Here is a 144,179-nt window from a genome sequence, read left to right on the forward strand (position 1 = left end):
GTTGCTAATTATGGGCCTCTCTCTATATCTCTGAGACTCAAGTCGATTCAGTAAAGGTAATTGTTTGTTAATAAAAAAAACAAATTGTAGTCATCTTCTGCCTTCAGAAACATACAAACCACAGCGCCTGGCACAAATCCCTCAACTGTGAGTTGAAAGGTCATACACTCAAGCCCCACTTGAGCACGTAACTTGGGCTGGCACAAGTGCAGTAGTCAGGCAGAGCTGGATTGTCCGATGTACCATCTTTCTGATGAGACATTAACTGGCTTGTGTAAATATGTTATGGTACTGTTGAAAGAAAAGCAAACAAGTTCTCCCAGGGCCCTGATCAGCATCCCTCTGCTAACCAATGCCACCAAAAAGAGTTTAACTGGTCATTCATCACATGTTCCTTGTACAGCCTTGGTATGTGCAAAATGGCTGATGTAACTAACTAAACAACAGTCACTGGACTTCAAATGAGCCTACAGTACATGACACACTTTGACACATTGCTGAAAGAGATATGATAAAGCATAACATAAATGAAAGCTTTCTTTTAACTGCAAGTGAGGTATCAAATATAAATTTGCATTTAGGTTACATCTTAAGGGCACCTAAAAACAAAGCTGTACATTGTACCATGAATTCATCACTCATATACATTTACAGCTCTCTGCCCACAGTTACGATGCTCCTTAAAATCTAACTACTTGACCAAACATTTGGTGACATGTTCTAATGTGTCCTTCTTTAGTTCATTGTCTGATTACACCCAGAATCAGAGAATTGTTACAGCACAGGAGGTCATTCAGCCCATTATGTCTACTCCAGCTCTCCAAATGAGCATAGCTCTCCTATAAAGAGCCTTGGATCATGTTAACACATTAACGATGTGGCATAAATGGAGGATGTTGTTGGCCTAAAAGTGCCTTCCCTGGCTTGAATCTGTGTTTCTTAGCTCTTATTCCTCTGGTTTAATTTCAATTAATGAGCAGGATTTTCCAATCCTGCCAAAAGTCAATGGACATTTTGCGAGTTTGCCAAGTTTTCCGCCCTTCGCGTGACAGATCCCACCGAGGGCAGGACCAGAAAATCCCAGCCAATATCCAGATGAACAACTTCCATACCCTTCACAATCGTATATGCCTCAGGAAGATCATCGCTGAGAAAATTTGGCCTTGATATTACAAGGAGATAGGGAGGGAGCAGCACTGTACGTCAAGCAAGTGGATTGAAGGCTGCCTGGCTGCTGGGCGAGAAAACCTATGGCACGATTCAGTAGCAGGGGCTCATTGGGAATGTTTCCCAGCAATTAAGGCGATTCAATTCCTTGTTGGTGGGGGAGGGGGGGGTGGGGGGGGGGGGGGGTGGTGTGTGTGGGAGCTCAGAGCACAGCGAAGAGGAGAATCTGAAAGTAGGAGATCAGATCACAGTGGGAGGAACTCATGGGGATGGACCGATCACTGGGAAGATCATGAAGATAGATTGTGGGGTGACTGCAGGCAGGGGAAGTCATGGGTAGGAGAGGGGAAGTCATACGGCAGGAGAGGGGAAGAGATTGGACTGCAGGGGGAGGAAGCACGGCCATGGGAATGCAGGGAGACATGTTTAGGGAGGCTGATGAGATTGTGGCAGGTTTACTCGAGAGAGGCTGTGGGGCGGTAGCTCTCTGTTATATTGTTATATTATCCATAAAGAGGTAGGAACTAATTGTTATGTGAACATATATCCATAGGTACCACACTTTCTGTCACACTGCAGTCATGTGCTGAGTAACAATGTATCCGTCTATTCAGTACAGCAGCCACTTGGAGAGCAGAAGGAAATACACTCGATGAAGTGCCAGTATTTTGAGTTTAAAGTGTGATTATTTCTAACTTAGGGGAACCAGCAGGATATGTTTTGTATCAAGTGTAATAAAACTCCTTAGCCAGTTCAGATTCATCCACAGTTAATTCGTGCACCCACCCACTCCCCCCACAACTCCCCCCACCTCCTCCACCACCACTACCCTTCTTTGAGTTTGTGTCTCATTTGATTTTTCTACCATTCCTAGCAGTTCACATTTTTCTGTCTTTCTCCAATGCAAGACTTAGACTCAGACCATCCACGCCCTCCTTTCATGTTTCTAGATATAGTAACGTGTAAGTCAATTCATATAGTTTCCTTTGCTGTTCTCCGGTACAAATACAATCCTAAAATCATGGTGCAGCCATGTGAAGCAGTAACACACCCACAGCTCTATCCAGCCAACTGTTGCCTCCCAATGTAATACAGTACGATGTTCAATATAACCAGCTCCCTCTGCTGTCCCCTGGTATAAGAAGAAGCTGAACCCATGCAGTAGTAATGCTCAATTAATGTAGCAATCTGCTGTGGATGTACAATTTGGCATGTTAAGAACTCAAAATCTACTGGCTCCCTCTGCTGTCACCCATTTTACATAGCACTCAAACCATACAATTCCCCCAATGTCCTCTTGTGCAAACACATTAATGTGGCAACATGCTGCCTCTCATCTCTGTATTTTCTGTAAAATACAGCGCCGAGTATTGAATTCAGGTTTGGCTTTGTGTTCCTATGTGTATCAAAATGGGGAATGTTCTTAACAGGCATTACTGCTTCACTAGGAAGTTATAAGGAAAGCGAGGAAGACTTCCAGAGTTACAGTGCCTTTCACAACCTCAGTGCCTTTCACAACCTCAGGACATCCAAATGTTTCACAGCCATTGGAGGACTTTCTGAAGTACAGTCACTGGTGTACTATAGGAAATGCAGCAGCCAAATTGGGCACAGCAAGCTCCCACTTACAGCCTTATGATAATGACCAGATAATCTATTTTTGTGATGTTGTTTGAGGGATAAATAATGACCAGGATGCTGGGGGAAAACAACAACCCTAATCTTCTTCAAATTAGTGCATGGGGAATCTATTGCATCACCTGAGAGCGCAGGCAAGGCCATGGTTTAACATCACATTCAAGTGAGCCCACAGTACTCCCTCAGTAATGCACTACAGCATTAAGCTTAGATTTTCATACTCAAATCTCTGGAGTGAGACTTGAGCCCACAACCTTCTGGCTCAGAGGCAAGAGTGTTATTAACTGAACCACAGCTGACAGTAGGTTCAGGTCCGAGATGAAACAAGCCCGCTGCCCATCCTGTCATATTGCAATGTAGTTTTTTCAAAAATTCTCAATTTAATAGAAACCTAAACGAAGAACTGTCGCTGCGGACACAAATGATGTCACTATGGGTGGAATTTTACCGCCCGATTGTGGTAGGGGGCGGGTCTGGAAAACACAGCGAGCCATTCAAAAGTCCATCGACTTCGACAGGACCAGGAAATCCCGCCCGGGGGAGGGGCCATAAAATTCCACCCTACGCTGCCAATCACGGGGTAGACTTTTTAGCCCAGCGGGCGGGCGCACGCCCGACCCCATCCAGCATGAAATCATGCGAGATGACGTCAGGTGAGTGTCCCAACGTCATCCCGCACTCACGCGATATTTCGGTCAGTGGGCGCAAAAGTCGGAAGCGCAGTTGGCGGACGGGTTAATCAGCCAGGCGGCCTTTACAGTTTTCATGAAACCTCATCGAAGGGCTGGATGAGGTATCCGTGATGAAATAAAAATGAAAATAAAATTCGGGGTGGGCAGCATTTTTATCGTGTATATTTTCAGTTAACTGATTGGGCGCTTGGACATTTTTTTTTCTGCTTTTCAAAACATTATTTGAGGATTTTCGGGTCTGCAGCTCCCTGAGGCAGGTCTCTGCCTTCAGGGAGCTTTCTCTCAGTCAATGCCCGCGCCAGCGATGACCTCAGCACCCGCCCTCTTCCCGCCCCCCACCCCCCCACCCGGCAACGCTGAGCTTCTCAGCGCGCGTTTCGTGCTGGCTGGCCGTTGATTGGCCAACAGTGTGAAATCGCAGTCGGGGGCTGGTCGCAGTCGGGGGTCCGTTCCTCCACCCATCCTGGGCTCGCCGATCGCACCCGCCCGCCAACCTAAAAATTCTGCCCATAAACCGAAGTGTCTTGAATGGTCTCCTTCCCTTTAAGAAGATCGTGATTTGAACACTCTGGACATTTAACATTGTACACAAAGAAGATACAACTTCAGATGCAAGAGTAAAAGTTACGTCATGAAATATAAAAGAAACTATTAAACAGAAAAATAATCCTTATTTTCTAAAACAGAAAGGATAGCTATGTACTTAGCACTGATGGCATGGATTAAAAACAATATTTTGCAGTTGGTTTCTCCATTTTTCAGTGTTATCATCAGCAACTTGAGGGATATATTTGGCCTTGCTCCCGAGCTTACGTTTGGCCAGGACTTGTATGTGGAAGCACATTTACGTGAGTGGACACGGTAGTTTTCCCCTGCAGGTTCTGAGCGACACACTTGTAGAGCCCATCATCAACAGGGCGCCCCTCATCCACCAGGAGAACGCTTTGAGACAACTGCCGTATCTGACCATCCATGTATACAGACTCCTGGCTTTCCCTGGTGTAGGTCGGTCTCCCCAGCTGGTTACAGCGTAAAGGAAATAGGAAAGAAAATAACAGGAGGCAGAATAATAGTGAGAAAAAAAATCAATTACAATTTTTTAATATCACTTTGAACACAGAGTCACTTGGAGCTTTATAAATATACTTTCATTACTGTATCAATAAACACTCTCTGAGCATGAATAAGAAACTTTCTGCTACCCTGAAAGAAATACTTCACATTTCTTCCCACAAATGCCAATTGTTCTCAGTCTCCAGAGACAGCAGGGACCAATGAATTTGTAGGAATGTATAAGTTGCAGCACCAATTGGTATTAATGTGGAGAACCACTCTTTCAGTTCTGGATACCAATTAGAAACACTTATTGTTGAAAAACAGTAATGGGAGTTAATGAGCTTTCTCATGTCCAATGCTTCTTGACTCTCAATCTATGGAAAGCCAACATTCTCAGCAATTCTGGGTGGTCGGATGCTGATCTTGGAAAATATAGGAATCAACGTGCTAAGGAATTGCAACTTGCATCAGTGTAGAGGAATGTCCCAAAGCACTTCACAGGGGCTTAATCCAATAAATGGAGATGATTTTAAGGTGGGGCCAGGTGGAGTAATGCTGCAATACTGCTTCTCCTGGCTTCACATTCGGGTAAGTACTTTTTACAAACTCATCTTTCTGACGGCGCCTGTAGTGGTCCGTTTAGAGACCAGCAATTAGCCTGGCTGAACACACTCAACCTGATAACCCAACTTTAGTTCTGGGGATCTTAAGTAGGCATTAGACCTTTTATTTGCAAATTAAAATGTGTGAACTCTGCATGCCTATCTCTTTGATTTTATCAATATGATGCTGTTGGTGTGCTCACAACTCCTCACCCCACCCGACTGCTTCCTCAATCTCCATCCTACCGTCCCAATTGTCCCCCTCCCCACCACCCTGCACTCCACACCCCCGTGTCAATGTCTCTATCTCCTCCCCATCCCGATCTCACCCATGCCCTCCAGATGTCTCAATCACCCCCTCCCAACCAGCCCACCTCCCCCGGTGGCCACAACCCCCCCCACCCAACTCTCTTCCCTTTTAAGCAATTAAAATGAGGATTGCTGCCAAAAGTACAATGCAACAAAATTGAAAGCATCTTTGCCAACAAGCTGCCTGGGGATGCCCATAACGTGACCACAGCTCACAGGTCTCATTTAAATGAGACCCCCCAGGCCAAATATCACCTTGGGCCTACCCAGTTGCGTACAGTGACCATTTCCTGCCCTGAGTTCATACCAGTGAACCAGCATGAATTTTTATATGATGGGGGGTGGTCACAGCTTACCTGCTCGCCAGGGAACTCCCAAGTAAAGTCCACCTCTATGTCAATTTCTCCAAGAACTTTACATGTTACATTAAAGTTTGCACCCACTGGTACTGAGCTGGACGAGGCTGTGATTTTAGCTGATGGAGGGGCAGATGGATCTGAGGGAGGAAAAATACAGAGTTTACTTTCAAAGACTGTCCTATAATTCATACGTCTTTAGGGATCAACTCTTGTACAATTAAGGTCAAACTTTATGGATGATAGGGTAACGCCTACCTCCTCCTGCTTCAAGTACCATGCCCTAAGGCGGCATTGGTGACCACATGGACTTCCATTGGATTAGTCCATGATTAAGCTTGGCAAAGTACTGCAGTGGTTTACTGTTCCCTTCTGCAGTACGGCTGGCCAGGAAACTCTCCCGCTCTTACTGCCTGCCATCAGACATGCTGCAAGGATTTACAGGCTGATGGTCAACCTGTTTGGCTTCGTTACCAATATATCTTCCAGGAGGTGAACGAGATACAATTGTGGGGACCTCGGAACTTCTTGCCAAAGTGTTTCAGTCTTTAACTGATTCAAATTGGCTACCGCGTTTCCTATATTACAAGAGTGATAATATTTCAAAGAGTAATTAATTGGCTGTAAAGCACTTTGGGACATCTTGCAGTCATGAAAAGGTGCTATATAAATGCAAGTCTTTCTTTTTCTTTTTTCGGGGGAGTACACAAAATAATTAGGGGAGGCCCACTAACGCTATTGTTCTTAAACTATAGTGAAGTAATTTGTGGATGATGAGCGCCTGCAGCTGCTCAGGTACAAATAATGTCACTGATTTTATCAGCTTTTTAAGTATACATCTTTTAGTCTCTGTTCTAATTTTTCAGTCTGTGCATGTTAGATAGCATGGAGTATAATTGCTTAATGAAACATATGTTATTGTATTGTACAACATACTCACAATTGGTAAATATGAGGAGGTATTTTGTGGAGCTCTGCATTAATCCCTGATAACTTGCCACACAGTACACTGTGCCAGCAAACAATGGTAGGGCCTTGTGGATAATAAACCCTTTCTTCACATCAAATGTGATTAATTTCCCATCCACCGGAATTACCTCTGGTGGAAATTCCCGATGCAGAGACACTTTGGCAAGAGGATTTGTTACTTGGCATGGTAATCTTGTGGGTCTGTCGGTGCGAAGCTGAACGGCTTCATAATAATCATTTGCTGGTACAAACAGTTCACGTGGATCTGTGGAGAGAAACTAAATTATTGGCTTTGCTCATCAAACTGCAAACCTCACAGCATTTATACTCATTCAATGATTTATTTCCAATAGAAGTCAGGATTTCGAAGCACTTTTCTGATTCTATGGAGGAAAACACACTGGATTTCATTTAAAACAGTCACTTTTTATTTGCATGCTGATCACAAACCAGCATCAACCATCACATCAATATTTTAAGCATCAAAGAGGATTTGGCAGTTCTGCCATTACACTCCACATTCAGCAAATCTCATACACCAAAGGAAAGAACTGGCTCCACAGTTCTATTATCCTGCATACTGGAGGGACAATCCTTTTAAAAAATATTTCTCAAAATGTGGGCAACACTGGCATTTATTGTCCATCTCTTGTTGCCCTGAGAAAGTGGCTGGACCTTCTACTTGAACCTCAGTCTTTTTGATGATGGTATTCCCTTGCTGGTATTAGGTAGGGAATTCCAGGATTTTGACCCAACAATGAGGAAGGAGAGGTGGTATGTTCAAGTCAGGATGACGTGTGATCTGGAGGGAATGTCCCCGTGATGGTGTTCCCATCATCTTTCTGCTTATCCTTCTCAGTGGTAGAGGTAGACTGTCAGGGGTTGTCAGGGAAGCAAGCTCAGCAAGTTGCTGCAGTGCATTCTGCAGATAGTACATACTGTACAATGGCACATGCTAGAGCTATAGTATGCTGGTAATTCTGGGATGGATACTGATTTCAGTGCCTGGGGTGTCAATCAAGCAGGCTACAGGTGCCATTGAGCTCCTTGAGTGTTTTAGTGGCTACAGGCTCCCAGGAGAGCGATGAGTATTCCTGACTCACTGACTTGAGCCTTGGATAGTTCCTAAAGCATAAGGAGCTGAGTCACTTGTCAGAGAGTACGCAGCTTCTAACTTGCTGTAGTAGCCACGGTGTTCATATGGCTGGTCAGTTTAAGTTTCCGGTCAATGGTGCTTCTAGGATTTTAATGGTGGGACAATTTAGACATGTTGATAGTAGTGAGCATCAGGGGAAGTGTTGGGCTTCTTCTTGTGATTGATGGTCATTATCTGGCAATTATGGGGTGCAACTGTTACCTGTCATTTTTAGGCTTGCATGGGTTGTCCGATTATCAGAGGAGTTGTGACTGATTTTCCAACAAAGGACAGTTATTGATGAAGCAGTTCAAGGTGATCGGGCTAAGAATGCTGTCTTGAGAACTTCCTACTGTGAAATTCTGAAAGTCATTTTGCTTAAAAGACGATATCATGGCGATCTAGACCCGCCATTGTCTGAATCAGTATTCATTGAACTTATGAACTCAGCAAGTCACGCAGTTAAGTTCAGTTTACATGACACCACATATGCCCAAATAGATGGTGTTGCCATGGGATCGCCTCTAAGCCCTGCTCTCGCAAACATCTTTGCTGGGTCCCACGAGAAATGAGTCTTCGATGGAATGACACTCAATCTCCTACATCTTGCTTATTTCCGATATGTGACACGTTTGCTACATTTGAATCCGCAGCTGCATGATGTGCTCAAATTCATCTTTGAAATGGAGCAGTCACATGAACTCCCTTTTCTCGATATACTAGTTGAGAAATCTGCCAGGGGGTTCTCTACTACAGTCTACCGCAAGCCTACCTTCACTGGTCAATATATGCGTTAGGATTTCTACAGTTCCATGCACTATCAAATTGGCCTTATTGGCAACCTTGTAAATAGGGCCTGAGCCATTTCCTCACCATGCAAGCTTGATGCTGAAATAGGGCACATCAAAGGCATCCTGCAGGACAATAGCTACCCTGATCAGATCATTTCGCGCTGTATATCACACAAGCTCATGAACGGCCTAAGGGCCACTAATTTTGGGCCTGAAAAGAGCCCAGTCTACCTCAGACTACCCTGTAAGGCTAAGGCATCTCAAAAAATTTGAGCGATAGGTGAAGCTAGCCATTTCACGCTGCTACTATGCAGTAACAACACAAATGGTGTTCGCCACTAATAGGATGCTGCCATCAAACCAAAAAAATGTTCTGCCTATCACACAAATGAGTAATGTGGTACATGAATTTCAGTACTGGTGTGATGCTAGATATGTAGGCCGTACATCCCAAAGATTGGTGGATCGTATCAAACAGCATGGCCCTTCAGCTTTTTGCAACAGGCAAGGTACTGACCATACCCAACCAGCTCGTACTTGCAAAGCTCAAATCACAGTGTCCATCATTAGATGTGATTCCATGATTGGATAACATCTGCTAAACAACCCCTGGTGTGTTAAGAGTTACACTGACAACCAATTGAAGATTATCAGTTGGGCTCGCAGTGTGGCTCACTTACACATACTAGAAGCTACATATATTAATACACAGGGCCCTGTTCTTTGCAGACAGAAAGAGCTCCAAGACTCAGTCCATTAGCTCAACATGGTCCTGTTTGGGAAAACTGAAATGGAGTTTTTACTTTTCTTGACTGACACCTTTATAAAATTATAATAAGTTATTCTTTCTGTGACCTATTTTGCCAATTTCTGTATGTTTAATTGAACATGATTAAGAGGTGTGAAGGGGATAAGGTTTGTTTTGCTGATACTATAATGGCCCTGTCTTATTGGCATGTCTATGGGTTGTAGCAACAGCAGTTTCTTCTCAAATCAGATTTCTCAATGTGTATGTTTTTTTTGCTCAGCATTTCAACACTTGCTATTGCTGGTTCTGTATAAAGTGCATATTGGGTGAATGGATATGGAGGGGACATGTGAAGTACAGAGGTGGCATGGATGGGGCATAGGGGATAGGAGTGGGAATTTGAGAGAGGTGAGGGCCAGGGAGCCTATTTGCTTTTAATACAAGCGGGACGAAGTCCCAGAGAACAGAGGTGGGCCTTCTAACCAGGATGCCTCAGCACTTGCATCCCCCTCTGCCCCCCCACCCCCCAACCCACCCACCGCTCCCCCCACCCGGCCACCTCCAATCTGCTTCCAGGGTCAGCAGGCCCGACCCTATCCCGGCTCACCTTCCTGGAGAGGAAATTGGGGTGTCATGGGGCCAATAAAACTGAGGTGGGTTCTGCCAAGTTGGGAAATTTCCTGACTCAAACTACCTGCCTCAGTAGCGAAAATAATTTGGAATAATTTGTGGAATAATTTGACTGGGGTTGGGGCTGGGGGCAGAGGATGAAGTGGAAGAGGTGGGAGAAGGGAGAGGGAACAGCTGGTTCTGGTAAACAGGTCTTCAGCACTATAGCTAGGGTGTTATCTGGGCCTGTATCCTTTGCTGTCTGGTGTACTCAGCCTCTTCTTAACGGCATGTGGTAAGAACCAAGTTGGATTAAAACTGAAATTTCCAATGCAGGAGAACTCGATAACAGACTGAGAAGGATTATTCACTTTGTGCTTTAGGCTGAAGACTCCATCAACCACATTATCACACTCCACCTCAAAGGGAGTTCTACATATTGGCCAAGACATTAAACTGAAAATGTGTTAATTGCATTGATGCCTTGTACATCGAAGAAAGGATACAGTGCATCTTAACATTCTGATCCTGCATCTTCGAACAGAAATATGACAATCAGGTCACCATTTATTTATCAAGAAACAACTTGTCATTGACCAGCCACACGATACAATTATTAATTGTATCATATGAAAGAACAACAGCCTATCTTGTAAGGCTGCACAGGAGATGTACCAGAATTGTTCCAGGGATGAGGGAATTTAGCTACAAGGTTACATTGGAGAAGCTGGAGCTGTTCTCCTTGGAGATCTGACGGAAGTGTGCAAGATTATGGTATGGTAAGGTAATTAGCTGTAGTCCACAAAGCACCATAATCATCTCTCCATCAGAGGATGGGATAATTGGTTATATGGCATGAGGAACGCCTCTCCACATCAAGTGTAGGGCAAGGCAAGGCCTCCATGAGCTACCAACAGCCAGTACAGGGATTAAACCTGTGATGTTGGCATCACTCTGCACCGCACTCTAGCCATCTAGCCAACTGAGCTAGCCTTCCACACCACCCTCCCCCCGCACCCCAACAAGATTGTGATATGTTTAGATATGTTAGACAAAGAAAAGCTGTTGTTAAATTTAAACCATTCTTCCATCTACATGTTTAAAATCCAATTCCAGCATACAGTTGGTCATCCTAGTTCTACAGCTGCTTTAAATCTAGCATCATAATGCAGTCCTCACCAGTGAAGAACACATAGGTGCTGCCTGTTTTGGAATCTTCCTTTCTACAGGTCTCGGTGTCACAATCCAATGCCCAGCAACTATATTCACCAGTATCTGCTCCTGTGCTGTTCACTACTACGAGCTGGCTGTGCCTTTTCCGATGGGTAATGCTGTAAAGTAAGAAAAAGCACCTTTAAAATATAATTCAAATGGCAAGTGTCAGGAATCGAAGATGAAGAACCACACATCTTAACCAAAACACAAATCAGTAATCTTCATAACTCTTCCCTTTAATTAAAACTATTAAAAAACTTATTAATAAACTCTTGCGGTACTCTCCCAAAAGCCAAGCTGATTGAGCCAGTGAGTAACAGATACACAGACCAGGAAAGATCCCACTTCAGTGTCCTGTGTTGCATTGTCAAAGTTAGCGTCTTTCGGATGCGATGTTAACCCGAGACCTCTGTCTGCCCTCACAGATGGACATTAAAACGTCCATGGCACTATTTAAAAAGAACACTGGGAAGTTCTTCATTGTGTGCTGTGTAATAGAAACATTTTTCCTAATATTACTGTGGGATACTTTAAAGAAGGCTTGTGGGGGCTGTGTTTTGTGTGTGTGTGTGTGTGCGAGAGAGAGAGAGAGAGAGAGAGAGAGAGACGGTCAGACTGCAAGGTTTGAATCAAAAGAATTACGTGTAAAAAAACAGGCATTTTGAAATGGAGATGGGTAAGCTGAGGTCTCAGCAGATACAGTGTGAGTGGAATTGGCATTTGTAGATAAGTTGAGAGGTTGTTTGATTTTCAAAGGGACATGATAAGATGTTTTACAACTGGCAAGATAAATAAGACAAAGTTATTAAGTTTATTTTTCCTGAAAGCACTGGCAATATAGACAACATGAAAGATTTTTATATTCTGGGAAAAGTAACTTCCAAACCAAGGGTGAAGCAATGGGATTTACAGATCAGAAGGGAGAAAATGTATTTAAAGAAAGTTGGAAAGCTGTGCAGTGTGAGATCTTGGAAAGTTGGCCAGTGTGAAACAGGCCTGTGAAATCAGCCTCTAGCCACCCCAGAGAAGAGTTTGCTTGTTCTGGAGAGCAAGGTTTTGTTAAAAGCGTTGGAATTCCATTGTCAAGTGAGAGGGAGAGAGAAACTGTGAAATACCTCCCTTATAGCAACAGTGGGTGTTTGTGGTAATATTGCTGGATGTTTTTATAGATTAAGAATCTATTTGGACTGTTCCCCGAAAGGGGTGTGTCGTTGAGGGTCCTTTGGGAAGTGTGTTACCTTCTCGTAATGAAAACAAATTACAAAATCATTGTGATAGCTTGACCATGTTTCCCTTTGGAATTTGGTCAGCCTAGCAATTACCAGCTGCCATATCATAACAGCTGACCGATATTTATCCCTCAACCAATGCCTAAGAACAGATCATTGGGGTCACTGTCATGTTGCGGAGTCTTGCTGTGCTAAATTAGCTGCTGTATTTCCTATTTTACAACAGTGCCTACAGTGCAAAAGTACTTCATAGGCTGTAAAGCTTTTTGAGGTGGCCTGGGGTCACAAAAGTCACTATAGGAATATAATTCTTTCCAAGTTAGCTGATTTCAGCTGCGATGGTGCAATGGGTTATACTGGTCATGCACCTGGTACTCCATGTTGCAGAAAGGAAAATTACTATGATTTCTGCTCCAGTGGCTTGTGCTGGAAGTGCATATGTGTGACCATTGACTAAGGGCAGGATAAGGTTCAACAATGTTGTAGGGCAGGCTGCTGTAAAACAAGTTCACTCATTTAGCTTTCCTGATCACATGGCTGGCTCCCTTTCGCATTTCCTTGATTTGAGATTCCATGCTGACACAGTTGCTGCAGAAGATAATGTCTTGGATTCATTTACAAAGAATTAACTTCAATGGAGAGTAAAACTGGACAGTGGGTAAACCAGGTTTTATTCCCTTAAATTACTCCATGGCTTTCCTGAAAAGGGCTGGAATCAGCATCGTTACAAAGACACTCATTCTTTTTACAGCCATCTGGGAAAGAAGATTAACTAGACCAAGAATCACATGGAATCATACAACACAGGAAGTAATTCAGCCCATCTTGTCTAAGCCTATTTGCAAAGTATATTTCCTCTTTTAGGTGTAAAAAGAACAAAATTCTCAATGGTGATAATAGTAATCCACTGTTTTTATGGGTAAAAATAATATAAGGGCTCCTCTACTCAAAAAGCACTGTCAAGGTTTACTAATTCAGTTAGTTAATATACCAGAGGGTGGTCAGGAATTAGCACCATCATATCTGAACTGAGTCCCAGGAAGATCAAAAGTATATCTTGCACAATTAAATAAAGTTGCCAATCACAAAAAGGCTTCAAAGACTCACAGACCACCTAACAATACTTTCAAGAAAAGGGAAAATACAGAGAAAAAGACAAACGCAAGATTCTGTGCTGATTTTGCAGCAATATTTAGAACAATGATACACATTATTAGTGGATATATAGTAATAGTTGATCACATTGTAATGCCTGCGCACATAACTACGTCAACCCAAAATTACACCATTATTCATTTTCTATTCAATTATGTGCGCTTCCAATCCGATTTGCTGTTGGCTTAGAATGTTACTGCTAGGTATAACGTCATAAACTTAAGCATTAATAAATATCATGGCTTCGTATTACTCAGCTCTCAGTCTGTTGGTTACACATTTGCTATAAATCAATTTTGGAGTTGAACTGCGTCGGTTGTATATGAAGCATTACCCAACCCGCTGTGTGAGTTAGAAACAGAGGCCTGGGATTTCTACTCAGTTGCGTTGTTTTTGTTTCTGTAATTCACCCAAGTCATTGCAAGCAGCACGAAAGATCACAGAATTTTAAGCACAAATTATGCTTGGTGCAACTTGAGTTTCTGTGATCTTTTGCACTAACTTAAAAGGGCATCACACTAGAAAGCACCCATAAAGCTGGCCATTGCCCAAGATAAATTAATCACCACTGGAAATTTTCCACTAATTGCATTTGTGTGCAGGCTTTCAAGGGAGCTCAAAAAATTATGCTGGTTCTTTTGGTTGCAAGGACACTAATAGGCATGATTTTAAAAACCTTTGAATTTTATTTTTCATTTCCTAAGAAACTGATACCTGAATATAACTAGGAAATTGGACTGTATATTTTTTTTTAAGTAATTTTTATTCATTTATAATTGGATTACTCATAGGTAGTGAATGAGACACCAATTAAAAATGCTTTCTTTTGTAATTAAACCCATTTTCTGCTGCATTAATAAGGCTGCGCCAAGTCACCACTCATTTTATATATCAGCAAATATTTTTAAAGCAATTTTTAAAAAATTACATTTTAATACACTGCTCGATTGTGTTGGTTTATGACAATTTTGTTTTCAGCAATTTTGGATGTCATTTTACCCAGTTTGCCCAATGACTGTATATAAGATAATAACCAACTGATCTCTACACAAGACAGTGACAATAAAGAGGGTCCTTTACCAACAACAACTTTAATTTAAATAGTACCTTTAACGTAGTAAAACGTTCCTCATAAGGAGTGATATTAAACCGAATTTGATACCAAGCCTGTAAGGAGATATTAGGACATGTGATCAAATGTTTGGTCAAAGAGATAGGGGAGAATTTTCTCCCCGTCAGGAGCGGGCTCAGAGCCAACCACCACCCGCGATTGGCTGCGCGCCGCCATTTTATGTGGGCAGGCCAATTAAGGCCCGCCCAGTGTGATGCGCACCTGGAAGCGCTCAGCGCTACCTGTGCGGGCGGGGGGAGGAAGGACATCCAGGGCCTGCGCATGCACGCGAAAGAGCACAGAAATCTCCCCGAGGCACGTCCCCTGTGTAACAGCGTCACGTGAGCTGGGACATGTTTTCAAAATGTTCGAAAAATGTTTATTAATGTAACAAACCCTTCATGAAACCTCATCCCGCCCGTGGATGCGGTCTTATGAAAATTGCCAAGGCCGCTTGGGCTCTTCACCTGCTCACCAACCTTAAGGCTGGGCGGGCAGCCCTGTCAACATTTTTAATTGCTTTATTAATGGCCTTAAAAGGCCTTTGACAGTTCGGCGGGTGTGCAGGTGATTCTGGTGCACGCGTGCCAAACGGAAGATTGGAATGACGCGCAGTGATGTCGGGACGCACGCCCGACGTCACCGCACATCATTTTACACGTCAGTGCGCGGGGCCCAGCCCCGCACATCAAACAGAAAATTCTCCCCACAGATTTTAGGGAATATATCAAAGGGGAAGAGAATATAGATGGAAAGGTTTTGGAGAGAAAATTCCAAAGCTTAAGGCCAAGACAGCAGAAAGGATGGCCAGCAATCAGGAAACACTGTTTGTCATATCCCAACTTAGGATATCCTCATAACACATGACTGGCAGCTTCATGAAGAAACAATTGTTTTCCCTCAAAGGCATCGTTATGTATTCTCATGAGACGTTTAAAATTAAAACAAAATATGTATGCTGCACATTAAATAGAAATTGCATTGATGCAATTATTAAAGAACGATTGTGCTCATGTCAATGTGAAATTGGTTTTCAAGCACTGTTGTGTTTGGCATGAGTCGGGGCATAGCAAAACAAGTTCACACGGTCATATCTACAGCCTTGTGTCAGATCCATTGGGATAGACCTGCTGCCTGGGAGTATAACTGGTTTTGTGGATCAGCTACACCTGGGACACAAGTTGAAAACCCACTCCAGTGACTGTACATGATGAAACCAAATATATTTTTTTTTTCAGAACAGTAAACGTTTAATAAGGAAATAGCCCTAATACACCTTACTCAAATACTAACGAGGTGTCAGCTGTGGCTCAGTTCATAGCACCCTCGCTTTTGAATCAGAAGGTTGTGGGTTCATGTCCCACTGCCGGAAACCAAAACTGTGAATGTACTCGAAAGAGTTACATGCGATCTGTTGATAACTCGAAAGAGTTACTCAAAAACATGACTACAGATCAATTGAATGTGGGGGCAATAACATTTCAACAGATGCAAAAATACCTGAATCTGCCACCGTCTTCCTCATCTAGGTAACTGGGATACGCCCAGCTGATGTGTTTTCCTTTGCAGCGTAGCACAAGCCTCTCTCCAATAGAAAGCACCACAGTGTCGGATGGTTTCTGAAACCTGCCTTCTTCCAATAGCTGAGTCATTATGAAGATCTTTGCAGGCACCTTAACCTTCTTCACTTTTGGCTTGCCTTTGGTCTTTTTGGTGGTGGCAGCTTTCACTTTCTTCCCAACATTTTGCCTTTTATTTTTGGCAACATTTTTGGTGACCTTTTCATCCTTCTGGCATTCCACTAAAAGAAGCAATGTTGTTGCAAAACATGTTCATAATTTTAACCAAAATATTTTTGATAAGCAAGAACTTTTTTTTGCTGAATTCACAAGAGAAAATCACAGAATTTTAATGGCACAGAAGGAGGCCATTCGGTCCATCATGCCTGCACCGGCTCTCCAAATGAGCATTATGACCTAATACCATTTCCCTGCCTTTTCCCATTACCCCTGCACATTGTTTCTATTCAAATAATCATCTAATGTCCTCATGAATGCCTCACTTGAACCTGCCTCCACCAGACTTCCAGGCAGCACATTCCAGACCACTTGTTACGTGAAAAAGTTTTTTCTCACATCACATTTGCTTCTTTTGCAAATCACTTTAAATCTGAGCCCTCTCGTTCTTGATCCTTTTACAAGTGGGAACAGCTTCTCCCTATTTACTCTGTCCAGCCCCCTCATGATTTTGAACATCTCTACCAAATCTCCTCTTAGTCTTCTTCTCTCCAAGGAGAACAATCCCAACCCCCTCTCCAATCTATCCTCATAGCTGAAGTATCTCATCCCTGGAACCAATCTTATAAACCTCTTCTGCACCCCCTCCAATGTGTTCACATCCTTCCTTTAATGTGGCGCCCAGAACTGTACACAATATTCCAGCTGAGGTCTACCAAGTGTCTCATATAAATTCAGCATAACCTCCCTACTCTTGTACTCTATGCCCCTATTAATAAAGCCCAGGATACTATAAGCTTTATTAACTGCTCTCTCCACCTGTCCCGCCACCTTCAATGATTTATGCACATATACACCCAACTCCTTCTGCTCCTGCACCCACTTCAAAATTTCACCCTTTATTTTATATTGTCTGTCCATGTTCTTCCTACCAAATGCATCACCTCACACTTCTCCGCATTGAACTTCATCTGCCACCTATCTGCCCACTCCACCAACTTGCCTATGACCTCTTGAAGTTCCACACCGTCCTCCTCGCAGTTCACAACACTCCCAAGCTTCGCATCATCCTTTGAAAACTTTGAAATTGTCCCCTGCACACCAAGATCTAGAACATTAATATATATCAGGAAAAGCAAGGGTCCCAATACCAACCCCTGGGGAACTCCATTTCAAACCTTCCTCCAGCCCAAAAAATATCCATTGATTGTTACTCTCTGCTTCCTATTTTTCAGCCAATTTTGTATCCACGTTGCTACTGTCCCTTTTATTCCATGAGCAATAACTTTTCTCACAAGTCTGTTGTGTGGCACTGTATCAAATGCCTTTTGAAAGTCCATGTACACCACATCAACAGCATTACCCTCATCGCCCTTTTCTGTTACCTCTTCAAAAAATTCCAGAAAGTAAGTTAAACACAATTTCCCCTTTAGAAATCCATGCTGGCTCTTCCTTATTAACCCGTATTTTTGCCTGTGACTATTAATTCTATCCCGAATAATTGTTTCTAGAATCTTGCCCACCACTGAAGTTAAACTGACTGGTCTGTAATTGCTGGGCTTATCCTTACGAACTTCTTTGAACAAGAGCGTAATGTTTGCAATTCTCCAGTCCTCTGGCACCAACCCCGAGTCCAGGGAAGACAGAAAATTATGGCCAGTGCCCCTGCAATTTCTAATCTCACTTCCTTCAATATCCTTGGATGCATCTCATCCGGACCCAGTGCCTTGTCAACTTTAAGTACCAACAGTCTATTCAACACTTCCTCCTTGTCAATTTTGAACTCTTCCAGTGACAGAGTTTCCTATGGCCTGGGTAGCATCTGCCTCCTTAGTAAAGACGGTTACAAAGTATTGATTTAATACCTCCGCCATGACCCCTTCATCCATGTGTAAATTCCCTTTTAGTCCCTAAACAGCCCTTGTCCTCCTTTTACCACTCTTTTACTATTTATATGTCTATAGAAGACTTTAGGGTGCCCCTTTATGTTGGCTGCCAGTCTTTTCTCATAATCTCTCCTCACTTTTCTAATATGCTTTTTCACCTCCCCTCTGAACCTTCTGTATTCCTCTTGGTTCTCAATTGTATTTTCTACCTGACACGTGTCATAAGCGCATTTTATCATCTTTATCTTAACTTTAATCTTCTTTTCCATCCAGGGAGCTCTGGATTTGTTTGCCCTACCTTTCCCTTTCAATGGGATATACCTTGACTGTGCTCAAACCAATTTTTTTTTTTGAAGGTAGCCCATTGTTCAGCTACAGTTTTTCCTGCTAATCTTTCATTCCAGTCCATCTGGCCCAGCTCCGTTCTTGCCCCATCGAATTCGGCTCTTGTCCAGTTAATTATTCTTACTCTGGATTGCCTATCGTCCTTTTCTATCATCATCCTAAAGCGTACAATGATCACTGTCTCCTAAATGTTCCTCCACTGACACTTGATCTACTTGGCCCACCTCATTTCCAAGAACCAGGTCCAACAGTGTATCTTTTCTTGTTGGATTGGACACATACTGCTGTAGAAAATTCTCCTGAGCACAATCTAGGAACTTTGTCCCCTCTCCGCCGTTTACACTACCACTGTCCCAGTCTACAGTTGGGTAATTAAAGTCCCCCATTATAACTACTCTATAATGCTTGCATCTCTTGCAATTTCCCTGCAGATTTGTCCTTTTACATCCTTCTCACTATTTGATGGTCTCTAGACTACACTGAGCAATGTAATTACACCCTTTTTGTTCCTTAGCTGTAGCCAAATTGATTTTGCCCTTGAACCCTCTGGGACACCCTCTTTCTCCAATACTGCAATGCTCTCCTTAACCAGTACCACCATCCCTCCTCCTTTCCTATCTCTTCTGAACACCTTGTACCCGGGAATATTTAACACCTAGTTCTGCCCTTTAGCCAGGTCTCTTATCGCCACAACATTATATTTCCACAAGGCAATTTGCGCCTGTAACTCCCCAATCTTATTTACTATACTCCATGCATTCACATACATGCATAGTAACCCTGATTTAGATTTTGTTACTTTCTCCCTTGCCCGACTTTATCTATCAACTTACTATTCTCTACACTAGTGCTATCTGTCCCTCCCAGTATTTTGTGCACCTTGGTATTCCTCTCTAATATTTTCTCTTGGTTCCCACACCCCTGCCGAGTTAGTTTAAAGTCCTCCCAATGGCACTAGCAAAACACCCTGCAAGGAACTCAGGTGCAACCCATCTGGCTTGTACAGGTGTCATCTCCCCGAGAGCCAGTCCCAGTGTCCCAGGAGTCTAAAGCCCTCCCTCCTGCACCATCTTTCCAGCCATACATTCATCTGCCTTATCCTCCTATTTCTGTACTCACTGGCACATGGCACTGGGAGTAATCCAGGGATGACTACATTTGAGGTCCTGCTTGCTAATTTTCTACTTAGCTCCCTAAATTCTGATTGCAGGACCACATCCCCCTTCCTACCAAAGTCATTGGTACCAATGTAGACCACGACCTCTGGCTGATCACCCTCCCCCAGAAGAATGTCCTGCAGCTGCCCTGTGACATCCTTGACCCTGGCACCAGGCAGGCAACATACCATCCTGGAGTCACGTCTATGGCCACAGAAACACCTGTCTGTTCCCCTAACCAATGAATCCCCAATCACTATAGCTCTTCCTTTCTTCTTCCTCCCCTCCTGCACAGCTGAGCCACTGGTGACCACAAACCTGGCTCTGACTGCACTCCTCTGAGCAACCAGTGCCCTCACCAGCTTCCAAAATGGAAAATCGATCTGTGAGTGGGACCCCATTGGGATTCCTGCACTACCTGCTGACTTCTCTTGGACTGCCTGGCGGTCACCCATTCCCTCTCCGTCTCCAGGCCCTTAAACTGCGGTGTGACCACCTCTCTGAATGCGCTATCCATGTAGCTCTCAGCCTGTCTGAAATTATAGACTCCAGGTCTTCCATTCTTAACCTTCAATCCAATTATTTGTGTAGAAATTACAACACGGAAACAGATATTGACCAAACTGCTCCATTTGGTAAATAACTTCCACACAAGCAGCAATCCTAATTCCATGTTCCCACTTTGTTCCTATATTCCTTTATCCCGCTGTCCTTCAACCATCTCTCTAAACTTTGACATCATTCAAGTAACTAGCCATTATCCACAAAGGACCATAGGCATCTCTCTCCATTAATGAGAGAGAGCGAGAAAGAGAGAGAGACAATTGGTTATATATAGCTTAAGGGGCACCACTCCATAAACATGGGGCAAGGTGAGGAGGCAGGCTCCATGAACAACCAAAGCCAGTACAGGATTTGAACCTGTGCTGTTGGCATCATTCTGAATCATACTGTAGCCATCCAGCTATCATTAACCCTAGCAATTCATTTCACAAACTCACAACCCTTGGGTAAAAAAAGGGTTTACATCCGTGATAATGAAACTGCACAATGTTTATGCATCAAAAATTCTATTATCCACACAGATAAGCAACCAAGATCTTACCACTTCATTCTCATTGCAGTGAAAGCTGAATGATGGGCATTAAGCAAGGTTGAGATATATAATGTGTATTATAACAAGTAGACCTTTAACTGTAATGCAAACTGAGTGAGATATTTCAGCCAACTCCTGTAGTCCATCATGAACGTTGCTGTTGTGAACATTATTACCTCACTGTAGAACAGAGTGCATTGTGAGTGTTACTTTCTAGTACAACACAAACTAATTTGTGGGTATTATTATAAACAGGTTCTACTTCCTGGTGCAACACAAACTGTATAAGGGAGTGGGTGGGATAATAGTAATATCCAGAGGCTCAGGCTAATGCCCTGGGGACACATTCAAATCCCACTGTGGTAGCTGGTGGAATTTAAATTCAATTAATAAAATTTGGAATTGAAAGCTAGCCTCAGTAATAGTGACCATGAAACTACCATCAACTGCCATAAAAACCCATCTGGTTCACAAATGCCCTTCAGGGAAGGAAATCTGCCATCCTTACCTGGTCTGGCCTACATGTGACTCTGGATCCAAGGCAAGTGGTTGACTCTTAAATGCCGCATGAAACGGCCTAACAAGCTACTCAGCTCAAGGGCAATTAGGGATGGGCTACAAATGCTGGACCTGCTGGCGACATCCCATGAAAGAATAACACAATCTAAGTCAATGAAAGGAATTCTACCACATTTCTCTGCCCCATTACCCAAATGGCGATATTCTAATTGAAGGACGCTGAACGGCAAGATCTTTCTTGCGCTAGCCCAACACTTCTTTTGGTGCTTTTTATCAATCTACATAGCGTCTAATCTACACAATCTGGGAAATTGCGGCTCGGATGGTTTCGAATCGCCCAGCCACGTATCCTTCGGACTGTATGTAATAATATATAATTAAACTTATAGCCACATGACTTAAGACTTCAAGCAGTTAATATTTCCATTAAAAACTTAAAGCTGGCACTAGGAAGGACATTAGTTTGGTGGATGTGGTTTGGAAAGACCATGCGGGTAGCTCTATGGAATTCAAAAGTATTTTCTTAAGACTCCATTTACTTACAACGTTACTTACCGAATTCCAGTAGAAAAACACTCAGACAAACCAACAGGAAAACTAGCCCCGGCTTCATTGTGAAAGATTAAAAAATAAACTCGGAAGTTTTGCAAAGTTTACAACCATGCAAGGCAAGCTCTGAGCTACACTGGGCAGGGAAATTCACACCAATACGTCGTTTCAGCAGTTCCGCAGTGAAATGTCGAGGTGCCAAGGAAATTGCTTTTCTTCAAACGCAATCAAGGAGTCAACTATTTCTCGCCCTACAAAGTGTCCTCACAAGCGGCTGAGATTCAACCCGACAGAGCTTGGCAGCGATCAGGGCACTCAATAGAATCCATTCAACTGCTTCGAGTGTTTAATAAACACGCACATGCTTCTCATACTTCCCTCTCCACCTATCTAGTGTGCACCGTCCCTAAAATATATCTTAACAGCAATTGAAAAGTCATTACGAACCCAAGTTATAAATATGCACGGTATAACGATGAGGTCTGCTTTTCACGTGCTTGTACAAGATCCAAAAGAGACATAACTGTTATATAGGTTCAAAGTTTGGCCTGTCCAAATTTCATCCTTAAAACCAGCCTAACCCTGAGGTTTCTGTCATATATCAACTAAAGGTTTATCTCCTTAGTTACTTCATATTGTGTGCAATTTTGTTCCCTTTACCTTCAAAAGAACATGAATGTTGCAGCCACAGTTTGGAACTCAAAACAAAAAGATTTCCAACTGACATGTCTTCTTGTAAATCAACAGTTATGGGATGTAACAATCATGCCTTGTCAAGGAATGACTAACATTTTCCCTAGCTGCAGATTTATAAAGCTGGATCTTGACAAAAATACATACCACAGGAAGTTCAACTTTCCAATGAAAGACGGCTCCTGGTCATCCTCGAGCTCTGAGGCTGCTTGTAACTCCCAGGACCTGCGTGAGTCCATGTCCCATGCCCATTTGGAATGTGAGAGGCTGCACTCTGCCATTTCCATCATTTGAATAGGCTGCTCCTCAGCTTTTGGATCCACTTCAGTCTCATACTGCTGATCATTGGTCAACAGGTGGGGAGGCAAGAGGGTAAATCCGAGGGGCTCCTCGTGGATCCACTCTAGCGATTGGCCAAGCTGGCCAATCCGCAGGTCCAGGTTGGATACAGCCCATGGGGGCAATTGCTCTGATTGCCATGGCATCACACCTACCTGAGTGGCCCTGGAGAAGGAACATGTGGTGTCTACTGGTACCTCTTAAGGTCTTCTGCGACTGTTGGGGACCACAGCGACAGGAGTACATGGTCAACGCTGTAAATAATATCACAATTTAATTTATTAAGGCACAAACCTTCCAGTCTCCAGATCATCAGATACTGGACATACGACCCAAGAGGCGCATAAGGACCCTGCTGTAGTCCTGGCTTGCTGACCTATATGGGAATTGCCTGGGAAGTTTCAACTTCCGATGGGTAATTACTCTGCTCCCTGAGACCCATTCTTACCCTCTGAGTTAGAGTTGGAAACTTTGGACAGTTCCGATGTACTTGCCTGGAGAGTTACCCAGGAAATGTTAGACAGATTAATCTGTTAGACAGATTAAAACCCAGACTAACTCCTGGGTAACTACAGAACTTACACCACCCCCCCCCCCCCCCCCCCACCAATCACACACTGGCCTCCCTTGAGTCCCGACAGCTGCCCCAGACCAACAACTAGCCTCCCAACCCGCCAGCTACCTTCCCAACCACCCAACGGACCTGTCTAGCCCCCGATAACCCAACTAACCCCTGGCTATCCTCAAAACCCCTACCTGACCCAACTACCTCTCCGACCAGAGTTGATTGGACCTGCCTACCCTATTTGAAGCAACCCAACTACCCAACAACCCATCTACCCACTCACATAACTCACCCATCTGCCACCTTAACCCCTGCCACCTCACCCCCCTGCCACCTCACCCACCTGCCACCTGTCACCAATGACAACCTCAACCACCTGCCACCTCAATGATCTACCACCTCACTCACCTGCCTCCCTACCCGCCTAGCACCCTAAACAGCTGCCACCTCACCCACTTATCACCTCACCCAGCTAACAGCCTACCAACGTACCAGCTCACCTACCTGCCACCTCGTCACCTGCCAGCCCACCCACCTACACTCAATCACCTACCACCTCACCCACCTTCCACCTCACCTAACCCCCACCCAACCCACCTAGCACCTCACCCACATGTCACCCTACCCACTTATCACCTCACCCACCTGCCAGGTTACCCACCTGCCACCTCACCAACCTGCCACCTCAGCCACCTACCACCTCACCTGCCTTCCACCTCACCCAACCCACGCCCTACCCACCTACCAGCTCACCCATCTGTCACCATAACCACTTACCACCTCACCAACCTGCCACCTCACCCAACTCTCACCCTACCCACCTAAATCACCCAGCTGCCATCTCAACTACCTGCCACCCTACCCACCTTGCCCACCTACCACCTCACACATCTACCACCTCACCCACCTACGCTCACCCATTGCCACCTTACCCACTTACCTCAGCCATCTGCCACCTCACCCAACCACCACCTCACCCAATTGCCATCCTAGCTACCTACTATCTCAACCAACTGACCCACCTGCAGCTCACCCATCTGCCACCTTAACCGCTGACCACCTCGCCCACCTACCAACTTGCCCACCTGCCACCTCATCCAACCCCTACCTACCCACATACCACCTCAACCACCTGTCACCCTACCACTTATCATCTCACCCACCTTCCAGGTTATTCACCTGCCACCCAACCTGTTACCCTACCCGCTTACCCTCAACCACCTACCACCACACCCACCTTCCACCTCATCAACCCCCACCCTTCCCACCTGCCACCTCACCTGCCTGCCACCCTACCCACCTGCCACCCTACCCACCTCACACACCCACCTACCACCTCACACATCCACCTACCCTCACCCATTGCCACCTCACCTACCTCCTTCACCCATCTGCCACCTGCCACCTTACCCAACTGCCACACTTCCCACCTGCCACCTCAATCAACTGCCACATTACTCACCAACCGCTTCACCCGCCTACCAGATCATCCACCTGTCACCCTAACCACCGACCACCTCACTCACCTGCCTCCCTGCCACCTAGCACCCTAAACAGCTACCACCTCGCCCACCTACCACCTCATCCACCTAACAACCCACCCAGCTACCAGCTCAGCTACTTGCTACCTCACCACCTGCCAGCCTACCCACCTACACTCACCCACCTTCCACCTCACCCAACCCCCACCCTACCTACCTAGCAGCTCATCTGTGTGTCACCCTACCCACCTATTGCCTCACCCGCCTGCCAGGTTACCCACCTGCCACCTCACCAACTTACCACCTCACCTACCTGTCAGCCTACCCACCTACCACCTCACCCACCTACCAACTCACCCATCTGCCACATCACTCATCTGCCACCCTACTCACCTACTCTCAACCATCTACCACCTCACGCACCTTCCACCTCACCCAACCCCTGCCCTACCCACCTACCAGCTCACCCACTTGTCACCCTACCCACTTATCACCTCAACCACCTGCCAGGTTACCCACCTGCCACCAGGCCAACCTGCAACCTCTCCTAACTGCCACCCTACCCACCTGCCACCCTACCCACCTAAAACCTCACCCACCTACCACCTCATACATCTACCACCTCACCCACCTACCCTCACCCATTGCCACCTCACCCACCTCCTTCATCCATCTGCCACCTCACCCAGCTGCCACCACACCTAACTGCCACCATACCTACCTACCACCTCAACCAACTGCCACATTACTCGCCTACCAGCTCATCCACCTACCAGCTCATCCATCTGCCACCCTAACCACCGAACACCTCACCCACCTACCATCTCACCCACCTACCACCTCACCCACTTGCTACTTCACCCAACTGCCACCCTAACCACCTTCCACTTCACCTGCCTGTCACCCTACCCACCTACCCTCACTGACCTACCACCTCACCCACTTCCATCACCCAACCCCTGCCCTACCCACACACCAGCGCACCCACCTGTTACCCTACCCACTTATTACCTCACCCACATTCCAGGGTACTCACCTACCACCTCACCCACATGTTACCCTACCCACCCACCACCTCACCCAACTGCCACATTACCCACCCACCAGCTCACCTACCCACCAGCTCACCCATCCACCAGCTCACCAACCTAACACCTCACCCACCCACCAGCTCACCCACCTGACACCTCACCCAACTGCCACCTAACCCAACTGCCACCCTACCAACCTGCCACCCTACCCATCTACCACCTCAACCACCTATCACCACACCCATCTACCACCTAATGTATCTGCCACCTACCCACCTAAACTCGCCTACATGCCCCCTCACCAACCTGCCACCCTACCCACCTTCCCACATTCAGTCACTTACATTCACAATGGAACTTAAACTTATCATACCACAGTTAGTGCCAAAAAAAGGGGGCTTGTCTTGTCTTCACCCTGACTCTGCAGTGCCTCTGTTTCAAATAATAGCACTGCACACCAAGTTACTTTTACCAACATGGCAAGTGACATAAACCCAACGCTGGCTTAGGAGACTGTACAGTGTTGAAAACAGGTGTGTGGCCAAATTATTGAGCCAGCCTAATCTATGAATGTTGGACATATCCTTGTGTTTAAGAGAAGTGCCTGTGGGAATACCATCCACATTGTTGAGACCAAAGAATATTCAGGCTGCTTCTCAATCTGACCTGTTCTTCCCTTACTATAAGCATCAAGAAAACTGTGGTTATGGGGCTGCCCTCAAGCACACAATCAAGATTCTGCTGTAAATGGTTAGCAAATTCCGCTACCTTGGGTCCACAGTGACAGACACTCTTGATGCAGAATCCAATACATGCATATGGAAAGCAGCTATCACCTTTGGTCAACTCAAAATGCACTTGGGGAAATAACAAGCTGACTCTTAGGACCAAGATCTCCGTTTGTGAGACCTGTGTTCTCAGCACCTTGCTCTATGACTGTGAAACATGGATGACTTACAGCTATCGAGAAAGGAAGCTCAACAATTTACATCTTCGATGTCTGCAGTACATTCTCAGCATCCCATGGAAGAACAAAATCGCGAATGTGATAGTCCTCTCAAAGGCAAATCTCCCAAGTATACCAGCACTCATCAAGCAGGGGTGACTTCACTGGCTTGGGGCTTAGGCATGTTGGCAGGATGGAAAACAGATGCATTCCCAAGAATTTTCTGTAAGGTGAGATAGCCGGAGCCAGAAGACCAACAGACGCCAAAAGCTCCACTTCAAGGATGCCTGCAAATGGGACATGAAGAACCTAAACATCAATTTTCACACCTGGGTAAACACTAGCCAATGACAGAGGGAAATGGCAACATTACCTGCGGGCCGACATGATGATCAGTGGGTATGGCAGCTTGACAGCAGGTGTCAACACTGTAAACAACAACTCACAAAAACCACTTCAAAAGCGACACTCGTGATAGAATCTGCCTCCCACGGATTGGTCTCTTCAGCCATCAGCAAAAATCCACCTTGTGAACCTATCCCATTACAATGGATTTGCTGCATGTCCATGATTCCATGTAGATTGAAGGTGTCAACAGCATTTTCAATCTGATGGTCCAACCCCATGTCAATGGTAAGGAGACCGGTAGTCCTACCATGCAAATCAAATGACCCATTCAAAGGCATATGAAATGGTGGAAAATTACAATCTTTGACAATATAAATTCGAAGAGATCAACTTTTAGATGGCAGCATTATTTAGGCTTATATGGGAAGAATTTGAGAAAGCATTGGGAATTAAAGAGAACTTCAATGAAACGTCTGAATCTATGAGCTCTATGACCAATGGAAATAAGTCAGTGAAGATTTGGAATGTTTAAAGACTGGATCAATTGGGGGGTGTATGTGAGCACATAAATGAGATTTCAAACTTCCCCATTTTTAAAGGGGCATAATTGATAAACACAAATCATAAGAGACAAAAAGGTGTTGAATATTTTTTCGCAGGCTGTTGGTCAAGTGGATGACACCGAAGTCTGACAAGTAGTTCATAATTCCAGTTTTAAAAATATTAGAACCATAATCCTGGGAATTATGAGCCTGATAAATTGGCAGTAGGCAAATATTGAGGCGTGTTCTCAGGGCGTGGGTGATACTGGCAAGGCTGCATTTATTGCCCATTCCTTGTTGTCCTGAGAAAATGCTAGCCATCCTTCTTGAACCACTGCAATCCTTGTGTTAATGGTGCTCCGACAATGGTATCAGTTAGGGAATTCCAGGATAATGGCCCAACAATAATGAAAGAACAGCAATATATGACTACAGCTGCTGTTTAACTAGGAGCTCCCCTCTCCTCTATGTTGGTAGAGGTTACAGGGCTGGTGGCTGCTGTCAAAGTAAAATAACTTGTCTAACATAACAATAGTGACTGCAGTTGAAAGTTAACCCATTGGTGTGTGGAAACATAAAACAAATGGGCTGAAAAAGCCTTTAAAGTGCTTCAGCCTTTTAAATGCCTCCCTGTGACTGCAGGTCTACCTTACCTGGTTTCACTGTGTGCTCAAGGCTCGGAGTGCAGACAGTCCCTGGAAATGCTACAGGGTCCTTCCACATTCTCTTATGAATATACTAATGAATTTCCCACCAGCTTCCGTCACCTGCCCCACGGCCGGTCCAAATATCGAGCTGATGAAGAATCTGACAGCAGAGGTTTCCAATGGATTTTTACTCCTCTTCAATTTCACTGCTACACAGGGAGTATCCCCATAGAGTTGGTTGGAGCATTGGAAGCGCAATCCGAGTTGCAAGGAGGTGAGAAACCAATTGGATATATTGCTACCTACTGCTGGTGAGGAGATGCTATTAAAGCATGACATGTTTACATAGTAAGTTTCTGTTATAAAGGAAAATTTGACGCAAAAGCATGACAGAAATGTGACAACAGAAAATAAATAAGAGCACAAGATTTTCATACTGATGTAAGATTTCTTTAAGGTATAATTGTAAAATGATAGCAATATTGAAACTCCCCAGTGGCTTAGCAGGTAAATGCACTATGGGACTAACGCATAAAATTCAGGAAGATCCAGGTATTGAATGCGTACTTGACACTAGGGCTCACAGTTGGGTGTTACAATTCACCTTAATGCTCCTGGAATGGGAAGGGGAGGAGTCAGCTATAGTTTCCATTGATCATTGCTAAGCTATGCCTGCTGCATGAAAGTGTATGTGTGCAGATATCAGTTTGAGACGTCAGTTGAATCAGATGTGACACCTCCTCTCATTATGATCAAAAAACCTGTGGAAATTCACTGTTTTCACTCGCACAGGATGTGCCATCAGTTCAACAAGGAGCCTGAAGGCTGCCAGTGACTGTGGTGAACATCCTTAGGAAAGGAGAAATCAGGAGACGATACAATACCACTGAACAATATGGTACCTTTCCATTTTATAATTCAGTTTCTATTAGCATTTCAAAGTAAGGCCCAAATTATCCCTTGATCTACTTCATTGCAGGACTAACCAAAGGTTTGCATGCATACATATTATATATAGCTATGAATAGTCATTGCGCATGGTTCCTATCTTAGCAAGGTGACACTACAATTCCAACATAACCACATTCCCATGCATGTTGAAATAATTAACCTGAAACATTAGCTCTGTTTCTCTCTCCACAGATGCTGTCTCACCTTCTGAGTATTTCTAGCATTTTCTATTTTCAGTTCAGTGGAAAGATTTTTGGGATGCGGGAAGCGAGTCACTTGCCACAGAATACCCAGCCTCTGGCCTAGCCACAGTACTTATGCGACTGGTCCAGTTAAATTTTTGATCATTGGTGACCTCCAGTATGTTGATGGTGGGGGATTTGATGATGATAATGCAATTGCGTGTCAAGGGGAATAATACAGCAAGCAACCCACTATGTATATTAAAAAAAATATTAAACTAAAGGTCAAAAAGTTTAATTGAAAGATTACAAGTCAATTTTTTTAATTCTATCAAATTGTATGTAGCATGTTAGCTGGTGATGTTGCAATAATATATTCTCCACTTCAGTACAATTTATATAAAACATCCTTCACTGTTGAAATAGTTTTGCTAATAATGCACCATTTTTACCTCTGCCATGAATTTTGCTTGTTTACATTGTTCGGTTTCAATATTTTTTTGTGTGCTGACCAATAATGATTTTATTTGATGTAAGATTCTAATTAACCATTCTGTTTGAGAAAGTCCCAGCAACAAACTATTTATTTCATCAGAAATTTTCCATCATACTGCAGTAATATGAGAAATAAAAAGAGGTAATATATCTTTGTGATACAGAGCATTACAGCACCAATGAGTGAATGTTGAATCCCCCTAATCCATTGAGTTGCCAGTAAATGCTTTCATAACAAAAACAGAAATACCTGGAAAAACTCAGCAGGTCTGGCAGCATCGGCGGAGAAGAGCAAAGTTGACATTTTGAGTCCTCATGACCCTTCAACAGAACTAAGTAAAAATAGGAAAGGAGTGAAATATAAGCTGGTTTAAGGAGTGGGGTAGGGGGGTGGGGGCGGTTTGTTGGGACAAGCAAGCAGTGATAGGAGGAGATAACCAAAAGATGTCACAGACAAAAGAACAAAGAGATGTTGAAGGTAGTGATATTATCTAAAAGAATGTGCTAATTAAGAGTGGAGAGCAGGACAAGCAAAGTAGCTCTAGTGGGGGTGGGGTGAAATAAACCATGGGTGGAATACATTTAAAAATAATGGAAATAGATGGGAAAAGAAAAATCTGTATAAATTATTGGAAAAAACAAAAGGGAGGGGGAAGAAATGGAAAGGGGGTGGGGATGGAGGAGGGAGTTCAAGATCTAAAATTGTTAAACTCAATATTCAGTCCGGAAGGCTGTAAAGTGCCTAGTCGGAAGATGAGGTGCTGTTCCTCCAGTTTGCGTTGAGCTTCACTGGAACAATGCAGCAAGCCAAGGACAGATATGTGGGCAAGAGAGCAGGGTGGAGTGTTAAAATGGCAAGTGACAGGGAGGTCTGGGTGATGCTTGCGGACAGACCGAAGGTGTTCTGCAAAGCAGTCATCCAGTCTTTTATATGCTTTCATATGCTTTTTGGTGAAGAGGCCATCTGCCTCAACCCCTTCAGGGGAGAAATTGGGAACATGTTTTTATGTTCACCCGACAATAAATAATTTAAAAAGAGAACCAAAAACTAAGAGTGCCAATTAGTACCAAAGACTGTTTTAATGCTGTGCACCTGTCCCCACGAGGCATTCTTAAGTGAATACACATTATAGCTGAGAGTGCCCAAGTTCATTTCATTGAGATCTAAGAATGAATACCAGCTCTCTTTGCTGGTTTCAAAGACTGGGCTAGATTCAGAACCCAGGGGTGAAAGGGGAGTATTCTATCTGAGCACAGCACCCAAACCCCATGTAAATATTTTGTTTCAGAAATGTCACCAGTGACAGAAACAGGGCACCATTTGATCCATTGAAAGAATGTATAGAGGCCAGGTACTCTGTATTCTATAAACACAAATATACACTTTGCTTACAATCCTGTCAACAACTATAGTAATACTATTTATTTTTGTACAAGGTACAATATCAAATCTTAGAGGAAAAAAATCTATTGTGCTTAACATTATTACCTAAACAGTGAATTTACTGGATAAATAAATACAAGAAACTGTTATTCTTCCTCATTTCAATCTTTGTATTTCGTAGGTTAGTTTCTCAATCTTCATTTTGCTTTCTGTCACGTTGCACTGTTTGGAACTTAAAATGACAGTCCAAATGAACTGTGCCATTGCCACATACTGGAGGGTCCTGAAATGAAGTATAGGGTTCTTGGTACTTCCCCTACGTGGATCTATTGAGACTGTGAGCAAACCACCTGAAGAAACATGAGGAGCATGAATCCACCTCTTGTGGCGTCATTCAAACCTGAAGCCAACATACCCGGGAAGGTGTTTGACTAGCTTTGTGTAAATGGATAACATCATTCTGTCAAAATTCAGTAGGATGCCACTTCAAGCCATATCAGTTGTGGTTCAGTTGGTAGCACACTCACTGCTGAATCAGTATGTTGTAGGTTCAAGTCCCACACTAGAAACTTGAGGACAAAATCTAGACTGACACTCTATTGAGGTGCTGTCTTTTGGATGAGACCTTAAAGCAAATGTATCAGGTGGACATAAAGGATCCCATAGCATTATATATGGTTTCATTTTCAGTTAGGCTTTGTTTATGAACCTTGCGGCCTGGGTGCCTGGATAGGCATGTGACTAAAAGATTTCAGGTCTTTAGTGTTTGTTTGTATATATACAGTTTTAATGACATTTTACGAGCCCTGAGGGAAAAGAAATAGGTTAAAAGGTGTTCAAAGTTCAGTGATTCTGAAAAAAAAACACAAAGTAGAAAGTAGTGATCCAGGGACATGGACACAGAAGAGACAGGAGTTGAAAGGGAGCATGTTCAGAGTGTGTATCAGAGAGAGAAAATGAGGATTGTTAGATCTCTAAGAAAAACTGCAAGGCTAGTGGGACAGTAGTTACCTGAATAATCAGTTATGGGACTCAGTAAAGTGATCAGTTTAGCGGAGGTGCTACTTGAAGATTGAGTTTAGGAAACTCACTTGTTTGCTCTGCAGTTGAAGACACAGCGAGTTTAGAGTGCAGTTTTGGGTATCCTGGGAAGAGATACGAGTTCAGTGAGAAGCATCAAGTGAACGTTCAGGAATTCAATGGACAAAAACTGCTTGCAACTACTACAGTACCAAGCGAGAAGATTTTATGTCTAGCTATTGGTAACTCTTCACTGGTTTATGTGCCTGTAAAAATATTGCTGAGGTAAAGGAATAGTGGGAATTTGAATTGTCTTCTTGTGTTTGTATTGAGATCCTTCCAACCTTTTTGTCTGGTGCAATGTAGTTCACTTTTCTTGTTTAAATATATATTTTATTCTTAGTATTAAAAGTTCTTCAGCAGACTCCTGTGAACTTGTTCAGTAACATTTCTCCACGGTGTCTTTAAAAAAAGTTAGGATCTATAAAGCCAGGTTTCACTCTGGGATCTGGCTTGTCCAGTATTAACAGCAGCAGGGATTGTAACAATATCAAAGAAGAATAGGGATGTTCCGGCCAATATTTATCCTTCACCAACATCACTGCAATAGATTAACTGCTCTCATCATCACATTGTTGTTTGTGGGAGCTTGCTATACACAAATTAGTTGCTGCATTTCCTACATTACAACAGTGACCAACCCTGGGGTTGTGAAAGCTGCTATCTTCATATGCAAGTCTTTCTATTTGGAAGAGAAAGCTGGTTGAACCATGCCTCTTTCAGAATTTACTTCATATTCAAAATGTTGAACATTCTTTGCTCACAGAACGGCTTTTTAAATTAGAGAAAACAAAACTTGTAGATCAACAAAAATAAAGCAAAAAGGAATCTTTCTTACACAGTAGTCTTCTTTAATTTCTCAGGTGTTCTTTGTGTGGTAGTTGAGCAGAACTCTTATAGCGCAGTAGATTCACATTGGCCTTCCTACCTTAGGTTTTTGAGTAGTACTTTTGTGATACTGGCATTTAATATTTAATAATCAAATTCTGCTTGATAAAAATCTTATGAAGAGCCTTGGGAGTGTTTAACTATGTTAAAGGCACTATATAAATTGAATTTGTTGTTGTTTGTATTGCCTCGTATTCAGTTTTTTGAGAAGAAGTCGCCAGTGACTTGTCCATGTTAGGTCCTTGGTTCCTTAAACTGCTTTGGCCTTATGCTCTTCCTCAGCTGGCTTTTCATTTTCAAATAGATTTGGGGCAGAACAGTCTTGACGACGCTGGCCTTCCACGCTGTGCCGAATGCCATAGCAAAAATATATCAGCAAACCTGCCAAATGATGTGAATGGTTTACATTTCAATATTAATAAGTCAATGCTCAGTAAAGGGGCAAAACAAGTTTCTCAATCTGTCAGTAACCAAGGAGTTGGTTTCAACTCTATCATTCCAACATAAATAGGAGCAGCCCTCGTGGCCTTGTGTCACTTACAGCCTTAATTATTCTGCTGCAGCCACCACCACCTTGGGAGACCCTGAGTTGGGCAGGCATGAGACTAATTGTAACATGCAAATTGAAACACTATGATTTATACAGGATCCTAACTGCAATTTCAAGGTAGAAAAGGTCAGTGTTGATTAAGTGAAGGTATTTACAGGGCACCAATGACTGTTTTTGTCCAGCTATGGCTCCATTGTGGCACTCCTGCTTCTTAATTAAAGGCTATGGTTTCATGGCCCTCTTTAGATAATCCATAATCCAAGCTGACACTTTGGATAAAGTGCTAAACTGAGACCTTGCCTGTCCTCTCAGGTGGATGTAAAAGAGCCCAAAGGTGGTCCCCCCCGAGCTATCCTGGTCAATGTTTATCCCTCAACTGATAATCACTGAAAACAGAATATCTAGTCATTTATCACACGGCTGTTTGTGAAAACACGCTGTGTGTAATTCAGCTGCTGTGTTTCCGATATGACAAGAGTCACAATGCTTCAAAAGCACATCATTGGTCATAAAGTGCTTTGGAATGTCCCGAGATTATGAAAGGTATTATATTGTCATGACTGGTTCCCGGGCAATGTCCCCCAATCTGTTAACTTCCCGAACAGGACCCCAATTCTGTTATGCTCCCGGGTGAGGAGGAATGAGCTGGCTCCCCTTCTTTATCCAACCTCCTCGATTGGTTGCAACAAAGTTAGTTTAAAAGGGTCTCTTTCCCCCATTGGTACCTGTTCCCAGTCCAAACGTATTTGTTTTTTAGAAGGAACCAATTTAACCAGGCTTTCAAGAGTAAAGGAAAGAATAAATGTATTAGTTACTAAAACCCAAGAAAAATAATAAAAAAGCAACACACATACACACAAATCATAAATTAGAAGTTAAGAGTCCAAATAAAAGTTTTTTTAAAAAATATATGAATCAGTCTTTGCCTTGTGAGCTGTAGATGGCGGTATGTTGCGGCCGTTAAGTTGGGTGATTCCGGTAGAATTGACTTGGGCAGTTTCGCAGTTAGTTTAGAAACACTTGGTTCTGCAGAGTGGCTGAAAGGCTGTCCTATTTCCTTTAGGTTGTGGCTTCTGCTGAGCTTTGCCTCCAGCAACAAAGAGAGAGATAGAGATCCTTCACTTACAAGCTACAGAGTGGTGACTAGCTTGTTCTTCTGCTTGCTGTCACACACAGTCACACACCAGCACATCAACTTTTTAAACTGATTTTTCCTTGTTTATTCTGGAAGGGTAAAAAACTATGACTCACACCCAGAGTTCATGTTATTTTGCATCTCAGACCATTTATGTATTCTGAGATATAAATCAACAGGAGATGGATTTCAGATGTCTGCTAAGGCATGCAAATCACTCTTTTATCTCTGCAACCACAGGAGATTAAAGTTCAGTCTTTTGTGTCTTTTCTATCTCCCTTTCAAGTGTCTCGGTTTGAAGGAAGCCATGACACCTTTCAGATGTGGCATTCTGTGTCCTCTCAGGATCAGTCGGTCAAGTATAATCCATAGGAATTTTCCAGAAAGAGAGCCCTTTATATTATCAGCTATCTTCACTCAATGTCTTTACATGTATTTTGTTTTTAAAAAAAAACAACACAGGTCCTCCTTAAAAGGGTTAAAGTGCCCATAAGTAATTGGTACCATTAGTTCATTGTAACATATAAATGCAAGCTTTTTCTTTAGCTAAAAAGCTGTGGCAGTGGGTGGAGATAGAAACAAAAATGGGTAAAATTGACAATGGCTCCAATTTTCCAGGAAGGAAAAATCAAGTGAATGCCAGACCTTTAAATCCTCCTGTCAGCATGGTGCTCCAATGGAGGATCTCCAACTGCTAATTGAAGAATAATGTATTGATCCTCAAGTTTGTGTTGAACTTCACTGGGACAGTGCGGAAGGCCAAAGATAGAGAGTTCAGAGTGTAAGTGGGACAGGCAATTAGAATGATAGTCATCCGGGGCTATCTTCAATCATCTCCTCACTGTCAATAACAGAACTACACTAGTAGAGATGTGGGAGCTGTTTTCCTGCCCAGTCACACTCTGAGCTCATTATGGTACATGGCATAGAAGTGTCCAAAGGAAAGGGCATGAAAATAAATATCTTCAAAAGTTTGTAGATGATTGGTGTGAAAATCGCCACTAACTTGTGATTCCTGAACCCTCTGAATTGCAATTCCACCCCATCATTGCTTCGATTGAAGCTGATCTTTCTTCATTACGGTGTTAATTTCTGAAAGTATCCTAACCTTAGATCTATTGTAGTCTTTGATCTTGGCTGGCACTTCCTCACGATGATAAGACTGAGATTACAAAACTCAACATCTGAAGACCAAAGCTTTTTAAATTTTTTTTTTTAATTCATTCACGGGATGTGGGCTTCACTGGCTGGGCCAGCATTTATTGCCCATCCCTTGTTGCCCTTGAGAAGGTGGTGGTGAGCCGCCTTCTTGAACCACTGCAGCCCATGTGATGTAGGTACACCCACAGTGCTGTTAGGAAGGGAGTTCCAGGATTTTGACCCAGTGACAGTGAAGGAACGGCAATATATTTCCAAGTCAGGATGGTGAGTGACTTGGAGGTGAACTTCCAGGTGGTGTTCACATCTACCTGCTGCCCTTGTCCTTCTAGATGGTAGTGGCCATGGGTTTGGAAGGTGCTGAATAAGGAGCCTTGGTGAATTCCTGCAGTGCATCTTGTAGATGGTACACACTGCTGCTACTGTGCGTCGGTGGTGGAGAGAGTGAACGTTTGTGAATGTGGTGCCATTCAAGCGGGCTGCTTTGTCCTGGATGGTGTCAAGCTTCTTGAGTGTTGTGGGAATTGCACTCATCCAGGCAAGTGGGGAGTATTCCATCACACTCCTGACTTGTGCCTTGTAGATGGTGAACAGGCTTAGGAGAGTCGGGAGGTGAGCTACTCATCACAGGATTCTTAGCCTCTGACCTGCTCTTGTAGCCACAGTACTTAAATGGCTAGTCCAGTTCAGTTTCTGGTCAATGGTAAGCCCCAGGACGTTGATAGTGGGGGATTCAGTGACGGTAATGCCATTGGATATCAAGGGCGATGGTAGGATTCTCACTTGTTGGAGATGGTCATTGCCTGGCACTTGTGTGGCATGAATGTTACTTGCTACTTGTCAGCCCAAGCCTGGGTATTTTCCAGGTCTTCCTGCATTTGGACATGGACTGCTTCAGCACCTGAGGAGTGGCAAGTGGTGCTGAACATTGTGCAATCATCAGTGAATATCCCTACTTCTGACCTTCTGATGGAAGGGAGGTCATTGATGAAGCAGCTGAAGATGGTTGGGCCGATGACACTACCCTGAGGAACTCCTGCAGTGATGTCCTGGAGCTGAGATGACTGACATCCAACAACCCCAACCATCTTCTGTTGTGCTAGGTATGACTCCAACCTGTGGAGAGTTTTCCCCCTGATTCCCATTGGCTCCAGTTTTGCTAGGGCTCCTTGATGCCACACCTGGTCAAACGCAGCTTTGGTGTCAAGGGCAGTCACTTTCACCTCACCTCGGGAGTTCAGCTCTTTTGTCCAGCCCATGATCTGCTGATACATGCCATAGTTCATTGGTGGGCCAACACAATGCCACCCAGCTTCATTTATTATTTAAGAAAATGCATGTCCCAGTTCCAAAGTTAAGTGTCAGCCACTGTCCAGTTTTCTGCTTAAATGTATCTCGTGCCAGCATCATTGCCAGTATCAGTGGCTGTTCTGCCTCCAGATGGATGGTCAGCCTGGATACCGCTACTAAAGTCAAGGGTAGAATACAGAGGAAATAGTGGGGGAAGGAAAAATTAGAGAATCGTAGTTGCCACATTCAAATACAAGAATTGGATGTATAGCTCTCCACACATTGCACTCCATTACAGTGTAACTTCTGCACATTCCATACTGAGTCAACATAATTTTTACTGAAGAAAATCTCACTGCATCTGGTCTTGAACAGTGTTGTTTTCTGCAATCGTTTCAGGAAATGGTTTGAGCAAATCAATTCAAAATCATTCAATAAGAACTTGCTGGTCCCTATTATAGACTATAAGATGATGCAAGTTCACTGAATTGCAATGTTTACTATTTAAACTGTAATGATCTTACCGATTGCCATCCAAATAGAGAGTCGAATCCAGGTGTTTGCACTCAGCTGTACCATCAGGTAAATGTTTACCAAAATACTGAGTATTGGCAGGAATGGTAGGCAAGGCACCTTCAAATACAGCAAAACATACAAATCAGGGTAGATGAATTAGGCCTGATAGCGGTAAAGTATAGATCTTTTTTTGTGACAATTTTCCCTTGTTATACTTCAAATCATAATCAACGTATTAAAATTAGGATTAAAGCATTCTATTGAAGGTCATTAATAAAGATAAACTTGTACTTTTAGTTAATACCACAAGCATTGAAACAAAAGTCATAGATACCCGTCTGAAGTTTATAGCATTCCTCAGTTACTCAGCTAGTCTCTCTAGACCTCCATGGACAACATCATTTTGAATAATAGAAAACGGAAGAAACTAGGAGTGACAGAAACCAATGCAACCTGTCATAACTGAAGAGCATCCCTTTATCTCTGTCATAGCTTCTAACCATGGTACCTAATTAAATACAACTCATAGCCACCATCAAATCACTCAACAACAAAAAGTTGCATTCATATAGTGCATTTAATGTAGCAGAGCATTCCAAAGCACTTCAGAAAAGCGTTGTCAACTACAATTTGACACCGAGCCACAAGGGATATATTAGGAGCTGATGAAAACCTTGTTCAAAGTGATAGATTTTAAGGAGCACCTTAATGGAGGAGAGCGAACTGGAGAGATGGAGAGGTTTAGGAAGGAATTTTCAGAGCTTGGGGGCTGGGAAGCTCACTAGTAGTGCATTAAAAACAAAGGATACTCAAGAGGCAGATTTGACAGAGCGCAGAGACCTCAGAGGGCTGCAGTGGCTGCAGGAGGTTGTAGAGATAGGGAAGGGCAAAGCCATGGAGAGATTTACAAAGAGAATATAAGAACTTAAGAAATGTGAACAAGAGGAGGCCATTCCTCTCTCTGAACCTCCTCCGCCATTCAACACAATCAGGGCTATTTTACTTCAGTTACACTGACCCGCACAATCCCCATATCCCTTGATTCCCTCAGTATCCAAAAATTTATCAACCCCCGACTTGAATATTCTCAGTGACTGAGCCATTGCCAGACCAGGGGCCAATGTAGGTCAGCAAGCACAAGGGTGATGGGTAAGCATGATTTGATTTGAATTAGGGTCTGAACAGTTAGGGTCTGAACAGCAGAGCTATGGATGAGCTCAAGTTCACAGAGGGTGCAAATGGGGAGGTTGATCAGGAGACCACTGGAATATTTGAGTCTAGAGGTAACAAAGGCACGGATGAGTTTGTAGCAGATAAGCTAAGGTAGGGCAGATATGGATGTTGTTATGGAAGTGAAATCAGGTGGACTTAATGATAGTGAAGATATACATTGTTTCAATAGGCATCAAGGGGTGTGGGGAGAGAGCGGGCGTATAGCGTTGAGATAGAGGATCAGCCATGATCATATTGAATGGTGGAGTAGGCTCGAAGGGTTGAACGACCTACTCCTGATCCTATTTTTCTGTGTTTCTAAATGGGGTTTGAAGCTCAGTTCAGGGTCAAATAGAACGCCAAGATTGTGAGCGGGTCAGGCTCAGCTTCAGACAATGGTCAGGGAGAGAAATGGAGGCAGTGGTTAGAGAAAACAGTTTTTGTCAAGTCTTCTCAATATTTAATCGGAAATTTCTACTCATCCAATACTGGATGCCGAACGAGCCATGTGACAAGTCAGAGACAGTGGACGGATAGTGAGAGGTGGCTGTAAAGTAGACCTGAGAGGAGTCAGCGCAACTGTGGAATCCAACATCATGTTTTTGGATGGTATCTTGGAAGGGCAGCATAGGTGAGATATAGGGGGAGGACTCTGGGGAACTCCAGAGGTAATGATGTTGTTGTGGAAAGACCCTACAGAAATGCAAATAGCCCAAGGGCAGACAGTGGCATAGTGATAATGTCACCGGACTCTAGCGGACCAGACTAATTTTCTGGGGGCAAGGGGTCAAATCCCACCATGACAGTTGGGGGAGTTTAAATTCAATTAGTTGATAAATTCAGAATTGAAAGCTAGTTTCAGTATTAATGATTGTTATAAAAACCCATCTGGTTCACTAATGTCCTTTAGGAAAGGAAATTTGCCTTCCTTACCTGGTCTGGCCTATATGTGATATCGGATCCACAGCAATGTGGTTGACTCTTAACTTCCCTCTAAGCAACATAATTGTGCAAAACGATAACAGAAGAGTCAAAAGGGCTGCAATGGTTCAAGAAGTGGCTCACCACCACCTCTAGGCAATTAGGGATGGGCAACAGATGCTGGCCTTGCCAATGATGCCAACATCCCAAGAATCACTGTTCAGTCTTATCTGTTTGAAAAGCCACCATTCTTCAAAAGATAATTTTTTCAAGGAGTCTATTAAAAATAAAACTGGTGAAATAATCCAAGCATAATTTACTGCAGCATTGGAATGTTTAATCGAGAAGTGTTTGCCTCCTGTACTTTTATTTATCCCCACCATCACCTTACCGTAAATGGAGCTTTGATCCGGTTTTGAGGCTGCCTCCAGATAATAAGCACTGTGACTGCTGATGTCAACAGGACAGGCACCAAGCAACCAATGCTCCTGGTCTTTGCTGCTATGATAGATTCCAGCCCAAATGTTGTCATTCCACTTAGAATGCAAATTAAGATGACTGAACAAGAGAGAAATTAAAAGTCAATATAAAGTCCTCCATCGTGATAGACAATTATTTAAGGATATCTTTCTAAGGGTTTAATTTCCTCTGTGTGTTTATTTGAACACATTAATTGCATTAATGTAGCACCTGCAGCGATTTAATGTGAACATATTAAGTATGCGCTAGGAATAGTGCACGGCGGAAGTTAATCCCCTCAATGCAATGCTGTTTAAAAAGGACACATTTTTATTTAAATATCTGGACTTCACAAGAAACAGAGAGTGGGTGAGCAGCTAAAAAAGGAGCAGGTCTGTTTCCTGTGCCATTCTAGTCAATCTCCGTTGGTGTTGGTGGCAGGCGAGGCACCTGGCAGACTCAGGCGACAGCCTCATGTGTGAATGCTAATCAGGGTCTTAAGACACTGATAGGACCTCCATGGCATTGTAACTGGTGAGTGAGTAGACAGTTTGGAGATCATACATCCAAATTAGGGTCTCGTCGTCATTCCAACTGAGAAGTGAGCAGGACACTGCAACACTTGCCCTGGTAGCTACAACCAGGTCTGAAGACCAAAGCAGCCTTTCCACATAAGTTTCAAACTCCTCTCTGAGGCGGCAGCAGGAGCAGCTGTGATATGTAAGCACTAATATCTCACTGCAGCATGGCCCAAGCTATACTGCACTGCTTATAATGTCTTTTGAATCTTTAGTGACTCTTATACTTTCAAATACTTTTTGAGTACTCACCTAATAGTCCTACACAACACGTAACAATATTTGATGATTGCTGTGAGGGAAATTGAAGAGGAATTACCAACGAACTAAAACTGAAACCTCCCTTAGGGGCCTCTGAAGTCTGTTGACCTTGTTTCTCTTCATTCAGTTCTATGTCAGCATTATTACTAAAATCTGGTTGATACCTATTGCATAAACAAAACATTTTTTTATTGATAAATGAAACCTCTGTCCATACAACATATCGATTGATCTCTCAGCTACATAGAAACAGTACTTTTACCTCAAAATAATGATACATATTGCCACCAATGTATAAGCCAGAAGTGTACCAATGGACATCATGTCAACCAAGGTCTTCAAGTCAAAAAGACATGCCATTATAGCTAAGAAAGAAAAGCAAACAATAGTTGCAAAATGATTTGTTTCACTTGGTTCAAATAACATACTTTGAATACATGTAAGAAACTGGAGAGCAATTCTCTCTCTCAAGTCTTAAACCTGCTCAATTTTTAGCAACATAAGGTAGTCTGGAACAAGTTGGCTATTTTGCCCATCAAATCTATTCCTGTCAGAGCCTTTTTGTGACTATTTCATCAAATACTTTCTCCCTTCCACTATCAGTTCCTTACTTTATGGAACGCTGAGATTGCTTGCCCATCTCTGCTGAAATGTGTTCGAGCAATGCTAGAATAGTTAGAATCCACCCACCCCCACTTCTTGATTATTATCCTGTGTTTCTACCTAAAAAATGTACATTTATGTAGTGAAGACAGCGTCCGGCTCCTCTGGGATGGCCTCTCCCACACACATTCAACACCAAAAACACTAGCTGTGTAAATTCATACTTGAATCATGACAACTTGAACGAGGTACTGGAGGATTGGTAATCTCCATGGAGGCAGAGGCCAACACCAGTCAGCATCTTCAAGGAAAGCAATGTAATCGTTTTCCTTAGGGTTGATTGACAGCTCCTACAGTGACTTTGTCCAGCAACTGTATTGATGTGACATGAAGGACAGGTTTTTTCTACAGTTGGGTGGGAGGATGGGGTGGAGGGCAAGGGACATAAGTCAGAAATAAAAACAGAAAATGCTGCAAATGCTCAGAAGGTTAGGCAACATCTATGCAGAGAGAAACAGAGTGAACGTTTCAAGTCCATGACCTTGCATCAGAACTGAGAAAAGTTAGAAATGTAATAGATTTTGAGCAAGTGAAAGAGGGGAGTTTAGAAGAGAGTAAATGAGACAAGTTTTCATGGTACAAACAAAAGGGAGTAGTAATAAGGCAATTAAGAAACAATAGGTGTGCCTAGGTGAGGTGCAAATGTCAGGATATTAGCCATTCAACCACAAAGTGAAGGGATTAAGAAGGAAACAAGAGGTAAAAAAAACCGACCCAGCAAAAAATAAAACCACAAATCAAATGGGAGCAGAGGTTATGATCTAAAGTTGTTGAACAGAAGTCGGGACTGTTTCTTGGCTCCTAACCTGCCCCCAGGGTAGAAACAGATCCTCATTAGGACACTGTGGATGCTGGAAATCTGAAACAAAAACAGAAAATGCTGAAAAAACTCAGCAGGTCTAACAGCATCTGGGGAGAGAAAGACAGAGTTAACATTTCGAGTCTGTATGACTCCTCTTCAGAGCCCTCATTGGGATTTTGACAGAGGCACCCACTTAATTGGCATGGGGGTAGGTTCCCTGACCAATTAAGGCCAACAGGAGGGCTCTTGAAACTGAAGGGCCAACAGAGGCCTTCTAACTTCAGAGGAGTACAGGCTGCAGTAAAGGGTAAGCAACTGAGCGGTGCCTTCTCTTGTCATTTTAAAAAAACCTTTATTTATAAAATATAAAAAGCAACCAGGTCACCACTGTTGGGGAGAGTTGGGGGGTTTGAGGAGGGTAGGTGAGGGCGAGCTCCATTACAAGGTGGCCTGGAGGGCAGCTACGGAGGCCTGGAGGCTGGGTCCCTGACCTGTCAATGGATGCCTGCCTCCAAACTATTCATCTGTCCCTGCTTCCCCGCCATTGCATCAGAAACTGGAGACTGATTAGAAAATTCTAGGCAGCCTCCTAAACTTATCTTTAACAAGGCTTCTTAATGGGCCTAATTAGCTCCCTGCCTTGTGGTCAAAGTGTGGTCAAAGAGAGGAGAGTGCGAGAGGAGGACCCCGGGACAGGCAGTCAGCAGCATCTAGAGGAAAGTTCGAGAGGGGGACCCTGGGTCAGGCAGTCAGCAGCACCTAGCACCAATCACAGGAGAAACCTAAGTTCATTGGTTGGTGAGAAACTGCTGATAGTGAGTGTCATCAAGTAGCTGAGAATTAGAAAAGCACATCCTTTTTAAAATAAGGGGGTACTTACATTTAAGTAAGAAACAAAAGCAATAGGGAAATAACGTTAAGTCAAGGCCAGGTAAAATAAAGTTGGATAACTAAACTAAAGTGAAATAAAATTATGGCAAGGAAAGCAAATTGAAGCAATGGCAGGACAGCTAGGTCATGTGGGATGCGTGTCTTGTAATTTGTGGGAAGTCATGGATGCTACTGGTGTCCTAGGCACCCACATGTGCAGGGAGCGTCACCAGCTATGGAACCTTGAGCTCTGGGTTTTATAGCTCGAGCGGAGGCTGTAGCCACTGTGGCGTATCTGCAAGGCTGAGAGCTACGTGGATAGCACGTTCAGAGAGGTGGTCACACCACAGCTTAGGAGCCTGAAGGCAGAAAAGAGATGGGTGATCGCCATGCCATCCAAGAGAACTAGGCAGGTAGTGCAAGAGTCCCATAGGGTCCCGTTCACCAATCTGTTTTCCGTTTGGGATACCGGTGAGGGTGTTGGTTCCTCAGAGAAGAGCAGCCAAAGCCACGTTTGTGGTACCATAAGCAGCTCTGCTGTACAGGAGGGGAGGAAGAAGAGGGGAGGAGCAGTAGTAATAGGGGATTCGTTAGTTAGGGGAACAGACAGGCATTTCTGTGGCGGTAGACGTGACTCCAGGGCGGTATGTTGCCTCCCTCGTGCCAGGGTCAAAGATATCATGGAGCAGCTGCAGGACATTTTTCTGGGGAGGGTGATCAGCCAGAGATCAAGGTCCACATTGGTAGCAATGACTTAGGTAGGAAAGGGGTGAGGGACTGAAAGCAGACCTTAGGGAGCTAGGAAGGAGATTGAAAAGCAGCACCTTTTAAAGCAGTATTTTCAGGATTACTCCCAGTCACATGTATAAACAAGTATAGAAACAAGAAAATTAAGTGAATAAACATGTATCTGGAAGGCTGGTGTAGGAGGGAGGGCAATAAATTTCTAAGTCATTGGGACTGGTTCTGAGGAAGGTGGGGCTTGTACAAGCCAGACGGTCTACATCTGAACAGGACTGGGACAAGTATCTTCGCAGGGACATTTACTAGTGCTGTTGGGGAGGCAGGGGTTTAAATTAGATTGGCAGGGGGATGGGAACCTGAGGAAAAATTCAGGGTAGGGAACAGCAGATGGAGAATTAGTGAGCCTGAAAGACAGAAGCAGCACAGGTTAAATAAGTGTAAAACACAAGAATTTGGCAGTATTAAAAGTATATATGTAAATGTAAGGAGCATAGTAAATAAAGCCGATGAGCTGAGGGCACAGATAGACACATGGTAGTATGATATCATCGCTGTAATGGAAACTTAGCTTAAGGAGAGGCAAAAATGGCAGCTCAACATCCCTGGATATAGAGGCCAGAATTTTGACCTTGGTGGGTGGGAGGGCCCCACCAGCTCGGTGGCGGGCGGGCAGCCGAACTCCGCCACCGAAATGGGGCCGGCCGCCATTTTAAGTGGGCGGGCCAATTAAGGCCCGCCCAGCAGCCTGCCCGACGGGAAGCGCTATGAGCTTCCTGTGCGGGGGGTGGAGGGATTCCCCATCTGTCAAAGTGCGCTCTTTCACACATGCGCATGAAAGAGCGCACATCTCCCTGAGACTAAGTTCTGTCTCAGGGAGAGCGCTGAATGTTTAAAAAACTTTAAAAATAAAGAAAGAAAAACATTATTAACATGTCCCCCTCATGTGACACTGTCACACGAGATGGGACATGTTAATAAATATGAATGAAACTTCAATAAACTTTTTAAAAACTGAGATGAAACCTCATTCCGCCAGTGGATGAGGTTTTATCTTTTTTCAGAAGCCCGCCGGGGCTCCTGGCCTGCCCGCCAGCCTTAAGGTTGGACGGGCAGGTCTTTCAATGAGCTTAATGGTCCTGTCAATGGCCTCAATTGGCCATTGACAGGTCGGCGGGCAAACAGCTGATTTCGCTGTCCGCCCGCCTTCCTAAAAATTTAAATGGGCCGGGATGATGTCGGGGGTTCTTCCCAACGTCATCCAGCGTCATTTTCCCATCAGCGAGCAGGCCCCGCCCCCAAATCGCTGACGGGAAAATTCTGGCCAGAGTTTTCAGGCAGGATAGGGAGGGGGATAAAAATTGTGGGGGTTTAGCATTATTGGTTAAAGAATCAATTACAGCTCTGAGGAGGGTTGATATTCAAAATGAAACATCAAATGAGGTCATATGGACTGAGCTCAGAAATCAATAGGGGTAGCCACACTGCTAGGAGTGTACTGTAGATCCCGAAATAGTGGAAGGGACTTTGAAGAGCAAATATGTAGACAGGTTTTTGAGTGCAAAAACAGTAACCATTGGGGATTTCAACTACCCTAATATCAATTGGGATATAAACAGTGTGAAGGGCACAGAGGGGTGCAAAATTCTTGAACTGCATTCAAGAGAACTTTTTTAGCTAGCACGTTACAAGCCCAATGAGAGGGGGCACAATTCTAGCTTTAGTTTTAGGAAATGAAGCTTGGCAAGTGGATGAAGTAGCAGCATTTTGGAGATAGTAACCATAATATGGTTAGATTTAGCATCATTATGGAAAAGGACAAAGGCAGAACAGGAGTAAAAGTTCTAAATTTGGGGAAGTCAAATTTTACAAAGCTGAGAGGTGAGCTGACGAAAGTGGACTTGATACAGCAATTAGAAAGAAAAACTGTGCCAAATCAGTGGGAGGCATTCAAAGGCGAAATTCTATGGGCACAGTGTAGACATGTCCCTACAAAGAAAAATGGTGGTACTGCCAAATCTAGAGCCCCCTGGTTATCCAGAAGCATACAGGCCTAGATAAAGCAGAAAAAGAAAACTTATGACAGTCACAAAAGACATAATACTGTAGAAAGCCTAGAGAAGTATAGAAAGTACTCGGGTGAAGTAAAAATAGAAATTAAGATAACAAAGAGAGGATACGAAAAATTATTGGCAGGTGAAATCAAAGAAAATTCTATGATGTTTTACCACTACATTAAGAGCAAGAAAATAACTAAGGAAAAGGTAGGGCCTATCAGAGATGTACATGGTAACTTGCCGTTTGATGCAGAAGATGTGCACAGGGTTCTCTGTCTCTGTCTTCACTAAGGAGAGGGATGATGCAGACATTCTAGTTAAAGAGGAGTGTGAAATTTTAGACATAATAAGCATAGTGAGAGAGGAAGTACTGGAGGGACTGGCATCCTTGAAGGTGAATAAATAACTAGGACCAGATGGATTGTATTCCAGGCTGTTGAAGGAAGCCAGGGAGGAAATAGTGGATGCTCTGAGGATCATTTTCCAATCCTCACTCAATATAGGTGAGGTCCCAGAGGATTGGAGGCCTGTGAACATTGTACCATTATTTAAAAAGGGTGCGAAGGATAAGCCAGGAAACTATAGGCCAGTGAGTCTGACTTCGGTGGTGGGCAAATTATTGGAAACAATTCTGAGACACAGGATAATCTGTCACCTAGTAAGGCATGGATCATTCAGGGGTAGTCAGCATGGTCTGGTTAGGGGAAGATCATGTTTTACTAACATAATAGAATTTTTTTGAGGAAGTAACAAGGAGGATTGATGAGGGTAGTGCAGTGGATGTTGTCTACATAGATTTCAGTAAGGTATTGGGCAAGGTCCCCAATGGCAGACTAGTCAGGAAAGCGAGATTTCATGGGTTACAAAGGAAGGTGGCAGGTTGGATCCAAAATTGGCTCACAGGAAACAAAGGGTAATGGTCGATGGGTGTTTTTATGAATGGAAAATGGTTTCCAGTGGTGTTCCACAGGGCTCAGTGTTGGGGCCCTTGCTGTTTGTTGTATATATTAATGATTTAGATTTAAATGTGGGAGGCATGATTGGGAAATTTGCAGATGACACATAAATTGGCTGTGTAGTTGATAGTGAAGAGGATAGTTGTCAATTCCATGGTTTGGTTGAGAGGTTGAAGAAGTGGCAAATGGAATTCAATCCAGAAAAGTGTGAGGTAATGCATTTAGGGAGGGCAAACAAAGCAAGGGAATACTAAATAAATTGGAAGTTATTGAGAGGGGTTGAGGAAGTGAGAGACATGTCCAAAGGTCCTTGAAGGTGGCAGGACAGGTGGACAATGTGGTCAAGAAAACATATGGAATGCTTTCCTTTATTGGGCGAGGTATTGAATACAAATTCAGGGATGTAATGATGGAACTGTATAAAGTGCTGGTTATTCCACAGCTGGAATTCTGTGTACAGTTCTGGTCACCACATTATAGGAAGGACCTAATTGCTCTGGAGTGAATGCAGAGGAGATTTACAAGAATATTGCCAGGCCTTGAAAATTGCAGCTATGTGGAGAGTTTGGACAGGCTAGGGTTGTTTTCTTTAGAGCAGAGGAGGCTACAGTGTTGTACAAAATGATGAGGGGCCAAGATAGGGTAGACAGAAACGACTTGTTTCCCCTAGCTGAGGGGTCAATTACCAGGGGGCATAGATTTAAAGTGATTGGTTGAAGGATTTGTTGAAGGATCTTTCACCCAGAGGGTGGTAGGCCTCTGAAATTCATTGCATAAGTTGATGTTTGTTGGATCCTGGTCCTTAGCTTTGTTGGATCCTGGTCTTTAGTTTAGTTGGACTAATGGATCCGGGTTGCACGCTTGTTTCGGGATGGCCAAGTTGGTACCATAGACAGAGTAGATCAGCAGACGGTTCTTATGTAGAACACATTCTATTTATTTACAAAGGAACTCAGCAGTTACATTTGTGTGCTTACAACTCAAACCCTGTCTCTGCTTTACAGACTCTAACTCTAGACTACTAAGGTAGCCTGCACTACTCTACTACTGCATACTAAGATCATGTGATCTTCCATTATAACATTCTTCTTAAAGGTATATTCCACATCAGATTACCACATCCCTTCCCCTTTACTCAGAAATACACTTCACAGTTACAATTACAATTTTTCTCAAAATAGCAAATTATTTACACAGATAAGCAATTTACAAATTCATTCTTTCTGGGGGTTCCCTTATGCATGTAGAACATCTCAGCTCTACAGCTTCAGATGCTTTGTCAGGAACCTCCTTTTCTGGTGTTGTCTGAACATCAGGTTCTTTGGCGGGCACCTGCAAATCTGTTTCCTCAACTCTTGCAGGTACAATAGACACATCTGTACTCAGTTGAGTTCTTTCAACAGGAGATGTTGACACAGTTGTGAACACTGAAGAAATCATTTCCTGATACTTTGTTTCTCTCCTCCTTATATGATCTATTTGTTTCCATATGACTTGGTCTTTCACTTTCACATGGTAAGAAAAAGGTCCACTCTGCACTTATTTCACCTGATAACCACTTGGGTCCTTCTCCAAAATTTTTCACATATATCATCTCTCCTACGGTAAACTTTCTGTCACGACTATGCCAGTCATGTCCAGTTTTCTGACTTCCCTGACTCCTTTCCACTTTCCCCCCTAAATTTGGTGTTATTAAGCTCAATCTCATTCTGAGACAGCGTTTCATCAACAATTCCGCAGGTGTGAGGGGTAGTCCTATAATGGAAAAGAAAATGTGCTAGCTTGGTTGCTATGGAGTCTCCGGTTAATTTCTTCATGCCTGTTTTGAATGTTTGAACTGCTCTCTCAGCCAGTCCATTCAAAGAAGGGTGGTAAGGTGAAGTTTTTGCATGAGTGATACTGTTGAGGCTGATAAACCATTGAAATTCAATACACATAAATGCCATGCCATTAACTGATATGACCACTTCTGGTAGTCCGTTGATGGAGAAAGTTTGACGTAGCTTGTCAATTGTGGCAGAAGATGTTGGTGGCTTCACCTCATATATGTCCATCCATTTTGAGTGAGCGTCAACAATAAGGAGAAACATTGTTCCCATAAAAGGTCCTACATAGTCAATCTGTAATCACACCCATAGCCTACCTGGTCACTCCCAAGGGTGCAATGGAGCTGTTGACGGTAACTTTTGCACTTGCTGACACTGCATACAACTTCTTACTAAGCTCTCTATTTTTCCATCCATTCAGGAAATACCTAGATGTGCACTATGTAGGTCAGTTAACAAAGGCTTTTGTCCTTTTGGAGGAAAAATTGCATGAGCTCCCCATAATAAGATACCATCCTGGCTGGTTATATCATATCTTCTGTGAAAATACGTTTTTATTTCATTAGATTCCTGTTCTGGTGAGCAACCATGACAAACTTGTTCTCGTACTTTGGAGAAGACTGGGTCTCAACTTGTCCAGTCCCTGATCTGTCTAGCACATACTGGGGATGAAGCTAAGAAGTTCAATAATAAAATGAGTTCTTAAAGAACTGGAACATCTTCATTTTCTTTCAAAGACAAATGACTAAGTGCATCAGCGTTTACAATCTGATTTCCAGGCCTGTGGGTGAAAGTATACTCATACGTTGCCCGGATAAATGCCCATCTCTGTATTTTTGCTGAGGCTATAGGTGGTATAGCCTTGTCCTCACTGAACAATCCTAGCAAAGGCTTGTGGTTCAAAACGATAGTAAAATGACAACTGTGTATCTACTGGTGAAATTTCGTGACACCAAAGATGGTTGATAAACCTTCTTTTTCTATCTTTGAGTATCCATTTTCCACTGTGTTGAGTGTTCTTGATGCATATCCAATAGGTTATTCTGATCTATCGTCCATTCGATGGGAGAGCACTGCTCCCACTCCATAGGGTGAAACGTCACATGGCAAAACTAACTTTTTTCCTTGGTCAAAATGTATTAATAGGGTGGATGAGTTTAACAGTTGTTTCACCTTTGTGAAAGTTTCGTTCTGTGGTGTTTGCCAAGACCAATTTTTTCTCTTGAGTAGGTAATTTAGGGGTGCCAGTTCTATCGACAAATTAAGCAGAAGCGTCCATAATAATTAATCATCCCCAATAATGATTTGAGCTCGGAGGTGTTCTTTGGCACAGGTACCTCTCTAATGGCTCTCACCTTTTCCTCAACCGGGTGCAGGCCCTGTGAATCTACCCTGTGATCTAAATAAGTTACCTCTTTCGCTTGGAACGTGCACTTTTCTTTTTTTAAACGTAGTCCCACCTCTGAAAAACATTTCAAAACTTCTTCCAAGTTTGCCAAATGCTCCTTTTCAGTGATTCCTGCCACCAGAACATCATCTAAATAAACTACAACGTGAGGCAATCCCTGCAGTAAACTTTCCATTGTTCTCTGGAATATGGTGCATGCTGAGGATACACCAAAAGGCAAACGGGTATATTGGTACAACCCTTTGTGTATATTAATTGTGACAAATTTCTGGGAGGCCTTCTCTAACTCCAATTGTTGATAAGTATGACTCAGATCAAGCTTTGTGTAGGCGGTTCCACCTGCTATCTTAGCATAGAGTCTTCAATTTTTGGTATAGGGTGTCTGTCCAACTTAGCTACTTAATTAACAGTCAATTTGTAGTCGCCACAGATTCGAACATTTTGGACAGGTTTAAGTACGGGGTCTATTGGCGCTGCCCATTCTGAGAATTGTGTAGGTTGTATAACTCCCAGTTTCTCTAATCCATCCAGTTTGGCGTCTACTATTTCCCACATTGCATAAGGTGCTGGTCTTGCCTTCAAAAATCAGGGGGTAGCATCTGCATCCACATGAATTTTTTCTTGTAGTCCCTGGATCTTCCCGAGTTCATCTTAGAAAACTGAGGCGTATTTTTGTAGTAGTTCAGGTAGCCCACTGGCTCTCAGCTGGAAGATCTCAATCCAATCCAATTTAATTTCTTTCAACCAGTTTCGTCCAAGGAGGCTTGGCCCCTCACCTGCTACCACCATCAAGCGTAATTTTACTGATTGATTTCCATACTGTACAGTAACCCTGCTTATGCCTTTGATTTTATGTCTTCTCCCATGTAAGTTTTCAATTTGGCACCTGTTTTTTCCAAATTTAATTTGCATTCCCCATAATTCAGGTATTTAAAGGTATGCTCACCTATTACCATAATAGAAGCTCCCTGTGTCCACCTCCATTCTGATAGGCCTATCATTCACCCTCAGTGTTACATAGGTAGGTTCTGCTCTTCCTACCTTTAAATTATACAATGAATAAATATCTGAATCTGCTACTTCAGGCACTTCTACGTTACGGATCGCACAGGGTTTTTTCTTTTGATTGAAAATCTGCCTGATTGTATCCTTGCATTGTCTCATGAGGTGTCCATTTCGATGACAGTAAAAACAGTCGATTTTTTTAAATTTCCATTCATTACAGGCTTGTCTGCTTTCACTTCTGTTACCATTATTCCATGTTTTTGCTGCTACGTCATTTCTTTTTATTTGTCTGCAAGCGGTGGCTGCTTTCCACTTCACATCAGAGCTGCACATTTTTGTGCCCTTTTTGGCTGGGGATCCCCACCGAACATGGAGGATGGCGCCAGTTTGTGCTCCCTGTATGGCTTTCGAGTTCCTCGTGCTTTCCGTGGCCAGTCCTTCTGAAAATCCAAATTTGTTTCAGAAAGTAACCTCTTGTGAATCGTATCTTCATTTATACCACACACCAAATGATCTCAAAGCATATCATTTATAGATGTGCCAATATTTTGTTAACTGTTTCAGGCTTGCCACATAACACGCAACAGTCTCCCCTGGGGCTCTATTTCTTGAAATAAATTTGGACCGTTTGTATCGTTACCGAGGGTTTGAGCTGGTTCTCTTCACAAGGTTCGCTAAGTCATCCAAACTTTTTGAACCCAGGGCACTGGGTGCTGTCAAACTTTGAATCAATCCATAGGTCTTACTCCCACACGTGGATAAGAGGATCGCTCGCCTCTTCTCCTCCCCCGCAATGCCGTGAGCTTGGAAAAAGAATGCAAGGCATTCAGCATAATGAGACCAATCGTCCACAGTTGGGTCAAAAGAATCAAGTCTTCCGAACTGTAGCATGCTTTGAGGAGACTGCTTCGACGATTAGGATAGAAATTCTACTTACAAATACCGTGTGATGTATGGCCCAATTTTGGTTCACTTGAATTCCTTTATCACTTTTTCTTGCTTTTTTCTCTCATCGCCAGTTTGTTGGATCCTGGTTCTTAGTTGAGTTAGATTAATGGATCCGGGTGGCACGCTTGTTTTGGGATGACCAAATTGGTACCATAGACAGAGATCAGCAGATAGTTCTTATGTAGAACACATTCTATTTATTTACAAAGGAACTCAGAAGTTACACTGGGGGGCTTACAACTCAAACGCTGCCTCTACATTACAGGCTCGAACTCTAGACTACTCCTACTGACCACTGACTACTAAGGTAGCCTGTGCTACTCTTCTATTGGGTACTAAAATCATGTGATCTTCAATTATAACATTCTTCTAAAGGGTATATTACACATCAGATTACCACAGTGGTTGAGGCTGAAATGCTCAACTCATTTAAAAGGTACCTGGATCTGTAAGTGCTGTAACCTGCAAGGCTACGAACCAGGTGCTGTAAAGTGGGATTAAAATGAGCGGCTGGTTTCTCTTTTCCCTTTTTTGGTTGGCGCAAACATGATGGGCTGAATGGCCTCTTTCTGTACCATAACTTTTCCATGGTTCTATGGTGGTGCCAGGAACGGGATCAGGAAACCAGCACGCCAGCCGGTTCTGGTATTTTCGGGCCTTCTCTGCCTCCATTCCAGATCATGTCGGGGCCTAAAATTCCTGCCCATGGCTCTTGTAACCAGGCCACAAGTGTTATGGAGGGGAGCCCATCTACAACACAGCATGTGGCTACACCTGTGCCCAGGCAGGCAGGGAGGGCCTCTAGGCCTGCCTGGAGCATGCCCTCTCCCCTTGGCCTGCTGTCAGCTGCCCGCCTCAGGGAACCTAAATTGTCTCCCCCGCCAGTGTTGGAAACTGGAAGACAAGTAGGAAATTCAGCTTGGTCTCCTTTAATTTGAGTTAACAAGTTTCTTAACAAATATAACAAGCTACCCACTCCTGCAACAAAATGGCTGGTGCCGGGAATGGGGGCAGCAACTATCACACTGGCTGACTCCCATATTCTTGGGCCCCTAACAACTTCCGTTCTCACCACAGTGGGGTCCGAAACCCCTTTCCATAGATTTCGCTGCACAATGCTGGAAGTACAGCATTAGAAATATTCTCCTTCATTTACGCATTGTAATTGTTAAACACCAAGAGGCGGTAGATTACATTTTGATCCAAATAATACTTGAAATTATTCAGCCTGAATAAGGTTAAAAAAAATGATGCCTCTTACCAGAAACGCTTCCTGCAATTGTTGTGGCCACAACTGGAGTCTGACGCTTGCTTAATTTTGCTAGAACCTCAAACAGTAGACCATCCCTCGCCATAGCAAACAGGATGCGAGGTAAAGGGAACATGGAGCCCAGCAGGCTGTGGAGAAATAAATCAGAATTAAAAACAAAATGCTGACTAAAAAGAAAATGAGAGACAGCTAGTGCTCACCAAATTTCTTGCCAGTCAGTACAAGTACATATAACAGAATTGGATGACACTGATGGATGAATGGAGAACACTGCATAGGAAACTGTTGAATATAATGTTTATTCCATGAACAAGGGGCCTCAGACAGGTCCACTACTTTCCTAAGTGTGTGTGCAAAGATGAATCGTAAATTTACTTACTTTCCAATTACTACTTGATGAAAAAAACTTTTATTTAACTTTATACACAGTGGAAAATATAAACTATTGAACAACTTCAGGCCTTAATGGAAGAGAATTTATCTCCTTTCAAATTAAGCCTACATTATGGAAAGGATGCAAAAAGGGCATTGTAGTATTAACAAGCAATTAACAAAGTTTTTTTCCCATCCCCCTATAGTATATATATGTCAGCAGTTTATAAACACAGTGAACTAAATTTTAAGATGATGATAATAATGCAGCTTTGGGGGAATTAAATGAAAGGACAGTCTTATGGTAGTTTACATGCGGCACCCTTTTTGCAATGGTTTGCAAATGGGCAAAAGAGGGCAATATGGGTCGACATGTGATTTAGCACAATATATACAAGTCTAGTGTATAAAGTACAGTAATAAATGCATTTCTTGAATATGTAATGCAAGAAACAATATGCACTGTTAATGCACTTGAAGAACAAGAGTCTTGAGATGCCAAAAATAGTGATTTAAATTGACAATTACATTAGATTAAGCAACGAACTGTATTCTTTTCATACAATACCTTGTTGAAAGTGCACACAGGGAGCCCACAGCTACAAAGTATTTTGCAGCACTCCATCCAACATACTCAAAGGCCCCAGGGAGTGGGCTTTTCGTATCAAGGAGGTAGTAAGGCATCATAAGTGTAAGGGCAGCAGAAACTCCAAAGTAGGCCAAGAAGCAAATGAGAAGAGAAGCTATAATACCAATGGGAATGGACCTCTGGGGATTTTTCACCTCCTCACCTGGGGGAAATAATTTTTAAAAATCAGAATACAACAGCGCAAAATAGCATGAGATTCCTTCTAGTTCTTTTGAACATCCTTTTCCCTTCACAAACATTTCCTTCAACAAATGAAGGATCTGTCAATAGACCGCATTGTGACCCCCCACCCCCACCCCCACTCCCAATTTAACCAATAAAATGCAGATCCACAGGCTGAGATTACAAACACCCAATACTGTGTTCACAAATAACTACCATGGACCACAACCACAACCACGATAATTGCACTCTCTTTTCTAGTGTAACCATCATAGCAAAATAACAACTTTAAAAATGTTGCTACGTCAGTAGTGAAAGGACCTGAAAAAAGCTTAATTTACCATCAATAAATTAAAGGATTATTTCAGACAACGCGGTCAGTGCATTTCCATTGGGATGGCTTCATTGCACGTGTATTTAAAATAGATAAAGTCCATCCTCTGCACACCTACTCCACTGAATTCCCAATCACAATTACAGTTCATGAGAGGGGCTAAGTGGATGTATAATTCAAGACTAAATATTGACTTGTACAGAGAAGAATGGAATCTGGCTGGTGAGCATTCGCTGGGTAACATACGAACATAATGAAAGAAATAGGAGCAGAAGTAGACCCTGTGACCCATCGAACCAGCTCCACCATTCAACACGATCATGGCTGATCCATGGCTTCAACTTCACTTTCCCACCCACACCCCATTCCTTTAATTCCTTGAGAGACTAAAAATCTGTCTATTTTAGCCATAAATATATTGAATGATGGAGCTTCCTCTGGGATAGAGAATTCTAAAGATTCACAACCCTCTGAGTGAAGAATTCTTTCCTCATTTCATTCTTCAATGATCACCCCTTGATTCTGAGACTGTGCACCCCTCCCACCTCCAATCCCCCCTCCGTTATTCTAGGTTAACCAGACAGGGGGAAAAAACTCTCACTGTCTACCCTACGAATCCCCTTTGAATCTTTTATGTTTCAATGGGATTATCTCTCATTCTTCTAAAGTCCATGGAGTATCAGCCCAATTTACTCAGCCTCTCATTATAGGACAGCCCTCTCATCCAAGGAATAAACCTAGTGCATCGGTTCATGTCCCACTCCTGGAAACCAAGAACTGTGACTGTACTCGAGAGAGTTGCAATCTGTGACTGTTGATAACTCGAAAGAGTTTCAATGTACCACCCCCAACGCAAATGTATCCCTTCTTAAATATGGAGACTAAGACCGGGATTTTCATCCTTGAGGTGGCTAGTGGGAGGTGGGAAAAATCCCAGTTTGGCCCATCGGCCTCAGGAAAAAATGCCCTCAAAGCAGGATCTTTATTGATGTTGGTGGGGAGGGTGGGGTGGGGGGGGGGAGCGGCGGGGCAGAGGCGGAGATGGGTACAGGCTGGAGTTGGGCCAGCCAACCCGGGAAGAAGGTTGGAGGCAGCCACAGGGGCTGTCGGGTGCAGAGCCGGGCTGTTTAAAAGTCTCGCCTTGCTACACTTGGATTTTGTTCCATTTAAAATGAAAACACAAAGGCCCTCCAGCCCTCATCCCTCACACCCCCCTCACCCTCCAAAAGCTCCCTAGGCCCCACCCATGATACCTCATGCCCACGTCCATTCGCATGGGCCCTCACACTCCCTATGCCAACCCCTGCTCTTCCACAGACCCCCAAATGGCCCTTCATGCCCCCATGCCGAGCTCTGCCCTTCCACCCACAACCTACAGTCGGTCATGCCCCCTATGCCTAGCTATGGCACTTGAATGACTACTGAACCACTATACACTGTCTAGAACCAATGAATCTTACAGTGCATAGTGGGATAAAAAGATGCTTTAAAAATGTAATTTTTTCATAACTTTCTCCTGTGTTGAAATAAGTCATTTCGCTACAAGCTAATAAAAGTGCCCTCTCGTCCAGAACCTTTAAAATAACAGTAACAAAAACCAGAAATTCTTGAAACCAGTTAACCTTGAGTAAATTTGTGTAAACAAACATTGTGAAACTGACAGCAGAGATCGGAGACTCTGAGCTGGAAATCAAATAATGTTTTCTCTGAGACTCAGGTGTTTTGGTACTCTAATGGCTGCCTGGGATCTCAGCCAAGCATACATAATGAGGCTTGGCAGAGAGCCCAGACAACTATTAGAGTTATATCCCCAAAAACTGACAACATTGTGAAACACTGCCCTGGGTCTTGCTTCCCACCATCCAAAGAATCGACGAGGAACACATCCCTACCAACTCTGAGTGCCCACAGCCAATTTGCACTCCAATGAGCGTTAAGTGTCTGCAGGTGGGACTTCTGCCCCTCACTCAGGAGGAAGTGTCATCTTAGAGAGTTGCCAGCAGCAGCTCTCCAGTCCTTGCAGCAACAGCGTTGCAGTGAACAGAAGAATAAATGCAGGAGGATGTCAGAGCCTAAGTCTGGGAACCAGAGGTCCAGGTAAGTTCAAGGGGTCCCAGGGCAGTGAGGGTAGGAAAGGCCTGGGGAGGACACGAACGGATCTTAGGGGAGAGGCCGGGGAAGGGGGGACGGAGGCCAGGAGGCCACCAGACCTTAATGGGGGGGATGCCTGACTTCAGAAGGGAGCTTCTAATGGAGGCGCCCACCCCCCCAGCCCCTCCCACCGGCCTGAGATGTAACTTTGTTGTTTATCGACCTTCTCTCATGTAGGTTCAATCTTCTCACCAGCCTAAAAATTGAGGCTGGGCGGGAAACAGCCATTAAGTAGCAATTAATTGGCTACTTAAGGGCCTCAATTGGTGCAAGGGCAGGCTTCCTGTCCAAGGCCTTGCCCGTCCCAACGTAAAATTGCTGTGTGGTTGGGGTGGGCGGGCACCCGGAGCATATACTGTCCCCTCAATTTCATGCTCCCCTCACCCGCCAGTGGGGGAGCATAAAATTCCGGCCACTATTTCCTTTTCGTAAAACCATGATGACTTTATCTGATCATACCATGATTTTCTAAGTGTAGAGATTTTCTTCATAATAGATTCCAGCATTTTCCAGCTGACTGATGTCAAGCCAATTGGCTTGTTTCCCCTGTTATCTCTCTCCCTGCTTTCAGGGATAGAGCTGTTAAATTTTCTAACTTCCAATCTGTTGGGACCATTTCAGAATCTAGAGAAATTTGGAAGATCATAACCAGCACATCCACTATCTCTGCAGCTACGTCTTTTAGAACGCTAGGATGTAGGACATTTAGTCCTGGGGATTTGTCAAGTTTTAGTCCCTTAAGTTTCTCCAACACATTTTTGCTACTGATATTAGCAATCTTAAGTTACTCATTCTTATTCGCCCCATGGTTATCTTATATTTCTGGTATATAATTTGTGCTGCTGCTGTGAAGACAGACACCAATTATTTGTTCTCATGACCCTTCATGAGGACTCGAAACGTCAACTCTTTTCTTCTCCGCCGATGCTGCCAGACCTGCTGAGTTTGTCCAGGTAATTCTGTTTTTGTTTTGGATTTCCAGCATCCGCAGTAGTTTTTTGTTTTTACCAATTATTTGTTCAATGCCTGTGCCACTTCCTCATTCGCCATGATAATATCTTGTGTCACTGCCTCTAAGGGACCAACTTTTACTTTAGCTCTCTCCTTCCTTCTTACAGACTTGTAAAAGCTCTTATAGTCTGTGCTGGCTTATCCCTAGTAGTGAAGAGAAACATCGACAATGGAGGGTTGTTCATAGCCGACGCACTCACCTGTGAGACCAGAAGAAATTCATCAGAGACGAACGTAAGAAAGATGCACTATAAACAAATTTAAATGGAAAACAAAGCCAATTCGTAGCAGGTTCATGGGCCCGTTTGTCATCACTGGCCAGGGTATTCAGGTTCCGCCCACCGCGGGAGGGGAAATTCCCGTCCGAAGTCAACGCACCTTTGGCTGGTCCGTCAGATTTTCCATCCCACCCGTGACAATTCCTGCCATGAGCAGGATCAGAAAAGTCCCAGCCATCGTTCTGATGAAGAGTCTCATGCAAAATGTTAACATACTGCATATTTCTTTTAAACATTGCTTTTTTAAATTCATTCGAAGGATATGGGCATTGCTGGCAAGGCTAACATTTATTGCCCACCCCTATCTGCCCATGAGACAACTGAATGGCTTGTTAGGCCATTTCAAACAGCATTTAAAGTCAACCACATTGCCTTAAGTCTGGAGATACATAAAAGGAAGTCCATGTAAGCACAGCGGAATTCTCTCAGTAAAGGGCATTGGTGAACCAAATGGGTTTTTATGACAATCATTGTTTCATGTTTACTATTACTGAGACAAGCTTTTTAATTCTAGATTTATTTAATTAATCGAATTTAAATACCCTAACTATCATTGTGGGATTTTTATTTTTGTCTCTAAATCATAATGTGGTCCAGCAATATAATCACTTTGCTACCACACCTGATGTTACGGACAGGGGAGGAGAGATAAACCCCTAGTTTCTTCCCTTCTGTCCGTAATCAGTGTGGTTTCATTTTGAGAAGATAGTTGTGTGTGTTTCTAAACCTCATGTTAGTGTGCAATCAATTTAAAAGCACCAGTAGCAGACTTTTGTGGGTTTAAACAAATAAAATTGTTTATTCACACACTCACCCCCAAAGATTGAAATGCAATGTCAGTCATACACCACACACTCCAGAAAGATGCAATTAAAGAAGATAATGCACTTGTACCAGTATTAAAAAAAAAGAAGGGTGTCCAGTGAAGAAGGGAGGAAAGAAGCTTTTCCCACTCCTGAATTGTATTTCAGATAAGCTCAGACAGCCGGGGTCAAATATCAGAAATACTGCAGGATTCCTTCAAAGAGAAGAATGTTTGACAGGCATTTGTAGCTGTTGTATCAGGATGTCCAATTTCTTTACAGGTGAACTTGGAGTTTTAGAATCAGGCTGGAAGGCTTTAAAAAAAAAGTATTTTAAGCCTCTCGGTTCTTAAGAGGCAAAGGTGGCAGAGCCTTCCTATGCAACTATTGTCTTGTCAATGTTATCCTGCAGACTGACCTGATCTCTTCTGGGTTTTGGGATAAAAGGATTTCAGTATGAGAGAACCAGTTTCAGTCACATGGTCAACAGCCATTGATATACAATGGAAAGTAGATGATGATCTTATACACTTAACTTGTAGACAACTGGTCTCATCAGTTATCCTTTGTTGTATTGCAAACCTGGACACAGAGTCTAGAAGTCTGTTTTAGAGCAAGCTTTGAACAAAGGCAGGTGTTAATTCCACAACAGAGTGCTATCTTGGAATGTCCATTCAAAGGGGAGACCCCACCCATTATGATTCAATTGGAAACTTTCTGGAATCTTAATAAGCTGTGTTGAAGTTGCAAAGGTTACCTGATCCCCTTGGCAACCATCTTAATAGTTAATCTGTCCATTTTTAAATAAATAAAGCTCTTCCAAAAGTTTCCATACAAGCACATTCCATGTTTAAAGTTATGAATATGACTTGCCTTTTACTGGGCATGGCAGCGGTGTTCAAAACCTGCTTTTATTTCAGATAGCTGGCAGTTGTAGTTTCCTATTTAGTTCCAAAAGAACTTACCTGTAGTTGCAATGCAATCAAACCCTACAAACGCATAGAAACAAGTGGCAGCACCAGTCAGAGTGCCACCGAATCCGTATGGCATGAACCCTCCTGCTCCATAATCACTGGTTATGTTTACAGTTGAGGACAGATTTCTAAAGAACATAAAAGAACATATAAGCACACAATGTACACTAAAGCATCCTTTCTTTAAATCATGTTCTCCCCCTCTCTCCTGTAACCCATGCTGTGGTATGGTCTCACAGGTGATAGCAGCCCTCCAATAAATACATCAGCCAAATGGCTACTCTTTGTGTGTGAATTTAGACAGCGAGCATCAGCAAGCTATTTAGCTACAGGTACCACCATGATTGAGCAAGATCTTGTCCTCAGCTGAAGTCCACAAGGTGCATTTTCACTGGACAGCGATCTGAAGTAGAACCCTAACCATTTCTTTTTTTCTCTCCTATGTTATCATCGGCACTTGGCGTCAAATGTAATTCTCCAGCCAGCAAGCTCAGACCAGGGAACCTGGGGCCTGGAACCTGAGTGGTTCAACGACATGCAAAGGGCACAGTTAAAGTAGTGTCCCTTGTTTATGTTAGTGGGAGGCAGCTGGCACCTGTGAATCCCATGCAGAAAGCGTTAGCACTTCCAGTGGCGAAGAAGCTGAATTAGCCAAGGAAAGTTACATCGATTCTGAGCATTATCATAGAATCACAGAATAATACAACACAGAAGGAACTATTTGGCCCATTTAGTCTGTGCTAGCTCTTTCAAAGATCAATGCAGTTATTCCCAATCCCCTGCTCAATCCCTATATCCCTACAGATTTTCCCCCTTCAACTATTTATTATATGTTAATTTTTGCTCATATTTGTGAAAATACTGACAGCTTATCAAGTATTTTTCAAGCAATAGCAAAGATTCATTCAAGGTGGCAGTGGTAAAATGTGAATGGAATGTCAATAGAGCTCCACCCATTGAGATTTTATAACTTTTACACATGCACGGAGAAAATGACCCATTGCCTTGGCACACATTCACTCCACACCTGTTAGCACATACCGTGTTTCTGCAGTGATGTTCAACAGCATGTCAGCATCAATGCTCCAGTTATAACTGTTTCCTTTAATGCAACCTCCAACAATGACAAACACAAGCACAAGGCCATTAATAGCTGTAAAGATTTTATTTACTGTTGTTGATTCTTTTGCACCAAATGACAGGAGACCTAAAAAGGAGAGGGTGTGAAGAACATTCCAGTTATCTGTTCATGAGGGCACTTTGATACATAAAGTTATACATAATTTTACAGCACTGAAACAGGCCATTTAGTCCAACTGCTCTATTCCAGTGTTTATGCTCCACACGTGCCTTCTCCCACTTTACCTCATCTCCCCCTATCAATATGGCCGTCTATTCCTTTCTCCTTCATGTACTTTAGGAGAATGAGAGGTAATCTCATTGAAGCATGTAAAATTCTGACAGGGCTTGGCAGGTTAGATGCACAAAGGATGTTTCTCCTGCCTGGGGCATCTAAAACCAGGGGACACAGGCTCAGAATAAGGGGCAGATCATTTAGGACTGAGATGAGGAGGAGTTTCTTCACTCAAAGGTGAATCTTTGGAATTCTCCACTCCAGAGGGCTGTGGAGGCTCAGTCATTGAGTATATTCAAGACAGGGAAGTGTGTCCTGCAGTCAGTTCTTGTTGAAAATAACAAGAATGACATCACAAGACGGCGCGAGAGAGCGGTGGAGAGATCAGAACCAGCGCGAGCGAAGGGAAGCTTCAAAAAGTGATGTCAGCACAAAGGTCAGAGCTGATTGGTGAGTAGTGGGTAAGTGTTTTTCTCCAGTTTTTTTCTCCAGCTCTTCTCCAGTTTAAAATAGATTAAGCTAAGGAAAGGCAAGGGTTCTAGATTTTATTTAAAGTACAAATAATTCGACTTTTTTTAAAACTGTTTTTAACTTAAAGTAAGGGGTTTTTTTCAACTAGAGGCATGGCAAGGCAGCTCAGTCCCGTGTTATGTACCACCTGCAACATGTGGGAAGTCCTAGATGCTCCTTGCGCTCTGAGCGACCACATGTGCAGGAAGTGCCACCAGCTGCAGCTACTTGAGGTCTGTGTTTCAGAGCTTGAGCGGCAGCTGGAGACACTGAGGTACATCTGCGAGGCTGAGAGTTTCGTGGATAGCACGTTTTTAGATGTGGTCACCCCACAGCTTATGGAAGTGCAGACAGAGAGGGAATGGGTGACCATCAGTCAGAAGAAAGGTGTCAGGCAGGTAGTCAGGAAATCTCCAGGGTGCATCTCGCTCAAGAACCGTTTTTCTGTGTTGGAAAATGGTGAGAGTGACTGTTCCTCTGGGGAGTGTAGCCATGCTCATGGCACTGTGAGGGGCTTAGCTGCACGGGGCGGGGAGGGGGGAGGAGGAGGAAAAAGGGGGGAAGAGCGATAGTGGTAGGAGACTCGATAGTAAGGGGAACAGACAGGCGTTTCTGCGGCTGTAGACCTGACTCCAGGATGGTATGTTGCCTCCCTGGTGCCAGGGTCAAGGCTATCACTGAACGGCTGCAGGGCATTCTAAAAGGGGAGGGCAAACAGACAGAGACCATGGTACATATTGGTACCAATGACATAGGTAGAAAGATGGATGAGGTCCTGCAAGCAGAATTTAGGGAGCTAGGAAACAGATTTAACAACAGGGCCTCAAAGGTAGTAATCTCTGGGTTACTTCTGGTGTCACACACTAGTGAGTATAGAAATTGGAGGTTAGTCCAGATGAATGTGTGGCTGAAGAGGTGGTGCAGGAGGGAGGGCTTTAGATTTCTGGGACATTGGGACCATTTCTGGGGGCGGTGGGACCTGTACAAGGCGGACGGGTTGCACCTGAACCAGAATGGGACCAACATCCTTGAAGGAAGGTTTGCCAGTGCTGTTGGGGAGGGTTTGAACTAACTTAGCAGGGGGGTGGGATCCTGAGAGGAGGTTCAGCAGGGGGAGATGCACAGCCAAAATTAGAAGAGAGGGCAAGTGAGCCTGGAAAGCACAGAAATTATAGGCCAGTTAAGGCACAAGGGAGTTTGGCAAGGTTGGATGGCATTTATTTTAATGCAAGGAGTCTGACAAATAAAGCAGATGAGCTGAGGGCACAAATTAACACATGGAAGTATGATGTTATTGCTGGCACAGAGACATGGTTGAGAGAGGGGCAGGATTGGCAGCTCAATATTCCAGGATATAGGGTCTTCAGGTGAGGCAGGGAAGAGGGTAAAAGAGGACTGGGTATTGCAGTATTGATCAAGGAATCAATTACAGCAGTAAGGAGGGATGACATCTTAGAAGGCTCCTCAAATGAAGCCATAAGGGTAGAACTGAAAAACAAAAAAGGAAGCAATCAGATTGCTGGGAGTGTACTATAGGCCCCCAAACAGCCAGAGAGAAATAGAAGAGCAGATATGTAGGCTAATTTCAGAGAAGTGTAAAAATAATAGGGTAATAATAGTGGGGGTTTCAACTTCCCCAACATTAACTGGGTTAGTCATAGTGTGATAGGTTTAGACGGAGCAGAATTCTTAAAATGCATCCAGGAGAGCTTTTTAAGCCAGTACATAGAAGGTCCTACAAGAGAGAGGGTGGTCCTGGACTTAATTTTTGGGAATGAAGCTGGGCAAGTGGTAGAGGTATCAGTGGGGGAGCATTTTCCAGATTGTGATCATAATTCAAGGTTGTTATGGAAAATGACAAGGCTGGGCCAGAAATCAGTCCAAAATTTGGGGAAGGCCGATTTTAATAAGATCAGATATGATTTGGCTAGAGTGGACTGGGAGCAGCTACTTTTAGGTAAATCTGCATCAGTGCAGTGGGACTCGCTCAAGAAGGAAATAGTACAGAGCCAACATATTCCAGTAAAGACAAAGGTTGGGACCAACAAATCCAGGGAACCCTGGATGTTGAGGGATATACAGGGTTGGATAAGGAGAAAAAGGGAGGCTTATGGCAGATACCGAGGGCTCAAAACAGCAGAAGCCCTAGAGTATAGAATGTGTTGGGGGGGAACTTAAAAAAGAAATTAGGAGAGCAAAAAGGGGGCATGAAAAAACATTGGCAGGTAAAATAACGGAAAATCCAAAGTTATTTTACAAGTACATTAAGAGTAAGAGGATAACTAGGGAAAGACTAGGGCCCATTAAGGACCATAATGGTAATTTGTGTGTGGAGCCGGAAGACGTAGGCAGGGTTCTAAATGAATACTTTGTGTCGGTGTTCACAAGTTAGAGGGATGACGTGGGTATGGAAATCAGGCAAAATGACTGTGATATAATTAAATAAATTAGCATAGAAAGGCAGATAATGGTCTGGCAGGCTTAAAAGTAGATAAATCTCCAGGCCCGGATGAAATGTATCCCAGGCTGTTGAGTGAGGCAAGGGAGGAGATAGCAGGGCTGCTGGCAATAATTTTCAATACCTCTCTAGCCACAGGAAAGGCACCAGAGGACTGGAGGACAGCCAATGTGGTACCGTTATTCAAGAAGGGACGAAGGGATAAACCAGGGAACTACAGGCCAGTCAGTCTAACCTCAGTGGTGGGGAAACTATTGGAAGCAATTCTGAAGGACAGAATTAATCTACACTTGGAGAGGCAGGGATTAATCAAGCACAGTCAGCATAGTTTTGTTAAGGGGAGGTCATGTCTGACCAACTTGATTGAATTTTTCGAAGAGGTGACCAGGTATGTAGATGAGGGCAATGCATTTGACGTAGTCTACTTGGACTTCAGCAAGGCTTTTGATAAGGTCCTGCGTGGGAGACTGATAACGAAGATAAGAGCCCATGGGATCCAAGGTAATTTGGCAAATTGGATCCAGAATTGGCTGAGTGGCAGGAAGCAGAGGGTGATGGTCGAGGGGTGTTTTTGTGACTGGATGATGTGTCCATTGGGGTTCCACGAGGATCGGTGTTGGGTCCCTTGCTGTTTGTGGTATATATAAACGATTCAGACTTAAACGTAGGAGGGTTGATCAGTAAGTTCGCGGGTGTCATGAAAATTGGTGGGGTGGTAAATAGTGAGGAGGATAGCCTTAGATTACAGAAGAATATAGATGGGGTGGTCAGATGAGCTGATAAGTGGCAAATGGAATTTAATTCGGATAAGTGTGAAGTGATGCACTTGGGCAGGACAAACAAGGCACTGAGATACACGATGAATGGTAGAACCCTGGGAAGTACCAAGGATCAGAAGGATCTTGGTGTGCATGTCCACTGGTCCCTTAAGGTAATGGGACAGATAGATAAGGTGGTTAAGAAGGCATATGGGATACTTACCTTTATTAGCCGAGGAATAGAATATAAGAGCAGGGAGGTTATGCTGGAGCTATATGAAATGCTGGTTAGGTCACAGCTAGAGTATTGTGTGCTGTTCTGGAATCTGCATTTTAGGAAGGATGTGATTGCACCAGAGAGAGTGCAGAGGAGATTTACCAGGGTGTTGCCTGGGCTGGAGAGTTTTAGTTGTGAGGAGAGATTAGATAGACTGGGGTTATTTTTCTTGGAGCAGAGGAGATTGAAGGGGGACATGATTGAGGTGTATAAAATTATGAGGGGCATAGATAGGGTAGACAGGAAGGAACTTTTCCCCTTGGTGGAGGGATCAATAACCAGGGGGCATAGATTTAAGGTGAGGGGCAGGAGGTTTAGAGGGGATGTGGGAATCTGGAACTCACTGCCTGAAAGGGTGGTAGAGGCAGAAACCCTCATAACATTTAAGAAGTATTTGGATGTGCTCATGGGATGCCATGGCATACAAGGCTATGGGCCTAGTGCTGGAAAATGGGATTAGAATAGTTAGGTACTTGTTTGACAGGCGCATACTTGATAGGCCGAAGGGCCATTTTCTGTGCTGTAAACCTCTATCACTCTATGACTCTATGACAGAAATCAATAGATTTCAAGATATTAAAGATATCAGGGGATATGGGATAGTGCAGGAAAATAGCATCGATGCAGAAGATCAGCCATGATCTAGCTGAATGGCAGGGCAGGCTCGAGGGCTGAGTGGTCTACTCCTGCTCCTATTTCCCATGTTCCTCCTGTTCCTATTTCCCATGTTCCTATGTTTTTACTTATCCAGCTACCCCTTAACTGCACCTATGCCATTTGTCTCAACTACTCCATGTGGTAGCGAATTTCAAATTTTGACCATTTTCTGGATAAAGAATGGATATTCTTTCTGGATCTTCCATTAACATTGTTAATAAGAAAGTAAGGATTTGCAGTTATAGAGCGCTCTCACAACCTCAGGACTTCCCAAAGCACTTCTTGGTTAATTAAATAATTTTTGAAGCTGGGATGTGAGTGTTGCTGGCTAGGCCAGCATTTATTGCCCATCCCTAATTGCCCTTGTTCAGAGGGCATTTAAGAGTCAAGGGTCTGGAGTCACATGTAGGCCAGACCAGGTAAGGACAGCAAATATCCTTCCCTAAAGGGCATCAGTGAACCAGATGGGTTTTTATAACAATGGTTTCACGGTTATCATTAGAGTTATAATTCTAGATTTTTATTGAATTCAAATTTCACCATCTGCTGTGACAGGATTCAAACCCAGGTCCCAAGGGCATTCCCTTGGGTCTCTGGATTACTAGTCCAATGACAATACCAATACCACTACGCCATCGCCTCCCTCCCCAGCATAATTGCTCAACTAATCTGAACATGGACCAGTTAGCCTAACATCTGTGTTAAGGAAAATTACAGGTTTTAATTAATATTAAATTACCATATATTGAAATAAAGAGAAAATAGTTACAAGTAGCCAGTATGGAAAACCTCACAGAATTCATTGGGGAGCTAATGGATATGGGGTAGACGGAATTGCAGTGCACACAGAAAGAACGTACCACATGGGAGCTGACTAGAGAAAATTAAAGGATAGATTGAAGCAGACTGTTTCCAGTAACTGAGGGGTCTAGAATGAGGGGCCATAGATACAAGGTTCAATGTAAGAGATTTAGAACAGAGGGCAGAATAAACTTATTTACACAAAGAGTTGTGAGGTTGTTCCATTCACTTCCAAGATTAGTGGTTGAGGTAGAAATAATGTCAACATTGAAGATGACATTGGGTAGACATGTGAAGGAAAAAGGATTGAAAGGGCATGGGAACAGAGTGGGTAAATATGACTCGAATTAATAGCTTGCATAAAGGGTAAATTCTGACACCAACTAGTTAGGTTAAGATGGTCTATTTCCATGTTAGAACTTCTATGTATTTTTAGAAATATGAAACTGATCAGAAAATTGCTCATTTATTAATGATATTATAAATTACTGTTACCTGCCAATAACATTATCAAGCATACAGCAAAGAAATCTGGATATTTGGCCAGCCCTGGGGCATCCATTTTGACATTGTTGCTGAGAAAGCTCTCAATGCGTTTGCCCAACAGTTCATCAAATGTACCACTCCATGCTCTGGCCACACTAGATGTACCTGAAGTGGGAAAAAAATGGTAAAAAGAGACCAGGTAAAAGTACAAATTTTGCAGAAACTAATTGAAGATAATTTTGACTTCACTGGTTAAGTAAAATGGGCAATATTGGATTGCTTGTTCATTATACATCCTGCCTGACTTTCACTCCCATTGAAGTCAATTGGAATAAAGTCCAGAAGACGTGTATAACAGGCGGCTGGACCGTGACACACTATCACCCAAAGGTAAACTTATCTCTGTCGGATTTCCCCACTAATATTAATTGGTCTCAGGTTTATTAACAACTATTTAGTTCCTTTGACCTGTTGTAGCACTTTGAGGCAATCTTCTGTTTTAAAAGGTCACACAATAAGATTAAACTTTTTCTTTACTGTACTTACTGTATCCTCACTTGAAACTTATTTAAAATTCTCACTGAACATGTGCCTGATTCACAACCAACGACAACAGGGAAACGTTCCTGACACTTGAAGGTGTATATTTCCCTCGTACTGTCAAACTTGTTGCCTTATCAAAATGACCATTCATATTTAACCCTGGAATAGTGGGCATAAAAGCTAAGATGTAATAGTACCAGAGTAAGACCACAGCTAAAGAACTAAATGCAGCTTTGGTTCTACTGTATGGGAAGGTTGTTAGAAGAAGTACTAGGCAAATGAATGTGACTAAAGGCTGACATGTCCTCTGGGCCTGAGGGCCTGCATCCTAGACTCTTAATAGAGTGGCTGTGGAGATAGTGGATGCATTAGTTGTAACCTTCCAAAATTCCCTGCAGATTAGAAAACCACCAAATAAAACGCCCCTCTTCCAAAAAGGAGGGAGCCAGAAAGCAAGAAACTGTAGGGCTGTTAGACTGATATTTGTCCATGGGAAAATGCTGGAAGCCATTATTAAGGAAGTAATAGCAGGACATTTAGAAAGTCAAGACATAATCAGGCTATGAAAGGGAAATTGTGTTTGTTAAATTTATTTTGAGTTCTTTGAGGATGTAACAAGCAAAGTGGATAAGGAGGAACCAGTAGATGTAGTGTCTTTGGATTTCCAAAAAGTATTTGATAAGTGTCACATAAAAGGTTACATAAAAGGTCACATAAAAGATAGGAGCCCATGATGTTGGGAGTAATATATTAGCATGGATAGAGGATTGGCTAACTAACAGGAAACAGAGTCAGGATAAATGGGTCAAGCTGGCAAACTGTAACTAGTGGAGTGTCACAGAGATCAGTGCTGGGGCCTGAACTATTTAGTCTGTGTTAATGACTTGGATGAAGGGTCCGAGTGCATTGTAAACAAATTTTCTATGATACAAAGATAGGTAGGAAAGGAAGTTGTGAGGAGGACACAAAGGCCAGAATTTTGTGGAGGCTGCAGAAGTTCCATCGTGGGGCCGAAAGTAGGGTAGGTAGGGCAACCCCACTTCAGTGTGTGGCAAGGCCTGGGGGGCATTTTGATGGCTTGCCCCAGGAGCTGTCATCAATCAGGGCTGGAAGCTCAGCAGCCTCAGTAGCGCCACTGCTATTGGTGGCCATTGCTGGAGCTGCACATGGGGGTTGAGAGTGCATCAATGAGTGTGCTCCCTTGAAGGCAAGCAAGTGGGGACTGGGGGTGCCAAAGCCAGGCAGGGAGGCCTAATGAGGGGGCTGAGGGGTTGCTGAAGGCAGGTGATGCCATTGCCGCTGAGATTACTGGGGGCAACTCTCTGCCTAAAAAGGAGGCCCCCCACCCAGAACCTGCTGGAAGGTCCCCAGGGTTCACCTGGTGGTCTCCCCACACATCAACAGACCCTCTCAATGTGGAAAAATTATCCTAGAGGCATGAACTGGCCCTTACTTGGCCACTTAAGTGTCTCAATTGGGCTCCTTGCAGGCAGCCCATCTTCTACCTTTCCCACCACTGGCAAAATGACTTGGCATTGAGAGGACATTAGCACCCACCACTCAATGCCTTCCTGTGCAATTTTGCCAGCCTTCCCAACTCACAAAGGACTGGTAAACTCAGCCCAAAGAGCCTGCAAAAGGACATAGATAGGTTAAGTGAGTGGCTAAAATATGGCAAATAGAGTATACGGCAGTAAAATGTGAAGTTGTCCTCTTTGATGGAAAGAATGGAAAAGCAAAAATATTATTTAAATGGAGGGAAATAGAGGATGCCACTGTACAGAGGGATCCAGGTGTCCATGTGCATGAAACACAAAAAGTTAGCATGCAGATAGAGCAAGGAAGGAAAATGGAACGCTGATCTTTATTGCAAGGGGGTGGAGTATAACAATAGGGAAATCTCACTACAACTGTACAGAGCATTGGTGAGATCACATCTAGGGTACTGTGTATGGTATCGCTCTCCTTATTTAAGGAAGGGTATACTTGCATTAGAGGCAGTTCAGGGAAGATTCACTAGATTGATTCCTGGGATGAAGGGGTTGTATTATGAGGAAAGGTTGAGCAGGTTGGGCCTATATTTATTGGAGTTTGGGAGAATGAATGGTGATATTATTGAAAAATATGAATCTGAGGGATTTTTAATTAATTCACGGGATGTGGGCTTTGTTGGTTGAGCCAGCATTTATTGCCCATCCCTAGTTGCCCTTGAGAAGGTGGTGGTGAGCTGCCTTCTTGAACCGCTGCAGTCCATGTGGTGTAGGTACACCCACCGTGCTGTTAGGAAGAGAGTTCCAGGATTTTGACCCAGCGACAGTGAAGAAACAGCGATATATTTCCAAATGAGGATGGTGAGTGACTTGGAGAGGAACTTCCAGGCGGTGGCCCTCATTTCTCTGCTGCCCTTGTCCTTCTAGACAGTAGTAGTCGTGGATTTGGAAGGTGCTGTCGAAGGAGTCTTGGTGAATTCCTGCAGTGCAACTTGTAGATGGTGCACACTGCTGCTACTGTGTGTTGGTGGTAGAGGGAGTGAATGTTTGTGAATCTGGTGCCAATCAAGCGGGCTACTTTGTCCTGAACGGTATCAAGCTTCTTGAGTGTTGTGGAAGCTGCACTGCATTCATCCAGGCAAAAGGAGAATATTCCATCACACTCCTGACTTGTGCCTTGTAGATGGTGGATAGGCTTTGGGGAGTCAGGGGGTGAGTTACCCGTCGCACGATTCCTAGCCTCTGACCTGCTCATGTAGCCACAGTATTTATATGGCTAGTCCAGTTCAGTTTCTGGTCAATGGTAACCCCCAGGATGTTGATAGTGGGGGTTTCAGTGATGCCATTGAACATCAAGGGGCGATGGTTGGATTCTGTCTTGTTGGAGATGGTCATTGCCTGACACTTGTGTGGTGCGAATGTTACTTGCCACTTGTCAGCCCAAGCCTGGAAACTGTCCAGGTCTTGCTGCATTTGGACATGGACTACTTCAGCATCTAAGGGTTCGTGAATGGTGCTGAACATTGTGCAATCATCAGCGAACATCTCCACTTCTGACCTTATGATGGAAAGAATGTCATTGATGAAGCAGCTGAAGATGGTTGGGCCGAGGATACTACCCTGAGGAACTCCTGCAGTGATGTCCTGGAACTGAGATGACTGACCTCCAACAACCACAACCATCTTCTTTTGTGCTCAGCATGACTCCAACCTGAGGAGAGTTTTCCCCCTGATTCCCATTGACTCCAGTTTTGCAAGGGGTCCTTGGTGCCACACTCGGTCAAATGCTGCCTTGATGTCAAGGGCAGTCACTCTCACCTCGCCTCAGGAATTCAGCTCTTTTGTCCCTGTTTGAACCAAAGCTGCTTTGAGGTCAGGAGCTGAGTGGCCCTGGTGGAACCCAAACTGGTCGTCAGTGAGCAGGTTATTCCTAAGCAAGTGTCACTTCATAGCACTGTTGATGACCCCTTCCATTACTTTACGGATGATGGAGAGTCGACTGTTGGGGCAGTAATTGGCCGGGTTCGATTTGTCCAGCTTTTTGCGTACTGGATATACCTGGGCAATTTTCCACATAGCCGTGTAGATGCCAGTGTTGTACTGGAACAGCTTGGTTAGGGGCGCGGCAAGTTCAGGAGCACAAGTCTTCAGTACTATTGCTGGAATATTGTCAGGGCCCATAGCCTTTGCGGTATCTAGTGCCTTCAGCCGTTTCTTGATATCACGTGGAGTGAATTGAATTGGCTGAAGACTGGCAGCTGTGATGCTGGGGACCTCTGGAGGAGGCCGAGATGGATCATCCACTCAGCACTTCTGGCAGAAGATTGTAGCAAATGCTTCAGCCTTGTCTTTTGCACTGATGTGCTGGGCCCCTCCATCAATGAGGATGGGGATATTTGTGGAGCCTCCTCTGCCAGTAAGTCATTTAATCGTCCACCACCATTCACAACTGGATGTGGCAGGACTGCAAAGCTTAGATCTGATCTGTTGCTGGCGGGATCGCTTAGCCCTGTCTATCACTCACTGCTTATGTTGTTTGGCATGCAAGTAGTCTTGTGTTATAGTTTCACCAGGTTGACACCTAAGTTTTAGGTATTCCTGATGCTGCTCCTGGCATGCCATCCTGCACTTATCATTGAACCAGGGTTGATCCCCTGGCTTGATGGTAATGGTAGAGTGGGGGGTATGTTGGGCCATGAGGTTACAGATTGTGTTGGAGTACAATTCTGCTGCTGCTAATGGCTCACAGAGACTCATGGATGCCGAGTCTTGAGTTGTTAGATCTGTTCGAAATCTATCCCATTTAGCACGGTGGTCGTGCCACACAACACGATGGAGGGTATCCTCAATGTGAAGGCAGGACTTTGTCTGCACAACGACTGTGCATTGGTCACTCCTACCAATGCTGTCATGGACAGATTCTTCTGCAGCAGGCAGGTTGATGAGGATGAGGTCAAATATGTTTTTCCCCCTTGTTGGTTCCCTCACCACTTGCCGCAGACCCAGTCTAGCAGCTATGTCAATTAGGACTCAGCCAGCTCGGTGAGTAGTGGTGCTACCGAGTCCACTCTTGGTGATGGACATTGAAGTCCCCCACCCAGAGTACATTCTGCACCCTTGCCAACCTCAGTGGTGTTCAACATGGAGGATCATTGATTCATCAGCTGCGGTGGCGGGGGGGAGGTACACGGTAATCAGCAGGAGGTTTCCTTGCCCATGTTTGACCTGATGCCGAGGGACTTCGTGGGGTCCAGAGTCGATGTTGAGGACTCCCAGGGCAACTCCCTCCCGACTGTACATCACTGTGCCGCCACCTCTGCTGGGCCTGTCCTACTGGCAGGACAAGACATACCCAGGGATGGTGATGGTGGTGTCTGGGACATTGCCTGTAAGGTATGATTCCGTGAGGATGACTGTGTCAGGCTGTTGCTTGACTAGTCTGTGAGAAAGCTCCCCGAATTTTGGCACTAGCCCCCAGATGTTGGTAAACACGACTTTGCAGGGTTGACAGGGCTGAGATTGGCATTGTCGTTTCCTGTGCCTAGGTCGATGCCGGGTGGTCCATCCGGTTTCATCCCTTTTTTGTGACTTTGTGGCAATTTGTTACAACTGAGTGACTTGCTAAGGCCATTTCAGAGGGTTGCCGAGAGAATGTTTCCCCTCGCTGGAGAATATAAAACTAAAAATAGGGGGTTGCTCATCTGAGACAGAGATTAAGAGGAATTTCTTTTTCACACGAGTTGTTCAGGTCTGGAATGCACTGCCTGAAAGTGTGGTGGAGGCAGGTTCAATCGAGGCAATCAAGAGGGCATTAGATGATTACTTGAATAGAAGCAAGCTGCAGGGGTATGGGGGAAAGTCAGGGCAACGGCACTAGGTCATAATGCTCATTTGGAGAGCTGGTGCAGACACGATTGGTCAAATGGTCTCCTTCTGTGCTGTTAAGATTCTGTGATTCTTCTCTCGGGGTAATTAATCTTTGGCTTTTCCATCCCAAAAAGCTGTAGAGTCATTGAAAATCTTTAAGACTTAGATGGAATGATTTTTGAACTGCAGAGGAGTCAAGGGTTACGGGGAACTGGCAGAAAAGTGGAATTGAGGCCAAGATCAGATCAGTCACAGCCAGTGAATGGTGGAATAGCCTTGGGGGGGCTGAATGGTCCACTCCTGCTCCTATTTCTTATGTTCTTATGTTAAGGCAATAGAGTATTTACATGCAGATGTACTATGATGCTCCCTTAAAATTATGAAGCGATGTGACAGGACAAATAAAAGTAGTTCCCAGTGGTTGCTGAGTCTAGAACGAGGGGGACATAGAGATAAGATTAAATGTAAGACATTTAGGGCAGACAACTGGAGAATCATTTTTATATAAATGATTGTGATGCTATGGAATCCTTTGCCAGACTTAGTTGTTGAAACAGAGGCAGGAATTTTACATGGCAGTGGTGAATCTTGCCTCCTTCACCACCCCCCATCCCCAAGCTGAAATGTTTGGGACATGCCCTCCTCTGCTTGGCCAGGTCACCCAGCGGCCATTTTACGGCTGTCAGGCTGCTAATTGACTCAAGGCAGGACTTCCACACCCATATGATTGGCCAGGAGCTCTTCAGTCCCAGCAGTCCCACCGGGAGCTGTGGACACTGCTGTGACTACGGAAGGTCTGTGAAGAAAAGATGCCATGGACCCAGACTTAAAGGTAAGCTCAGGGTTTCACTGGGGCCAGGCTGCAGGCCCTGGAAGGGAATTGGACATGGGGCCAAGTTCATCAAGGCTAAGGGAACGCAGACGGGAAAGTATCTTGTGGCGGGACTTTGTCGAGCAGGATGCCCGAACAGGAGGGATCCTTCCTCCCCTCCCAGTCCGTAAAAAGGTCATGAGCTGTTACATGGTGTAGATACCTCCTGCTGTGGGTAAAATCCCTTTGGCAGTGGAAGGAGACCCTTAAGTGGCCATTAACCCCTCCTCCCCTGCCAGCAATAAAATCCCAGGAGAGGTGGATAGGTGGTGAGCGTGAAGAAATTTTCATATTTTTGTGTTTATGCATATATTCCATGTAGGTAAATGTAAGCTATGTCTGTGTGTGTCCAGGGTTAGTCAAATATGAGGTTGTTGGAGCCAGATTGTCTGTAGAAATTAAGGGATAAAAGAGCGGAGGTGTTATCCTCTTGAATTTTATAATGAAGCTTAATGGTGACTGTTAACTTAAGGTAAACAGAGTAGATTTGAAATTTGTATTTGGGCTTAAGTGTTGAAATTGATGTGTAGCTATTGCATTTCAAAGGAGTTTCAAAGGTACAAAGGATCATTTGTAACTTACAGAAGATCCGTGAGTAAACAGGAGCAGGCATTTTAAAACTTTATTGACCCAAAAGTCGTGGTGAAATAGAAACATGAAAGGTTTTAGTATTTGGAAAACTGAGTTTTCAAAAAGAGATATTTGAAGACAATGGGGGACTGAGGCGAAAGGAGTGAAAAGGGTACTTAGGACAACACGACTTCAGCTGTAGTGAGCTGCTTTGAGGGGGGGGTTGCGGGGAGTCCCACTGAAGGCCTATTCCTGCGTGCGTGGACTGTGCTGGAAAAGCTGTGAAAGCCTTTTAATCGAAGAAAAGCAACTCAAGTTCTGGGCCAGGAAAATATTTGACCTGAGAAACAATTAGGTCGGGACTTTCTGGACTCGCCGCGGGCGAAGCAGTGCCCCAGCCGGAAGTCCAGCAGCGGAACCGGAAGATCCTGGCGGCCGGCAGGTGTGGAAAATACTGCCCTTAGCTTCAAATCTTCCTTTGGGAAAACCACGTCAGCGTGGAGTTGTTCTGGGAAGCCGTGGATTGTACTTCTGTTTAAAGTAGAAGTCATTTCTTGGATTGGGTAATATTTTTTGGATTTTAAGGTTAAGCATCTATAAACGCTGTTGCCAAAAAGATATAGTTTTATTGTGTACCTTTGATAAAGCATTTTGGGGTTTGTTTTGAAAGATTTTTCTAACTGTGTACCTTTTATCTTGTGTGTTTTAAGTTTTTTTTCTCTATCTTTTAATAAACATTTTTAATTCTTCAAATTTTAAAAGCTGTCGCTGGAGCCCAGTGATTTTGTGTTAAGTAACTTTCCCTCCCTGTTTCTACAATGTGAAAAAAGATTGCGATCAGATGGTGGATTTCAGTCTGAGACCTGGCTTGTTCAGCATTAACATCAGCTGCAGCCTTTGGCCCCAGTTTTATAAGCCCTGCCTGCCAATCCGGACCCAGAGGTGTGCAGGGGGTTTGAAAATTCCAGGCAGAGACTATGTCAACATCTAACATAGGTTAGACAGGATGTTGAAGAAGACAAAGGAACATGGGAGAAGGGGTGGTGTACATGGGATTAGGACAAATGCTCAAGTGGAGGATATACATCAATACAGACTCGTTGTGCTGATTGATCTGTCCCCATGTTGTAATTTCAATATAATTCTATAGGGCAGGATTTCCCCATCGGCAAGCGGGGGGCGGAACCCTCTTGCTGACATGTGAACCGACGTGTGGTGACGTGGAGCGAAACTCCCAATGTCATCCTGCCCCATTTAAATTTTCAGGAAGGCGGGGGCACAGCAAAATCAGCTGCGCATCTGCCGACCCATCAATGGCCAATTGAGGCCATTGACAGGATCATTAACGTAATTAGTGGACCTGCCCGTCCAACCTTAAGGTTGGCGGGCAGGCCAGGAGCCCCGGCGCAAAGTAGAAAAAGCACGAAACCTCATTCACAGGCGGGATGAGGTTTCATGTAGGTTCTTAAAATTTTTAATAAAGTTTTTGTAGAAATTATGGACATGTCCCAACTCATGTGATAGTCGATCTCCCCGAGGCTGCACTTAGCCTCAGGGAGATGAGTGCGCTCTTTCGTGCGCATGTGCAAAAGAGCGCACTCTCGATTTTGGGATTCCTCCCCCACCCGCACAGGAAGCGCCGATTGGAAGCACGCCTGTGTGCGCCCGCCCTTTAATTTCGCCCTGATGGGGGGAAAATCCTGCCCATAATTTTGACAGTGACTACTTACCATTTCTGAGCACAGTCTTGTCCTTCCCCAGTGTCTACCATTCCACATGTGCAGCAAAGGATTCTGAGAGCAGGTATTCTGGCTAATTTTCTCCTCCAATAATCCTAAACTGTTGAACCCTTTACTGCTACCCTCATTGAGATCAGCTAACAGATCCTGGGACCCTTCAAGTCATTATGGCTCAATTACTGACTGGATAAACTTACTGATTTATCAGCGAAAGCCTTGGGAGTGATATTTGTGATGAAAATGCAATCAACACATGGAAATCCAATTTCCACACATCTAACTATTATTACCAATAAAATGCATAGTAAGATCATCGGTTGAGATGGCAGTAAATGGGAATATAATTATCCCTGACATCCCAAGACAGGGGTATAATAACCAGGGATCTAATCGCTATAGTGAACTCTGACAAAGAGTCTGGACATCAGTTGGGAACAGGGTCATGCTCATATATCATGTTGTCAGTCAATGCCAGGCACGATCCTATTGTAGACACTTGTTTACAAGGGGCATCCTTCTATGGATGACATTGAACCTGTTATTTGTCCTCACTCTAAATATACACAGCTCCATCCACCAAACTTCAAAGGACTTATGAAATCTCTCCACCAAGAGCTGAAAAGTCCATTCATCACTCAAGGCTGTCAATCAAGGCAATGGTTTACTGGGTTGACACTCCAGCACTCTACTTATAGAACTACCAACAAAAGTTCCATTGACTTTGTTTCATTACATTAATAGTTAAGGTACCATATTGCTACAATGGAAAGAACAAGAGGATATTAGGCAGATACTTGCCAATGACATATGAGAGAATTAAATTCCAACCAGTAATGAAAGCCAAAAATTCTCCAATGGTTACGTAGCTGTAGAGATAAGCCGATCCAGTCTTTGGTACTCTTGCACCAAACTCTGCATAACATAGTCCTGCCAACACTGATGCAAGTGCAGCGATTAGGAAAGAGATTACAATGCTGGGCCCAGACTCTGCTTTGGCAATTTCTCCAGCCAACACATATACACCAGCACCCAGAGTGCTGCCAACACCCAGAGCAATGAGGTCAACGGTCGACAAACAGCGACAAAGATTGGTCTCTTCAATGCTATCCGCTGTCACTATTTTTCTCCGAATAAGACATTGGACAAACGATTGGACCGGACCGCAGGAAATCATCCTGGTGAGAAAACAACACAGAACAGGAGAATTATGAAACAAGTAAAAACTAATGCACAGTTAGTTACTTTTTGACAACTCTGAGATTACAGCATATTTGATTTAGCTTTAAAGATATTAAAATATCAGGAAACAGTTGCATTTTTTTGCCATTGAGTCATTTAATCACAGCTGCCTTGACCAATTATGAGATGTCAGAAGTTCTTTCACTGCACCACAATGCTTTAATTGTTACAAAATGTTGATCTTACCCTTTGCCTTTGAAATTGTGACATTGAGTCATAGTGTATAAATGCTTGGCACGTTAATCTGAAATTCCTCTTGCTACTATTTTAACTTATTTATTTCAAATTAGTTAACACCTCTGTGAAAATAGGAAAAAAGAGAAGATTTAAAGCATTCTGGATGTTTGTATGTTGGCACGTCCTAGTATCATAGGTCGAGGGCCATTGTGCATTGGATTTTTTTGACGAATATAAAATCACATAGGGCAGGATTTTAGGTCCCTCAGGCAGGCGCATGCCAGATCCGATCAGGCGTAAAATAGTGCGCGATGACGTCGAGCGAGCGTCCCAATGTCATCGCGTGCTCGCATGATATTTCAGTGGGCAGGCGTGCGTGAGAGTCGGCGACATGCCTGCCAACAATTAAGAGGCCTATTAAGGTCCTTAATCAATTAATTTAAACCTATTTTTCGCTGCCCGTCCAACCTTACGGTTGGCAGGCAGGCGAATAGGCCAGGCGGCCTTTTGCTTTTTTGCAAACCTCATCCATGGGAAGGATGAGGTTTCCACAATTGCATGAAAAATAAATATAAACTTTTGGGCAGAATTTTTATTCTGCTGATGTTATTATGAGTGAGTCCCATGTCGGGACATTTATTTCAGATTTCAAAAATCTTTGTTTTTGATTTTAAAATTGTTCAGCTCCCTGAGGCAGCTGCCTGCCTTCAGGGAGCTTTCAGTGCACAGACTTTTGCACTCGCACTCCACCTGCCCCCCAACCCTGGCAGCGCTGAGGTTCTCCGTTAATTGGCCAGCCAGCGTGAAATCGCGGCCGGGGGCCAATCGGGGGTGGCGGACCATTTCCCAGCCGCTCCCGGGCCTGCCCGACAACCTCAAAATCCTGCCCACAAAAATCTTCAAAGCCTACAGTGAGAAATAGACTTGAATGTAAAGGGATGATCTCTACTTTATTTTCATGTCTGCTTTATTATTTGAAAATAGTGTACAGAGCTGAAAGAAAGGAAATTTCACTATTTAAATCAAGCTATAGCTTTAGATTGTCTAGTGTTTTACTAATTTTAGAATTTTAGCACTGAAATGTGTAAGTTTGTCATAAGGTCCTGATACACTCAAATGGTCAATAATACATTGTGCACACCAAAGTTCAGTCTATTATATGTAGAAGTTCATTATGCTGAAACTGTGTTATAAAGAGAAAATGTTTTATGACCTCTTGATATCCCAAAGTGTTTCACAACCAATTTATTCTTCCGATGTGCCAGCCAAATTCCACACTGCAATGCCCCATAAACAGCAATAAAAGAATAGCTGGAAGCTGTTTTAGTAATCTTGGTTGAGGTTTTGATGTTGGCCAGGGCACCAGGAGAATGCCCTTGCTCTTATTGTAAATGAATCATTGGATCATTTACATCCACCCAAGAGGGCAGATGGGATAAAAGCGAAATACTGCAGATGCTGGGAAAACTGAAATAAAAACAGAAAATGCGGGAAAAACTCAGGTCTAGCAGCACCTGTGGAGAGAGAAACAGGGTTAACATTTCGCGTCTGTATGACTCTTCTTCAGAGCTGGAGAGAAGTAGAAATGTGATGAAATTTATACAGTTTAAGTGGGGGAGTGGAGCAGGTGAAGCTGGATAGAAGGCCAGCGATAGGTGGGGACCAAGGAAAGATTGACAGAGATGTTTTGAATAAAAGGACAAAGGGAGTGTGAATGGTAGTGATAAGGGCTAAAAATGGTGTTGATAGTGGCATTAAGGTAAGAAGGCAGAATGCGATAATAGCAGAAGGGTAAGCAGATGGGACCTCAGTTTAGCATCTTAACTGAAAGACAAATAATGCAACATTCCCTTAGTAGGTGCACTGAGGTGTCAACCTGGATCATGTGCTCAAGTCTTTGGGGTCTCTTGAAGCCACGGCCTTCTGATTTGAGGTCAACGGTGCTATTACTGAGACAAGACTGGCACAATTTATATGCAAACCTGTCACACACAAATGCACTCCTATTAATCTACCAAGGTTATTTATCTCGTTTACTGTCTAAGTGTTCAATCTGAAGATGGATGACTGGATGACTGTGTAAAATGAAGCTGAATTTTACAGCAGGTTGGGGGTGGGGGGGTGGGGTGGGAGGGGATGTGGTGGCTCGCCCACCCATTACAAAGGTCAGTTTCAAGCCGCCCCCGTAGCGATAACACACCACCAGCGGCCTTTTTTTTAAATTCATTCAAGAGATGTGGGCTTCGCCATCGAGGTCAGCATTTGTTGCCCATCCCTAATTGCCCTTGAGAAGGTGGTGGTGAGCTGCCTTCTTGAAACACTGCAGTCCAAGTGGTGTTGGTACACGCACAGCGCTGTTAGGGAGGGAGTTCCAGGATTTTGACCCAGCGACAGTGAAGGAACGGCGATATATTTCCAAGTTATATATTGCCTTTTTTTTAAACAAGCAAAGAGTGGGACTTCCACCCACAGATGGGAGGAAGCCCCACCCCGAGTGCTGCTGGCCAATCTGATTGGCTGGGAACTCTAGCTAACACAGCAGTGGGTGCTTCTGGGACTGCGAGCAGGCCCCCGTGAGAAGAGCAATGGTCCCAGGACTAAGATAAATCCTATGGATGGGGGCCAGAGGATGGGAGGAATGGATTTTGGAGGCCAGGCGGGGAGGAACTAAGTGGGGGTATCACCCTGAGGGGGGCTGGGGGTGCCAATGATGCGCAAAGGGCACCCCTCAAAAGAAGCACTGCTTTCCCAGCTTTTACACCCCAAATGGTGAAAAAGTGGATTCCCAATTCTTGCCCACCTGCCTACTCCAACCGCGCTATGGTGGGGACAGTATAATATTCGGGTCAATTGGCTTGTTAAGAAGTTCAATAGCCAGTTAATGATGTTTTTCAAAATGGCGGGCACGTTGCCAATTTCGGCCCCCATCCATCGTATTATGAGGACTGGGTCAGGAGTGAGCAGGAAGGCGGTGGTCTACATGCCCCCTAACACCCCTGTCGAAAACATGCCCGGTGGGGAGACTGTAAAATCAAACCCATTGTATCAATGTTGTAAGAAATCCAGCTATTGGTCTATCAGCTTTTCTTTTTATTCAAAAATACAATCTTTAATATTACCCTTTCAGCACCAAATCCTGGATTTTATGTCATATGAGACTAAGGCCCTGTCTCAGGCAGCTTAACATCCTGTATTGGCTGTCACAAGTCTTATCAAGCAAGGACCACAAAGTAAAAAAAAATTGGTGATAAATCCCGGGTTCACTAGGAGGATTACAAAAATGTGTAGAATTGTATCTCTACTTTCACATGCATAGAATGGTCACTGTTGTGGTATTTCAAACCACAGGCAAAACTGAGGCAAAATAGTAATGCCATAAGCTCTATTAGCACACTGCCATTCTTTCAGCGGTCTGCCATTTTCATCCATCCATTCAATTTGCATGCCACACATATTTTTGTTATCATTTAACATTGCTTCCACAATACTCTTAAGAGCTCATCTGTAAACACAACGCTCCTTTTCTGGCTCCTTGTGTACTGACTCTCTTTGCATTGAATTCCATTGCCAATCACGCCATTCAGATCCTTTTCTATCAAACTCCTCGGCTGATACCTTTCCTCAGTTCCTATGTAGTGATGCTGGTAAGTTCTAGATCACCCCCTCCCCCCACCTGCACAGGTAGTGCTAAGCGCTAAGGCTCATGTCTTACGCTGGGTGGGCCTTAATTGGCCCGCCCATGTAAAATGACGATGCGGAGCTGATCGCAGGCGGCAATCGGCTCCACGACTGCCCCCGCCTGCTCCTGCCAAGTCCACCCGCCGCCTGAAAAATTCAGGCCACTGAATAGATATCTCCCCTCCCATGACAAACAATTAAAAACTTCCTTCAAAAATCTTTTTTCTGAAGCTACAAATTTCCAGCTGATTGTAATTGGAAAACTTTTACAAGAGGCTGTACTTTGAACTGTTTATGTAGGAACAAATAAACCTATTTTCAGCTTTGAGATACAGAGCTGTCCTTTGCCAGCTGCTGCTGTCCCTAGATATGGGGCCCAGACAAAAGTGCATTTTGTAGGGTTGACATGCTCATCAGTACTACATAGAACTAACACATAAGTGCATTCTGTAGGTTTGACATATGTAAGCGCTTGTATGTGGCACACATGCCCATATATCAGTCAACTAATCACCCTCTCTCTTTAGTAGTTTGATATGCATGCACTTTTACTTATAGTTAACATTTACAACAACAACAACTTGCATTTATATAGCTCTTTTAAATAGTAAAAGGTGCCAAGGAACTTTGCAAAAGCATCATCGAACAAAATTTGATCCCAAGCCACATAAGGAGGTGTTAGGATAGGCGACCAGAAGGTTGGTCAAAGAGATAAGTTTTAAGGATTGTCTTAAAGGAGGAGAAACAGAGAGGTTTGGACAGGGGATTCCAGAGTTGTTGCACAGACATTCACACACACACACACACACACACACATAGCTGTAGAACCATAACCTCCACTTGTAATTAAGCACCAGGCAGTACGAAGCAGCAAGCTCCTGTGCTTATTTATCACAAAGATCCCAGCGTGCAGTTTCAGTTTGGTTACCCTAGCATTTTTGGTGCATTACAAATATACGAACATACAAGTTAGGAGCAGGACTAGGCCACTCAGCCCTTTGAGCCTGCTTTGCCATTCACTGTGATAATGGCTGATTTGATTGAAGCCTCAACTTCACTTTCCCACCTAAGCTTTCGTCCCCTTGCTTATCAAGGATCTATCTACCTCTTCCTCAAAAGCATGTAAAGGATCACAGGATTTTAAGCACAAATTACATTCGATCAAGAGCCTGCAATCTTTTGCACTAGTTTAAAAAACTTTGTGCTTGAAGCTGGCCCAGTGCACAAAACTGGTGCACCCCCAAATCAGATTGCCAGAATTGCTGTGCCCTTGGAGACATATCCAAGTGACAGTCAGTACCTTTACAAGTCAAAGGGTGGCGAGGGGGAGCAGATCGAAGAACAATAAAGTTGTTTAGGCCCCATTGGTATATGTGCACAAGCACATAAATTATTGCTGAATAAAGAGACACGTTGAAGCTTTTCATCTTGCACTCATCAGGACACTTCACAAGAATACCAATATAAGGGGAAAACAACTATTTATACTGTATGAGAGGAGAGTGCTGATTGGTTGACAAGTAATCTCTGATTGGGAGAAGTGTTGCCATGGAGAACGCATCAATTGATGATGAGTGACAGTTAACTGCCAAGCGTTGTTTGAAATTTAAACCAGGCAGCTTAACTCTGATTGGTCAAGGCATTACCCTGAGGAATAAGTCAGCAATTGGCTATCACTTATTTTGTTTAACTGAAACAGGTACATACGTGTGTTTGACATGTCTCCTTTTCAGCAATACCCAAGTTCTGTGCTACCAAACGACGACACATAAATTATTTATGAAGCTTGTCACACCAGTACACTAGTATTAAAGAAGTCTATTATATAGACTATTGTCACGATAGTCCACACACAAGCATGTAACTTTATTGCATGCGCAAGTTTACAAATTAGCCTTGGCTCGTTGATAGCATGCTCACCTCTGACTCAGAGGGTCATGAGTTCAAACTGCATTCCAGGTAATTGAATATATAGGAATGTGGAACAGGAGTAGGCTCTTGAACCTGTTCCATTATTCAATTAAATCATACCTAATCTGTGCCTCAAATCCATTTACCCACCTTACCCCTTGATACCTAACAAAAATCTCAGTCTTAAAAGTTTCAGTCAATCCCTAGCATCCATAGACTTTTGGAAGAGTTAATAAGGTGCAGAGCAGTAGGTAGAACAAATGTGATTTCCCCATGATCTGATGGCTGCGGTAATGTTCGACAAACTTCATCCCACTCCACTTGAAACTATAATATTCAAAATTATTAAAAGCCACCCAAATGGATGGTACAAAGAGCTGAATTCTCCTGATTCATACTGTGCAGACTACAAGAAAAAGTTATAGTCCTCCATACTGAAGCTCCTTATAATAATATATAAAATTAGATTTTCAAGCTATCTAATAGGCAGTCATATCCAAAAGTGATGGCAACAGTACTCATTTTCACAAGTGGTACTGCTTAGTAATAAACTCTATTAGTTAAAATGTTATCTCCTCTTGTTCGAGCTGTGTCTGAATTGTGTACAAGTAAATCAACTAATTTGGGTAAGTGTGCAGGAATATTATTAAAATATGTGTTAGGGTTATTGTTGAAAAAAGGGACTGTCAAAATGTATTGTCTTGCACTCATTAGAACAGATTCGCGAGAATGCCAAATCTTGAAGGCAACAACAATTAATACTGCAAGAGAACAGGGTGCTGATTGGTTGGCAAGTGGACTCTGATTGGTAGAGGCGTTGCCGTGGAGAAATCACAAGGGAACAGTAGACTGCCAAGTTTTTGTTTGAATTCAAACCAGGCAGGTTGGTTTTGATTAGTCGAGGTATTGCCATGGAGAATGAACAATTAGGGTTATGATTCCCATGGGTCACTATGTGTAGAGTTATTTTAAGTGTTCCTGTGATACTTCCGTCTGCTCAGCATTGAATTAAATCTGAAGTGACTTCATGCTAAATATCACAGGAAATCTTCACAACTGCATTTGCAACCAGGAAAATTCTGACCCCAACGTGCTTATAAATCTCGACCCAACATAGAAGCCTTGTTAAAATGAGGATCACTTACCTTGTTTCTCCAGGAGATTTAGTTGCTTAAAATATCACAGGATAAAATCACACCTCATACCCTGAAAACCTGATAAAAAGAATGTACCTAGTTAGTGCATATTTACCGCTGTCCACATTTGTGTCATTCCAAGACAGATTGAAGAGTGAAAAGTAGCTGCTAACATGTGTCAACATGTTGAAAAAAGGGACTGTCAGAAATTTTTGTCTTGCTCTCATCAGGACAGATTCACAAGAATACCAAATCTCAAAGGGAACAACAATTCATACTGCAAAAGAACAGGGTGCTGATTGGTTGGCAAGTGGACTCTGATTGGTAGAGGCATTGCCATGGAGAATGTAAATTAAATTAGGCAATTGGGTAAATTACCCAACTAATTTATCCAACTACCTAACCCTTAAACGCTAAACCACTCAAACCAAAACAATGTGCAGAATTCTAAGTTTGCATTTTAAGGCCAATTTTCTGGTTTGTGCTGTTGCTGGGCAGCCCTGCCCATGAATCACATACGTATGTTGCCCTTCATGTTCTATCCAGGGGGAAAAAAATCACGGACAAATCCCAGCAATGCCATTCAGGGGATGGGGCTGTCTGTTGGCAATACACAAACAGAAAAACTATCCACTATGCACATTCTCATTCAGTTGTGGAGCAATGTTATGGTTTGACAATGCACACTACGCAATAAGAGTAGGGAATCGGGAGGGCAGGAGCAAGCAAAAAGAACAAGGGAAAAAGGAGAAGAAATAAAATGGTGAAATTGGCCTTTGGCAAAATGCAAATCGGTTTTACACCATTAACTTCAATGAAAAAGGATATTAAGCAAGGTTTAAAAAGGGCCACTAATTCATTATCACATATTTTACACTACTACTGAAACCCAATATCATTGAAGACCAATTGAAGGCTAATGGAATGCTATCCTTTATTATGAGAGGGATTGAACATAAAAGTAAGGATGTTATGTTTCAATTATACAGGGAATTGGTGAGACTGCACCTCGAATACTGTGTGCAGTTTTGGTCTCCTTATTTAAGGAAGGATGTAAATGCATTGGAGGCAGCTTAAAGGAAGTTTACTAGATTGATACCTGGAATGAGTGGGTTGTCTTATGAGGAAAGGTTGGACAGACTGGGCTTGTTTCCACTGGAGTTTAGAAGAGTGAGGGGTGATTTGATTGAAGTGTACAAGATCCTGATGGCCCTGACAAGGTGAACGTCGAAAGGTTGTTCCCTCTTGGGGGTGAGCCCAGAACAAAGGGGCATTTTTAAAATTAGTGGTCGCCCTTTTAGGACTGTGATGAGGAGAAATTTTTTCCCTCAGAGGGTACTGTGACTTTGAAACTCTCTGCCTTAGAAGGTGGTGGAGGCAGGATCATTGAATATTTTTAAGGCAGAGGTAGATAGATTCTTGTTAGGCAAGGGAATCAAAGGTTATCGGGGTTAGATGGGAATGCGAAAATCAAAACACAAGAAGATCAGTCATGATCTTATTGAATGGCGGAGCAGGCTCGAGGGGCTGAATGGTCTATTCCTGTTCCTATTTCTTATGTTCAATATCACTATTCAAATTGATCACACAGCTCATATATATGTGTGTTCATGCTGCTAACTGTTTTTGCCATATAGATCAGTCAGGTTCCTGATTCAGTGTCTGTTCTGTGTTGTGTTTGCAGGGCAATGGTAGGACATTCAGCTAAAACATTCTTAGTCTAGGAAAAGAAAATACACAGCCAAAGATTCTGGTTCCTGATCCAGGAGCAGAACATCAACCTTTTAATCTGGAACATAGTAGTGGACATCTTATCACTGCACAGTCCCACAAACAGCAATGTTAATGGTCAGATAATCTGTTTTTATAATTGAGGCATAAATAATGACCAGGATACCAAGGAGAGCTCCCATACTTTTCTTCAAAATATTGCCACGGGATCATTTACATTCACCTGAGAAAGTAGTCAGGGCATTCTCTCAGTTCCTTTGCCATCACATCTGCTCCAATGATGACACTTTCCAAAACGGCACTTTTAACATGTCTTCCTTCTTCCTTAACTGAGGTTTCCCACCCACTGTAGTTGACAGGGCCCTCAACCGTGTCCGACCCATCTCCCGTGCCTCTGCCCTCACACCTTCCTCTCCCTACCAGAGCCATGATAGGGTCCCCCTTGTCCTCACTTTTCATCCCACCAGCCTCTGCATTCAAACGATCATCCTCCACTATTTCCGCCAACTCCAGCATGATGCCACCACCAAACACATCCTCCCTTCACCACCCCCCCACCTCCCCCCCGCCCCCCCCCCCCCCACCACCCGCTCTGGCTGGCATTCCGTAGGGACCGTTTCCCTCCGGGGCACCCTGGTCAGCTCCTCCATCACCCCCAACACCTCATCTCCCTCCCACGGCACCTTCCCATGCAATCGCAGGAGGTGCAACACCTGCCCCTTTACCTCCTCCCTTATCACCATCCAAGGCCCCAAACACTCCTTTCAGATGAGGCAGCACTTCACTTACACCTCCTTCAATTTGGTCTACTGCATTCACTGCTCCCAATGCAGCCTCCTCTACATTGGAGAGACCAAACGCAGACTGGGTGACCGCTTTGCGGAACACCATCGGTCTGTCCGCAAGCATGACCCAGACCTTCCTGTCGCTTGCCATTTGAGCACCTCATCCTGCTCTCATGCCCACATGTCCATCCTTGGCCTGCTGCAATGTTCCAGTGAAACCCAACACAAACTGGAGGAACGGCACCTCATCAGGTACTTTACAGCCTTCCAGACTTAACATTGACTTCAACAACTTCAGATCATGAACTCTCTCCTCCATCCTCACCCACCTTTTAGCCCCTTTTATCAATATTCATTGTCATTTCTTAATTTTTATTGTTTTAATTTTTTAATTTTTATTTTTATCCACTTATTTTTATTTTTATTTATTTTCATTTTTATTCATTGTTTTATCCCCCCCTTTTATCCTTTTTTCCCACCACCGTCCCCTCCCTACACCCCACCCCCACAAGGACCATCTGTCACTTGTTCATGTTGTTCTTTCCAGAGTGCTTACCCTTGTCCTGCTATTATCACATCCTGCTTTCTGATCTTAATGCCACCATCAGCACCTCCTTTAGCCAGTATCACCATCATTAATACCCCTTCGTCCTTTTGTCCATGACATCTCTGGCAATCTCTCCTTTGCCTCCACTGGCCTTCTATCCAGCTTCACCTGCTCCACCCCCCTTTAACAGTATAAATTTCATTACATTTTACTTCTCTTTAGCTCTAAAGAAGAGTCATACGACTCGAATTCGAAACATTAACTCTGTTTCTCTTTTCCACAGATGCTGACAGACCTGCTGCGTTTTTCCAGCATTTTCTATTTTTGTTTCAGATTTCCAGCATCTGCAGTATTTTGCTTTTATCTTAAGGGAGCCAGAGCCTTGGTTTAACATCTCACCTCTAACAGTATATCACTCCCTCAGTACTGCACTGGAATGTCAGCTCAGGTATGTGCTCAAGTATTTTGAGTAAGACTTAATTAAATCCACAATGTTCTAAATGATAGGCAAGAGGGCAACATTTGAACCATGGCTGACACTAAGTCCTCATGTTCTTATATAGACCGTTCTCCCTAAAATGGAGAAAAGGACTGCAAATTTTGTCGCCTCTCCTCTTCTCCTGTTTTGAAAGTGTTGCTGACTTCTTGCTGGAGGACACTGCCATGGATGCCAAGAGCCATGTGCTTCCTCACTTAATAATCATTGGTCAGACTAACAACTGTAGGAGTAGTCCTATCATCGGACATCTGTAAATATATATGGGTGGATTTTATGAGGCGGTGGATTCAGGATAACCAACCATCCAAGACTTTTGGCCTTTCGTCCCTGTCCCAGGCCGGGCACTTCCCAGGACGTGCTCTGTCCCGGAACTCTGGTGTCTCGGCAGGCCCTTTCTTTGTGCATGTGACCGGTGGGACAGGTTTGCGGCTTACGGTCAGGTCTGCTCTGCGGCATCTGGGGTCAGGGGGGGTTGGTACAGCAGCATCAGAATCCGCAGCCCCCCCCCAACCACTTTCACAGGCTCACCAGAAACCACCCTGGCATCAACGCTTTGCCAGTACCCACATGGCAAAGTGGTCCTTATTTTTTTGACCAGAGTTGGATACCCTGGATGGAATATCCATCACTCCCTCCAATCCCGACCTAAAAGTCAGTTGGCACCTCACCGACCAGAAATTTGGCTGCCCTGTGGTGCTATTATGCTGAGGCCTGCCTTAATAAGGTCAGAATAGGATTTCTGCCGCCATCAAGGAGTAAGTCCCGCCCTAGGTAGCTGCCGGCCAATCAGGTTGGCTGGCAGCTCTAAGGTCCTATCAGCTCCAGAAGGGAGTAGTGGCCATTGCTGGGATGACAAGCAGTCACAAAGAAAAGATGTCTCCCAGATTTGAGCTAAGTCCGGGGATTTTGGGCAGGCCCAGCTGGGAGACCACATCAAAGGGAGGTGGGGGTGTAAAACTTTGGGTGGGAGGGTGCCCCCAATGAGCATAGAGACCCCCCCACCAAAGGAGGTACCTCTCTGCCTTCTCCTGCAGACTGAAAAATTGCCACGGAGGCAGATTGAGGCCCTTAAGTGGCAGATAATTGGCCACAAGGGCCGCAATAAGCCTAAGCAGGTGGGCCACCCCCTTGTAATGTGGGGGCGACAGGTCAGGGGCGGGCGGGCAGGTCACCCACTTTCCTTTCCAAGCCCGCACCCCTTACCCCACCGTCTACAAAGATGCTGGGGGGAGGGCCATAAAATTCAGCCCACAGTTTCTATCAGGACTCACCAGATAACAATCAGGGGCATGAATAGGCTAAAGTTTCCTTCCCTAAATTAAAGACAGTGAAGCCAATTCCACGTCCCAACTGTTGCCTTGTCTGAGATGAGTTAACTCAAAACACACCAGCTGTGATATCCCACACAGTCAAATTGCACTGAGCAGCAATCCAGATTTGCCCTACTCTTTTCTTGCTAGAGTTGAGGTGGCTATGCCACTTCTGGCCCTATTTTGGTTAGTGGTTATAAATCTGTTTTGAAACACTGCAAAGAGTTTCCTCTATAGCTGGATTTGTTTCTGTCAGATGTCAGATATGCCGATTTACCAATTATCTCCACTGTTCCTCGTGACTGCAATTAACTTTTTTGTGCTTTGTTATCTGTTTGTGCTCTGATCTAAAGGATCCCGAGCAGAGGAATCTGTATGTAATAGACATAAAAGCGTTCACTCTCTTCATACTCCAAGAAGGTGCCAGACTGGGCCAGAGATTGCAACATATAGAAGGTAAGTAGTTTTAAAGCATGAGATGCCCTGGACCGCTTTCGGTTGCCCTGAGAGGTTTGGAGAGGAATTTTCCCTCTTCAAGCCAGGTGCCTTTTCTCTTTTATACTCTCCCAGGAGCTCACATGGCTGGCGGAGTGCAGGTGAGGGGAGGGAGGAAAAGTTTAGTCATTACACACTCTCGACATCCACGTGTGGGCTAGGCATAATGGACCCACCGGTCCTTTCTTGCCCGTTAATTTCATTTTGTAAATTTTGTGTGAATTTGACATGACTGTGTAGCCTGGGATTGGAATCGATAGGAATCTGGATCAAGGAGCTGGGTGTGGAGGCTGACGAGTCTAATCCTTCATGCTCCTAAGTCTCTGTTGATTAAAATTAATGGCTGGAAAGTTGTCACTGAGTGCGTTGCAGCTGATTCTCTGATCTATGTTCCTTCCAAAGAAAACTGTGGCAAGAGGGCAAAGTCTGCCTATATATTTATTTCATAGCTTTAGAGGAATATTGCCTTGAAACAAAAATATGGTCTAGAGTTAAGCCTAGTACAATGGAGTAGAAACTAATCTGGGCCCATTTTGTGAAAAGGTTCTTGATCAGGCGTTGGGCCCCTCATTAACATATTTTAGGCTCCTAAATCCTGTTTAAGGTGTACAATTAAAATGTAATTAAATGGCCAAGATTTTCTCTTCAGCATGCGGGGGCAGGCCCCACATGCCGACGCGCGGTGATGTCGGGCGTGCACGTCATTCTGATCTTCTGTTTGGCGGGCGCTCACCGGAGTCGGCTGCATGCCCACCAAACTGTCAAAGGCCTGTTAAGGCCATTAATCAATTAATTAAAAGGCTTGTCAGGGATGCCTGTCCAACCTTAAGGTTGGCGGGCAGGCGAAGAGGCCAGGCGGCCTTTGCATTTTTCATGAAACCTCATCCACAGGCGGGATGAGGTTTCATGAAGGGTTTATTAATTAAATGAACATTTTCATGAAAATTCATGACACTGTCACATGAGGGGACATGTCTGAATCATTTTTTTTCTTTTTTTCGAAGTTTCATTTTGAGATGAGTCTCCCTGAGGCAGCTCTGTGCCTCAGGGAGATTGAAGCGCTCTTTTGCGCGCATGCGAAGAGCACAGGCCCTGACTCTCCCCCCTCACCCCGTCCGCACAGGTAGTGCTGAGTGCTACTGGGTGCACATCACGCTGGATTGGCCTGTCCACATAAAATGGCAGTGCGCTGCCAATCGCAGGTGGTGATTGGCTCTGCGCCCGCCCGTGCCCACTCCCGACAGGGCCCACCCGACGGGGACAAAATTCTCCCCCATGAATTTAGCAGCAGATCCAACGTCTGCTTACATTGAATGTGGATTATCTGATTATCACTGCTAGATTAGTATGATTCGCGCCCATTCTATACCCGCATATCAATTTGTACCCAAGTAATCTCTAGATGGAAGAAGCTGTAGACTTTGTAACATTTAACCAAGCAGCGAGTGGTCTGACTTATGGGACAAACACTGTAGCGAATAAGCACAGTGCAGATGGGACAGTCTAGCAATTGAAGTTATTATATTCTATAAATTAAATCCGCTACTGGTTGTGGTGTTTAAGGGAATATTATAATGGGGTGAACGTTATATTACACATATTATGTTGTGTCAGATTGCTCGTGATCTTTTTTAAATTGAGAAAGCTTAGCGTGTGACCATATTCCACGTGTAGAACATCACTCTAGTGTAGATACCACTAATGTTAAGGAGAGAAGCAAGGAAAACAAATTCATTCAAAAGGAAATGGTTAGGAATCGGAGGCCTGGGTTTTTAAAACCTGGAAGGAGAGATTAAGGGGAGGAAGGTGTATCTCAATTCTAGCTCCTCGGGACAAGTTAGAGATGGAGACAGTGAGATCATTTTTGATTTCAACACAATGAGGAAGTATAGATGAGAAGAGTATAGGAGGAAAGTTCAGAGGAGAACTGACTGCAATACTAAGTTAGAAATAAAACATATAATACTAAAAGTTCAACACAATACGATAAACTAAAACCACGAATGGAAGTTACCAACATAAAATTGAGGCTGAAGAAATACAAAACTTATATTAATTTTCAATAGAGGAACAAATATTAAGACATTTATCATAGCCTCTTTGCACACAATGAGTATTAATGTACATTTCTGGAGTAACACCATTTTATTTTAAAACAGCTTTGTTTCCCTTTGTTTACCTTTTTTATACTGCTGTGTATTTTGCAAAGTTCACTTCTTCTGAGGAAAGTCCCATAGAAGGTAAGAAATCTCCGAAGTCCCGTTGTTTAACGTCACATTGAATAAACTCTCAAACCGCAACTAAAGCTTTCGAGATCCCACTGCTTGAATTTGCATATTGTTGAGAAATTTTCCAAACATTCAATGAAGGGTTGATTATAATACATTTATTCAATTTGAGAAATTCCAAATTAAGAGAAACTGCTTAGTAGGCAAAAATGGAAATCCGATTTTAAATCTGCACAAACTTAATCCTTTCAGAATGCAATGTGTTGTTTGAAGTATGCAGCAGAAAGTGCATGGTTAAGACTCCATTAATCCAGCATTAATGATAGATTGAAGGTGAACAACAGGTTAGAGCAACATTACTAACCTCTTGCTTCAAAACTGCTGTTTGCAATATTAGGATATAGGCACATGTTGTACCTGATGTCTTTCCTCTGAGGCAAACAAACAAGTTAATGCCTCTACTGAAGTACTATGAAGAGAAAAGCCATTGGGATGCATTACTAAAGACTTGCAATTTTGTAGTGCTTACACAGCCTCGGGATGTCATACAGTATTTTACAGCCCATGACGTACTTTTTTATTTGTACATGGGGCAGGGTTTCGCTGGCAAACTCAGCATTTATTACCCATCCCTAACGGACCTTGGGAAAATGGTGATGAGCCACCAGCTTGAACTGCTGCAGTCCACCTTGTGTATGTGCACCCACAGTCCTGTTAGGGAGGGAATTCCAGGATGTTGGCCCAGCTAAGAAGGAATGGCAGCGATATGGTTCAAAGTCAGGATAGTGAGTGATTTGGAGGGGAATATGCAGATGGTAGTGTTCACATGGGGTGGTGAGGGTGGGGGGGGGGGTGGTGGGAGGTGCGGGGGGTGGTGAGCTGAGACAGCGGCGTAGTGGTATTGTCACTACTCATCCAGAGGCCACACTAATGTTCTCAGAACAAGGGTTAAAATTTCATCGTGGCAGCCAGTGGAATTTAAATTCAATTAATAATCTGGAATTGAAAAGCCAGTCTCAGTAACGGTGACCATGAAACCATTGCCGATTGTCATGAAAACCTATCAGGTTCACTAACGTCCTTTAGGGAAGGCAATCTGCCATCCTTACCTGGTCTGGACTACACATGATTAAGACCCACAGCAATGTGGTTGACTCTTAAGCTCCCCTCCGAAATGGTGTGGCAAGGCACTCAGTTCAAGGGAAATTAGAGATGGGCAACAAATGCTGGCATTGCCAGCGATGCCCACATCTCATGAAAAAATAATTATTTTTTAAGTGCCTGCTGCCCTTATTCTTCTTGGCGGTAGAGGTCATCAGTTTGGAAGGCGCTGCTGAAGGAGTTTTGACAAGTTGCTACAATGCATCCTGCAGGTGGCTTACACTGCTGTCACTGTGTGCCAACAGTGGAGGAAATGAATGGGTAAGATGGTAGTCAGGGTAGCAATCAAACACTCTCTTTCTCTCTTCACAGATGATGTCAGACCTGCTGAGTTTTTCCAGCATTTTCTGTTTTTATTTCAGATTTCCAGCATCCGCAGTATTTTGCTTTTAATCAAGCAGGCTGCTTTGTCCTAGATGGTATTGAGCTTCTTAAGTGTTATTGGCGTGGACTCCTTGAGACAATTGGAGAGTATTCCACCACGCATGTGCTTTGTAGATGATGGAAAGGCTCTGGGGAGTCAGGAGGTGAGTTAGTCACTACAGAACACCCAACCTCTGATCTGTTCATGTAGCTGCATTATTTATGCTGTTTTCCCAGTTGGATTTCTGGTCATTGGTGACACACCCCCACCCCCCTTCCAGGAAGTTGACGGTAGGGGATTCAGCGATGGTAATACTGTTGAATGTCAAGAAGGGGTTGTTAGGCTATCTCTTGTTAGAACTTCGAAATGTTGTAATACAGCAGTGTAGGAAAGGTAGCAATTAGTTTGTGTACAGCAAGATTCCAAAATCAGCAACAAATTAAATCACAGATAATCTGTTTAAAGTGTTGGTTGATGGATGTTGGACAGGAAACTAGGAGAGCTCTCCTGCTGCTTTTTAAGCAATGCCATGGGATCTTTTATGTCCATTTGAGATCCATCAGGACCTTGGTTATTATCTTACCCAAAAGATAGCATTCCAACAGTGCGACACTGCAATGAAGTATCAACTTCTGGAGTGGGAGCAAAACTTACAACTCCTGACCAAGGGATACAAGAGCTACCCATTAAGGCAAAGCTGACAGTGGGTTGTAGGTAAGTATTCTTTCATCAATATCACAAGCATTTCCAGGCTATTATTTACTTATCTGGTATGATGTATGAGTACAGAGTCAGGTGAGATGTGATTAATTTAAAAGTGCTGGCTGCAATTCCCAAAACTATAATGGTATGTCCAACTTCCTCCAAACCTTGGCTGGGTGAGGAATCACAGCAATGGACCAGAACTGGTTTCTGTGTTATATCACAGCCCCTTTCTAACTTTCTTTCTAGCTTACTTTCTTCCCTTGGCCTCTGCGACAAATGACTTCTCATCCTCAATGGTTTCAATCTCCATCTCGACTCATCATATTCTCTTTCTTCTGAGTTCACTGCCCTCCTTTCCTCCCTTAAACTCTCTATGTAAACTCCCCAAACCCCCATATTCACAGCCACCCCTCTTGACTTTGCCTTGTCATGTACACCAGGGGCAGAATTTTCCCTCGTCGGGCGGGTGCGTGCCCGATCCGAAAGAGAGAAAAATAGTCATCGCCGACGTCGGGCGAGCATCCCGACATCGTTGCGCACTCACGCGATATTTCAATCGGCAGGAGTCGGCACCATCCCCGCCTACAATTTAGAGGGATGTTAAGCCCATTAATGAATGAATTAAATTGAATTTTCCCCTGCCCATCCAACCTTACAGTTGGCGGGCGGGCGAATAGGCCAAGCAGTTTTTGCATTTTTTGCAAAACCTCATCCACAGGCGAGATGAGGTTTTAACCAGTGATTTTAAAAGAAACTTTTAAAACTCATTTTTAACATATCCCTGTTTAACAGAGTTACATGCGCGGGGACATGTTTTCCTTAGTTTTCAATTGGTTATTTTTAATGTTAAAAAATCTTTAGCTCCCTGAGGCAGCTCTGTGCCTTCAGGGAGCTTTCAGCGAGCGCACCCATGCACATGCGCTGACTTCCACGCTCACCTTCCTCCCCCCACCACCCATGCTACACTGAGCGTTTCAGCGCACAATTCATGCTGACTGGTCGTTAATTGGCCAATCAGCGTGAAATCACGACCGGGGCCCGAGCGCGGGTGGCAGTCTGTTTTGCGGCCGTTCCCAGGCCCGCCCGGCGCGCCCGCCCAACGAGGTAAAAATCCTGCCCCAGTTGTATCAATCACGGGTAAGGTCATCCCTGGTCATTTCATTGTATCTATCTCCACCCACATCCCACTTTCCCTTCCCACCTCTGCTTCCTTATGTATCCATCCCAGAAAAGCTCTCTCCCAATTCGCTTAGAACTACTCTTTCAAAATCCTAAGCTGTGGTCTCCCATTCATCATACTTCTGCAGCTATCAATCTGCTCAACCAAGTGCTCACTTCCACTATTAATGCTCTAGTCCCTATTAAAGCCATTACCCTCTGTCAACCTAGTCAATCCCCCTGGTATGGCCCTTACCTCTACTACCTTAAGTCCAAGACACGTGGATTTGAATGGGTCTGGGAGACAACTGGTTCAGTCAATTATCACCAGATCTGATTGGAGCACATAAAACACTATGGGTTCCTACTCTTGTATGTGAAAACTGTTCACTATTCCAGGATCATCCTAGAATGCATTGGGAATATCTGGCTTCCTTTCTCTGCTGCAAGCCAGCGTCCTAAATCCATCTCCTCCACCTCCTCCGCCTCCTCCACCCTCACCTCCATTGAGTGTGAGAAGTTCATGGGCTTTTTTGTCATTAAGTTTGAGACCATCAATCAGCTGCCTTTACTGCTTTCCTCCTTTTCCCTCCTAGCCCACTGGGCCAAACTTCCTCTAAGGTTCCCCCCACCCTCGCTAGGAACTTTTATAAGAACATAACAGGACCATATGGCCCCCTGAGCCTGCACAGCCATTCAGTACAATCATGGCTGATCTTATGTCTCAATTCCACTTTCCCATCTACTTCCCAAATCCGTTGATTCACTAAGAGACAAAAATCTATCTCAGCCTAGAATATATTCAACACAGCTCTCTAATGTATAGATTTCCAAAGATTCACAACCCTCTGAGTGAAGAAATTTCTCTTCATTTCGGTATTAAATGATCAACTGCTTAACCTGAGACAGTGCCCCTGTGTTCTAGATTCCTCAGCCAGGGGAAGCAATCACTCAATGTTTAACCTGTCAAGTTCCTTCAGAATCTTATATGTTTCAATGAGATCACCTCTCATTCTTCTAAACAGCAAAGGATATAAGTGCAATTTCTTTGCCTCTCATCATAGGACAGCCCTCTCACCCCAAAAACCAATCTACTGAACCTTTGCTGTACTGCCTCCAAGGCCAGTATCCTTCCTAAAATATGGTGACCAAAATTGCACACAGTATTCCAGGTATGGTTTCACCAAAGGCCCATACAATTGTAGCAAAACTTCCCTATTCTTATACTCCGACCTCTTTCATTAAAGGGCAACGTGCCATTTGCCTTCCTAATTGCTTGCTGAACCTGCACACTGTGTACCTTGTATGCTTACACACAAGTCTCTCTCAACATCACCATTTAGAGGTTTCATATCCCACATTATAGTCCAACTTTTTGCACTTAAACTCTCTATATTTCTTTGCAGCACCTTTGAGTCCTCACAGCCTACATTTCCACTTAGCTTTGTATTGTCAACAAGCCTAGATACATTATTATCAGTCTCTTCATCTAAGTCATTAATATAGATTGTAAAAAGCTGAGGCCCCAGCATTGATCCTTGTGGCACTCTAGCCTACCATCTTGAAAATGCCTCACTTATCCCTATTCTCTGCTTCCTGTACATTAACCAGACTTCCATCCATTCTAGTATATTCCTAATTTCATGAACCCTTATATTGCATATTTGTGTAATATCTCATTGAATGCCTTTTGGAAATCCAAGTACACTCCATATTCTCACGCCCTCTTGTCTATCCCACTAATTAGTTCCTCAAAAAACTCTAATAAATTTGTCAAACATGATTTCTCTTTCATAAAGCCATGTTGACTCTGCCTGATCATATAGCAATGATTTTCTAAGAGCATTGTTAAGACTTCCTTAATAATAAGTTCCAGCATTTTCCTGAATACCGATGTCAGGCTGACTGGTCTGTAGTTCCCTGTTTTCTCTTTCTCCCCTTCTTTTGAAAAGCAGAGTCCCAATCCATTAGACCATTCTAGAATCTAGAGAAGTTTGGAAAATCACAATCGGTGCAATCACTATGTAGACCATCAGGTCCTGGGGGCCTCCCCCATGTCCTTGAACAGATTGCCTCCCAAATCTGTGCTCACCTTTCCCAGAACTCCACATTTGAACCTTTCCAATCAGTTTTCTGTGCTGCTAGGTTACCATACAGTTCTCATCAAAGTCATAAATTACATCCTATGTGAATGTCAGAAAGGTTAACTATCTCTTCTCATTTTTCTTGACCTGTCTGCAGTCTCTGACATGGTTGACCACATCATCCTCCTCCACCGCCTCTCCACTGCTGTCCAGCCGGGTGGGGTTGTACTCACCTGTTTCCATTCTTATCTATCTAATTGTGGCTAGAGAATTTCCTGCAATGACCTCTCTCCCCATTGCCGGAATATTACTTCTGGGATTTCCCAAGAATTTATCCTTGGCCCCCTCCTATTTCTTATCTATCTGCTCCCCCTTGGCGACATCATCCAAAAATACAATGTCAGTTTTCACATGTACGTTGATGATGACAAGCTCTATCACAGAATCACAGAATTATTAGAGCGCAGAAAGAGGCCATTCAGCCCATCGTGTCTGTACTGAGCAATTGAGCAATTCATCTAATGCCACTCCCTAGCTTTTCCTCATGACCCTGTACATTCTTCCTTTGCAGGTAACAGCCTTAGTCCCTTTTGAATGCCTCAGCTGAACCTACCTCCATCACACTCTCAGGGCAGTGCATGCCAGACCCCAACCACTCGCTACATGAAAATGTTTTTCCTCATGTTGCTATTGCTTATTTTGTCAATTATTTTAAATATGTGCCCTCTTGTTCTTGATCCTCTTGTGAGTGGCAACAGCTTCTTCCTAGTTATTCTGTCCCACCCCTCATGATTTTGAATATTTTTATCAAATCTCCTCTCAGCCTTCTCATCTCCAAGGAAAACAGTAATTCAACAGCACCCCTCTCAAACACACAACTGTCTCTAAATTGTCTAACTTCCAGTTCCGGATGGAGCAGAAATTTCCTCCAATTAAAGATGGAGAAGACTGAATCCATTGCTTTTGGTCCCCACTACAAACTCCACTTCTAGTCACCAAACCCATCCTTCTCCCTAGTTGAAGCTGAACTAGACTGTTCACAAACTCTATGTTATATTTGACCCCTAGATGTGCTTCCAATCACACATCCCCACCTATTTCCACCTCGGTAACATGGGGCAGGATTTTTCAGTCAGCGTGTGGGGGCGGGCCCGACACGCCGATGTGTAAAATGACACGCGATGACATCGGGCATGCATCCCGACATCATCGGGCAGTCCCGCGATATTTCATTCGGCGGGCACACGCCAGAGTCGGCTGCGCGCCCGCCATTATGTAAATGGCCTATTAAGGCCATTAAGAGTGTTATTGATTGTCATTGGTAACACTGCCCATCCAATCTTAGGGTTGGCGGGCAGGCAAAAGGCCAAGCGGCCTTTGCGTTTTTTAGGAAACCTCATCCACGAACGGGATGAGGTTTCCTAAAGCTTTTATTAAATAAATAAATAAATTTTCCCAAATATAAACACATGTCCCATCTCTTGTGACACAGTCACATGAGGGGACATGTTGAAAGAAAAATGAAGGGGAGGATTAATGCTAATATCAAGGATGCAAACAATATAACTGAGGGGAAGTTTCAGAGGTAGTGATCCTCATAATCAGGCTTTCCTATATTACAACAGTGACTACACTTCAAAAGTACAATTATTGGCTATAAAGTGCAATGGATGTACTGAGTGAAAGGCATGATATAATTGAAAGCCTTCCTTTTAGAGCAAAAAATGAAAGCAAGGAGTGTGTGAAAAATGAGACAGGAACAGGAAAGTTAAAGAGGTACAGAATGTGCTGCCTGCATTTTTACATGTTTTGAGCTTGTGTGTATGTGTGGTCATACTGTCTGTGAATAGGAAGGCTCTTTCAGCTGCTTTTTGCAAATGATTGAATGCAATGACAGCATCTAATGTCTAGATGGCAACACTATATAGTGGATCAGTCCAAATACAGTTGGGCAAATGCATGAATGGTGACAAGTCAGCTGAAAATTAATGTAAATTGTGACCATCACTGTGGTGTGGTGATACTTTTCATTGACGTTAGCCAACTTGACCCTTTTTCTGATGTTGCAACATTGTAAAATAGAAGGACCTCCATATTTTAACAACAAACTGCATTTTTATCACACACTAAAACCTCCCACTCAGCTAAAGAACATTATGAACGTTAAATTTGCCATCAAGTCAAAGGACACTTTACAACAGGTGACCAAACACCTGGTCAAAGAGGTAGGAATCCTATAAATAAGCACCTAAAAATAAATATTCATGTTGCATTGGTATAAAAAATATCATCCAAATTTTCTACATTTTTTCAATACTTTACCAATGAGATAATCAGGAAAAACTGCTCAATGAGATGTTAAATATATAACTTTTATTCTATATATGATCTTGAAACCTCACAAGTGCGCAACTTGACCTAAAGTTGTGTCCATGGGTACAACCTGGAAGTTAAACCCAAAAATGGGCCCATTGTCCCAATGTCAAGTTATGGACAAGTTTCTTTAGAATATATCTGGAAGTTAAATGGATGTAAACCAGAATAAACAATCAAGGTCAAACCACACATTGCTCACCTTTAAGCATGGCAAGTAAATTTTCAACTATCACCCTCTATTCTGAATCACAACGTTTTGCATTCAAACCCCAGTCCACGGCTTGAGCACAAAAATCAAGGCTGACGCTCCAGTGCAGTACTGAGGGAGTGCTGCACTACTGGAGATACCATGGGCAGAATTTTATGTTTGTCGGGCGGGCGGGCCCGACACAATCGGCGGCGGGCACGTAGCCGATCTCCGCTGGCGAAACGGGCCACGCCGCCATTTTGCGCAGGTGGGCCAATTAAGGCCCACCCAGCACGTTGTAAACTCCCATGTACAGCGGGAATTTCAAATGTGCAGTGGGCGTGTACAGACCGCCGGTTCCAATGGGGAATCGACAGTCTGTGTAAAGAAAGGCCAGGCAGCCTCCTTTAGGCTGTTCACCATGGCCAGCGACCAGTCTGCACAGTGGGCTCTAGAGGAGGGCAGGGCAGAGGAGGAGGGGGGCAGGCTGCAGGGTAGGCCAGCGGGGGGCCAATGTGCCCCTCGGTTCTCTGACGCCTGCCTTGCTGCCCTCCTCGAAGAGGTTGCAGAATGTCAGGAGGTCTTGTTTCCAGAGGATGAGAGGAGGAGGGCCCCCCATGTTACCAAGCAGGCGTGACAGGAGGTGCTGGAGGTAATAAGCCCTCAAGATGCTGTGCGGCGCATAGGGACCCAGTGCCGCAAACGCGTCAATGATTTGTTGCGCTCTGGATGGGTGAGCACCATGTTGATCTTGGCCATTTAACCCAGCAGGTAGCCTTAGCCTTTGAGGACCCCCTCCCCCCACACGTCTTAGTGTCGTTACTGCATTGGGCATTTGGCGCACGCTGGGTGGGAAAACAGGCAGTGACCATGCTTACATCAGCCTTAGTGGTTGAGGAGAAGGTGGGTTCTCCCTGCAGCATATGTTGGTGTTTGTGGCATTTGAGTAGTCTGGGGGGAAACCTGCAGGGGAGGCAGCTGGACACATACTCAGAACTCCAACACATGTCTTATTGATGGTGATGAGATGGTGGAAGGGGAGCCTCAAGCTGTCATGGCCAAGAGCCATCTGCTGGCCTTGGCGCTGCACCTAGTTACGCCTCCTTGCCATGGGCACTAAGACCCGTGTGTTATTCAAAGTGATGGACGCCGAATGTGTCCAAGGTGTCAGTTGGGGGAGGGGGTTTGGACCAGCCGTACTATCTTCTGGGGACTGATCACCAGTAGTGTGGACAGGAGCCACTGGAGGCCTCAGATGGGCCACTGTGGTTGGGGTGCGGCGTGCGTGTGCAGAGTACATGAGCGATCAGCCCCAATAAATCCTCTTCTCTGTTCTGCAGGCAAAAACAGAATGCAACAGCTGGGAGCGTTTGTGGACTGGTGGTGGGCGCACCGTGCTGCAGCATGTCACCACCTATGAGGAGCAGACCATGGAGCTGGGGAGGAGGCAGGTGGCCAGGGAGGCAGGTGTCTTTGAGGCTGGGGTCCAGCGGCCAGGTATTTGAGATCCACAGTCCCATCCACTCTGTCTCCCCACCATCCAAAGCACTGATGATTGCTACAATCGTTAATGCTGCAACACTGCTCATTCACAGACTGATACAGTCAGACGTGTGGGTCATACACAAAGGTCCCTCGGCCCCTTGAGGATGTGCGTCTCTAGTACCTTGCGAAGTCGCCTTATCCCATTTGTGACCACTATCCCCATGGCCTAACATGCAATGGCATCGCTGCTGCACATCCAAATGCTTATTGCATCTTAGGAGAGTTTGTACCTCCACCACTTGCGTCCCACATTACTCTGTCCAAAAGGTCCTCAGCACCTCACCTGTCAAGCTCATGGCACTCAACTTAAATAAATGCCACCACGTTAGTCATCCCTGCGCCAAGAGGAAATGTTACCTTCTGTCCACCCGTTCTATGCCCCTCATAATGTTATGAAGGTCAATAATGTGACCTGTCAATCTCCTGTACTCCACGGCAAATGTCGCAAGTGTTTGCGATGTTTCCTCATCACTCCAACTCTCCAGGCCAGCATGCATCCAGGTCAGGAACCTCTGCACTCTCCCCACTCCAGTGCCATCCCTCCCATGAAGCGCAGGTCACAACTGAACGCAGAGGTGTAGCTGTGGCCTCGACAGCGTTTTCTGCACTTGCAACATGACCTCCCTTTTCCTACATTCTATTCCTTGGCTAATAAAGGCAAGTCTGGCTTTTACCTTGTTAAACGCCTTATGTTCCTGTTCTGCTACCTTAACGGGTCTGCCCAGCAAGGTCCCTGTAATCATCCTGACTTTCCATGGTCCTTCCATTACTCATGTATTCCCGTACCTTGTTTGTCCTGCCCAAGTGCTTAACCACACACTTATCCACATAACATTCCATGTGGCATTCCTTAGGGCATCTGACCAGTTTGTATGTGCATGTAATGTTTGGGCCTCTTGACTATTTACCACCCCACCAATGTTGGTCTCCTTGGGTTCTTGAAGGTTGAGCGCATTATGAGCCTGGGAGGGAAAGGGATGAATGGTGTTACTGACTGAATGCTAACTGATGAACTGTCCTTGTTGTTAATTTCAGCATCACCACTGCATGGCCGTCACCAACACATCCAGAACCCCCCCCCTCCACACCTGACGGGCGTTACTTGCAACTTGCATCACATCATTTCACCAGCCAGGCACCAGCGCAGCGACTACCACATCGGTGGGGATTATAACGTCGGCTAGTGTCCCGGGGCACAGTGAAGAGGGCACCTCACAATCGCTGGAGGAGTTGGCACGGACAGAGAGTGCCGATGGCGCCAGCAGCCGGAGGACTGCAGGGGACCAGGCACATGCTGAGTCGGGCAGTGATGATGTGCCTCTGGAGATCTCACCAATGCAGCAGCTGCAGGACAAGCGGCCGGGTGCATAGGAACATCAGGCAGGGTTGCATGAGGGTGTGCTTCTCTTGGTCTCTGTGGTGGAGGAATCCAGGCAGAGTGTCAGTGATGGCATGAACCTCAGGACAGAGCTTCAGGCTTCCTCCATTGAGAGATTGGTAACTTTCATGGAGAGGGGCTTCCAACAGATTGAGAATCATCTGATTGGGTTACGCTCTGACCTGCAAGCCCTCACAGCGCTAATGGCCACAGGTGGTCATTCCTAATGCGAGAGATGTTCTGGACACTAAGTGTCCCAGCTCGGTGCCCATCCATCTGCGGTGAGCAGGGAGGTCCAATGTGACCTCACGTCGGTGCAGCAGCTGCCTGTCGTCACTGTGAGCTCCTCTCAGGGCGTTCTGGATGAGGGCAGCAGGCCCTCCGCCCCTCTGCCAGTGACCATTGCATCCAGTGAGGCTGCAACAACTGGGGAGATGCCAGTTCTAGAACTGGCCACTCCCTCCCAGGCGGGGCCATCACAGGCTCCACGGGCCAGAAGACAGCCGCCAAGGTCATCGATGCCAACAGGACAGCAGAGTCAGCAGGCTGTCTCACAAGCCACTCTGAGCGATGGGGCGGCACCTAGACGTAGCCCCCGCAGACGTAAACATAGGCACTCCACGGGTTTGTCACTGGTGATTTTGTGTTGGCCCTAGATTAGGGAATGTTTGATTCCCAACATCAGAGCGACGTTTGTTCATTTTTTTTGGTGGGAATAAAGTCCACATTTGTGACCAAGGCTGAGGGTGTTTCCTTTGTGCTGCATTTATATTTTTCACAGACATCTCATGAGTGTTTGAGTGGACATTGATGTTTATGCACTAAGCCCTTAGTTGAGCTGATAAGGTGGAAGATGTAGCACCTAAGTGCCACGTGTGGAAGCGCCAGGCAATGCTGGTCCTGCTGATCCATGTGTGTGGAGCTAGCTGAAGGTTCATTGGATTAAATTGTCCTGGGTGTCCCTGCCTCCTTGGTGTAGTAGCGGGTCGGCGTGCTGCCCCTCATCATCGCCCTGTGCTTCCTCATCCTCTGAGCCACTCTTGGATTCATCATGTGCAGCCTCATCCAGGGCGTCAAGATCTTCATCATCAACTGCATCCCCCCTTTCCAGCACAAGATTGTGCAGAGCGCAGCATGCTACCACTATCAGAGAGACGCGATCTGGGGGGTACTGGAGTGCGCCCCCTGAGCGGTCCAGGCAACGGAAGCGCATCTTGAGAAGACTAATGGTTCTCTCCACCACAGCCCTTGTGGAGGCGTGGCTCCTATTGTACCGCTGCTCAGCTTCTGTTCTTGGATAGCGGAGAGGCGTCATGAGCCACCTTCTGAGGGGATAGCCCTTGTCACCCAGCAGCCATCCATCCAGCTGGGCTGGAGCACTGAAGAGCTCCAGCACCTGGGAGTGTCTGAGGATGTAGGTGTCGTGGGAGCTGTCTGGGTACCTTGCACAGACTTGTAGAACCAGCATCCTGTGATCACACACTATCTGCACGTTCATGGAGTGGAAGCCCTTCCTGTTGACGAAGGCACCGGGCTCACCCGCTGGCGCCTTGATGGCCACATGTGTACAGCCTATTGCACCCTGGACATGGGGGAAGTCAGCAATCGCCATGAAGCCTCTGGCTCACTGTGTCTGACTTGCCTGGTCACAGCGGAAGTGGATGAAGGTCAATGCCCGTCTGAACAGAGCGTCTGTAACCTGCTTGACACAAGTGTGGACAGCTGATTGGGAGACACCGCAAAGCTCACCCACCGAGCCCTGGAAGGAGTCAGACGCATAGAAGTGGAGGGCGACTGTGACCTTCAGAGCCGCTGGCATGGGGTGTCCACCCACACAGTTAGGGGAGATCTCAGGGCCAATCATCTGACAGATATAGTTCAGTGTCCCCATGACAGTCGGACCCTCCTTCAGCACTGCACCTCAGTCATATTGAGGTAGCTGCTTCACCACCTGTATACCCTGACAGCAGGATAGTGGCGTCTTCTGCGGCCCCTTCCACCTTGGACAATCTCTTGGCCCTGCGCCCCTTGTGCCTGCGCCTGTACTCCCAAAGGTGGCTCCTTATTCTATCCCTCCCTTCCTCCTCAGGGGAGCTGCCTCCAGTGGAGATGTCAGAACCCATACCCCCAGGCTAAATGGAGGCCTCCGGAAAGCTGCAGGCCCGAGAAAGATTACTGTCTGCAGACTGGTGAGCTGAAGCTTCAAGGTACAGAGAAAGCTGTTGGAAATCGATCTGAACTGCTAACAATCACACAGGCAAGTGTGAAACACTTTCTGCAATAAATACTTCACATAAAACAGTAACAACCCCTCTGAGCCTACATATCCCGCCTGTGGATAAGGTTTGTTCAAAAGTCACTTACCTGCCTGCCCATTGCACCCATGCGCCCAGCCAAAGATCACACGGATGCCTCAAAATCGGCGTTGATTGCCGAGTTAAGGGCCTTAACAAGGCCTTTAATTAATGGCGGGCGCGCGACCGCCCAGCTAAATATCGCGATGGCGCACGGTGACGTTGGCACGCTCGCCCGACGTCAGTGCGTGACATTTTAAGCGCTGACGTGCCGGCTCCGCCACCCACACGTCATACATAAAATTCTGCCCCGTATTTCAGATGAGATGTTAAACTGAGACGGTTCTGTCTGCTCAGGTGAATTGTAAAAGAATCCATGGCACTATTTCGAAGAAGGGCAGAGGAGCGTCCTTCTCAATATTTATCCCTCAATCAAGATCATAAAAACAGACTATCTGGTCATTGTCACGCTGCTGTTTGTGTGTGTATATTGGCTGCTGTATTTCCTACATTACAAAAGTCACTACACTTCAGAAGTATTTCATTGGCTGTAAAGCGCTTTGAGTCCAGTGGTCATGAAAAGCCCTATATAAAGGCAAGACTTTTTTTTCTCTTTTTATCTAAAAACATTAGGCACATTTCAGAACCTGCAATCAGGACATTTTTTTTCATGTGATTTATTCTGTGCCATATAAATGCACGGAAAGAAATTGAAAATAGAGAGTGGGTCTCAATGAGGATATATTTTTTTTTTAATTGCAAGGAAACATCAGGAAAATTATTTTTTTCTCTGCCGTGCAGGAAAATCAAGTTATAACCTGAAGAGAACCTCTAAGCAAGAACAACTTCATGAAAGTGGCACGAGGCTTTCTGTAGCTCAATGGCGGGGCCACGTTTACGGTGGAGTTGGATTCAGCTGAAGGGATCAGCAGAAAATTGGGAGTATTTGGGAGTACTCACTCAAAATTCCACAATCTTTTAGGTCGTGTAATTAAGTTGTGACCCACGTCTCTAGGTGCAAATATTGAGGAAATTCAAGCCTTGGACATGCTTAATGGGGATATAAGTTCTGTTTGGCTAAGAATTGTAACAAACCTCAGGCTGTATCCAAAAACCCTGGCTCTTTTTTCCTAATCATGCCATCATAAGGGTCTCATTTGCTGAAACCACCAACATTTCCTGTCATATAAAGAATGACTAACCAGGACACAATGGGAGCAGAGAGGTTAAAAAGCATTTGCTGGCTGTTCACGTGTCTGTTGTTTGCTGCATTGGGTCGTCCAGCCCTAACCTCATAGTCTCGCTGGGATAGTCAGCTGAAGGATTAGAATTCTGACTGGGTATCAGCACTGGCAGTGGAGCCTCAACCTACATTCACACAAGCGGCTCTTGTACTCAGAGCTTCGAGAGGCCTGTGACTCAGCACATACTCCTCCTAGAAGCGCTTTCCAGCACATTCCCAATACCCCCGGCTTCCTAGAAAGGTAAGAAAAACACGTTAATAAACAAGTCTTGGGCGGTACCAGGACCACGGGAGCCCTAGAGGTGTCAGGATAACAATCTATTTTGTAGGCCAACACAGATTAAATTTCAGTAACCAGCAGGTTAAACCTACTCCTGTATGACTCTTTGAATGATTTATTTATGTCACATTGAAGCGGTCGATTTATTGCGCTAGATGAGCTATCACTCTATTCCAATGTGTGCATTTGCTGTTAACACCAGTGATCTATAATTTAACTATCTGAGACCTGTTCAAAAGCCTTGGGAACATGAATTTCAAAATGCTTCCTTCACTATTTTTACAGCAGATTTACAGGACATTTTTCCAGACCATCATATTTTCAGCATTAAAAGGATCCCCGTTTCAGTACAGTCCACAATAATAGGCAGTTATGTCGTGACATGCTGCAAAATTCAGAGCTGAAGTCAGTTTTGAACAGAAGGGTTATAGTCAGACTGATCTCAATTCACCTAAATATTTTGGTCTGCATGACAAAAAATGTGTATCGGACTGTGCCAAAATTCCCATTGCTATCCAGCATTGAAGAGGCTTTGCACGGGTGCAAGTTTATATATGAAAAGTTTAACTCTCTATTTTAAAACTCAGTGTAATATTTTTCCAACTTCAGTTTTCTCCCCTTCTTTCTTGAAGATGGTGGGGGTGATATTACCTTTTTGAGTTATACATCTTTCCCAATTTTCATTTCTGTTGAAGTCAAGGGAATTCAATATCGCCATTTTCCTTTCGTTCACAAGATGTGGATGCCGCTGGCTAGGCCAGTATTAATTGCCCATCCCCAATTGCCCTTGAGAAGGTGGTGGTGAGCTGCCTTATTCAACCACTGCAGTCCATGTGGTGTAGGTACATCAACAGTGCTGTTAGGGAGGGAGTTCCAGGATTTTGACCCAGCGACAATGAATGAACAGCAATATAGCTCCGAGTCAGGATGGTGTGTGACTTGCAGGAAAACTTGCAGTTGGTGGTCTCCCAACGCACCTGCTGCCCTTGTTCTGGGTGATAGAGGTTGCGAGTTTGGAAGGTACTGTTGACGGAGGCTTGGCAAAGTGCTGCAGTGCATCTTGTAGATAATACACACTTCTGTCACTGTGTGCTGGTCAGGGGTGCAGTGGTGCCTGTGCGCGCTGGAGTGCTGCTCCAGCACCTCCATCCAGGGCCTGGGGAGCAGAGTGCCACCCAACCCCCTCCAGGGAGGAGAGGCTGGCAGCTAAACCTGGAATGAAACGCTGCGAGGCCCGGGAGTGAGATGCTGCCAAGCCCCAGATCAAGGGGGAGGAGGGAGGGGAAGAGGCTGACTGCTGTGTGTGGGAGATTGTGGGCAGAATTTTACATTTGGCGTGTGGGTGCACGCCCAACACGCTGGAATGTAAAATGACGTGCGCCCTGATGTCATCGCAAAGTCACGCGATATTTCGTTCGGCGGGCGCATGCCGGAGTTGGCTGCACTCCTGCCAATGATTGAAAGGCCTATTAAAGCCATTAATCAGGCAATTAACCTGAATTTTATGCTGCCCGTCCAACCTTATGGTTGGTGGGCCGGCGAAATGGCCAAGTGGCCTTTACATTTTTTAAGAAACCTCATCCACAAGCGGGATGAGGTTTCCTGAAGCTATTACAAATTAAATTAAAAATTTCATGTGAACTTAAAAGGCGGAGGCAAAGGAGAGATTGCAAAAGATGTCATAAACAAAAGGTCGAAGGGGTGTTGATGGTGGTGATACTGGCTAAAGGAGGTGCTGATGGTGACATTAAGAGTAGAAAGCAGGATGAGCAAGTGCCAGATGGTCCTAGTGAGGGGGTGGGTTGGGGGGAGGGGACGGCGTGGGAGAAAAGATCGAAATGGGCTAAAAGATGGAGATAAAACAATGAATGGAAATAAATTTTAAAAATAATAATGATAGAGATAGATGGGAAAAAACATATAAAAATTTAAAAATAAATATTTGAAAAAAGATCAAGAAGGGGTGAGGATGGAGGAGAGAGTTCATGAGCTGATTAATTGTCTGACTGGATTTAAATCTTCACTGCCTCCAATATTGAAGCTATTTGTTTCCAGGGGTAACACATGGAGGGGGATTTGGCTCATTGATGCCAACAATTGGAACTGGAGGGGAACCCTCTCGTTACACGTGTGGCTGCATGACTTGATCCTCGTGGCAGCTGCCTCTGCATTACATGTCGAGAGATTTGTACCTGCGTTATTATGTGGGGCACAAGGGCAAGCTTGGCCACGAGTTGCTGGAGTTTGAGTTCAGGCTGGACGGTAAGAGTTGACTGGAATGTCCGGAGCTCGCAGTGTGGCTGTGAATACAGAGCCTGGGGAGGTTAAGACATGGCGGAGGGAAGGGCTGGGGCCAGGGTCCCGGGCCTCACACTGCTGGTGCTGAATGTCCCAGAGTCAATGTGCAGCACCAGCTACGGCAGCTACAGCAGCAACCCTCCCGTACAGCTCCCTGACCGTAAAAAAATACAGACCTTACAACTGCCTGCACACAGCTTTCTCATAAACAGGCATTTCAGGGTCTTTGAAGCTCAAGGTTCCCAGGATCTGAAGCAGCGTCAATATCTGCAAACACCCTGATACATTTGCCTACTGAACATTAATTCCTTGGCTGTGTTGGCCTGAGGGTGTGAAATGCAATATAGTGTTCGCATTCCCTGCTGATGGCTTTATATGGATATTACAACATGGAAACAGGCCATTTGGCTCACCTCATCTATGATGGTGTTTATGTTCCACACAAGCCTCCTCCCACCCTTCTTGATCACACTATCAGGGTAACTTTCAGCTTCTTTCTTACTCATGTGTTTATCAAGTTCCTTGAATGTATCAACACTAGAATCATAGAATGGTTACAGCACAAATGGAGGCCACGCAGCACACTGTCTCTGTGTTGATTCTCTGCAACAGCAACTCAACTAGTCTCACTCCTCCATCTTTTCCCTGTAGCCCTGTAAAATCCTTTCTCTTCAGATAATTATCCAGTTCCCTTTTCAAAACTTCAATTGAATCTGTCTTCACCACATGCTCGGTTAGTGCATTCCAGATCCAAACCGCTTGTTGCATAAAGAAGTTTTCCCTCATGTCAGCTTAGGTTCTTTTGCTAATCACCGTAGGGTTCTTGACGTTCTGCCAATGTGAACAGTTTCTCCTCATTTACCCTATCCAGACCCCTCATGATTTTGAACACATCTAACAAATCTCCTCTCAACCTTCTCTTCTCCAAGGAGAACAGCTCCAGCTTCACCAATCTATCCACATGACTGAAGTCTCTCATCCTCGGAACCGTTCTGGTCAATCTTTTCTGCAACCTTTCTAAAACCTTCATATCCTTCCCGTTGAGGCTGAACCAGTGTTTTATGAAGATTCATAACTTACTTGCTTTTGTACTCCATGCCCCTTTTAATAAAACCCAGGATTCAGTATAAATTATTAACTGCTTTCTCAACCTGCACTGTCACCCTCAATGATTTATATACATATGCACCCAGGTCCCTCTGTTCCTGCATTTCCTTTTGAATTGTACCCTTCATTTTTATGTCACCTCTCCTCGTTTTTCTGACCAAAGTCACTTCACACTTCTCTACATTAAATTTCATCTGCCCATTCCACTAGCCTGTCTATATCCTCTTGAAGTCCATCACAATCCTCCTCTCAGTTCACAATACCTCCAAGTCTTGCATCATCTTCAAATTTTGAAATTGTCCCCTGTACACCGAGGTCTAGGTTACTAATATAAATCAAGAAAAGCAGTGGCTCATCTACATACCATCCCCCAGTCAGAAGTAAGTAAAGTTTTCTGTAATTCATGTTTTTAAAAGGCTTGGTTTAAATAATTAAACTGTTGCACAATGAAATTCTAGCTATGCTAAAGACTAATGATTCAAATACCACATGGTTCAAAACAAAATGCCCCCCAGCACTAATATTTTTCACTTAAAAGTCATTGGGTAACATTTTCCCCCTGTTGGGGGTGGGGGGAGTGTGCGGAAGTGGGCGCAGGCAGGCGGGTTCCCGATCGGCGCCCCCAGTCGAGGGCGCGCTGCCGTTTTTCGTGGGCAGGCCAATTAAGGCCCGCCCAGCGTGACGGCCGCTCGGAAGCATGCGCGCAATAGAGCGCACAGATCTCCCTGAGGCAAAGTGCCACCTCCGGGAGATCGCTGGAAGTTTAAAAAAAATTTTGGAAGTACGAAAAAAAAATTCCTGACATGTCCCCTCATGTGACAGTGTCACATGAGCTGGGACATGTCCATTTCTTTTATTTCAACATTTTATAAACATTTTAAATCCCTCATGAAACCTCATCCCGCCCGTGGATGAGGTTTTGTGTTTTTTCTAAAGGCCGCCTGGCCTACTTGCCTGCCTGCCAACGTTAAGATTGTACGGGCAGGTCCATTAATTGCCTTAATTACTTTTTTAATGGCCTTAAGTGGCCGTTGACAGTTCGGCGGCCGGGCAGCCAAGTCGGCTGCGCGCCCGCAGAACTGAAAATCTAAATGATGCAGGGGTGACGTCGGGACACACACCCTGCGTCATTTTATGCGCCGGCAAGTGGGCCCCACCCCCGCTGGCTGACTGGAAAATGCAGCCCATTGTTTCACTGACGTTTGGGAATTCAAATGACTAATGCATAAGAAAACAACATAATAGTAGATTAAGAAATGATATGGTCCACACATTTTCTTAGAACTCCTGTACCTCAAAATTTGGCACTGCACCCCTGATGCTGGTGACGGAAGGAGTGAATGTTCAAGGTGGTGAATGGGATGCCAATCAAGCGGGCTGATTTGTCCTAGATGGTGCCAAAGTTCTTCTGTGTTGTTGGAGCTGTACGCACCCAGGCAAATGGAGAGTATTTCATCAAGAGCTATCGGGTAATCATACTTAGGGATTTCAATTATCCAAATATAGACTGGGATAGGAATAGTGCAAAGGAACAAGAGGAGTCAGAGGTCCTGGAATGTGTTCAAGATAAGTTTCTACAGCAGTATGAGTTCAACGAGAGGACATGCACTTTTGGACCTTGTTTTGGAGAATGAGTTGACCCAAGTGGATCAAATATCAGTGGGAGAGACTCTAGGGGACAGTGACCGTTGTACCATAAGGGTCAGGTTAATCATGGAAAAGGACAGAGAACAATCCAGAGCAGGGATAATTAATTGGGGGAAAGCCAACTTTGATGGGATGAGAATGCATCTGAGTCGAGTGAGTTGGAATCAAATGTTGGCAGAAAAGACAGTGGTTGAACAATGGGGCCACCTTCAAAGAAAAAGTATTGCAGGCAATGTCGAGGTATATTCCCTTGAAGGGGAAAGGTAGGACAAATAAATCCAGAGTGCACAGGGCGACAAGAGAGATCAAGGTAAAGACGAAAAGGAACAGATGTCAGGTAGAAAATACGATGGAGAATCAGGCTGAATATAGAAAGACCTGAGGGGAAGTGAAGAAACTAATAAGAAAAGCAAGGAGAGGACATGAAAAAAGACTGACAGCAAACATAAAAGGGAATCTCAAGGTCTTCTGTAAGCATGTAAATAATAAAAGGATGGTTAAAAAAATAGCGTAGAGCTGATTAGGGACAAAAAAGGGGGCTTGCATGTGGAGGCTAGGGAAATAGCGGAGGTGTTGAACTTTGCACCTGTCTTTACAAAGGAAGAACTTATTACCCAGGCTGAGGGGAGAGAGGAGATAACTGATACACTAGGGGATGAATCTTCAGCTCGGTGAGTGGGGGTGGGGCCCACTCGCCGAGGCGTAAAGTGACGCGGGGTGATGTCAGGCCTGCATCCCGACTTCACCGCCCGTCATTTAGATTTTCAGTTCTGTGGGCACGCAGCTGAGTCAGCTGTGCGCCCGCCAAACTGTCAAAGGCCCATTAAGGCCTGTTAAAAAGCAATTAAGGCAATCAGCTGAGCTTCCCGTCCAACCTTAAGGTTGGTGGGCAGGCGAAGAGCCCAGGCGGCCTTCATATTTTTTAAAGAGCCTCATCCACAGGCGGGATGAGGTTTCATGAATGATTTAAAATTTTCAGAAAAATTTTTATTAAAATTAATGCACATGTCCCAGCTCATGTGATAGTTTTACATGAGGGGACATGGCATAAAAATTTTTACAACACTTTATTAGACTGTTTAAACTTTAAAACTAATCTCCCTGAGGCACCTCTGTGCCTCAGGGAGATTTCTGCGCTCTTTCACGCGCATGCGGGGGCACTGATCGGCTCTGCGCTCGCCCGCACCCATCTCGGCACAACCCCCCCATCGATGGGGGAGAAATTCTACCCTAGGAGAACATACATCGAGAGGAAGGAGGTGTTGGAAAGGCTATCTTTACTTAAAATAGATAAGGTATCAGGACCGCATGAGATGCATCCAAGGGTACTGAGGGAAGTGAGAATGGAAATTGCAGAGGCACTAGTGATAATCTTCCAGTCTTCCTTAGATACAGGGGAGGTGCCAGAGGATTGCAGAACTGTGAATATTACACCCTTATTCAAAAAGGGGTGCAAGGATAAAGCTGGCAACTACAGGCCAGTCAGTTTGACTTCACTGGTAGGGAAACTTCTGGAAACTATTGTATGGGATAAAATCAATGGTTTTAGATAATTAGCTAAGTGTAGGATAATTAAGGAAAGCCAGGCATGGATTCATCAAAGGAAAATCATGTTTAACTAACTTGCTGGAGTTTTTTGAGGAGGTAACAGGGAAGGTTGATAAAGGAAGCGCTGTTGATGTGGTGTATATGGATTTTCAAAAGGCATTTGATACAGTGCCACACAACAGACTTGTGAGCAAAATTCTAGGTCATGGAATAAAAAGGAAAGTAGGCACTTGGATAAGAAATTGGCTGAGTTACAGGAAACAGAGAGTAGTAATAAATGATTGTTTTTCAGTTTGGAGGAAGGTTTGTAGTGGAGTTCCTCAGGGGTCAGTGTTGGGGCCCTTGCTCTTCCTGATATATATTAATGACCTAGACTGTGATGTATAGGGTATGATTTCAAAATTTGCAGATGATACGAAGATTGGAAGTGTTGTCAACTGTGATGGGGGTAGTCTTGAACTTCAAAAGACATAGACATGTTGGTGGATTGGGCAGACAAATGGCAAATGAAGTTCAGTGCAGATAAGTGTGAGGTGATTCATTGTGGAAGGAAAATATAAAATAAAGGGAGAGCCTCTAAAGGAGGTGCAGGAACAGAGGGACCTTGATGCATATGTACATAGGTCATTGAAGACAGCAGGACATGTTAAGAGAGCAGTTAATAAAGCATATAGTATCTTAAATTTTATTAATAGGGGTATTGAGTACAAGAGTAAGGAGGTCATGTTGAACTTGTATTGGACACTAATTAGGCCTCATTTGGAGTACTGCATCCAGTTCTGGTTGCCATACTTGAGGAAGGATGTGAAGGCATTGGAGGGAGTACAGAGGAGATTCATAAGAATGATTCCACTGATAAAGAGCTTTAGCTATGTGGATAGATTGGAGAGGTTGGGACTGTTTTCCTGAGAGAAAAGAAGGCTGAGAGGAGACTTGATAGAGGTATTCGAGATCCTGAGGGATAAATAGTGAGAAACTGTTTCACTCAAGAGAACATCAATAACTAGAGGGCACAGATTCAAAATAATTGGCAAAAGGAGTAAATATGATGTGAGGAAAATATTTTTCAACCAGATGGTGGATGGAGTCCGGAACAAACTTCCTGAAAGGGTGGTGGAGGCAGATTCGATCGAGGTACTCAACAAGGAATTGGATTGCTACCTGAAAAGAAAGAATGTGCAAGGTTACCAGGATAAGGCAGGGGAGTGGGACTAGGTGGAATGCTCTTTCAGAGAGCCAGTGAAGATTGGATGGGCCAAATGGCCTCTTTCTGCACTGTAAAGATACTATGATCACACTCCTGACTTATGGCTTGTAGATGGTGGACAGGTTATGGGGAGTCAGGAGGCAGAATTCCCAGCCTCTGACCTGCTCTTGTAGCCACAGTTTTTATATGGCTGCTCCTGTTAGTGCAAATTGGGATTTTGACCAGAAACCATTCAACCAAAGTCAAAATAACCCCTGATGTTTCATGCTGGTGTACATTCGACAACTACCAGCTGATTTTCTGCACTTTATATGGGTGGCCAGTCTTTACACGTGAGGCTAGATTGGAAGTGTTTTCAGGTTTTTTTAACACACAGGGTTGCAGGCCCTCACAGCAGAATTTGAACCTACTGGCCCCCAGTCTCCACACACACTCATTTTTCCAGCCGTGCTTATTGGACAACTATCAGAAGAAAGAACCTATATTTTACCCCTATCCTTAGCCCTTGACTAAAGAGATTAATTGCAGCACCATTGATGCCACCCTGACTATGGCCGGAAGCCTAATTTGGCAACCTTCTTGGCTGTGTTATTCAGGAATACACTGTGATAATGTTGCCTTTATCTGTTGAGGCATGGGAGAGCTTGTAACAGTTTTTGTTAAGCTAATTTGTGCAGTACAATTCTTAGGTAAAAGAGCAACTGTAGCATTTATAATTTAGTTGACTTTTGAATGTCATCTGAAATGGCCAACCGGGCCATTCAGTTGTATCAAACTGCTATAGAGAAAAGTCAGTAAAGGAAAAGGAATAAAACCGGACTGACCAATCAACATCAGCCTAGGTACCAGAAACATTAACGGCACCCCCATCCCCTACCCCAGTGGGCCTGCAAAGTCCTTCTCAATGACACCTGGGGACTTGTGGCTAAATTGGGAGAGCTGTCCCACAGGCTTTAATCCAATTAATATACACCCACAGACTAAACCTCTATTTTAAAAGAAAAATATTTTCCAATAATATTACATACATTAGTAGCTCCATGACAGGTGTGACCACTGTACAGTCCTTGTGGAGATGAAGTCCAATCCTCACACAGATGACACCCTACATCATATTGGGTGGCATTACCACCATGCTAAATGGGACAGATTCAGAATAGATCTAGCAGCTCAAAATTGGGCATCAATGAGGTGCTGTGAGCCATCAGTAGCAGCAGAATTGTATTCAGTCACAATCTGTGACTTCATGGCCTGGCATATTCTTGTTTCTACCATTACCATCAAGCTAGGGGACCATCACTGATTCAATGAAGAGGGTAGGAGGGCATGCCAGGAGAAGCACCTGGCAGACCTAAAAATGAAGTGACAACCTGTTGAAGCTAGAACATGGGACTACTTGCACGCTGAACAGCAGAAGCAACATAATATAGCCAGAGCTAAGCGATCCCACAACCAATGGATCTGATCTAAGCTCTGCGGTCCTGCCATATCCAGTCGTGAATGGTGGTGGACAATTAAACAACTAACCAGAGGAGCAGGATCCAAAAGCATGCCATGTTCAATGATCAGGGAAGCCTGGAATGTAAGTGCAAAAGATAGGGCTGCAGCTTGTGTAATCCCCTTTAGCCAGAAATGACGAGTAGATGATCCATTTCAGCCTCCTCCTGAGGTCCCGATCATCACAGACACCAGCCTTCAGCCAATTCAGTTCACTCCACATGAAATCAAGAATCAGCTGGAGGGCCTGGATACAGCAAAGGCAATGGGCCTTGACGTCATCCCAGCTCAAGTACTGAAGGCTTTGTGCTCCAGAACTAGATGTGCTCTTAGATAAGCTGTTCCAGTACAGCTACAAATGCATCTAATGTGGAAATTTGCCAGGATATGTCCTGCCCAGGAAAAGCAGGACAAATCCAACCTGGTGAATTTCCACCTCATCAGTCTACTCTCGATGATCAGCAACGGGACAGAAGGTATAGTCAGCTGAACTATCAAGCTACCATTCAACAATAACCTGCTCACCAATGCCCAGTTTGGCTTCCACCAGAGCCACTCGGCTCCAGACCTCATTACAGTCTTGGTCCAAACATGGGCATAAGAGCTGAATTCAGAGGTGAGATGAGAATGACTGCCCTTGACATCAAAGCAGCATTTGAAAAAGTGTGGCCTAGCAAAGCTGGAGTCAATGGCAAGCAGTGATGAAGCTCTCCATTGGCTGCAGACATACCCAGCACAAGAAAAGATGGTTGTTGTTGGAGGTCAATCATCTCAAATCCAGAACATCAGCCTAGGAATTCCTCTGGGTAGTGCCCTAGGTCGAAACATCTTCAGTTACTTCATCAATGACTATTTCTCCATCATAAGGTCAGAAGTGGGGATGCTCGCTGATGATTGCACATTTTTCAGTATTGTTTCCAACTCCTTAAATGCTGAAGCAGTCCATGCCCCCGTGCATCAAGACCCTGATAACATCCAGGCTTGGGCTAATAAGTAGCGAGGAACATTCACTCCCACAGCTGCCAGTAAAGAGGATTATAACCTTAACCCCCTTTTTGGGAGCCATCCCAGATCAGGAGCATTCCCTTAACAATCACCTTCACTTGAGTTTAACATAACTATTTCCTGCAGACACTTCTTTTGGGTCCAAGTGAACTACCTCTCCCCCAAGAAAGATAACCATTAAGAGATATTACCTTCTTCCAGGTAGCCATTTTAATAACTATCAGCTAGATTATAATTACCCAGATATTAAAAGGGTCTAGGGGTCTCCCTTCAAAAAAATGTGCCTCCCAAATTTGGGGTGTACAAGAGAGGGCATTCTTAAAGCTGCGTACAGAATACTACATGAGACGTTATACGTCACTAACTTATTAACAAATTTATTAAAGAATAACTTGCAATAGACTTCAAGTGGATAAGTACAGCACAACATTGAAGATTATAGAAAGATGGAAAACATTTTGTTTTATTCATTCATGGGATGTGGGCGTCATTGGCAAGGCCAGCATTTATTGCCCTTGTTCAGAGGGCATTTTTTAAGAGTCGACCACATTGCTGTGGGTCTGGAGTCACATGTAGGCCAGACCAGGTGAGGACAGCAGATTTCCTTCCCTAAAGGACATTAATGAACCAGATGGGTTTTTATGACAATGAACAATTGTATCATGGTCATCATTAGACTTTTAATTCCAGATATTTATTGAATTCAAATTCCACCATCTGCCATGGTGGGATTCAAACCCAGGTCCCCAAAGAATTACTCTGCATCTCTGGATTAGCAGTCCAGTGACAATACCACAATGCCACCACCTTCCCCCTAATCTTAGTTCTAATAATAATAGAATCCAGTATTTGTAAAAAAAACTCTTACTCTGGTACAGACTAAAATATCTTAGAATATCCATCAAATATTTAAAACAAAGAGTTACGTTAAATCCCTGAGTATTTGAGCAATCTGATGAGCTGGGCACTCTGGAAGTATTGCTGGGGCTCACTTTAAAGTGCCCAGCTCTTCTGAGAAGTGTTGACCTAAAGGTTTCTATTCAACACCTCTGTCTAACTGACTAAAGGCTTCTCTCCTATAGTCTATTGGATTGGATTACATCACCTATAGCAGCTATGGGTGTTACCTCTTTGTGTAAACTCCTCCCCTTTTTATAAGGCTATATCACATCTCTTATTGATAATTATTTGATTATTGAGGATTGTCTTTATTATGTGAACATTGTGAGCATTTATCTGGTCAATAGCTGTTTGTAATATATTTCAGTGGCAATGCCTATAATGATTTTTACTCATTTCTTATTTTCATAATTTGTGTTTTATAAAAAGGGATTTAAACCTTAAACTTTACTGCATTGTCAGCTTAAGGTTCTTTGTCCATGATGAGGCCATCAAAAGGTCAAGACCTTTCTCTTTTTTTTCTTAAGATCAGCAAAAGTTGAATCTTGAAAAAGTGATGTGTGATATTCCAATTAATTTGATATTATAAATATAAAATGATATTCCCTCGGACCTTGAGGGAGACTAGTGTAGAAATTGCAGGGGCCCTGGCAGAAATATTTAAAATGTCCTTAGCCATGGGTGAGGTACCGGAGGATTGGAGGGTAGCTCATGTTGTTCCGTTGTTTAAAAAAGGCTCCAAAAGTAAACCAGGTAATTACAGGCCAGTGAGCCTGACGTCAGTAGTAGGTAAATTATTGGAAGGTCTTCTGAGAGATCGGATATATAATTATTTGGACAGCCAAGGGCTGATTAAGGATAGTCAGCATGGCTTTGTGCGTGGTAGGTCGTATTTAACGAACCTTGTAGAGTTTTTCGAGGAGGTTACCAAGAAAGTAGATGAAGAAAAGGCTGTGGATGTTGTCTACATGGACTTTAGTAAGGCCTTTGACAAGGTCCCACATGGGAGGTTAGTTCAGAAGGTTCAGACACTTGGTATCCATGGAGAAGTTGTAAACTGGATTCGAAATTGGCTGTGTGGGAGAAGACAGAGAGTGTAGTGGATGATTGCTTCTCAGACTGGAGGCCTGTGACTAGTGGTGTGCCTCAGGGATCTGTACTGGGACCATTGTTGTTTGTTGTCTATATCAATGATTTGGATGATAATGTGGTGAATTGGATCAGCAAGTTTGCTGATGACACTAAGATTGGAGGCGTTGTGGACAGCAAGGAAGGCTTTCAAAGCTTGCAGAGAGATCTGGACCAACTGGAAAAATGGGCCAGAAAATGGCAGATGGAATTTAATGCAGAAAAGTGTGAGGTGTTACATTTTGGAAGGTCAAACCAAGGTAGGACATACACAGTAAATGGCAGGGCACTGAGGAGTGCAGAGGAACAAAGGGATCTGGGAGTTCAGATACATAATTACCTGAAAGTGGCGTCACAGGTAGACAAGGTTGTAAAGAAACCTTTTGGCATACTGGCCTTCATAAATCAAAGTATTGAGTATAGGAGTTGGGATGTTATGGTGAGGTTGTATAAGACATTGGTGAGGCCAACTTTGGAGTATTGTGTGCAGTTCTGGTCGCCTAACTACAGGAAGGATATCAGTAAGTTTGAGAGAGTGCAGAGAAGATTTACTAGGATGTTGCCGGGTCTTCAGGGGTTGAGTTACAGGGAAAGATTAAATAGGTTAGGACTTTATTCCTTGGAGCGTAGAAGAATGAGGGGAGATTTGATAGAGGTTTACAAAATTGTGAGGGGTATAGACAGAGTAAATGCGAGTAGGCTCTTTCCACTTAGATGAGGAGAAATAAACACGAGAGGACATGGCTTTAGGGTGAAAGGGGAAAGGTTTAGGGGGAACATTAGGGGGAACTTCTTCACTCAGAGAGTGGTGAGAGTGTGGAACGAGCTACCATCTGACGTGGTAAATGCGGGCTCATTCTTAAGTTTTAAGAATAAATTAGATAGATACATGGATGAGAGAGGTCTGGCGGGTTATGGACTAGGTGCAGGTCAATGGGACTAGCAGAATAATATTTCGGCACAGACTGGAAGGGCCGAATGGCCTGTTTTCTGTGCTGTAGTGTTCTATGGTTCTATGGTTCTAATTTGATTAATGATTTTAAATTAATTGATAATGATTTAAGGAGGTGTTCGGTACCATCCAACGCCAATGTGTGATGAATCCTTTTCAAATAAGAGCACATCAGTGTGCCATTTTTCAGATTAAGTTAACCCTTGTATATTAACATTTATTTTCTTTTTAAAAAGTCTTTAAAAAAAGTCCTTTAGAATATAGAATAAACAGGGCTTGAAATATTCTTTTTTTAAATATTCCTGTGCTGTGATATCTGTGTCCTTTGTGACAGCCTGTACCAGTATGTTTATATTAAAGGTTTGGAAAAGTTCCATCTGGTGTGTCAGACTCAAAGCTGTCCCTATGTATGTGCAAAGGTTTCTAGATAAGGTCTGTTTGCTTTGTTTAACCATTCATTCAATTCTAAGGTATAATGTTCTAATTATATATGAATTCTACTTATTATCTATATTTCACCTAATTAATCTATATTTTCATGACACCAGGCAATGACTATCTCCAACAAGACTATCTAACCATCTTCCCAGACATTTGACGGCATTACCATCGCTGAATTCCCCCAACATCATCATTCTGGGATCACCATTTACTGGAAACTTAACTGGACTAACCATATAAATACTGTGGTTGCAAGAGCAGGTCAAAGGCTGGGAATTCTGAAGTGATTAACTCACTTCCTGACTCCCCAAAACCTGTCCACCATTTACCAGGCACAAGTCAGGAGTGTGATGGAATACTCTCCACTCGCTTGGATGTGTGCAGCTCCAACAGCCTTCAAGAAAATTCACACCATTCAACTCAAAGCAGCCTGCTTAATTGGCATCCCATCCTTAAATATTCACTCCCTCCGCTGCTGGGGCGCAGTGGCAGCAGTGTGTGCCGTCCAAAAGATGTACTGCAGCAACTCACCAGCCCACCTTCAACAGCACCTTCCAAACCCATGATCTATACCACCAAGAAGGACAAGGGCAGTGGACACATGGAAGCACAGCCACCTGTAAACTCCCCTCCAAACCATGCACCATCCAGACTTGGGAGCTGTATTGTCGTTCCTACACTGTCATCCAGGTCATGTAACTAAAGGGGGACCAGGGCCTGTGGGATCACACCCTGCAGATCATCATCACCTTCTCAAGTGCATTTAGGGATGGGCAATAAATGCTGGCCTAGCCAGCGACACCCACACCCCATGAATGAATGAAAAAAATACCCTAGCTTTTAGCAGAAGAATGAGAGAAAATCAGGAAAGGGAAACAAGCATTCTGTAAAATGGCTGGTTAATATTGCCTGAAATTGGGTTGAGCAGGAGTAAAGCTGTTTTAGTGAGGAACACTGCCACCTAGTGGTTACTGCTCTGCACTCACAAGAATCTTGAGTAAAAAGAACACCAATCAGCTAACTTATAGGGTGGAATCATCCGCTCTCGTTTGTGGCAGGAGTCATAGTGGGCGGGAGCTGAAAATATTGGGAGATCACAAAAATCGGTTTCATGTCTTTGTAAAACCAGTTTGTGGTCGCCCCCTTCACCCGCCAATGGCAGGCCACGTTTCCTACTGCCGCACATCGGGAACTTAATTTCAATACTTTAGCATCACATTATAAGCCCAGCTAGCCGGAATCACACCCCCAACGCTGGATCATCCGGGCACATTGGCGTGATTGCACACCGACGTGTTCCACAACTGTACATAAGTCCCATGCTCCTGGCAAGCTGCACTTCACTCAGGACTTCGAACTTTCAATGCCTACCTTGCTTTGGGCAGCATTCATGGTTATCAGTGCCAGGCTTCGCAGGCAGCACCACATCACTTTTAGGGGAGTTAATAGGCAGGTCTCTATCTACTAGGCCAGCCATGAGGCGGGGATGGCTTTTCAATAGCTGCAGGGCTAGGGCTTGCTTGAGGAAGGGGGAGAAGTGGCCTCAGGCAAGGGAAAAGGCTGCAGAGCAAGGGCTGTACTGGGGAAGGGGGTTATTCCAGTGTGCGTGCATGTGTGTGTGTGTTGATCTGTGCAAGTGGCCTCAAGAGGGTGAGGGCTGGGAAGGCAGTCTCCAAAGGAGATGAGGTCAGATGGAGATGTGAGGGTGTGCGTGTGAGAGTAAGTGTTGATGTCCCTTGAGCTGGCAGTGAGTGAGATGCCAGTGAATGTCTGTCAATGATGGCCTTGTGAGTGTGTGAGTTTAGAGTGATGAGATTGCTGCCTTACCTGGCGCCATGGATGAGATAACTCATCGTCTTTCTGCACTGGATGCCCAATCTCTTCTGCGCATTGTTGGCACTGACCACTACTGCAGTCGCCTCCCAAGCTAGAGTGGTGAGATTGCTGGACCTCCTGCAGCCAGAGGGGGTGGAGGACATCAGGGCGGGACTCCAAAAAGCATTCCCGTGATGGGTCACTGAACTCTTCTTGCCTGTCAGGGCCATGTCTTTACTGGAGCAGTCCTGGGCTGCAATAATTGAGAACCGTGTGCGTGGCTGCAGTTTAGATATGGCACCCAGAGTGAGGAAAAGGTGAGGTAACGGGGTGGTGGGCAATTCAGAGGCCACCCACCAGCAAGACAGCGTGTTCCCTGAGGCTTCATGAAAAATGAGGCGGACGATAAGGTGCCAAAATCTGCCATTGCGGCTGGCGGGTAAAATGTCGTTTTTCACGCCCACTCCCGCACTTAATGCAATTCCGTGACGATTCTACCCATAATATATCAGAGGCAGAGAGAATGGAATAAGAAAAATAGAGAGAATGGAATTCTATCACACAGACCTGCAAGGTCACATATGCAACAAGTTATATTCTTGAAACATATTTTAAAGTAAACTTTTTTATATTCATTAGTTGACTCAATACCCTGTTCCCTGTCTCTGAATGATGGTGTGTACTGAGTATTCAGTGCCTCCTTTTTCTAACCCACCTGTTTGCTTAAAATATAAGCGAACCCCAACTTCAAGTGATAGCTAGGGGCAATATTACTGTGGCTTGGAATGGCTTAGACCTGGAAACAACAGCAAACGCTTGCTTTTATAAGTTGTCTTTAACATAGAAAAGCATCTTAACGCAGTTCACAATGGTGAGAATTTTTTTTAAAAATTAATTCAGAAACTAAAAGTTGGAGATATCAGGAAGAATGACACAATGAAGCAAGGCCTTACAAGAGCAGATGGAGGGAGAAAGGCAGAGGAGTTTAGGGAGGGAAATTTCAGGGAGTGGAACAGCTAAAGGAACAGGTAATTTACAAGAGGCCAGAGTCAGAGGAATGCAGAAGTGTAGGGCTGAAGGAGATCACAGAGAGAGGCAGGGGTTGGTGGGGGCAGGGTGGTTGTTGGTGTGGGCCACAGAGGGATTTAAACAGGAGGCACCATTAGACAGAACAGGAGCAATGGGCAAGGTGGATTTGATGTGGGACAGGCAATGGGCAACAGAGGCTTGAGTGAGCTCAAATTAATGGAGGGTGGAGGTTGGGAAGCTAGCACAGACAGAATTGGACTGATGAAATCTAGAAGGCAAGAGCTGGTTGGAGGCTTCAGCCAAAGATGAACTGAGGTAGGGTTGTGGGGTGGATGCTAATTATTGAGGACAGAGGAGCCAAGGATGAGTTTTTTGGGAAGAGGTTAATGCTTGGAAATAGTGGGGGAAAGTGCAAAGAGAGAGAGATTTAAGAAATTGGCTAGGGTGGAATTCATAAAGCAAGCTGGATAATGGTTTGGTGGAAATAGATTTAAAAGAACAGGAGATGATTTTGGGGGCGATGAGGAAGATACCAGAAAGAGAGCTGGGCACTAAATGATTGAAGAACGGACAAGCCCTGATCAGTTTTATTTGTGTTTTCAGGACATCTCAGAAATTGGGCAGTGAATTATTGGGCTCTGAGACCAACTAAAGGAAAGAAAAATTAAGTCAAACTGAAGTGTTTTTTTCAGTTGGTCACTGGGCAGTACTGTAAATGAGCACAATGCAAACAAAATGTGAAATTTCAGTGAAAAATATCTGTCATCAGATTGAAAAAAAGGATAGAACTGTGAGCAATAGCAAAGAGATGTGGGAACACATGGTGCTGGCCTGCTCACTTTTCTCTCAAAAGAACAGCAATGAGTGGGATTTGGTGAGGAGCAGGTCCACAGTGCTCCTCGCCATTGCCACCTGTTGGGCGCCAGGCAGGCCTGATGTACACTGCATCCGCCTAGACTTCAAGTCACCCAAATCTGTTGTCCCAGGCCGTTAAGATGGCCGTGGCCCACCCCCAGCACAGGCCTGGCTGCTGGCAGGATCCGTGGCTTTGGATCTGAGTCAGAAATAATCACAATAGACCAAATGGTCTCCTTCCGTGCTGTCAAATTCAATGGTGGTAACAATAAAAATTTAACATGGAAATCATTTTTATAACAACAGGCTGCTCCAAGCTAAATTTACTCCCAATGTGCTTAACTCTTTTGTCCCTCCCTTATAATCGCTTTTGATTACTTCCTGTTTTTGGATGTCTCCAGGACACTGGCAAACAAGGCAAGTACGCAGCTCAAAGTTGTCCTATAATTGTCATGTGCTTAACAAGAAACTGTATCTGATATTAAAAAAAAACAACTAGTAATACTTGTTAAATGGTTGAAACGTTCTGAGTAGAGAATAATTTTCCATTCCCGTGCATGGTAATAAAGGAGATCTTGGAAGGCAGCCGGCTTAGAACAGGTGTGGATTTGATCCTCTTCTCTGAAACAGTAAAAAAGCAAATGGCACAACTCGACCCATTTCCACTGTAGAATTGTTCTATTCATTGCTGTCCTATGTGGGCTGTTGAACTGAATTAATAACAGCTGCAGATTAAAGGATGGATTAGCAGGGCCTTCCCCGGACCACAGAGGGAGAAGGACAGAAGGGAGGATTGCTTCCACGGAGTGAACTTGAGTTATTTTGACTTGAGGAGGGATACTGACTTCTATTTAAAAAGACTTTCTGTTATATTGCATGTGGCTAAGAATCAGCAATGCGATTGGTGCGGTCCTGATATCCTGTCACCAGTCTCAATTCCCTCAAGTTTTTTTTTAATTCGGATTTGGTGATATTTGAAATGAAAATGCAGAATATCGTTCTGTAACTAAACGCTAGCGCTGCGATGGATTTCCCTAATTGAAAACTCCTTAATATGCTGACAATACCCCTTTTAATTAACTTGCTCAGGAATGTTGAGATACAAGTGGCTTATGACATTGGTCCGGAAATATGTAAGGAAAACCACTAAGAGTGATATACATACAATGTACAAAACCTTTTACTATTCCAGCCATATACTTATCAATTATTTGGATTTTCAGGACCACATGAGTCCCCTCAACAGACGAAAAACAGGAAAAAGCTAACTTAATGTTTAATACAAAACTCTCCTGGGCTCCCCTAATGCCTTAGTGAGTTTATTCAATGGACTGTTAAACCATATAGCCCTCAGCGATGAACTGTGAAAGTTGGTCAATCTATCCCAAAGGCTGGAGTGGGGAAATATTCAGCTAGGTTCTCACTCCCATTTACTAAATTGTGTGTGTGTGTGTATATCAGATGGGGACAGAATCAAGCTTGACTGAGGTGCCTTCCATAATCAAACAGCCACCCTAAACTGTAAAGCCTCATAAAATAGCTGCTGTACAGCAGACCAAAGGGCAACAAATGCCTTTGGAATCACATCCTAGTAAGTTTGGAAACACCTTCGTGAGAGCAGCAAACTGATTCACGTCCCAAGGCTACAGGGAAAAGGCAGGGGATTGCAACTAGCTGAGTAGCTCTTATAGGGACCCAGCATAGACACAACAGGCTGAATGGTGGCCCTCTGTGCTGTAAGCATTCTATGATTCTACAGGCGTCCGAATAACCAAAGGGCAGAATTTTGCATGCCCACTGACATAGCAGACGTGAGCGGACAATATGGCGAGAAGGCCAAAATTGGGTCTCCTAACAGTTTGCGATCTTCCGCTCTTCCCATCAATGGCGGGCCATGTTTCCTGCCGCCGGACTTTGGGAATTTCATTGTAATGCATCTGCATATCATTATAAGCCCAGCTCGCCGGAATCATCCCCTCACACTGAATCATCCAAGCTCGTTGGCGTGAGTGCACTCTGACGTGTTTCACAACTGTACATAAGCGGCATGCACCTGGTGAGCTGCACTTTGCTCAGCACTTCGAGGTTTGTTTGCCTACCTTTCTTCGGGCAGTACTCTCGGTTATCAACGCCAGGCTGTGCAGACAGCAGGATATCACTCTTAGGGGGGCTCACGGGCAGGTCTCTACCTAGCGATAAGGCGTTGGTGGCTTTTCAACGGCTGCAGGGCTAGGGCTTGCTTGGGGAAGGGGGAGAAGTGGCCTCAGGCAAGGGAAGAGTCTCCTGGTCATGGGTGTCCTGGGGAAGAGGGGTATTCCAGGGTGTGTGTGGAGGCACAGGTTGATCTGCGCAAGTGGCCTCAAGATGGTGAGCGCTGAGGAAGCAGTCTCCAGAGGAGATGAGGACAGCTAGAGATGTGAGTGTGTGTGTGTGAGAGTGGGTGGTGATGTCCCTTGAGCTGGCAGTGAGTGAGATGACAGCGAATGTGTGATGAGCTTGTGAGTGTGTAAGTTTAGAGTGATGGGATGGTTGCCTTACCCTGGTGGCATTGATTAGATCATTGATCTGTTTTCTGCACTGGATGGCCAATCTCTTCTGTGCAGCGTTGGTGCAAATCTGGGATGATTCCGCCCACAGTAACACTATTTAAAATTGAGGATCACTGAAGAAAGACATTTTGTCAAAGCTTTACGTCTTGCACTGATGAGGACAATCACAAGAATACCAATGTCAGGGGAAGCGACAACTTTACGCTGTATGAGAAGATTATGCTTATTTGTTGGCAAGTGGACACTGATTGGTAGAGGCATTGCCATGGAAAATGCATCAGATACTGGTGACTGACAGTTAACTGCCAAGTATTGTTTGAAATTTAAACCAGGCAGCTGACTCTGATTGGTCAAGGCCTTGCCCTGATGAATAAGTCAGCGAATAGCTGTTACTCCTTTCGTTCAGCTGAAACGGGCGCAATGTGTGTACATGTTCTTTCTGTCTGCAAAGAACAGGGCCCTGTGTGTTAATAATATTTGTAGCCTCCAGTACATGCAAAAATGCCACATTGTGAGCTCAACTGACAATCTTAAATTGATTGGCAACATAATTTTTAGCACACTAAGGATTATTTAGCAAATGTTGTCCAATCACGGAATCACATCTAATGTTGGACACTGTGTTTTGAGTTTTGCCAGCACGGGCTGGTTGGATACGGTCTATACCTTGCCCATCATGAACGGCAGCTGGGATATGCGTTTGATGCGATCCGTTAGTCTTTGGGATGTACGGTCTATATATACTGGCACTGAAATTCATATACCACATTACTCCTTTGTGTGATAGGCAGAGCATCTTTTTGTCTAGATGGCAGCATCCTGTTAGTGACGACTACCACCAGTGTTGCTACTGCACATAAGCAGCATGAAACAGCTAGCTTCACCTGTTCAAACTTTTGAGATACCTTGCCTTTCCAGGGTAACCTAAGTAGACTGGGCACTTTTCAGGGCCAACAGTGATGGTCTTAGGCTCGTTCATGAGTTTGTGCGATATACAGCATGAAATGACCTGATCACGGTTGCCATTATCCTGCATATTTGACGCGCCCTGTTTCAGAATCCAACTTGCACGGTGAGGAAATGGCTCGGGCCCTATTTATGAGGTTGCCAATAAGACAAATCTTATAGCATGTGGAACTGTAAAAATCCCAACACGTGTATTGACCAGTGAAGGTAGGGTTGTGGTAGGGCGCGGTAGAGAAGCCCCTGGCACATTTCTCAACCGGTACGGCCTAAGGCCGTCACCTTCACTTTCGGCCCTGAAAAGTGCCCAGTCTACCTCAGGTTACCCTGGAGGAAAAGGTATCTCAAAAGATTGAGCAACGGGTGAAGTTAGCTGTTTCACGCTGTTACTATGCAGTAACAACACGAGTGGTATTCGCCACTATCAGGATGCTGCCGTCAAGCCAAAAAGACTTCCTGCCTCTCACACAAGTGAGTAATGTGGTATATGAATTTCATTATTAGTGTGATGCTAGGTATGTAGGTTGCACGTGCCAAAGACTGGTGGATCGTAACAAACAGCATGTCCCAGCCACTGTTCACAATGGGCAGGGTACAGATTGTACCCAACCAGCCTGTGCTTGCAAAACTCAAAACACAGTGTCCAACATTAGACGTAATTCCGCAATTGGACAACATTTGCTAAATAACCCTCATTGTGCTAAAAATTACACTGCCAACCAATTTAAGATTGCCAGTTGGGCTCACAATGTGGTACATTTGCATGTACTGGAAGCTACGTATATTAATACACAGGGCCCAGTTCTTTGCAGGCAGAAAGAACATGTACACACATTTGACCTGTTTCTACTAAACAAAATAAATGATAGCCATTCGCTGGTTCATTCCTCAGGGCAATACCTTGACCAATCAGAGTCAGCTACCTGGTTTAAACTTCAAATAATGTTTGGCAGTTAACTGTCAGTCACCAGTAATTGGTGCATTTTCCATGGCAATGCCTCTATCAATCAGTGTCCACTTGCCAACAAATCAGCATAATCTTCTCTTATAGTAAAAGTTGTCGCTTCCCCTGACATTGGTATTCTTGTGATCCTGATGAGTGCGAGACAAAAAGTTGTAACAAAATGTCTTTTTTCAGCCATACTCAAGTTCTTTACTACCAAACGGCTAATTTCTGAAATATTGCACCCTATTTTGTATTTAAAATGAGGGCAAAATAACTCAGACCACTTCGCACAGTATACTTTCTTTATTCTGAGGAGTTAAGATAGATTTGATGGGATTTGCTTACATTTGCTCTTTGCTATTATTGCAAAAGTGCAGAACTTAAAACTTCATGGGTCATTCTGAAAGTATAGAATCATAGTATATTACAGCACAGAAGGAGCCATTCAGCCCATTGTGCCTGTGCCAGCTCTTCAAATGGGTTATCCAATTAGTCCCAGGCTCCTGCTTTTACCCCATATCTATGTAAAAGTTTTCCTTTAATTTAAGAGCCTCATTCTAGTCAGTAAAGATGTGCACCTTATCACATCTCTCAGAAATGTCTCAATGGCTTCCCATGAATTATTATTAAATCTAACAAGCACTGTTATGAATACAACATGAAAGCCATTATATGCACAGAAATACCCCAGATATAAAAATAAGACGAATGACTAATTTTCCGGGAGCGTTAGTTGAAAGAGTAAAGCTCACTAGGGGAGCAAGGAAACCCTTTTATAGATAGTGCCCTGGAAGCATTTATATCCACCAAAGCAGTTCCTCAGTTTGAAAACTCGGCTGAAGAAAGGCACCTCCAACAATGCAGCTCTCGCTCAACGCTACAACTCAGTGCCAGTTTAAGATTATGTCATCCCAGGTCCACAAAATGGAACTTGACCCTGCAATCTACTGATTCAGAGGTCAAAGTGATACCTTAAATGAACCACACAAACAGTTTCAAAACGTGTAGTTTTTGAATGTATTTTTGTACTGCTATTTGATATCCAAAAGTTTGTCGGCCAGAACGGAATCCGATAGCAGTAATAGTTTTCTCTCTTCTCTGAGCTTCTGGTTGTGAATGATTAAGTCTGTTCATGTTTCTGAACTTCAGATCAGTCTCCTTATCATCGGACAAGCGGATGTAACTTTCATCTCATTAAGTTGTTTATTTCTTTGAGTCCGTCATTTAACACTTTAAAGCCTTAGTTGTTAAAAAGAAAGAAATATCTTTACAAAGACATTCCCTCTCCTGCTCCATTTGCTCCAGAATCCATTTGCTGTTGCATCTCCTCTTTCTGCCGGGAGAATACCAAAATGTGTCAGGCTTGGCCACTATAGCTTTTTCATCCAGATAGGCATTTCTGTTAGCCTGAGCATTGCATTTAAGAAATGAATTTTATTTTTAATGAGCTGTTAAATTTTCTTAGTACAATTACTTGAGTAGAACTTCAAAAAAAAAACCTGAGGGAGGTAATTTAGCAAAAAAAGGATTAATATTTTCACCTAACATTATTTTAGCCGGAATGAGATCCCTGAGGGAAATTTGTATGGATGGAGTTAATTTAACAATGGCAAGGACCTCACGGTAAAATGGGATGAGGAATGCACAGTATGCTCTGGGGAAAATGAGTTACTTTATGTTTGAAAGCCCTGGTTTGTGTTTTCAAAGAGGCCAATTTACAAATTACATAAATTTCAAAGTGACAAGCTGATCATCGCTAACTATGGGGCCAAGTCAGTCACAGAATAATCGGTAAATTGAATTCTTCTAAAGCCGTGACCGCTCAATCTAACTAGCAAGTTCCAATATATTTACCGTAGTCCGATTGTTAATTTAATTTGGAGATAGTTGCACACAAAGTCTACTTGAGAAAAATCTTTATGTTTCATGACAAATACTATTGTCTGAACACTTTGCTGTTAGAGTACTTAATTGGTTGCTCTTGAAGCTCGAGTGAAATGTAAAAAGCAACTCAAACCTTGCTAAAATGAACACCAACCAGTTAAGGTATATTCTGCTGGCCCCTGCACACTTAAAATAATACACATTGACTTTATTAAGTGCCTGATATATAAAGCAATCCAGCTCAAATATTATTTTCTTACTGATTTTATTTTAATATCCAGGGGAGTCCGTATTGTCATATGAAGGGGGATTGAGTAGACCAGGTCTATATTCTCTGGAGATTAGAAGAATGAAACATGATTGCCTTGAAACATATAAAATTCTTAAGGGGCTTGACAGAATAGATGCTGAGAGGATGTTTCCCCTGGCTGGGGAGTCTAGAACTAGGGTGTCACAGACTCAGAATAAGGGATCAGCCATTTAGAACCTAGATGAGTGAGAAATTTCTTCACCCAAAGGTTTGTGAACCTTTGGAAGTCTCTAGCCCAGAGAGCTGTGGATATCACAGCTTTTGAGTTTATTCAAGATGAAGACAGATAGATTTTTGGTACTAAAGGAATCAAGGGATATGCAGATAGTGCAGGACGGTAGAGTTGAGGTAGAAGATGCTCCATGATCTTGCTGAATGGTGGCCCAGGCTAGGAGGGTTAAATGGTCTACTCCTGCTCCGATTTCTTATGTTCTTATGTTTCCCTTCTCCATGCTGATTTGGGATGATGGGATTGCCCAACATGTAAATGTTTCACTGCATGTTGTTTAAGCTGCTTTTTGGTTGGTTTCCAGAAGGGGACACTTGAGAATTCTTAAGCGAACGGCTTTCAACAGAGCAACAGATTTCACCTCTTTATACCGATCAGGGACTCTAAACAGGAGACATAATAAGTGATCTCTCTCTGAAAGTCTCTCCTCCACAACCACAGCAACCAGAACTAAATTAGAGTGTGGTTCGGTTACCCCAGGTGGCTTATTGAGTTTAGCCAGTGAGGAGCAAAGACCTACAGACCAAGAAGGTGCCAGGTACTAATCCTTAGACCAGCTGAGTTGGTTGATGTTAGCTCGGACAGCAGGAGATGAGTTACAGTTACCTTTATCATCACTTGCATAGGGAAGTGGAATATTGGCTGGCCACCCTACTTAGCCAGTGTTACCCCATCCCCCTGTCCACACCAACATCCCAACACCTTTGCCCCTCTCCCCACCTCCACTGAAAGAGTACATATTTCAATGGCTTATTATGACATCCCATGATAAAATGGACCAATAACAACCTGCATTCATCTAGTGACTTTAGTGCAACAAAATGTCCTAAGGCGCTTCGCAGGAGGGTAATCATATAAAAATTGACACCGAACCAAAGAAGATATTGGGAGAGGTGACCAAATGCTTGATGATGGAACTTTGGGGAGGGAGTTACAGAGCTTAGAGCTAGAAAGCTGAAGACAACCACCAATAGTGAGGAAAAGGAAATTGGGGATGCACAGATGCCAGAATTGGAGGAGTGCAAAGATCTCAGAAGGTTGTAAGTTTTGGGGTGGTTAGAGATAGGGAGGGGCAAAGCTGGTGTGGGATTGAGGGATGAGAATTGTAAATTCAAGGTGTTGGTGGACCAGAAGCCAATGTAGGTCAGTGAGCACCAAAGTGATGGATCAGTAGAACCTGGTGCACGTCTGGATACAAGAAGCAGCTTTTAAAGATTAGCTCAAGTTTATGGAGGGTGAAGGAATGGAAACCAGCCAGGAGAGCATTGCAATAGTCAACTCTGGAGATCACAAAAGCATGGATGAGGGTTTCAGCAACTGATTGGCTGAGCCAGACCTGGAGATGGGCAATGTCACAGAAGTGGAAGTGAAGCGGTTTTTGTGATGGAGAAGATATGGGGTTGGAAACTCAGCTCAGCGTTAAACAGGATGTCGAGGTCTGAGCAATCTTGTTTAGCTTACATGTTACGAAGGTGAGGTTTTATAAAATTGTTATGTTTTGGGACTACGTCTTTAATTTAGGGTGAAATTGAGGAATGAAGGCAGGTGGGGGGTTGTGGTGAAGGTTGTCTTTCTGGGTAGAAGGTGCAAATTTCCCGTGGCGGGAAATTTTCAATTGTTTTAAAAGTTAAACAAGGGAAAGCTTTTCTATACTTTAGAGTATAACTCACCTGCTGAAGTAATGTTTATTCAATGTTGCTTTGTTACATTAAACATCTTAAAGCTTGAAATCTTGTTGTGTGATCCTGTCAATTATTTGCTGGAAGTTCAATTTTTTTTAAGTTATTGGTCTCCACAGGGATCGTAACGTTAATGAAAATTGACCAGGGAGAGGTTCAAATGGGTACCTAGGGAATGGAGTTTGGATTGGGGGCCAAAGGCAATGCCTTTGGTCTTTCCAACCTTGAAAAAGGGAATAAAAATAGCAAAAAGAAAGAGATGTTGTAAAGGAACTAATAATTGTGCAGGAAGTTTGAATGAGGTAACAACACATTAAGGGTGCAGTTAGATTGCCACTTTGAAGTGACCATTGGTATTAGTCCCTGACCTGTCTCTGGAGGGGATCAATGTGCAACTCCCTAAAGGCAGCAGCCTCTATCTTCCAAACGTAATTCATAGCATGAAGTGCTTTGAGGCAGTGATGGTACAAGCTGATAAGGGATGGTATTAATTCAAGTCTTCTTTAGTTTACATTGACTCAACTAATAAAGGTTTTACTACAGGCTACTGTGGTCTCTGTCTCTGCTTGAGCTGCAGTTAATTAGAATCCAGGACAGCTGACTCCACAAAGCTTTCTAATAACATAGAGCCCTGATTATCTACTTACACTACTAGACTACTAGAAGTCAGCATCTTCCTTTCTCCAGCAGTGCAAACATACCCACACAAAAAAACTCTCCTACCAGGTATACTACTTTCTGCCCTGATAGAATGGATTGTTTTTTTGGAATAAGGTTGCACACTCAGTGCATGACTACCTTCTGCTGAAGAATCATACAGACTTGAAACGTTAACTGTGTTCCTCTCCGCAGCTGCTGTCAGACCTGCTGAGTTTTTCCAGGTATTTTTATTTTTTGTTTTGGATTTCCAGCATCCGCAGTTTTTTTGCTTTTACCTTTGATACCTCACCTTAGTGATCCTTGTTGGTAGTGAGCCATAACAGAGTTGCCTATCTGATCACATGGGATTGTCACAGAATTATAGAAACCAATAGGGTCATTTTTTTGTGAGGGAGGTGGGAAGTGTGAGCTGGGAAAGGTCTTGATTCCGCAAACTGCTCTCCATTAAGGAGGGCCTGGCCACCATATTTTTGTCCGGGGAAGCGGGGCCAGATTAGAGATTGGCCCGCCACCACAGAGGCAGGTCTGAGGCAGCAACAGAGGTGGTTCGATGGTGAGGCCGGCGGGCTAGAAAACCTGCCTCTGTTTACTGGGATATTGTCCCAGTTGTAGTCATGACTGTCAAATCGTCAAGCCTTCACCTCTCACCCCTCCACCCACCCTCCATGACCCCATGCCTCCTCCATGCCTTTATACCCAGACTCCCAGTATCAACTGTGTACAGAACTAATGAGCCTTTGGCAAGACTGGCAAGTCCTTGAAATGATCATGAAGTGGACACAATAAGCGAAGATACTTTGAAAATCTATTGTGAAAAATATTGCCAAGCTTGCAACTTCAAAAAAGTGTCAATCAACCACAGCCATTCTTGGTACCAATGACAAAATCTTTTATCCACTTCGCATTTATTAATATTGTTTAAATATACACACAGAAATATACACATAGGCATTGTAAAATCTCTTCAAAGAAAGAATAATTTATTGCAAGGTACTAAAGATATCAACTAAACAAAGCTGTCACTCCCTCACAATCTGTGTCAACATTGCCTGCTAAGCTAAGCTCAAACATTCATCACGAGGTCATCTGAAAAAACAGATGCCTGACCACCTATCCTAACTGCTTCTGTGGATACAGTTACTAGATGGTCTGATTATGAATGCTTGGCTGAGCTCCAAAAATCAATAATGCTTAGTAATAATACTTAGCTCAGCAGGCAATGTTGATGCTGCTTGCATGAGAGTGATAGCTTTGCTTGATTGAACTCTTTAATACCTTGTAAAAAGTTATTATTTTTATGAAGAGTTTTTTCAATGCCTGTGTGTGTTTATTTACATAAGATTAAGAGGTGCAAAGTGGATAAAAGCTTTTTGTCATTGATATTGTGAATGTCTGTAGTTGATTGGCAGCTTTATGAGAAGTTAAGAGGGGAAATATATTTCAAAGAGCATGTTGGATGGCTGTGCTTTGGTTGATTCTTAATTCAAAGTTAGCCCCCCCACCCCCAAACCACCCACCCCCTTCCCGTGGTTCATGACTCCCATGAGGTGACATGAAGCATGTCTTCTAACAGAACAGGAATTGCTCCATCAAAACTGCAGGGGTCGGGGTTTGAAATGTCCACCTCTGCAAAGGAGCTGAAAAGAGTGGAAGTGCTGTTGCGGGATGGCTACCACACTCTTATCCCACTTTAGCTGAAAAAAATTGGGAATGGAGGTGGGAATCCAAGAATCGCTGTTTATTTTTAAAGGCCTCCTGACTTATCCCGACTCCACAGAATCCCGTGCCATAGTGTAGAAGGTGATCATTCAGCCCATTGAGTCTTTGCCAGCTCTTTCTCAGAGTAATTGCATTACCCTACCCTTTCTTTACATAGACTTGCAACTTTCCCTGCTTCAATTATCAATCCAATTTTCCTTTAAAACATGGAATGTTCTCTGCTTCAACAATTACCTGTTCCAAAGTATTCCTAACATTCTAACAAAACTCTTAGTAAAGAAAATTTTTCTAACCTCTGTCCTTACTCTCTCAGTTACAATTTTAAATTGTTGACCCTCTTGTCAATGATTCCACAACTAGGGGAAATTAATCTTTTTACCCCAAGTCATTCTATCAAAGCACTGCATAATTTTAAAACTTCCTTAGCTGCAGTATGTCAAGTCTTTCCTCTTTAACTTCCCCACTCCTGATATTGCTGGCTCCAAAGTAACACTTCTTCATTTCTGTTCATGTTGACAGCAGAAGTTCAATTGTAGCACTCTCACAGCAGTTGTGGATCAAACCCCACTTTTTTTTATTCTTTGAGATGTAGGCATCACTGTCAAGGCCGATATTTGTTATCCATTCCTAATTGCCCTTGAACTGAGTGGCTTGCCATGTTATTTCAGAGGGTAGTCAAGAGTCAACCACATTGCTGTGTGTCAGGAGTCACATGTGGGTCACATGAACAGGTAAGGATGGTAGATTTCCTTCCCTAAAGGGGCATTAGCGAATCAAATGGGTTTTTACAGCAATCAGTGGTAGTTTCCTGGTCACCATCACTGAACCTACCTTTATATTCCAGAGCTGTTAATTGAATTTAAATTCCACCAGCTGTTGTGATGGGATTTGAACCCATGTCCCCAGAGTATTAGCCTGGGCCTCCCACATTAACACTACACCATATCAAGGAGAATATCTTTTGCTTGGCCTTTGCAGCCATATCTAATTTATTTTAAGATACAGGGGACATGTCAAAAGCTATTATGGCTTGGACCAAATTGAGATATTAGGCAACTTATTTTCTCAATTATTTTCTCCTACCCCTTCTGCATCTGAAGTTTTTGGTACCTGATTAGAATATAGCCCCATCAATATCCCATCCCCCAGTACCTTGTCCCATTGGTGATAATGCAGCTGTGAGCCCATGGCAATGAGTGTCTGCCGGTAAGTCAACCATCAACTGGTATCCTAGTCAAGGCTGACCTTGTCCCATCCCAGTATCCACACACATGGGCTTTCAGTCGAGATCCCGAAACTTCGATCAGGAGGGGTGATTCACTGGCTGACTGACCCCTCCCTAATCCAGCAATGTTGAGGCCAATCAAAGAAACCCTACACTAGGTCAGTTGGGATCTGTTCATGCATAGCGAACTGGCAATCAAACTGGCAATGAGCAAATTAAACTAAAAACGTGATTATTTTAGGCTGCTTTATTTTGGTACAAAGTTGGATGGAAGTCCAGAAAACATTCCCAAATTTGGAATTGTTCTAACTTTAGGGTGGTTATACAACAGTTCCTCAAAACCTTTGTAACTGGTGGGATACTGTGTGTGTGTGCGTGTTATAAATTTCAGTAAAACACATTTGAACACTGTGTGCTGCTTTTGGGTCTCACCCGGTCCGAGTGCAACTCATTGCTTATAAAGTGTTCCAGACATGCCCTAATATGTACATGACCTTCATATAATCTGAGCCACTTTAAGAGCACCCAAGTTGAGAGCTGTTGGCTCAGTCATTTATCAATGTGTTCTCTACTGCTTCCTGCCACGACATTGGTTTATATTTAGTTTCTGAGAAATTTTTGTAAGTTCTACCACAGAACAAGATTGTAACATGATGGCCGGGTCATATTCCTCCAAACTCGGCTCTTAGTCAGGGCAACTTGTGGGTTGGTTGTACCAATAACAATAAGGATATCTAGCTGCTGCCATATGGAAACTATATTGAGGCTCATCTATCAGAAAAATGCTCCTCCAACAACCATGAAATTCATAAGGACCCAGGAATTCACTGCATTGGCGATATTGGCAGTGAGCACCGTAAGTTAGATTGTTGAGTTCCCTGATCTTTCCTTGGTAAATACACGCCACAATTTGCTGGAAAGATGATTAGAATATGCTGCACCGTACATATTGCTGGATCAAGAGCAGCTCTGCCAATGTTTGAGACACATAGAGCCAAAATACTGAACAGATCAACGGGTTATTTAATAACTCTGCACCAGTAAATGAGGTAAACAATGTTTGCAGGTTTCTTGCTTTGTTTTTTAATTTAAAAAATGATTAATATAAATGGAGTTTGCTTATTATTTTATAAAAATAAAGATTTGCAGTTTCACAGCTCCTTGGATGTTCCAAGCCCTTTACAGCCAATGAAGTACTTTATGGGCAGAATCTTCTGCCTGTCAGGCGGGCTGGTTGGGAGCAGGCGCGGGCAGGTGCGGAGTAAAACGCTATTTTAAGGCCAATGCTCTTTCATGCATGCGCGCAAGAGATCGCAGAAATCTCCCCGAGGCACAGAACTGCCTCAGGGAGATTAAGTTCAGTTTTAAAGTTGGGAAAAATTTAAAAATAAAATTATTCAGACATGTCCCCTCATGTGGCAGTGTCACATGAGCTAGGACATGGTTATGAATTTTCATTAAATTTTTTATTTAATTAATAAAACCTCCATGAAACCACGCGAAGGCTGCCTGGGCTCTTCACCTGCCCGCCAACCTTAAGGTTGGACGGGCAGCCCTATCAGTTTGTTTAATTGGTTTATTAATGGCCTTAACAGGCCTTTGACAGTTTGGCGGGCGCGCAACCTACTCTGGTGAGTACCCACCGAACGGAAGGTCGGAATGACACATAGTGACATCGGGACGCAACCCCGACGTCACCGGGCATCACTTTACGCGTCGGCGTGCAGGGCCCGCCCCCACACGCCGAAGAGAAAATTCTCCCCAATGAGTGTAATCGCTGCAGTAACGTAGGAAACAAGGCAGTCAATTTGTGCACAGCAAGCTCCCACAAACAGCAACGCGATTAATGACCAGATAGTCTGTTTGAGTGATGCGGGTTGAGGGATCACTCTTGTCCAGGACAGCGGGAAAACTCCTTTGCTCTTGTAAGGAATTCTTATTGCTCACTCCGCTAAAACAAGTGCCTCTCATTGTCGTTATGAATCCCAAGACTGGGTCATTTCATCTCTGGCAATCTGCCTGATCAGTAAGTTTCTATTTTAAAAAAATTTATGACATTGACGTAGAGCTGGTTTCCTGGAGAAATATGAAGCTATTATCTCCCTGCATAGGCAACTCAAACTTGCATACAAAACCAGTCTACCGCGCTCCTTTTCTGCCCCATACCGGATTTTAGGGTAAACTTAGTTATTATTTGTTTTCTGGATGTACACTGTCAATCGAGCATTTTTTGCCTACCCCTAATTGTCGTTGAGAAGCTGGTAATGAACCGCCTTCTTGACTTACTGCAGTCCACGTGGTGAAGGCACACCCACAGTGCTGCTAAGTTGGGAGTTCCCAATACTTTGGTCAGCCAACGATGAAGGAGCAGCAGTGATAAATGTTTAAGTCGGGATAGTGTGTGGCAAACAAGGGAACTTAAGTGTAATGGTTTTCCTGTAAAAAGAGACATGTTGAAGCTTTTTATCTTGCACTCATCAGGACACTCACAGGAATACCAATATAAGGGGAAAACAACAATTTATATTGTATGTGAAGAGAGTGCTGATTGGTTGGCAAGTGGACCTCTGATTGGTAGAGGCGATGCCATGAAGAATGCACCAGTGATGGTGACTGACAGTTAACTGCCAACAATTGTTTGAAATTTAAACCAGACAGCTTGATCCTGATTGGTCGAGACATCACTGGTGCATTCACCATGGCAACACCTCTACCAGAGTTCACTCACCAACAAATCAGCGCTCTCTTCACATACAGTATAAATTGTTGTTTTCCCCTTTTATTGGCATCCTTTCAAGTGTCCTGACGAGTGCAACACACAAAGTTTCGACATGCCCCTTTTTTCAAGTTCTGTACTACCAAACAACTAATGATTTTCCCATGCACCTGCTGTCCTTGCCTAGGTGGCGAAGATGGTGGGTTTGGGAGGTCCTGTCAAAGAAACCCTGTCAAGGTGTTGTGGTGCATTTTGTAGACAGTCCACGCTGCAGTTGCAGTTTGCTGGTGGTGGAGGGAGTGAATGTTCAAGCTAATGGAAAATCACCCACATTTCCCAACCCTGATCTCTGGTGTCTGCTAGAAAGTATCTGCGGGTGTCTGTTTGCTTGTGTACGTTCATGCATTTTGTGCATGTGTGTCAGACGAGAACAGGCTCAGACTTGATTGTGATGCCTTTTGCTGCAAACTAGTTTATCAATACCTGTAGTCTGGACTCATATGGGGAAGATACCAGAGCTTGTGGGAATGGAGGGGAACAAGCCCTGGAGTGAACAAAAGTACAAAATATATAAATATAATTGTGACGTAGGCTTCTAATACTTTATGCTTTCGTTTCCTAGACTGGCATTCCTTTAAGTGCATGGTTTATTGTGTGCCTGTTGATTTATTGCAGGAGAGAAGAGCCATATGAACACTGGGCTGGAGGCAACATGGATGCTGGAACCGTGACAAGTTTATCAAACTTGTCCAATTCCTTCAATCACTTTCTGGCGAGCTACAAGGACCCAAAGCTCTTGTACTGTGCAAATGGAGGGCACTTTATTCGAATTCTTCCCGACGGACAAGTGGAGGGGACGAGAGACCGCAGCGATGCATACAGTGAGAATTCTTTTTAGTCATTGCGCACACTGCATTGTTTAAGTGTGTGTTTGAGCTTGTGTTGCTTGGCAACTGCTTTGAAACTTTCCAAGTTCAATTCACTAAGGACTCTTAGCAGTGTGGAGAGCAAGGTTTACAGAATAGTTTCAAGGGAACAAAAACTCAAAAAGGTTGTTGCCTTGTTGGTTTCTCAGCACAAGGATTTGAACTTTTTTTGAAATATTTAAACTTTACAGCAGGATGAAACAAAGTTGTCACAGCGTCACTGACTGTTGCTGTTAGTGCACTTTACTTATAGGCTAAGTCCACAAGGAATAAAGGTTTAAGTTCAAACAACTTGATATCTTTTTTGAAATTTAGTTTCTTTCCTCTCCCAAGCCCACACTCTCCCGGTCCTGCTCCCAAGTAACAATTCTTCGTATGTGAGTTTCGATGAACTATTTGAGCATAAGTGGCATCCCATCCAAACCAAACCCTGATTTCATCTGCATCCGCTGGTGTATTTTCAAACACTGGAGCCCTGCTATTTATCTTGCAGAGTGGGGGAGCGGAGGAGGCAGTGGACATGAAACAAAAAATAGCCTAAGACCAAGGTTGTGGTCATCGATCTTAGCAGCAAGACCTCATCATTGTCTTCTAGCTTTGTCTCTCGCCCAGCAGTAGGCCAAGTGGACAAGCAGCAGGCCATTCAAACAGCAAGAGGCCACAGCCATGGAGCCTTGGGGACAGTCCCTGGCTATCAGGGGTGGAGAAAGACTACAGTGCAGGGCTGTTGGGGGTCCAGGTTGGTGGGGAGGCTGGCAGTCAGGCTGGGTGTTGAGGCTGGCGATCAGGGCTGGGTGTGGGAGGCTGACATGCAAGGAGTGCTAAAACAGCCACCTACCTTAGGAAACCAGCAGCTCCCATCTCGCTTTCACTGCCAAGTTTTCTGGCCTCCAGGAAACTCATGCAGCAGCAATAAATTTCAAGTCAGGCTCCAAATTGCAAATGGGAACCCGAATTAAATATGACTAAAGTATTTCACCTCGACAAGGAAGGTTGAGAATGTATTTCGCTTTTAATTCACTCCCTCCTCCCAAACAACACCCCATACCTGTATTGCCCATCATAGGGGGTTAATGGCCTAGGTGTCAATTGGGAATGATGATTAATTTCTTTCCCTTACGATATTGAGGCTGATTGTAGTTCCCTTACCACTGCCCACACTGAGTTTACCTAACATGCAGCAGACCAGGAGCCTGGGACTTCCTCGACTGTATAGTTTACTACCATGTGGTGCGTTTTCCAGTAAGATAACAGGGGTAGATCTCAGATGGGAGACTGTAATGTTGTCAAACTAATGGGGAGTGTGTTGGGATGTCACCTTAATAGGGACATTGTGTGATCAGATTAATCCAAGATGAGATGCCTTGAGGGATTGGATAATTTTCCATTTTGGAATGTTTTAAAGTTACCCCCAAGATCTTGTGTCACTACAACCCGGACAGAGTGGCAACCTCTTGCCCACTTGCTCTTTCTCTCTCCTCTCTTTCTCTTCTTTTGCATCTCTCTCTGCATCTTTCTCTTTCTCTCTCTGCCTCTCGTACATATATGTTATGGTGTAGGTGTGTTAGAGCAGTACCCCTTCATGCCTGAGATTAAGTTAATATTGTTTTGATTTTTAAGTAAGTCAGAAATTGCTTTGCAAGTCTCGGGTCCCGTCTTCTCCAGGCGAATCTTCTGTTATCCTACTTTACGTTGACGTAGCTTTGCCAGGATTCTTCGTTTATTTGCATATCGGTTAAACGAGGAGGAAACGAAACAGAACTGGGGAGAAACAGTGCATTAGTCTCAACACCAATCTGAAACAAGTGAAAGGAAACAGCCAGAAATAATCAAAGCAGCCACATCAAGCGTACTGATCTCCTTAAGCTGTAGTACAAATCATCATTGTTTAATCTTGTTAAGCATTTCAGTATTGATCTCAAAAACAACATAAGACTCCATGGTGTGATTCACCCTGAGTTTAGATGAGGCTGCCTAGTGGCTTAGGGCTTTGACTTGTCAACGTGCTGTGCCGCACAGCACAGGAAAATATTGGCGCCCATGGAATATTTCCTAAATGGGATCTTTCCTCATCAGAGAGATCCAGAGCCCAGTGAATGCGGTTCAGAGTGCCGGGTGTTTTAGTATCTCTAATTTTTGTTATGCCATCATATATATAATTCATCCTTCTTCAGTCCAGCTCCAGCTCCAGGCTGTAAGTAGAGGAGTGGTGACCATTCAAGGGATTGAAGCTAGACGCTACCTAGCAATGAGCGAAATGGGACAGCTTCATGCCTCGGTAAGCTAAGACCCGCATATTTTATTGGCTTTTCATGTTTGAATGTACATTGCGCTATGTATCTAGAGTTAAGATGGCAGTGTTGCTCAACCAGATAATCCTATCAAATCCTTTCTCTATAGGTTTCCAATTGGGATCTTGTTTTTCCCCTCCTGTCCTGAAGGTCAACGCTGGCGTATGAATCCACAGGTGTTCATAATAAGAAATAGGAGCAGCACAGGCCATTCAGCCCATCCAGCCTGCTCCACCATTCAATAAGTTCATGGTTGATCTGATTGTGGCCTTAACTCCAGTTTCCTGCCTGCCTGCCCTTATAGATTAAAAACCTGTCTAACTCAGCCTTGAATGTATTCAATGACCCAGCCTCCATTGCCCCCTGGGCTATGAATTCCAAAGATTAACAACCCTCTGAGAAAAGAAGTTCCTCCTCATTTCCATCTTAAATCGGAGATCCTTTATTTTTAAACTGTGCCCCGGTTCTAGATTCCTCCACAAGGGGAATTATCAACTCAGCGTCTGACCTGTCAAGTTCCCTCAGAATCTTATACGTTTCAGTAAGATTACTGTTCGCTGTTACCCCAGCCAAGTGGTCATTCTGCATGTGTTAGTGAGTATTGGCAAGGATTTGACTCCAAAAGAATGAAATGATGCACTTTGTGTAAGAGGTGTAAGAGCAGAGGGACCTGTGAGTGCATATTCACAAACCCTTGAAGGTGGCAATGCAAGTTGAGAAGACAGTAAAGAAAGCTTAAGGGGTAGTTGGCTTTATAAA

General features: G+C 44.0%; 3 protein-coding genes across 9 annotated transcripts in view; 1 reads left to right on the plus strand and 2 right to left on the minus strand.

Annotated features, from left to right (window-relative positions):
• Window positions 1-4,244: 4,244 nt before the first annotated feature.
• Window positions 4,245-22,309, minus strand: LOC144685304 (platelet-derived growth factor receptor-like protein). The gene is made up of 6 exons (XM_078549717.1): window positions 22,077-22,309; window positions 16,283-16,583; window positions 11,252-11,403; window positions 6,761-7,054; window positions 5,821-5,960; window positions 4,245-4,516 (listed from the first exon to the last, which is right to left on the minus strand). Exons 1-6 carry the CDS (start codon window positions 22,132-22,134, stop codon window positions 4,307-4,309), a joined length of 1,155 nt encoding a protein of 384 aa, XP_078405843.1. The 5' UTR covers window positions 22,135-22,309; the 3' UTR covers window positions 4,245-4,306.
• A 7,778-nt stretch (window positions 22,310-30,087) lies between these two features.
• Window positions 30,088-93,265, minus strand: LOC144685991 (cationic amino acid transporter 2-like). The gene is made up of 13 exons (XM_078551087.1): window positions 93,071-93,265; window positions 85,534-85,602; window positions 78,182-78,558; window positions 68,313-68,468; window positions 62,044-62,209; window positions 60,994-61,130; window positions 55,209-55,431; window positions 54,260-54,396; window positions 41,985-42,087; window positions 41,714-41,886; window positions 40,816-40,982; window positions 38,300-38,408; window positions 30,088-34,023 (listed from the first exon to the last, which is right to left on the minus strand). The coding sequence occupies exons 3-13, from the start codon at window positions 78,555-78,557 to the stop codon at window positions 33,893-33,895; spliced, it is 1,878 nt and encodes a 625-aa protein (XP_078407213.1). The 5' UTR covers window position 78,558; window positions 85,534-85,602; window positions 93,071-93,265; the 3' UTR covers window positions 30,088-33,892.
• A 14,390-nt stretch (window positions 93,266-107,655) lies between these two features.
• LOC144685992 (fibroblast growth factor 1-like) overlaps window positions 107,656-144,179 on the plus strand; it is a 54,367-nt gene continuing 17,843 nt past the window's right edge. Inside the window, exons 1-3 of one of the 7 annotated variants that reach the window (XM_078551092.1) lie at window positions 107,656-107,855; window positions 140,879-141,084; window positions 143,304-143,407. In XM_078551092.1, coding sequence (XP_078407218.1) covers window positions 140,916-141,084; window positions 143,304-143,407 — 273 coding nt within the window. In that variant the 5' untranslated portion in view covers window positions 107,656-107,855; window positions 140,879-140,915. Of the gene's footprint in view, window positions 107,856-111,165; window positions 111,188-125,719; window positions 125,741-130,349; window positions 131,573-138,119; window positions 138,537-140,679; window positions 140,763-140,878; window positions 141,085-143,303; window positions 143,408-144,179 lie in introns of those variants that run through there. The other 6 variants (XM_078551095.1, XM_078551091.1, XM_078551089.1 and 3 more) reach the window with 6 other exon arrangements.

Source organism: Cetorhinus maximus, chromosome 10, assembly GCF_964194155.1.
Source record: "Cetorhinus maximus chromosome 10, sCetMax3.hap1.1, whole genome shotgun sequence".
Taxonomy (NCBI): Eukaryota; Metazoa; Chordata; class Chondrichthyes; order Lamniformes; family Cetorhinidae; genus Cetorhinus; species Cetorhinus maximus.

Excerpts from the sequence above, each read along its gene's own strand:
- LOC144685304 (XM_078549717.1), bottom strand. The coding sequence starts at position 22,134 with ATGAAGCCGGGGCTAGTTTTCCTGTTGGTTTGTCTGAGTGTTTTTCTA. Across the intron at positions 11,404-16,282 it reads GAAGACGGTGGCAGATTCAG|CATTACCCATCGGAAAAGGC; the intron begins GTATTTTTGCAT and ends CTTACTTTACAG. Across the intron at positions 4,517-5,820 it reads GGGAGTTCCCTGGCGAGCAG|CTGGGGAGACCGACCTACAC; the intron begins GTAAGCTGTGAC and ends CGCTGTAACCAG.
- LOC144685991 (XM_078551087.1), bottom strand. The coding sequence starts at position 78,557 with ATGATTTCCTGCGGTCCGGTCCAATCGTTTGTCCAATGTCTTATTCGG. Across the intron at positions 61,131-62,043 it reads AACATCACTGCAGAAACACG|AAATCTGTCCTCAACTGTAA; the intron begins GTATGTGCTAAC and ends TATGTTCTTTAG. Across the intron at positions 38,409-40,815 it reads GGATCAAAGCTCCATTTACG|GTGCCTTGCCTACCATTCCT; the intron begins GTAAGGTGATGG and ends CTGTATTTGAAG.